At 43.9% G+C, this 144,179-nt stretch overlaps 4 protein-coding genes across 6 annotated transcripts; 1 reads left to right on the top strand and 3 right to left on the bottom strand.

Annotated features, from left to right (window-relative positions):
- The first annotated feature begins 46,388 nt into the window (after positions 1-46,388).
- Positions 46,389-84,391, top strand: CCND1 (cyclin D1). Of its 2 annotated transcripts, none has more exons than XM_066637190.1 (5): positions 46,389-46,754; positions 48,991-49,206; positions 50,205-50,364; positions 56,359-56,507; positions 84,323-84,391. In XM_066637190.1, exons 1-5 carry the CDS (start codon positions 46,557-46,559, stop codon positions 84,374-84,376), a joined length of 777 nt encoding a protein of 258 aa, XP_066493287.1. In that variant the 5' UTR covers positions 46,389-46,556; the 3' UTR covers positions 84,377-84,391. The 2 variants fall into 2 exon arrangements, with proteins under 2 accessions (XP_066493287.1, XP_066493279.1); XM_066637182.1 differs by lacking the exon at positions 84,323-84,391 and adding an exon at positions 70,174-73,644.
- Positions 84,392-85,823: 1,432 nt separating this feature from the next.
- LTO1 (LTO1 maturation factor of ABCE1) lies at positions 85,824-99,764 on the bottom strand. Of its 2 annotated transcripts, none has more exons than XM_066611572.1 (5): positions 99,667-99,764; positions 96,788-96,893; positions 94,179-94,249; positions 90,387-90,504; positions 85,824-87,633 (listed from the first exon to the last, which is right to left on the bottom strand). In XM_066611572.1, the coding sequence occupies exons 1-5, from the start codon at positions 99,720-99,722 to the stop codon at positions 87,565-87,567; spliced, it is 420 nt and encodes a 139-aa protein (XP_066467669.1). In that variant the 5' UTR covers positions 99,723-99,764; the 3' UTR covers positions 85,824-87,564. The 2 variants fall into 2 exon arrangements, with proteins under 2 accessions (XP_066467669.1, XP_066467670.1); XM_066611573.1 differs by having other exon boundaries at positions 90,401-90,504.
- A 6,989-nt stretch (positions 99,765-106,753) lies between these two features.
- On the bottom strand, positions 106,754-118,759 carry LOC136643790 (fibroblast growth factor 19-like). The gene is made up of 3 exons (XM_066619131.1): positions 118,600-118,759; positions 118,215-118,318; positions 106,754-107,083 (listed from the first exon to the last, which is right to left on the bottom strand). The coding sequence occupies exons 1-3, from the start codon at positions 118,757-118,759 to the stop codon at positions 106,754-106,756; spliced, it is 594 nt and encodes a 197-aa protein (XP_066475228.1).
- A 12,346-nt stretch (positions 118,760-131,105) lies between these two features.
- LOC136643783 (fibroblast growth factor 19-like) lies at positions 131,106-136,382 on the bottom strand. Its single transcript, XM_066619118.1, has 4 exons — positions 136,274-136,382; positions 133,362-133,595; positions 133,137-133,240; positions 131,106-131,285 (listed from the first exon to the last, which is right to left on the bottom strand). The coding sequence occupies exons 1-4, from the start codon at positions 136,380-136,382 to the stop codon at positions 131,106-131,108; spliced, it is 627 nt and encodes a 208-aa protein (XP_066475215.1).
- Between the last annotated feature and the right edge of the window lie 7,797 nt (positions 136,383-144,179).

Raw genomic sequence — 144,179 nt, 5'->3', positions numbered from 1 at the left:
AATTGAAAAGGGAAACCAATGCGGGGCAGGTGGGGGTGAAGGGAGAGGAGGGCGGAGGGAAGCAGCCTGCCCTCCCAACACAGGTGCCTCCTGTTACCTCTTTTGCCACTTTCACCGGGAGGAGCCGCAGCAGACAGCTGAAAGAGCCACATGCGGCTCTAGAGCCGCAGGTTGCGGACCCCTGACCTAGATTGAAAGATGAAACTTTCTTTTCTTCACATCTATTGCAATGAAAGCTTTAAATTACCATTTCAACACAGGAAGGTATTTGCTACCTGAGATGATGACATGCATTCAGACATGATCAAGTTGCTGTTTTTTTAAGATGATATTGAGGAGCTAGTACAGAAGAATTTCTCAATAAGTTGAGAAAGAAAGGAGCACCTAAATATTTTACCTCTATCCTTATGCAGTATCCTCAATTCTGCTATGTTGGCTAAAGAAACCACAAGAAGCCTGTGGCTTTTAGAACACAGATTTATGCCTGCTTCATTTCACTTCTTAACAAAGACAATGTGACAAACATTCGCTTTCCTCTCTCTTATGAATTCTTTTATTTATATAGGCTATAGTATAGCACATTTTAACTGCCGTAGCTTCACAAGGAATAAGGTATTATTCAGTCATTGGGGGATTATTTTGGAAGAAATATCCATGATCAAAAACTGAATCAAACAGGCAGCTGGACCTGGCTCTGATTATATCTATGGAGTTATGTTATTTTTTTAATGCAAGTTCATGCATTGTGATACATAGTCCCTAGCGCTGTTGGGACATTCTGAAGATGTAACATTTGGGATCTACATTTGGGAGATTCCTAATTTCTCAAGCAATAGGAATAGAAGTGACAGGAACAATAAATGTACCATTATCACGTCCTAAGCTGCAGGTACAGAATTTTTCCACTTGAATAACACAGGCCAACACACTTTTTGCTTCCTTAAACTTTACCCAGGAATTGGTGTATATTTGGGGGTGCTGATTCCAAAAATGGCACCTGTTTTGCCCTAGCACATCTAGTTTTGGAGTGAATGGTTCAAGCAGCTTTCTCATGAGGAAGCCTACACCATGGCTTCCTCATGAGGAAGCTGCTTGAACCATTCACTAAAGAGGCTATGCCTTGTCTCCAAAACTAGATGTGCTAGGGCAAAACGGGTGCCATTTTTGGAATCGGCACCCCAAATTCATATCAAACCACCATAAAGTTTGGGAAAAACTTTTCCGACCCTCAATTTTGTAGGCCTGTGTAATTGTTGGGGTGCCGCAGAGCTGTCCTGGCCATGAGGCTGACTTTAGTGGCTGCTTCAAACAGAGTGGGAGAAGCAACCAACTGACAAAGGGTGCCCTAGACTGTGCATCTCCCACCCAGCCACTTCAACTGGCTCTCTGATCCTCTTCTCTCTCACTGAGAGTGGGTGGGAAGAAAACTGGAACAGCAGCAGCCCATCCTTTCTTCCAGTGCCACCACTGCAAACGATGGTGGCAACAGAGCTACAAGAAGCTGCAAGATCCTATTCTGATCTGAACTGAATTAGATCCCTTTATCTAACAAATATGGGACAAGGAGAGGTACAGTGGCAGTGCTCGCACCAGATTGCTGGAAGCCCTGGAACAAAGCCCTGCACTGGGTCCTGTTCTGAGCTTTGCCTAGAGATCCTATGCCCACTTGAAGGCTAATTAGTTCCCCCAGCTTGACTACAGCTAGATGTGCCAGTACCAGCAGGAAGGAGACCAGTAGGTGGCTTGTCTGTAAGTCTGCAGGGTGGCAGCTCTCCAAGCTGTCCTTCCAGGTACAGCAGCAGCGCCTCAGCTCTCCAGCACTCAGTCTGTTTGAGTAGTCCGTTAGTTAGTGAGCCAGATAATCAGTCCGAAAGTCCAGTACGTCGTGAGGCAGTCTGTCGGTTCATTCGCAGAGTTATGGGTCAGTCCATGAGTCAATAGCCAGTAAGTCAGTCAGTCCAAAATGCAGAGCTGTAAGTCAGTCCATGAGTTAGCAGTTCAGGTCAGTTAGCCACAAGGTCAGTCCATTCAGCAAGCAAGACTCCTTTTCCCTCCTCCACTCTCTCTCCTCTACAACCCACAAACCCTTCCTGCATCAGGATATATCCCTAGAGACCTTATTGCCTCTAGTGGCTGCAGCTGTGCAGCACACCCTCCGCTCAAAGCCCAGGCCTTAACCCTTAAAGGGGTCACTGCTAACACCAGATGCTATCTCCTCACCAGATCTTCCAATACTCTGATCCCCCTTAGCATACTGGACTGCTGCACTATCCTCAGCTTCCAACTGGAAGGGTGGCAGCTCCTCCCATCTTCCCCACCAGCCAATGGGAACATTCTGTAGGAGCCACCACAGAGGAGGAGCTGCTCTCCTCTGTAATAGAGGAGCCACTGTGGAATGCTCCCATTGTAGATAGGGCTATTGGGCACACTGGAGGTACAAGACACTCATCCAACTTTTGCCACTAGTGCTGGGAAGCTCAGGAGTGAGCCTAGCCTAGGTGAGTCCTCAGCTAGCAGCCCAACTGCCCAAAACCGCATGTCCTCCCTGTGGAATAAATGTCCATGATAGTGCAGCAGCAATTAGAGAGGCTCCTTATCACACAGGTCATTTCACTTGCCTCCTTCTTCTTGAGTAGCATACAGCAGGTAAAGAGGCAAAATGAATGTCAGTTCACTAAATACTCTTGCAGCACAATCCTAAGCATGTTTACTCAGAAGTAAATCTCATTGTGTTCAATGGGGCTTATTCCCTAGTAAGTATGTTTAGGATTGCAGCCTTAGTCAAAATGGCTAACCATCACCAAAGGGCCATTTTAAAAATAAAGCTTACTCTATATAAACAGGGTGCAGTATCTAGTCTTAGGAAACCCAGGTCCAAATCCTTTCTTGGCTAGGAGATCACTAAGGGGCTGTGGACCATTCATTGTCACTCAGCTTAACACCTCACAGTCCTTCCCTAACCTGCTTCAAAGAGAGGTAGAAGGCAAGTAAAATAAATATTTTTTTTAAGTGTGTTGTCTGAAAAATAATATTAAAAGTTCAGAAATCATTTTCGGAGGCTATCATGTTCTAAAGTGAGATTTTCATTTGAGGTAACAAATCTTAAAGGCCTTGATTTTTAGAAAAATGTTCAGCAATATATTCTGAACTCTATTCTAAAAAAAAGTCTATTGAAAACCTCAAAGTGCTTTACACAGACAGTGAAACAATGAAGGCATCCCAGGTCAGCAGTCACTTTTAACAGTCTTGAGATAGGATGGTTACTAAAGAGAGACCTCTGCTGCATTTTCACTTTATCCACAATAAGCTCTGATTACAATATTGCCCATGGCCATGTGAGTCATTACAGCACCACTTCATGAGAAATCGCAGAACAAGTGCTACGGAAATTAAACTCCTTGACCTGTACAATTTTCCCCCCTCTTTGATGTCAGTCTGAATAGCTGTTTTGAGTGGAATATAATTTTGGTTTTTAGGCACATAAGCCCTCATGCAGGGGCTTGACAGAAGAAACCTCGCAGCACACTCAGTTCAATGAGACTCCAAAGTAAGGATATATAGCAGCAGTTCCCAAACTTTATAGCACGAGGACCCACTTTTTAAAATGACTTGCTATTGGGACCCACATAGCTTTATGAGACTTAAAAAAAAATTCAGTTTACCAACCATTCAGGTCTCTGTTTTTATCCTTTTTGCTGGGGGGGGGGGGGAAGAGGACCACCTTCTGGAGCATTTGTTGAGCTCCATGTTCACTGGATCAAGACCATTCTGGTTGTCTTTTGCTCCCCTTGGCCTGGTCTTCAATAAGAGCTGGGACACGTTTGTCTACTTGTGAGTAAACATGCATATGTGGTTCAGTTCACTTTCCATAGGACTCAAGATATTTTCCTTGTCAGTTGGTTGGGGGGAACTTCCTTCTCAATAATTTGTTGGGGCCTGCGATGGGATCAGAACCATTTTGGTGGCTTTGAAGGACCTGAAGGGCAGGTCCTCTTGACCTGCCCTTCAAAGTGGATCAAGGCAGGTTTGCCTATGCACAAGTCAAAGTGCACATGCTGCTCCTTTCAGTTTCCATAGGGTTTAATACATTTTCCTTGTCAGCTATCAGCTTGTCAGTTTTACAGCCCACCAAAAATCGGGTTTGGGAATCACTGAAGCTTTAGAGTCAGATTTTACAGATATTTGAGTATAAAAAAGTATTTTAATGGAGCTGCAGTTCAGAAGATAGTTCTTAGGGTAATATTCAGACTGGAAGATCTCCTTCCTTGGAGGGGAGATAATTCTGTCATTAGAATGATTTAGGGTCCAATACTATCCCATTTTCCAGCATCCACAATGCAGCCCCAAGGTAAGGGAACAAATGTTCTCATACCTTAAGGGGGCCTCTGTGACTGCTGCAGCACTGGAAAATGAGACAGTATTGGACACTTACTTGCTTCACCAGTGTGATTCAATAGGGATTTCTTTCCCTCCTTCAAATAATACAATAAAGCCATGATAAGGCTTTCATCCAGTACTGACTAGGAACTACCACTGAGCAACAAAGGACACAATCCTAACCAGGTCTACTCAGAAGTAAGTCATCTTTTGTTCAATGGGGCTTACTCTCAGGAAAGTGTGGTTAGGATTGCAGCTAAAATGATCAAATGTTTTCAGTGGTGTATTCCCATTTCTGAATTTGATCTTCACACAGTTAGTGTTTTGGGGACATGTAGAGATGCTCACGGCATTCTGGACAGGAAGTGGGAACAGGGTTGCATAGCAGAGACCCCTCATGCCAACTATTGCACCTGTCACAGACCTTGTAAACCTCATCATCTTCAAGCAACAGACATTACATCTGCACTAGCTGCAGAGAATTAGGCTGCAACCTTATGCACCCTTATGAGAGAGTAAGCTTCACTTACTATAATGTGACTTACTTCTGAGTAGACATGCGTAGGATTGGGTTATTAATCTCCAAAAATGTTAGTAATGTGTTATTTTAAAGTGAAATGGTTGCCTTATACTGAGGGACATTACTTATCATCTAGTAGTTCACTCTACTACTAGATTGTCAGCCAGCACACTGATCTGAGGGTTGTCCCCGAAGCTGAGCAAAGGCCCCCCTAGCCACAGCCGCCATCTGGGAATCCAGGAGCAGCTGCGAATCCAGGTAGACCCCCAAGCTGCGGACCTGCTCCTTCAGGGGGAGTGCAACCCCATTCAGTGCAAGCCGATACTCCAGCACCTGCATCAAGGATTTCCAAACCAGGAGAGCCTCTGTCTTATCCGGATTTAATTTCAGCTTGTTAGCCCCCATTCAGATCCTCACTGCCTCCAGACAGCAGTCCAGGACCTCAACCACCACCCTGGAGTCTGGAGGAAAGGAGAGATAGAGCTGGGTGTCATCAGCATATTGAAGGCACCCCACTCCAAATCCCCGGATGACCTCTCCCAGTGGTTTCATGTAGATATTAAATAGCATGGGGGACAGAATTGAGCCCTGTGGCACCCCACACCTCAAGGGCCAGGTTGTCGAACAGACATCCCCCACACCACCATCTGGGAACGATCCTCCAAGTAGGAGCAGAACAACCGCAAAATAGTGCCTCCAACTTCCAACTCGGCCAATCGGCCCAGAAGGATACCATGGTCGATGGTATCAAAAGCCGTTGAGAGGTCCAGCAGGACCAACAGGGATGCACTCCCCCTGTCCAGTCCCCGGCGTAGGTCATCCACCAAGGTGACCAAGGTGGTTTCCAGCCCAAAGCCCGGCCTGAAACCAGATTGAAAAGGATCCAGATAATCCGCTTCATCCAAGACCATCTGGAGTTGAGACGCCACCACCCACTCAATTACCTTTCCCAGAAATGGGATATTGGAGACAGGCTGGTAATTGTCTAATACAGTGGAATCCAGGGAGGGCCTCTTCAGGAGCGGGCAAACCACTGCCCATTTCAAAACACGTGGTAATGACCCCTCCATCAAGGAAGAGTTGACCACCCTCCCTGTCCACTCAGCCAGTCCATCCCGGCAGCCCTTATCATCCAAGCTGGGCAAGGGTCAAGCAGGCAGGCAGATGATGTCACACTCCAAAGGAGTCTGTCCACATACTCAGGCTGTACAAGCTGAAAAGAATCCCACAACACCGGACAAGCAGTTGCCAAGGGGACATTGTGATGCTCCATCAGTTCTCATGCCAGCAAAAGGGACACTTCCTAGGGATGGAAACTGCTGTTCCAAAGAAATTTGTACTAGATACTTCATAATGGGTGGACAATGCCAATTCCTACTAGGTGTCCTACCTATGTGCTAAGTCCTGTTGTCAGACTTTTACACCAATACCTGGATCCTGTTTGCATGAACGCTTAATTTAGGTCAAGGAGAAAAACAAGAATAATAACTAAATTCCAGAAGAGGAGTAGAGAAGTCAAACTGCATGTTCATTCTTGTCTCCAGTTATCTTGATCAGATAGGAGGGCAGTAGATGTTTTACATGTCAGTCAACAACTCTTCTACTTCTAAACCAGCCTCTCAACCAAACAACCAGAAGAATTCTCTCTGAGAGGTGGGTGTCTTGCGGACTGCTGTTTTCGGGAAATGGCCATTTGGGATCAGATGCACTTCATCCATCTGCTGCTATTTTTCCGAAACATTTACTTAATAGTGATGATGGGACTTTCTCATGGCCTTTGTGATTCCCAATAAGCCTGAAGACATTCAGATAAAATTGGCAAGACTGGAACCTAAATCTCTGGAGGCACACAAACAAAAGCAAATGAAGCAGGCAGAAAACTCACAAAAAAAACAACAACTCAGGAGGATATGTGGAGCATCAGCAAAAGAATACAAAGCTTAAAAGGTTCAGGATCACCTTATTTGCATGATTTATTGTAAGTTGCTTTGAGTCTCTATAGGAAAAGCAGCATAAAAATCTTCCAAATAAATAAATATGCCATTGGTGGTAAGAGCTATGTATCTTGTCATGAAAGCAAGTTTTAACAATCACAAAACATATCAAACATCCACTTGAGGATTTGTTCCTCATGCTATGGAATCATCATTCAAATACTAAAATTAGTCCTCCTTCTTCTTCCTCTACTTATAAACCAACACTGTCAAATCTGTTAGTGTTTGGGTGTGCTCATATCAAGTTTTTTTATCCTTATTAGCCAATAAGAATCTTTGTTTTAATGGGTACCTGATGAAGACATTCTTTCAAACCAAGCTCTAATATTCACACCATGCTTGGCCAATTCAAAGGCTTCCTACTGCATGCCAAACACAAAGATCAACATGTCCTACTCCTAATGTTTTCTGTGTCTGGAGTTGCCAACTTCAGAAAATTCTGGTATATGTGTGGGACACTTGGGGTTAAGCAGGAGAGCTCAAGAGACTAGCTGTATTAAAGAAAAGAGGTCAGTCAGTGCTAACAATAAGAATCTATGCACCTAGAGATTCAACTAAACTAGTCTAGCAGTAACTAGACTTTTAGCACTGAGGGACCTCAGAATAAATGCAGAGGTGCCTGCCCTGCCCAAGTGGCTGTCATGGTAAATATGGGCAGTTTTCAAGAGGCACATTATAAATTGGTGGCTCTCTTACATTTATTAGGTGGAGAGCACTATCTCTCTTCACCCCAGGAGAATGTATTTCTAGTGGCTGTTTGCTGGAGTTTCTTCTGCAAGCCCTTTTGGGAACCATTTAATTTGAGAACCATCTAGTTCACATAAGCTCTATGGGGACTTGTTTTGCTGGACAGCTCAGAACCCAATCCTATGCAAGTCTATTCCTAAGTCCCATTATAGTCAGTGGGGATTCCTTCCAGGTAAGTGTGTAGGATCGCAGCCTTTGTTCTTCATAATATTCTTCATATTATTCTTCATAATATTGGCACGCATGCATTCAGCAAGGCATGCTCTGGACCTGATTTTTTGCTTCTGGAGAGGATGACAATGGAGAAGATGAACACCATTCCTTGATCAGATCATTACCTGATAGGGTTCAGACTTATCATCACTTCTAGCCTTTGCTTCTACACACTAACCTCTCCATAGTCTCACAGCAGAGGTTCCAAACCTTGGCGTTGCGACATCCCGGCCAAGGAAGCCCTGTCTCTGCCCCCTTAAGGGCTAGGGTGATGGTAAAGGCAGCAATGTGATCACTACAATCCCACCACTGCCGGGAGCAAAAGGGTTTTTTGTTATGTTTTGTTTTTTTTAAACCTGCCTGATGCAGTGCTAGCCTCCTAGAGAGTCCAGGGAACCTGCAGACCCCACTGCCAGACGTGGTCATTTCTGAAATATTTTCTGCAGCTTGGAGAGCCCTGTGGAGGGGTATGCAGGCTCCCTGGACTCCCAGAAGGCTGGCACCAACTCAGGTAAGGAAAAAAAAACTATTTTGTCCCCAGCAGTGGCGCAATGCTAGCGATTGTGTTGCTATCCTTGCTCCTCCCCTGCAGGAACTTATAGCAGTTCCCAAACTCCTAGAAGGCCTTACAGCCAGGATGGCTCTTTGATTCTCCTCATGGCTGCCATCAATGAAGCAACTACAACTGGAATGAGAGTGGGAGGAAAAATCATGCAGACTGCCTGACCAAACAGAAGTTAGACCATTTTGGGGTTCTCCAAAGCAATGCTGACATTGAAGAGGGTTCACTTCTCTGCCATCATTGCCTAGGGCTGCCATATTACTGGATCAGAATTTTTCCCCACAGAGATTAGTATTCGACCCAGTGCACATTGTGGCAGTTAGCTGGCCCAGACTGCCAACTTCCATTTTAAAAAGTATGGGCAGAATCCCAACAACATCTACTCAGAAGTAAGTCCAATTTTGTTCAATGGAACTTACTGTCGGGGTTCCCCTCCTCCCCCGAGTTCCCAGCTTACCCAGGGAGGAGGCTTCTGGACCAGAGCAGAGGCAGCAGCCTTCCCAGCCCTCTCAGGAACAAGCCTGGCAACTCCAGGTGAGAGGAGGTGGGAAGGAAACAGAGAGAGAAAGGGGAGGAGTTGTGGTACGCCCAAGGAAGGGCAGGCCCAGAGACAGGCCCTTTTTATACCCTCCCTGTGAGGGAAGGGGAGGGGCCAAAGGGGAGGGGTTTGCCCTACATAAACCTGGAGGCCAGGGATGACAAGGCAGTTGGTAGTTGGAAGAGCAGGCAGGAGGATCTGCTGCTAGCAGCCCCTGCTCCTGGCTAATGACTGCTGCCAACCCAAAGAAGGGGAACTGGGTGACGCAACCCCCCCTTCTTGTGGGGAACAAGTCTGAGGCCTCCACAAGGGGTCCTCCTCAGAAAGACCGGCCGGGCCCTCCCCTCCCCCACAGGGAGGCCTCACACTTACTCTCAGGAAAGTATGGTTAGGATTGCAGCCTCACAGCCCAATCCTATCCACACTTCCCTGCAAGTAGGTGCCATTGACTCTAATGGGACTTACTTCTGAGTAGACTTGCATAGGATTGGGTTGTCAGTCTCTAGCTAGCCCTATAGATCCAGAGATAGAAACAAGCCCACTCCACCTTGCTTGTTCTAGTGTCTAGAGCCAATAAGGGAAGTCACAGCTATCATCACTGACTTGAGAGCTCTTACAATCTGGAAGTACCCTAGAGAAAGAAAAGACTAGAGTGACAGTTCAACCATCTGCAGACAGAACTTTCTGATTTTTTAAAAACTTTTTTCTCTTCTGACCATTGCAAATTTCTCAGAATATGCCATTAATCTGTGCCAAATGAGCCAGGATAGCCATGAGTAACTATTGGTATTGAGCTAATAACTGCTCTGGAAAAATCTTGTCTTTTGCTTTCCTGTGGCTTCATGCAGGTGCAATAGAGGGCAGAATATACAATCACACCTGTTTGGTTAATTCCACACATGCACACTTCAGTTTCAGCTTGCACAGCCCAATGCTTAAAATAAGAGGCATTCTCAAAAGGTGCTGCCATTTCTGTTTGCCATAGCTCAGGGATCAGAAGAAGTCATTGTGGGAGGCAGAGAAGAAGAGGGGGAAGGAAGAGGACTCACGCTCAGTTTCTCTCTGTTGAAGAAGCATGGGTGGACTGAAGAAGCATGGGTGGAAACTGAAAGTATGCCTTGGGAGATTTTTGTATGGGAGAGAGAGAAGGGGTTTGTGCTGGCCACATGCTTGGAAATAAATCTACCAGTCACAGCTTGGACAAGCCACTGACTGAAAAAAAAAAAAAAACTCCCAGGCTTGAGCCCACAATCCCAGGGTAGTTCACTAGCTAGGACTCTACCTCAAGCCATGAGGTCCCTGGTAAGTCCTGGAAGGGCTGACCATTCTAACTAAAAAGGAGGCGTGTTCAGATTACAAGGCCACCCCAAACTCATGCCCTCCATCCTTGTTTTATTCAACACTCATTTATCTGCAGATGGACATGTAAAAACATACCTGAGTGAGACACAGACCTCTCATTCATACAACTTACATTCCTGAGAACACCCTGCTTTGGAGTTGCCTCAAAGATGCATCTTTTCAAAGATGTGCCATTTTTCCACTTCACAAGCAACTCCGCAACCTCGAAAGCAGAAGGAGACATCACAGCCCTCTAATGCAGATATTCCAAGTAAATGAAAACCTTTTTCACTGTGGTTGCCTTTGTAATAACAGCCTTCTTATATGGTCAATACTTACATAGCAGAAGATGAAAAGACATTTTATAGCCTTTTGGCGAGAGGACTGAAAATTAACAGCATACCTGTGGCTATTCAAAGCCAGGGAGGGAGTCACTTTCAGGCCATGGGAAACGCCAGAGGTTTTGCATCTTCATTCCTACTTCTAACTTCTTCTTGCAGAGAATGTCACACGCATTTCATGAAGCAGATAAAATTCTAAGCAACACAAGTTTGGATGGCAAAACAAAGACTGATGAGAGTTTGATAATCTATTTTCTCCATCAGTGGCGTAGCTAACCAAGTTGCTGTCCGGTGTAGCCCCCCTCCCGGCAATGACATCAAATTTAATTAATTACATTGGGTCTTTTTATTTGTTAAAGTGAGTGAGAAATGTTAGCCAATATTTTAATATAGCAAACATTTGTTGAAAGTACTTATTGCACTTTTACAGCGCAATCTAGTCATGTCTACTCGAAAGTAAGTCCCATTGTGTTCAATGGGGCTTACTCCCTGGTAAGTGAAGTAAGGTAGGATTGCAGCCTTACACAGTTTGAGATGTGCAGGAGGGGACTGGAGACAATCATAAGAGCCAGCAGCTGATCTTTAGGAAGTGGAATTATGTGAATAAATGATGAGGCCAAGCCACGTGCTGTTCAGTGCTCCTGCTGCAACTTGCCTCCCAGGTTGTACTGTTTTCCATTCAGTTTAGCTTTAGCAGTTATGGTGTAATCCACTGTTTACAAGGTTGCTGATATGCCTATGACTTCAGGAGATTTCAGTACCTTTGTTGTCTCTATTTTGATCATGTAAATGTATGCCAGATCTTTTGTCACAGACTCAAAGTCTAACTAAATGTGCACCAAAAACAGCCTGGGCAGGGGTTGGGGGAGGAAAACTGGTAGGGACGAGGACGTGCAAGGAGTGGAAAGTTCATTAGGCTTGAATGCCCAGTTGGTAGACACAAGTAGGGGCTACGGTTCTTCTGGCATCCAGAAGATAGCCAAAACACACAACAACCTGTCTGCCTAGCCATGTGGTCCTTTTGAGATGATTTCAAAATACATCAAAGAAGGCTCATTGGGGCTTCCCTTAAGAGAAACAGATGGGGAAAAGAAGAGAGCAAGGGGTACTCAAACATCACACAGACCAAGATGAAACTCTACAGGACACTGTAGTTTAAAGGCCATGAGGTTGAACAGGTTCCCCCAATGCTGCCTTCTGAGACTTGCCCTCCAGGAAGGAGCAGAACCACCACAAATATCTCCAGAATTCTAAGGACGCTATTTTAGAAAATTTCTATTTTAGAAAAGTCAAGGACTTTTTTTGGGCACATGTTTGTGTTTGCATTTCCTTAATCAGTAGCTGGAATGAGAAGTTAAGAAATCCACCTGTAACTGGAATGAAAAGAGTAAGCATGTATTTTAAACTCTTTAAGATGCCCCTTCAGGGGAGCAATGATGGTACTATTTTCCCATTAGCATATGTATCCCATTGAGGTACAGAGCACCTACCAAATAGTCTGAATGCCTCCATTAACACTTTCCATCTTTCCTTGCCATTCTCATGCTCCTCCTCCCAGACTAATTCTCTTTCTCTCCTTCTTTTGTAAATTATGCTGAATTTTCTATATTCACCTATGCATCCATTCACTAAATTCCTTTCTAACAAAGGCTGAACACAGATACAGTATGCATGGGAAATCTATGTCAATTACTAACAGGACAATGAAGGTTAAAAATATTATTAAATATGATAAAAGATGTACCCTAACTGAACTGTCCCTCAGGATGCGAGGTTAGACTCAGTGTACGTGTCATTGCTCTTTTCCAATAAATAACTCCTTCTCTTGTGAGCTTTGTCCAACTAATGCAACAGCTGACTCCAATAGCTTCTGAAAGCCTAGACGTGCAAATCAGGTATAGAATGGTATGCTGGGGTAAACACATGACACTTTTTGAAAGGAGGAGGAGGCCAAGATTTGGGTGGGGAGAAGAAACACAAGGACACAATGGGTCCTTACCACTAATCTTCCCCACAGTCTCCATTATTGTTTGGTTGAGTTAGAATGCCTAGGTACATTGACACAGAATTATTTTGGAGAAAGATAAGAAACTCTGTTCACATTTGGCTCCCATTTCAACACGCCTGTTGTTTTGCTGGCATTTGGAAAGTTTTGCTTAGCCTTTCGGCTGTCCTCAAAAATGCTCCTGTTGTTAGGAAGTACAGAAAGTATGCAAGGGTGTTTGATTGACCCAGATAAACTAGGTTGCAAGAACATCTAATCTTCCTTCATGCAGAAGTTCCACAGCCACAAATGTGTCTGTGTGACCTCAATCCTCCTCCCCCCCCCCCACACACCTCAACTTGTCTTCCATTTATCTAATTTGGTGGACTGAAGTTTGGAGCAATTTATTTTCCTTTCCCCTGACCTTTCTCTGCAAGAAAGAAAAAACAGGAGCATAAACAGAGAAGGAAACACATTCTAGACTTTGCTGCTGGTAATAAAGAGCATCACTAAGTTAGATACTGGCATTTGGGTATTCTAAGGGCTTTTCATCTTTGAAGCACCATCAGCCATTAATGCAGCCACTGAACAACTATTTCTACTATCTACTGTTTCTGCTGTTTGCTAACCCTTTGCACAGTAGCACAGGGATAGCAAACTCATTTCATACAGAGGGCCAAAGATAGCATTCATGGTGCCTGTATGGTGCCATAAGTGACATCATTAAAGTGATATCATTAAGCAGATGATGGCCAGAAATATGCACTTTGTTCTCATTTAGAAACATTAGCTGCAAATGGCATAAGAAAAAGTGTGTAAATCTTTTTTCATATTTTCAAGAAATGAGACAGCCCAGTTATCAAGCTGGGAGAGCCCAACTATAACGGGGGCTACAAGAATTGCTTCCAGGGGCTACATTTGGCCTGTGGGCCTTATGCTAGACCCCCCTGTAGGTGACTTGGTTCAGGTCACTGTCTAGAAGACCTAAGGGGGTCAGTGAATGGCATTCTCCAGAGCGATGCCAGTTGGAGGGTGGCATTGAGTTTTATGGTGGTTAAGAGAGTAACAGTAATCATGTATGTGTTTATGGAAGAATTTAAAGATTAATGACTTACTGGAGGTTTTCTTATTTGAAGAGGGTTGCTAGGAGGTAGGACATTCCTTTCCTTAAGCACAGTGAAAACTAAGAAAAAGGATTGCAGCCGCTACTGAACTGACAGTGCGTGAATTCCCACTTGGGACATATAGCACTGCATACTCATCAGGCTAGCACTACAAATTGTCCTCATTGCAGAGCCTATAAAATTGCAAGTTTGACCACAGTGTCTGGGATAGCACACACAACCAGCTACTCTCAGAGAGGTCAGCTTGCTTAAGTCAATGGAGTTGATCTGACTTGGCATGCCCATGTCTGAATAGAACATCTTTAAGATCGTGTGTGCTGTATTTGGCAATCAATTTTTTTTAAGGTCACTTACAAAGCTGCCAATAAGACAAATGAAATAAACCTGTAAGTGTGAAGTGGACATGTGTCAGGAAGTTGCAGCCTGTGAGATTGCAGAGGAAGACTTCCTCTTCAGACGTTATGCTGTTTCCCGCAGAGACACAGTAAAAAATGCACCTGCATAACAGAAAGCATAACAGAAAAACACATGATGGGCGCCCATGATACCTATCTGTCACATAAAGTCCCTTAGATGAAATGCCTGAAATAGTATTTTAAAGTGGATCTGAAATTTGGGGGTGTTGAATGTTCATGTAGAAACATGAATCTGAAAATTTAAGTCTTGAGACTTAATGTTTAGTTTGGGGAGTAAATTTCAGCCTTTGGGGTGACTATCAGCCCAATCCTGAACTGCTCGGAACATGAGGCTGCCACGGAGCCAAAAATGGCTGCCGCGGCATCCAACACACAACTGGGCAGCTGCCAGCAGCTCCTCGGGGGAAGGAAAGTAGCCCTACATGATTCTATAGCAACCCTTGGTCTGGCACAGAATCAAAGAGCTCTGTGTGACACGGAGCTCAGGATCCAGTGGAGCTGAGTTCCACTGGTCCCACCTTCCACCCGCCCTGTTCTCTCCCCTGCCACACCTCCTCCATGCCCTCCACCTGCCCTCCACCCGCCTCCCCCCACCCCGGAAGCCTCCTCCTTGCCTCCCTCCATGCTCCCACCTACCTCTCTGCTGCTCAGCGGTTCAGGTGACCACTGAGTGGTGGAGCACTGGCTATCCCCTGGCACTAGCCCAACACCTGCTGGCGCTGGGCTACCTCGAGTTGTAATGTTGTATAAGTTCAAGCCCAAAAACTGTGAAGTACTTGGAATGGTCGCATGGGCTCAACATGAGCAGCCGCATCTGGAATTTGCACATGCTAAAGATCAGTAAAGGACAACCCCACTGGAGCACCTACCAGAGACCTTCAGTAGGTATTATTTGGTGCTTTAAAAAAGGAAACTCACACAAACTAAGGTCATCTACTGGAATAACTTATTTCACTAAAAACATGCCTTCAGCTTCCCTTTCATTTTAAAAAGAAGATGTTTCGGGCATTTGAAGTATAAAGTCTGCAAAATCACGACCACACAGATACTTCCTGTCAAAGCTGCATGAAGCAAATCTATTCAGAACAAATTGATGCAACATCTGTTCCTTTGTGTAAGAAGTTGAAGGATATTTAATCAAAACTATTAATAGCATGTGGTAAGAAAGAAAGGAAATCATTAACACACTTTACGAGAAATGAGTTCCACGGAAATCAGTGATACTTCAAAACCATGTCCTCACCCTACAGCAGTGGTACTCAAACTTTTCTGGCCAGTGGCTCCCTTGACCCCCGTGGCTGTTGGCCATGACTCCCCATCATGTTCCTGAGGGCTGAAAGTGACATTAAACAGGAAGTGGCTAGAAATATTAACTATATTAAATATAATTATTATATTTATTATAATATAATATTAAATATATATTAACTATATTAATATTAATTATATTAATCATATCATTAATTAAATGCAGATTTTAAAAATATATTATTGATACACAGCAATATACATGCTTTATAAATGATCAGCTGCTGGCCACTGTTGGAGACAGGATGCTGGAGTAGGTAGATTTTGTCTGGTCCAGGAGGACTCATTTTTTTAAACTTTGTAAGCATACCAACAGAATGGTTTTATCAAATGAACTTTGTGAACAACCAGTTTGACCAACATTACAAACACAAACCCCTGTGGATCCCAATCCAGCTAGTCATTTCTCCCATTCTCCTTGGATAGGATTGAATCCTTTATTAATTTAATGAAATTAAATTTTTCCAGCAGCTGGTGGGGAAAACAAAAATAGACCATGAAAATATATCAGAGCTGATAAGGGTTTGGTTACGAAGCTGATTTGTCTTCTATACTAGGAGATGCACAGCTCAAGCCTATGCATGCCTACTCAGAAGTAAGTCCCATTAGAGTCAATGGGGCTTACTCCCAGGAAAGTGTGGATAGGATTGGGCTGGCAATCACTTCATCAATGGCTGAGAAGTATTCCCTTCAAATAGCAAGATTCATCACTTTAAAAATACAGCCTTTCCTTTTCAGTCAAACAACAAGATTAAAAAATCACTTTAAAAACAGTACCCTTTTTCTGCTCCTGGCCAAGTAAAGTGTGTGCTTCTCTCTCCCCCCCCCCCCTTTGCCAACTGCATGGAAACAACTTTAAGACCCCTGGTGACTGGTAAAATAGGAAGCGTTTTATTTGGGGAGGGGGAAGAAAGCGGGAAGGTTTGGAGATCGAAAGGGGGGAGTGGAAGAGGGAGGGGGTTGAAAAGAGAGATTTCACTTTGATGAGAAGCTATTCCAGGCTGGGAACTAGGAACCAACCAGACAAGGATCAGCGAGGGTTAAGGACTGCAAGCTGAGCATGCTCGGTACTTGCCAGATGGGGGTTGGAGTTGAAGAGCGAACACAGAAGGCGGCAGCCTCGGAGTGGAGAGAGAAGAGGGCGGGGCAGCAGCAGCCACTCTCGCAGCTGAGCAACTCCCATTTCTTCTGCTTTAAAAAAGCGCAGACGATGGGCAGAAGACGGGTTTGTATTCTGCCCAGGGGTGCGACTGTATCACTGCGAGAGTTCATCCCGCGCCTCCCTTTTGAGTTCCTGGCGCCTCCCTAAAGAGCCGCGCTGCACAGTTTGAATAACACTGCCCTACAGTGATGCCTAGGTATGACTTTGTGAGCAAATCCGATTGCATCTTTCAACAGCAGTGCACAAAAAAGGGAGGGTGACAGTTCAAGCATGCAGCAAGCGGGCCAGTATTTCTGGCAAAAATCTAATGTACATACTCTTTTCTTCAAACAGAAGATTCCAATAAAGAAAATGAAAGTTCTTATCTTTCTTTTAGCAGGTGGCACAGTGCTTTACTAACAAGCATACAAATTCCAAACATTGACGCACTGCAGTTCTCACAAGAAATCTCATTTCTCAAATCTGTGCCCTTTTAGATTTTCAGCTCCTTATGGCTCTGACACTGGGTGAAACATGCACATGGACAAAGCATCCCTGTGCAGGACAAGGGGTGACCCATCCTTCTACTGAACTTGCCTATTGCAATTCCATTATAAATGCTTGAAACAGGATATTTTCATTTCATTTAACCTTTATTGGCATATCCAACAGATGACAACAAAAGCAACATTTAAAAAAACTTACAATAAAACATAGGATAAAACAGCCAAAGTTGAAACCACTCATCGTTCAGGATCACTAAGTAAGGGAGCAGATACATAAAAATTTATGCCTTGATAACACTGAGAGCAAATATCTCAAAACATATAATGAGCAACACTCATCTATATATTTAATATCCAGTTGTAATAAGTAGTACCACTGCACCCAACTAGCTGGGCAATACCCAATATTTTCCCTAAATATTTTTCCTAAATTTCCCTATGACACTAGCATCCTTGCAGACACACAATTGCTCATTAGGAAGTTCTTAAGAAAGAGTCCTGATTTAGCTTTTCTCCTACAGCACCTATACTTTTAGGTTACAGGCAATAACAGAAAGTATTTGCATTGCAAGACATTTATGAAAAAACAACTTAACGGCCATCTTCTGTGCCTTCCTGCTAGATTCCTGGCTTCATTGCAACAGACAGCATAAGGCAAAACCAGCCTGCTTCAGACCATAAATAAAGCCACAGCAAAATCTTACCTCATAGTTCAGAGCAAATAACTCCCTCTGGGAAAACCAAAGACTGAGCTTAAAGCATATGCTGTTATTAGAAAGTACAACACCTTGGAGTCCCTTTGTAATAAACTCTCACACTGTAGCCTTAAACCTTAATGGTCTGTGAAAGTTATTATTGGATGCTTTTAGCATGACGCTCCATTCTGACTCAAGAGTCTGAAATGTATTAGGGCTGCTTCAGAAGTGACAAAATTCAATGTGCGGAAAGCACTTCCGTGTAAGAATTAGCATGCAGCCTGTGTGTGGATGTTTGGTGGCCATATGTGTACATATTTGCATTTCCCAGCTCTCAAATTGGAATGCAGGGATGTGCGGTGCAGGAGCAGCAGGCGAGGTAGAACCACCCCACAAGCATTCTCTCAAAAGAGCTGCAGATGGTGCATGTGTTTGGCCCACTGTAAGTGAGCTGAGTGCATGCATGATCACTAGGTTCGCCTGCGGTGTTTTGCAGAAGATACTGGTGGTCGGTCAGTCCTGCCTCACCTGCCACCCCTGCAGTGCTCCGCCCTGTTGGAATGAAAAACCTATACTGGTTACAACTGAGCAGAATAGACTGTCACTTCCTGGGGGCATTTTCTGCAAAAGAAGAGTCAGTCTTGGTTAATGAGGATGGCCATGCTCTACACTCAAACACCAGAGTTAGTGTGCCAGTGAATCAAGCTGCAATCCTATGCACACTTTCCTGGGAGTAAGCCCCATTGAAAACAATCAGACTTAAGGCTGAGATGCATAGGATTTTGCTGTGGGTGTAGTACGATGGTTGGCTTGGATCAAGAAACTCAGGTTCAAATCTGCTCTCAGTCATAATGTTTATTGGGCAGCCTTCAGCCAGTCACTATCTCTCAGCCCAGCCTATCTCACACGGTAGTTGTAAGGCTAAAAGGAGAGGAGAACTATGTTCACCACCCTGAACTCTTTGGAGGGCAGGAGTTATATAAATGTGAAAAATGTAAGTCTTTCCCTCTCAAGATCTTTGTTGATTTCACTTCTTCCACAAGAAGGGTAGTGAAACTGGCAAGGCTCTGGCTTGTCCTTACTTCTGCAGCACTGTGACTAATGTCTCAGGACAAAGTACCTTATGGAGACACTTTGAGGAGGTGAAACTTGCAAAGATGTGACAAGAAAAAGAGTCAGAGCAATTTTACTTTCACTGGCTCAGCTACTTAAAGTAACAGAGGGCTGACACAAATACTACATGGAAACTGCCATCTCTCCATCCTGGGGCTCTAGCATTTGAAGAGTACTGATGACATGTTCCCTGAATGCACAGAGAGTTAAAAGCAGTGGTTCTCAAATTGTAAGCCATGGCCACTCAGGGAGCCGTGGAAACCAGCCAGGGGAGCTGCAGAATCCTTGTGAAAAACTCATCACCCTATACAATGTATAGGATTGTAGTGCTATTGGGGAGCCGCAGCCAAAGGCCCAGTAGATCAAGGGAGCCGCCACTTGAAAAAGTTTGGGAATCACTGGTTTAAAGGATAGCATAGTGGTTCCCAAATTTTTCAGAACAGGGACCCACTTTTCAAAATGACACTCTCTCGGACCCAGTCAGCTTTACAAGAGGTTTATTGGGTCAGGACCATTTTGGTAGCCTTGCATTCCCCTGCACCTGGCCTTCAGTAGGATTCAGCCCATGGTCACCTACTCACAAGTGACTGACTTGGAAGTTCTAATTTCAGATCACCACTCAGGAAGCTCACCAGGGCTACAATTCTACACATACTTGCCATCTAATAACTAACAGGATTTAGGTCTGAGTAGATGTATAGGATTGTGCTGTGGGTCTCCTTGAGCAAGCTAGTCACAATCTCATTGGGTTATAGTGAGGATAGGATGGGAAGAAAACAATGTATGCTACACTTCCCTGAGCTCTTTGAAAGTAAAGTGGGACAAAAGAAAATATGATCAATTATAGGTTAGACTAAAGTATAACTAAAGTCACCCAGTAAGTTGAAGAGGGATTATAACCAGGGTCTCACATATTCACATACAGCTCTCTGCTTTTAATGTCACACTTATCTGTTAGCCACATGCACTTCAATCCACCCTACACACCCATGTTTAGATATGGTTAGACTCCATAGGACCAAAACCACATCACACTTTCAGATCAACAGTGTGACCCAACTTAAACCTTACTATAAGAGAATGTCCAAACAACATCCATGCCTACTCTTCCCATATGCTGACTGAATTCAGTTTATTGACTGAATTCTACCCTGAAGCCTACCCTGGTTAGAAACTGGGAATAGCAATGACCTAGCTCACAAGATTGTCATGAGACAGAACAATATAGTAAAACTTACCTGGCAAACGGAAATGCTGTATAACATATAAAAAGTATAGTACTATTAACTTTTATGGTCTCATTCACGTACATCAAAACTGTTCAGGTTCTAGCCATGGAAAACAATTATCAGAGTAAAAGGATCAACAGTTTGTTTGTTTTTTAACTGTCAATACTGGACTCTTGCATTTGAAAACGGACTCGATTTGAGGCCTGAAATGTTTGTTGGTCTGCCTTTAAGTCAGAAACAGGAGCAAATTCTTTCAGACTTTCCCAGACTATTGCAGCGCCCTTGACAATCAGATAACCCATAGTCCACAGAATCTGAAATATGTCATCAAGACTTTATTTTCCTGCCTGATGTTCCTTGGCCCTGTTGCTTGTCTTAGACTCCTCTCACCCACACAAAGCTTGCTAGACTACACAACAAAAACCAACGGCAATGAGAATTTGGGGGGGGGGGGGGATAAGAGTTAGCATACCAAAAGCGGATTTGATGAAAGGGGGGGTACAGGAAGAATGCATGCCACAGCACTAAACTGTACCGAACAGTGAAATAAAGGAAGCATATTATTCAGCATTTGTGTTTACCTCCCACTTCTCTAACCAGTGAAAGTTTCAGGGCTGCAAAATGAAATGGCTACCTCTGTATGCTCTGTCAAAAACAAAAATGTTATTCACAAACATCCAGGTTGAGAAAGAGTTATAGAAGCATGACAGCAAGAACAGGCAACTCTGGTCTTAGATAGGCACTCGAAAAACCAGCAGCCTCTGAGCACACAAGGGTAGGCTAGCTCTCTTAAAGCTTCTCTTTCCATAGCCAGAACAAATCATGCCCCAGTTCTGCACCTGGAGGTTGGTGTAATGTCCCTAAAAACTCCATGCATTTCAGAAGGCTGGACAGTGGAAGTTCTGAAGCTTGTCCCGTCCTGCTAATGGCCCACTCAATCAACTTGCATTATAGCCACTAAGAAATGGATTTGCCCTACTCCAGGCAAATGGCAATGATGCAACACTCTGCATGACAGATTCAGATGGGGTCATTTCAATATTATTCATTGTGCCTTATGCTTTACAGTTCATGGACAGAACTGTTAGCCAAATGCATCATTACAGTAACAAATTAACATGGCTTGCAGGAGCTGGAAGACTTAAGTATTGTTGACAGCAGCTGGGCCTCACCTCCTTGGAGCTCACAACAAATACAGTATTATATGCAATCATGTGACATTAAATAAAAAACTTAGGACCGATTCCTATCCAATTTTCTAGGGCTGGTGCAGCCACAATGCAGTCCTGAGATAAGAGAACAAACATTCCCTTGAGGAGGCTTCTGTGACTGTCCCCTACCGCAGAATGCAACACACACCCCATTGATAGGACTGCATCAATGCTGGAAAGTTGGATAGGATTGGGCCCTCAAGAACTTAATTTTGTCTGTACCCCAGCAATGAACCATTATTATATGTGCCTCATGCATAACAAAATAGTTTACCTTTTCATTGACAAAACTGAAATGCATCCTTTCTCCCATCTCCAGCTGCTGTTTCCATTGACTAATTATTATGGTGAGCATATACACATCAAGGAGTTCCTGTCTTTTCATTCAAAAACTCATGGAAGAAAGACTCTCAAAGCTTTAACATCTCAAAAAATCCTTTACAGACCCTATTTGAATAGTGTACATTATGACGTCACAATAGGCATTCGTCACCAGATCAGGGACAGGCAATAGATAGCAAGGCGCTCCTCTACTGAACACAACTTTGTACCAAGTACAGGTTTGACGGACACCTGAGAAACAGCAACTTTTGTCATTTTTCTAGCCTCTTCGGCTGCCAAGAAATGAGGTATATTCATGCTGCTTCCTATATCCTATATACCAACTGCCTCTATCCTATACCACTATATAATTTCTGTCACCAAATCCCTCATAATACAGGAAGCCTAAACAGTAAGTTTTCTTTTGAGGAAAGAGAACTGATGACTTAATGGTATTATTATTATTATTTTATATATATATATATATATATATATATATATATATATAATAATAATAATACCATTATTATGTAAATATATTTTACATATTTTTTACAAATACAAATTTCAAAACATATTTACATATGTAAATATATATATTTACAAAGTGACTGTTATGAAGATGCAAAAACCAGCACAACGATAGGCAATACAGACCACAAAGTTGTTATAATAATAATAATAATAATAATACAGGTATTTATATACCGCCTTTCATGGTCTTCAGATTTCTCCTCAGACTTTATTTCAAGGCGGTTTACACAGGCAGGCTATACTAAATCCCTATAGGGATTTTTACAATTGATGAAGGTTCTATCTTTCAAGAACTACAACATTTCAGATGGATCCTTTTATGATCTGGTATCACATTCTGGTATAATAATCTAAAGCTGCAAAAGCAAATGTTGAAAACTGCTTTCCTCTTCCGACTCCTTTCCTTTCACCTTCTGAGAGACTAGACATACTAAATTTCACCCCACTAGATGGATGCAGCTCAAGGTATTATTTTTATGACCAGATACACCTCTTTCCAACAACAACATTCTCAGAGTAGTCACCATCACCATACAATCTAGCAGCCAAATGGGATCCAGGAGCAATCAGACTGCAAACCTGCTTCCGTATCTGATGCAGCAGGCTCTAGTATTCAAAACGTGATGCTAAAATAAATGTGTTCATCTTTAACCCATTTTTGCCCTGCCCACAGGTGTACACATTTGGTCTCTGTTGTGTATATGAGATGAGCAGAAATGGATTTTAAGGTGTCACAAGACTGTTGGTTCAGTGCTTTTAGAATCTGTATAATTCCATTCCAAGACAGACAGTCCTAATACTTATTTCCCTATCCAGGACCACCACTTATCCAAATCAACCACTCAGAGCTGCCTTAATATTTCTTGTTCTCTTAAATCACTCTACGAATTCTTCCTTGCTATTCCATACATCAACCGCCCTCCTGCAACACTTAGATGTTGCCAGGTTGGTTCACTTTCTCCCTTGAATTCCATCCTTATATGTTTTCTCTGAAGCCCTCAATTAATCCTCCAGTCTGTCTCCCCATCCACAACAGTCTTACAGCCCAGTCCTATCCAACTTTCCAGTGCTGATAAAACTCCAATGAGGAGGCCTCTGTGACTGTCCCACCACCACAGAATGCAATCCCATTGGCATGACAGCATTTGTGCTGGAAAGTTGGTAAGGATTGGGCTGTAAGTATGCCCAACTGCTCAAATATATCCTTTGGTAGCCTTGCCACTCTTATTCTATTCTCTCTCAGCCCTTACCTCACCTTTTCCTGTCCTCTCTCAGCAATCTCCCCACTGTAAAGTGCCATGTACATTCATACTACTGCATAGTAAACACTGTGTAATACAAAAATTGTTTCTGTTGAATTGCTAATGTTTCTTATACAATTCAGAAATGCAGATTGCAGTGGTAATTTTTTATCATCAAAACATTTTTACAGCCCAGTGCTGTCCAACTTTCCAGCACTGATGCAACTGTGCCTACAGGATATGTACTGCATCCTGTTGTGGGGGGGGGGGGGGGGAGATCAGAGTCACAGAGGCCTCCTCAAGGTAAGGGAATGTTTGTTCCCTTACTGTGGGGCTGCATTGTGGATGCATTGGCACTGGAAAATTAGGATAGGATTGGGCCCATGCAGCGCAATTCTAAGCTGCACTTGGGCCGGCGCAAGTCTCTTGCACTAGCCTAGGAGGGTCACAAATGTGCTGTAAAGCACGTTTGCGCCTCCTCAAAAGCAAGCTGCACCGGCACACAGAGGTGCACTGTCACATGGAGGCTGAATGCAGCCTCTGTGGTGGCTTGCGCAGCGAGCCTTGCATCAGCTCGGCTGGGCCAACACACGTCTCTGGGGTAGGCAGGGAGGAGGCGGGAGGGAGGTGTTTCTAGGCAGGGGGGGCGGGTGGTGGGCAGCCCTGGGGGGACGGGCTGGCAGGGAGCGGAACCTCCATTCCCATGGAGTTTGGAGATGCTTGAAGCCGCTCCGCTCTCCTTGGACTTGCACCACCTCAGTAGGTGGCGCAGGTCCAAGGAGACCCATAGGGGGCCAGGGCGCCTTGCCAGGGGTAAGGAGAAAAGTTTCCCCTTGCCTCTGGCTGAGCTGATTCTGGCCCCTATCCTGCGCTGGATACAGTGCAAGCCTCTTGGATTGCCTGTTTCAGCGCAGGGTAGGATTTCACCCTTAGTTACATTAAATTTTGTGTTTGTATCTAGTCTATTGCCTATGCATTGTAATACATTGTAATATCTAATGTACTGCCTATGCATATCATCTAATTAAATTGCAGAGCATAAATCAGGGGTGGCCAAACTTGCTTAACATAAGAGCCATATATGATAAACTTCAGGTGTTTGAGAGCCGCAGTATGTCAGAAGCATTTATTTTCTTAAGTATATTTGCTCACAATTAACATTTAACTTACATTTCAATCCAGGGGACTCTCAGTTTATTCCTGGTAAATAATTATAAAGCTTGAAAAATTCTGATTTACCTTTTATATTAATTGTGATACAAAAAGGAACTCAAATCAACATATATCCAAGAACTGCACGTTATATGTCAAAGAGCCCATGTGGCTCACAAGTCACAGTTTGGCCACCCCTGGTACAAATTGTGGCTAAACTATTGGTGCTATGCCAAATGTAGTGGCATTTTTGAAATCCTCACACCAAAATTAATAAAGACTCATCAAAATATTCAGATAAACACAAAAGTGCTCAAGTTTTATTTCACAGTGTAATATTATGCTAAATTCAGGATTGGAGTATGAAAGTACTTTACAAAAGAAAGAAAGCTAGGATCTGGGGGGGGAGAAACAAATACGTCACTATCTAGAGATTTAAATGTGTATAACTCTCCCACTGAAATTAATAGAACTTAAAAGTGCTTAGCAATCAGTATGGATTGTGCCTCATTGGTTGAGTGTAGTTAATTCGTACATTTAAACTCATGTACTTTGCACTAATTAGTGCTGTTCCAAATCAGTTCCATGTTCTAGTTAGTTCCAATCGTCTCTCCAGAGTACATTTATGTACTCAAGATTGGGAAATTCAGGTCACTCTACTCTTGGAATCCCCTCTGACTCTGTTATCTGTATTCCCTGCCCTCATCAAAGAAAACAGTTACATTACAAACATATTTAAACAAGTTGTCTGAACTCTAGATGACTGACATTCCAGTATGAGGTAAGGGCAGGTCCAGCACCTACTTGAAACTATTTAAAATCCCTCATATGTTAGTTCAAGAAGAATCTGGCCTACATTAAATCTGAGAGAAAGTAAGGAGGAATTATTCCAGTTACTCACTTGGTCCTGAAAATATCTGGAGAAAGAAAAACACTAATGACATTTCCTATTGGAAATACTGTAGAATATCTTTTTGATAATGACAAATAGTAAGTGTGTCCCTTTAAAGAAAAACAATCTGTTTCGGAGTGAAATTCTATCAGTATAGACCAGGGTTGTCCAAACATTTTGGCAGGAGAGCCACATCATCTCTCTGACACTGTGTTGGGGGCCAGGGAGAAAAAAAAGAATTTACATTTTAAATTTGAATAAATTTACATAAATGAATATATTAGAGATGGAACTTATATGAATGAATGAAGGTCTGCAGTAGCTCAAGGCCTATAAAAGGCCTTGGAAGGCCAGGCTTTCCTTTGCTGCCACTGCTGCATCACAGATGTAGAACAACAAATAGTGAAGGGAGCCCTCAGGTGAGAGGTCCAACAGTTGTCCTCACACTGAGAGCAGTTGCGTCTGGCCAGCACAGGCTCCAGCAAGTCTCCGGAAGGCCAGAGACTTCCCATGGGCCAGACTGGGAGCCCCAGAAAGCCACAAGTGGCCCCCAGCCCAGGGTTTGGGCACCCCTGGTATAGACCAGACCACTACCAGATCAACTTGATCCACATTCTCAGCACATTGGTTTAGTTGCTTGAATTTGCCTTCAAATAGTTATCCACCAAATAGTTATAAGATCTGGCATTTAAAAAAAAATATTTTATTTTATTTTCTCTGAACATCTATTCCTAAATAGGGCTTTTAACTTGAAATTCTAGTTCATTTTGAATCACTGGTTGGTTCAATAAATAGAAGATAATATTTGAATTTACATTATGCATATTGTAGATGTTTCTCTGAGTTTACCATATGAATCCAAAGAAACAAGCTATCCTTTAATATGGATGTTAATCAAAACTGACACACTCATTTTCTTCTGACTTTCAGAAATATCCTCTCTTTTCCCCCTGCTTTGTCCTCCTAATCTTGTGTTCATTAACCTCACTGAAAAGTGCCATGCAAGCAAAGACAGTTTCCCCATTTCTTCCCAGCTAGAAACACTCACAGTTTAAGACTGTAAATGTGACCAATTTAATAAAAGGTATAATCCCAAATGAAAATTACTCAACAAAAGAAATTCAGCTGGGTTATGTAGGAGGCCATTGTCATACCTTGCATTCTCAGCTGTCACAAGTGTAGTTCCATAGGCAAATGAACAGGTAAAACTTCCTGGATGGGGAAATAAGGTACATCTTCCACGTCTCTATTGGAACAGGTTGCACAACAGAAATAGATGAAATAGCAGAATGCGCTCCAAGAGGTTGATCCATAGTGGGCCAAACTAATTCCAGGAGAAATTACCCAGGAAAGGGGAGTCAACACACAGAATGGTTTAGATATAAATATTTGTACAAAGATTGCATTTTTTTATTTTACCTGTTTGGTTTTTTGAACAAGATCTTCAAAGTTATTCCCTGATATCCCACTTTACTGCCTTGGAACTCTAGGATTCCTAGACAATCTGCCATCTGGATACTGACCAGACCCAGGACCATCTCATTTCAGCAAGACTGCTGCATGATGTGCTTGGAATAATGTACATGAGATTTTCTTTGTGCCTGGGATAGTGGGAGAGAGGGAAGCTGGTTAGTCTGTTTTACAACAGTGAAACTTTCACCTACAAATTTCATGGCCACTGATTCATTGCAGGTACCTCCCTTAGATCCAAATGGAAGCTCAATAATTAAAATTGTGTCATGAATTTTATCACTTAAAAAAAAAAATTCTATATACCCAATACCACAAAACCCATCAGAGAACTCTTAAGACAGACAGTATTTTAATATCCTCTGAAAGTCAGTTGGGACACTGGGAGATCAACCTCTCTAGCAGAATTCCCCCCGCCCTTCCCCAAGATGCCCAATTGGTCCTCATCCTTAGATGGGTTATAAAGGTGTTCCTGTTTCATATGGTATTTTCATAAGTTTTGTATTGGTGATTTTTTTTGTTTGCCGTCTTTACGCTAGCTGCTTGTTTATTCTTGTTGATTGCTTAATTGCTCTTTAAGTTTTTGTTTGTTTATTTGTTGAAGTTGATTTAAATTTTTGATTTCATCTTCTAAGCTGCTTTGATGGCCCATGAAAGGGACCAGAGGGCAGCCCAGAAATATTGTAAAATAAACAAACAAACTTGGAAAGAGAGTTTCAGACATGCAGACTGAAATGGAAAAGTTCAAGAAAACTCTTCAACCAAATATCTTAACATTCTGGAAGGAGAAGGTGGCATACAGGAATGGGCAATATGGCTGGCCCAGGCTATTTGTGGCTTTGAGAGAGGATAATCAGCACCTTGAATTTTACTCAGAAACAAACTGACAAAACAATGTAATTGAGCAAGAACAACATTCCCTACACTCCACCCTTAATCACAACCAAACAACATTCTGAACCAGCTCCTGAACAGTCTTCAAGGGCAGAAGTACCGTAGAAAGTACACTGCAGTAATCAAACCAAGTCTGCCAATGATGGTGGCAAGGTATCTCTGCTTCAGGAAACAGCATTCTGAGTGAATCAAATGGAACTGATACCACCCAGCATCCAAAAGCAAGTCAATGTCCAGATTCAGTGGTATCAGTAGGGAGGTGCTGGGGCTTCAGACTACACCGGGTCATACCCTTGTGGGGGGGCACCATTAGTGGCAAAAATTTTGGAACCTTTTGGAAAATGTGTATTCATTAATAATACCATCATGTTATGTATTGTACTATGGGTAGTCTAATGCAGAATGCAGTGAAACAAACCACTTTGAAATATCTGTATTCTATCAAAGGTTATAGCCAAACAACCAGAAAATTAAAACACAACTGCCTTATGTAACAAAAAGTGGATTTACTTAACTCAAAACTGATAAATCAATGAAACTGATTGTTCCAAGAGCCAATGAGATATTATTATGACATAGCAGGGAACCTATAAAGTGTTAATATGAGTCAGCTTGCATTTCCATGTATCAGAGCTAATACTAGAACTTTTATTCAGTTCTGTGAGTGTATTCAAGTTCGCCACTGGTTCTTTGTTGGTTACTGATTTGTTGGGTGACCAGTACTTTTACAGATATAAATAAATAAATAAATAAAGTTAATGGGGATTACACCAACCCTAGTGATGTCACTGCATTTAGATTGTGCATATGATATTGTAATTTATTCTGTATGGTATTGGGGGAGATCCACCATGGGGATGACGCCAGTGGCATTGCTAGGGGTGCGCGTGCTGCACTGGGGGACATCCATGGGGTGACACCACTACTGGCCAAACTTTTTTTTAATCTTGGTATTTTTGAATAATACCATCATATTATAAATCATACGATGCGTAAGTTCATGCAGAATGCAATGAAACAAACTGCGTTGAAATATCTCCATTCAATCAAACGTTATAGCCAAAAAATCAGCTGGGGTGGGGCAATGGTGCTTTACCATGCCCACCACCTGGGGAATTGCCCTGCCAGAGAGTGTGAGGAAGTTCATCATGTGGGTGACACACTGGCGTCCCACACCAGATGATGAAAAGCTAGTGATACCACTGGATGACACAATGAGGTCTCATACCGGGTGACACAACCCCTAGTGACACCTCTATCCACAAGCACGCCCAAGTTGCATATGTGATTGTCTTCAAAGAGGATACTACCTGTGGAATGTTCCCATCTTTGACAGGTTATCGTATCACCCCTCCCCCCAACCAGAAAACATTGTCTTGGCTAGATTCAAATCCTGTTTCTTGGCCGTCCTCCAATACTGATTCAGAACTGTCAGCAACTTTGTTGGATCAGACAGCTCTAGAGGGTTCAGTATACTAACAACACTGCAAACCCTGGCAGTCTTTCCCAGCAGCCAACTGCATGCTCAGCCACTGTGTCTAAGGGCTAGAAACCATATGCATGCCACTTTGATTCCTGTCAAAGAAAGTGGGATATAAATGTAATAAATATAGCCAAACTGCAGCTTACCTAAGAGCTGTGTTCCAGGGTCAACTTGTAAAGCTAAAACTGCATATGCTCAAAATCACTTTGAAAATCCTTTACATCTGGAAAATGCTTACTGTCTCTTTAAAAATTACAAGAGGTACTTAGGAACTGAGACCAACTGAGGGAACAGCAGCTTCATTCTCTGATCTCAGGCTCACTCAGGGGAATGTATTTAGTAAGCGGGCAGAATACCCATAATATTTATATTGTTGTTTTTCTCTCTTTTTTGGGTTTGCTGAACACATGTGGTGGAATTTGTACAAATAAAGTACATGCAAGATGTGGGCCAGCTGAATATTATTATTATTATTATTATTATTATTAACTAACAATATTTATATACCGCTTTTCAACAGGAGTAGTTCACAAAGCGGTTTATGAGGAAAGGCTACAGCGTTTAGGCCTCTTCAGTCTAGAAAAGAGACGCCTGAGGGGGGACATGATTGAGACATACAAAATTATGCATGGGAAGGATAAAGTGGATAGAGAGATGCTCTTTACACTCTCACATAACACCAGAACCAGGGGACATCCACTCAAATTGAGTGTTGGGAGAGTTAGGACAGACAAAAGAAAATATTTCTTTACTCAGTGTATGGTCAGTCTGTGGAACTCCTTACCACAGGATGTGGTGATGGCATCTGGCCTGAACGCCTTTAAAAGGGGATTGGACAAGTTTCTGGAGGAAAAATCCATTATGGGTTACAAGCCATGATGTGTATGTGCAACCTCCTGATTTTAGAAATGGGCTATGTCAGATGCAAAGGAGAGCACCAGGATGAAGGTCTCTTGTTATCTGGTGTGCTCCCTGGGGCATTTGGTGGGCCGTTGTGAGATACAGGAAGCTGGACTAGATGGGCCTATGGCCTGATCCAGTGGGGCTGTTTGTATGTTCTTATACTAAAATTAATCAATAAGCCTGGAAGGCACACCCAGATGCTAGATATGATGACCATGCCATGAAGGAGTCCATCTGGAAGTGAAGGTTTCTACGAGTTGCTTGTGGAACAATTATTGTAAAAACTCATTTAAAATAAAGATGAGTTTAATATAGCCTGCCTTTGTGAACCGCCTGAATCTATAAGACTCTCACAATGCGTTGTGAGAGTCAGTGAGAAAGGCTCTATACAAAGGCAGTAATCAATCAGTTCCAAGACCCCAGAGGACTCACAATTTCTGTCTAGAGGTGTTTGAAAGTGGTGTTATGCATTTTACTCAGAAGAAAGCCCATTGATTTCAGTAAGACTTAGGACTACAGCCTATCTTACTCAGTAGAAACAACCACCTCTATTATCAAATAGGGGAGCAACTCAGATCAAGAACATCTTCAGAATCACCTGTCTTTTCCAAAGATGAAGGAAAAACAACCTCAGAAGAGAACATAATATTGATCCACATGAGAGGATGCAGTCAGGATCTTGGAGAATGTGTGATGATTTACCTGGTTTCAGCGTTTTAAGGATTACTGTTTTGTTTTTAATAAAGGATATAAAAAACCTTCACATCAACCACAGTAGCACCAGGATGAGAAAGCATCCAGAAAACTAGAAGTCACCATGTATTTCCAACACACTTTCCCCAACAATATGAACTTCACAGTAAATTCTTTCTGCCCCAACACTTTTATTTTTTACAGCTATTGGATCTTTATCATCAGAATAGAAAAAGCCTTTGACCTCCTACTGGTACTGCACAAAAATGAGTGTGGAGAGACACGACAAGATTTCTCTGCTGCCAACACAGAGGCCTTCAGAGGTTTGGTTGGATCTGCCACAGAGGTTTGGTTGGATCTGATCTGAATTTCTGTCACCTGGTTGTCTCAGCTTCATTGCCTAGAATTTCCCAGTCAAAAAAAAGAAAATGTCTACTGCTGAAAGAGAGGAAAGGGGCACCGTATGAGCAAAGCTGTAAATGGCTGTTGAATGTAGCCAAATCATTGGACAGAGATCAATGTCAGAGGGCACATGTCTCAGGAAGTTCTGAAAACCAGTTACATCCACAAGCCTCTGCAGACATTCTAACCTGTGGCAATTTCTAACCAGTACATGTCTTTATGTTGAGGAGTGTTCAGAAGCACATAAAAATATGCAGCAGGTGTATTATTTCAATTAGACAGCCACAAGCTAGGAACTGCCACTTGAATTAAAAATGGATGTTTTCTGCATTATGTAATTTAGTGTCAATCACATTCCAAATATGCAATTTGGGATTAAAAAATTCATTCTTCATCTCATTTATTTAGACTATGGGATGCTTTGATAAGACGTTGTCCACACAGATGAAGCCAAAACTTTCCTGTCTTCATTCAAATAAAACTGATTTTGAAGGGTTCTTCAGAAGATAACAAAACCCAAGGTACTCTCCACTGCAGTGTCCTTGAATACAAGTGTTGAGTCACTTTTAACTATTAACATCCTGGTCTGCATTTGTTGTTATTTACATCATGGAACCACAATGCAATTAATGACTCTGCCATGGTGTCCAAGTGCCCTCCTCCTATAACTGCATGTCTGCCTTTTGAAGCATTCATATGCTAAAGCCCTTAACAGAAAGTGACTATTGTTCCTCTTTGGCCTTCCTTCATCTCCACTCAGGCTAGTCTATTTAAATGGCAACATTCAAAAGGTTAACCAAGCCACCCAAGTGCCTTTCAAAAAAAAAAAAAAAAGGAAATCCAAGTCTAGGAAAAGTAATGGGGGTGGGGGAGGAAATCACTGCTGGATAAATGCCAAAATGAAAATTAGGAGGGAAAATTTGAAAACCAATTTGCAGCAAAGACTACAGCCTGATGGAGGCAGGAGAAAAAGAGAAGAATAAGGAGACATTTAGTGGTAATTTAGAAAGGAGGAAAAAAGAGACATCTATGAAGGAACTGATATGGGTAAAAGCCCATAAAGAAGAACACAAGCAGTCCATAGAGAGAACCAAAGAACACAAAATCCTGATGTCTCCCCATTTGAATGGAACTTGAAAGCATTTGCAACCTCTTTATGAACATTATGTATCACTTTGAGAACAGTAGAAGAAAAACTGTGCTTTGATATACATACAAACTTACTAGGGAATAAACTCATACACCAAATGCAAAAACAAACTGATCGGTTACAGTCTAGGTATTACAGAGAGAACTTGGAACAAAATTGAAATCCCATTGAAACCCATGGAATTTATATCCACAATTAAGTGGAGGCAGCTTTCCTTGAACTGTGCAGTCACCCACATCAATCATCTCTAAAGGCCTATGTTTTCAGGCATCAGTGCTTTGCAAGCCTCATTGATAATTTTGCCAGCTTCTTTTTTGTTCAAAAAAGCCTCAATATCATACTGGGTCTGCATACAGAGAGGGTTCAGTTTCACTGCAATCACATCAATGGCAAAGTATCTGTTATCTCAAATGAAAAAATAGTCCAAATGAAAATGAAATATCTCCATAATTTATATGCAATTAAATGTGCTATGCACAACTCAATAATCCCTCTTAAATGTGCACTGCCCTAAATACTTCATTCAAAAATAGGGCAAGCATTACATATATTTTAAAATACATACATATCTTCCTTCAACATTGCACATACACTGAACCCTTGATTTAATGAACCTCAGTTTAACAGACTTTGGAAACAACTGACATTGCCTGCTTCTTCAAAATGAGCAACATAAACAGGTTGAAAAGAGGTGTATAACTATTCCTAATCATAAATGTTTGTGCATGTGTGTGCATTGTCATAAATACACTCAGATTGAATGGACTTTCCGCATAAATGGACACCTGTTCCTCCCCTATTAGTCTATTAAATAAGGTTCACTTCAATTTTGTGATACTGCATGCTTCTGTTACACAAGCAATAATTGCTTTATGGTGACCCTAAATTACTGTTCCCAACCTGTGGTCTGTGGACCACAGGTGGTCCATGAGACCCTGATAAGTGGTCCACGAGGTCTCAAGGAAAAAAAATTACCTTTGATCACTTCCAATGTTGCACTGTGCAAGCAATCTCCCACGAACCACTAAAGAGAGCAGAGAATGGACTGCCTACAGCCAAAACCATTGAAGTGTCAACTGTGGCTGTGGACAGGCCATTCTCCATCCTCTCTGATATTCCATGAGTGAGCACTCAAGAGATTGACCACCAGGGAGGGCAGAGACCAGACTTTCAACAGCCACATGTGGTCCATGATGATTCTAATGTTTGCTTCAGTGCTCCACATGCTGCACAAGGTTGGGAACCACTGCTTTAAATTCACCCCAGATAGTTCTTTGCACAATGCCTATCCATCTATTTAATTCAAAGTGAATCCATTGCTTTGTTGCTCATTCCAACTATATCTCATCTAGGAAATATTCACAAATTCACTTAACACAGGATTATTATTAATTGCTATGTACAGTAAGTACTCATTAATGTTCTCATTTATGGTAATATTTTGCCAGCATAACCGCCGGGTCCCAGCCCCGCCTACAGCTCCCCACCTGCCTGCCCCTGGGGCCGCCCACTACCTGTATCCACCTGTATTTTCTCTATGTTCAAACCATTTCGTTTATTAACAGCAAAAAATCTTACCTTATTTTTTTACAGATGTACAGCACCACAATAACTGCATACGTGGACTATAGTTAACACTACTGTTCCTTTTTTTATAGGTACATGTTCAAAAACAACAGAAACGGGACGGGTAAACTAAAAAAAGTTTCAACATTTCAAAAATGCTGATGCTATCAGCTCCTGGAACAGGTGAGTCACAGCCTGATGCTTGACTGATTGATTCTTCTTAGTTATCTGAAATATTTACAATGCGTCATCAAGCTGGTTTTGCTCTTTCCACTCAATGCCAATTATCTTGGTGGGTCCCTGTTGTTTCTTTCTCCACTGGAGTCTCTTGTCGCTTGTTTCATGGCCTTTTGGTCTTTGCCACCTGTGGAATATAGATCATTCCGGAACTCCTTCTTCCAACACCATCTGGAGATTGCCACATCAATATTACAAAGTAACCTCTCTCTTAAAATTATAAAGGAACTTTCTGATCCTTTTAACTTAAATTCAGAAGGGGGTCAGAAGAGATGGATAGAACTTTCCGGTCCTGTTAGGGCACATCACCAAGAATGCATCTTAATGAATTGATAGCCAATGTGATTTTTTTTGTTCCCACACCAGCATTTTTCCCAGAAAAGCCAGTAAGAAAATTATATTTTAACTGAATGTTCAAATTACTGGTTGAGAAATGCAAAAGAAAAAAAACAATTTTACATATAGTAAAATGATCTTAAGGACTGTCTGTTTATAAACTAGCTCTTGAATGAAAAATCAATAGGACACAGCACTTGAGTAAAGAGGATACCATGTAGGGACGTATTATGGTTCCCCATGCAGCCCTTCTCAGCAAAGGTTAAGCAATCCAGGGCCAAGAAGGGGGAGGGTTCTGCCCTTATGTCCCCAAACACTGATCTTCACTTTTTTCCTACAGAAGCAAATGGAAGCTATTCATTACCTAGGTAAAAAGTGACTCAATTGCCAAATCCTCAGTAATAAAGACTCCTTCATATTACTGAAGCACTTAGAGCTGTTCCTGATAACACCATCTTCTGCTGGGGAAAGAAGATGAGTTTTCTCCTTCCCCCAACCATCATGTCACAGATCTTATAGAAGCCGTTGAGAGGTAAGCCTCCCACCAGTTACTTAGAAAGTACAACAAGACACCCTAGTTTCATATTATATGGAAATTGCTTAGTATTCTTTACCAGTGTTGTCACCCAGTGTGTCAACCCCATGATGAACCTCCTCCCATGAAATGGGCAGAGCAATGCCCTGGGCAGTGGATGTGGTGATCAGTGGCGTCACTAGGGCTCGAATCACCCAGTGTGGGATGCCAGTGCGTCACCCCCCATGCAGTGGGCAGGGCAATACCCCAGGTGGTGGGCATGGTGATGTACTATCACTCCACCCCTACTGGTTTTTTGGCTGTCCTTTTGATAGAACAAAGATAGAACACATTCTGCATGAAATTACGCATTGATTGATAGAACCTGATAGTATTATTCCTCCAAACTGTGATTTTAGTCACTAGTGGTGTCACACACACACCCAGGTGTCAACTTACTAATACCTTATTGCAGCAGTTCTCAAACTTTTAGCACTGGGACCCACTTTTTAGAATGACAATCTGTCCAAGACCCACCAAAAGTGATGTCATGGTGGAAAGGACCTCATCAGACAAATTAAAATAAATAAGTATAAATAATTAAAGTAAAACAAATAATTAAATAAGCAGAAGCGAGCCCTGGTCTACCAAGTGAATTTCCTCTGCAGCCTGCCTGTAGTAACTCCCCCTCCAAAATCAGTAAGGTTTTCAGCACTACCCAGTGCCCAGTTCAATTTAAGAACTCCTGTTTAAACCAGATCACTGTCAGGATCCACCCGCCTTTGCAAGTCTCAAAAAGGTTCACCTTATCAGCTGAAGCCTCTGTTTTGATCTTTTTTAGTAGGGGGGGCTGCCGTCTGGAGCACTTGTTTAGCTCCAAGTGCATAGGATCAGGACCATTCTGGTAGCCTTGCACTCTCCTTCACCTGATCTTCCACATCAGCCAAGGCATGTTTGCTTACTCGCGAGTAAATGCAACCGTGAGGCTTAGTTTCGCTTTCCATAGGGCTTAATACATTCATCTGCTTGGAGGAAGGAACTTACTTCTCAGGTGTTTTGGGGGGCTGCATTCATTGGATCAGGACCATTCTGGTGTCCTTGGATTCTTCTCAGCCTGCCCTTTCTGACAGACTAAGGCATGTTTGCCTACTCATGAGTAAATGCGTGATACAGCTCACTTTCACTTTCCATAGGGATCCATGCATTTTTTATTCTCCAGTTTTTTGGCCATAACTTTTGATAGAAAGGAGATATTTCACTCTGCTTTTTTGCATTCCATTCTGCTGGAAATTCCACATCCAACAGTATATAACACAATGGGGTTACTCCTAACCACCACGATTTTAGCACATCATACCCCCCACGCACGTCACCCGGTGCAGGCTGCACCCCCTGCACCTCCCCTAGCGACACCACAGGTGGTGGTGCTCCATCACCCTGTCCCCTGCTGGGTTTCTTTGGCTATAACTTTTGATAGAATAGAGATATTTCAGCACTATTTGTTCCATTGCATTCTTCATGAAAATACACATTGAATGATGTATAACATGTGGATATTATTCAACAATACTAAGATTTTTGGCCAGTAGTGGTGTCAGTCCCCCACATACACACGTCACCTGGTGCAACATGAAACCCCTTGCATTGCCACTGCTCTTTACCCAGTTATTAGTCACATGCTTGCACCCTGCATCAACATGCTTGCACCCTGCAATCACCATCAGAGGCCTTGTTTTGCATCTCTCACTTGGACTAAGGTGCAGCTGGCAGGGGTATGAGACAGGGACTTTTCAGTGCCCACTCCAGATTACAGAACTCTTTCCACCAGACTGGCCCCTACTGCACTTCTTGATTTGGCTGCCCTTTCCTTCAGCATTACTGATCTTCCCTTTGGATATCTGTGCCCTGCCTGCCATTTTTCTTCTGGTTATCAGTGTTGTTTCCATGGCTGTTTTTAATGGGGCTTAATATTGTTTAACAGACTATGGCAGTATTTCTCAACGTTTGTCCTCCTCCATACCACTTCACAAAGTCCACCTATTCAAAGTACCACCAGAAGTAACTGGTGATATAATATAATCACCAGTCACTTCTGGTGTTGGGAGGTCAGATGTGACACGACAAACTCCAGTAAGAGGCTCAGGATGGATGGGAGAGCTTTTTCAAGTGTGGAAAAGCATGCTTGGAGCTCTGCCTGCTGAGCCAAGCCTCCTACACTGTTGCATCGTGCTGCATAGTTAAGACGAATGTATTGCATCGTGCATGCACTGTTGCATTGGTCTTGCTGCTGGGCAGCAAGGGTCCCATGAGTACCACCAGACACCACCTCAAGTACCACTGGTGGTACTTACCACTGACTCAGAAACACTGGACTATAGCATGTTGCCTTGATGGCCTTTCAGTGGGACTAAAAGGCAAACTAGATCCATAAAATTGTAAGCATAAGGCAGCCACTGCCGGTACCAAATCAGTTAGGGAGGTGGGCTAATTTACTAATGAGGGTGTAACAGTAGGACTGAAAGAAGGCAGAGACTCCTTTATATTACTACAGAACTAATATACAGTATTATGTAATTTATAGGTATGTATGCCTGTGTGTGTGCATGTATACAGACACTTAAAATTATATAAGTATTATATTTCTATCCGCTTCTCTCTTTGCCTATGCTATGAAATTTACTTTTTTTCAGTACAACTAAAACCAGTATTTTTAAGACTAAATACAAGATCCTTGCTTCTCATGAGCAAAGCACTGGCTCTCTTACAAAAATTACAATAAGAAAGCAGGGGACTGGCCCTTTGTTCCTTTTTTTGCTCACCAAGTCTGGAGACAGCACTTTTTTCTCCCCCAGGCTGAGCTTTCACAGTTCGGCTGGGCCCGCCTCTTAGAGACATTACGGTGCGCGGTGGCGATAAGAGAAACCATGTGGGCTTGTTAACTTAGGCAGCGGCAGGAATGATAGGAATTCGCCGCGCTTCCATTTAATGATCAGAAGACAGAAGCCTTAATTAAAGCGATATCGCCCTATATTTCTCCCAGCCTTCGCTTCGCCCACGAAGTCCTGGAGACCTGGCTTACCTGCGAGTCCCGGCGTTTCCTCTGGACATGCTTAGGATTTTTGCGGGGTGGGGAGGGGGGGCAGGAGAAGACCACAGCGGGACATGAGCAGTGTGTGCCTTTTCCTATTAAAATACACTACAGATGTCATTCTCCCCCCCCATAAAGCACACAGAAGGAGCAAACTAGGAGCGCAATCCTATACATGTCTACTCAAAAGCAAGTCCCATTATAGTCAATGGGGCTTACTCCTGGGTAACAGTGGATATGATTGCAGCCGAATGCTTATGAGCACCGTCCCAAAAGCGTCTGACAGCCCAATCCTAGGCATGTCTACTCAGAAGTAAGTCCCATAAGAGTCAATGGGGCTTAGTCCCAGGAAAGCGTGGATAGGATTGGGCTGTGAGGCTGCAATCCTATCCACATTTACCTGGGACTTTAATGGGATTTACTTCTGAGTAGACAGGCATAGGACTGGGCTTGGAGGCTGCAATCCTATCCATACTTTCCTAGGAGTCTCACTGAACACAATAGGACTTACTTCTAAGTAGACATGCATAGACTTGGGCTGTGAGGCTGCAATCCTATCCATGCTTACCTGGGAGTAAGCCCCATTGACTCTAATAGGACTTTCTTCTGAGTAGATATGCATAAGACTGGGCTCTTAAAATTCAATGCGAAAGGGCAACACTCCCCCCTCCCACCGCCACCCTTGAGAAAGAGTCCGACTCTCTCCCAATCATTCATCATTAAATACATGGCGAGCCCATGGTATTTTTGATCTCCCCGCCCCTTCCAGGCAACTACATTGTAGCCAGTGGTCCTTACGTAAGGGGGGCAGTGAGGTTTACTTTTTTAAACAAAATAACAACGCATCATAATCCCATGATTATGAGTACTTAGTCCTCCAGGCATACTACTGAGAGCAGGCTGCGAGCAAGAGGAAATCTGGCCACACTTCTCCGACCCAGCAGTAGATCACGTCGAGTTTCTGACGTCCCCGTTTGGGGAAAAAAAATTGCAGATACTTTTTTTTTAATGGGGGAAAAGAAGAGGAAGAAGAATGCTGATGACATCATGAGAAACTGCCTGCAAGACTCCCCCCTCCTCCCCGCACACATTCTGACTTCCCGATGTTGCTGGTCTATCCAATCCGTGCAGGATCGGAAGCAAGATGGGATAGAATTTCTCAAAAGGGGGGCGGAGGGACTGCCATGCACCATAATTCATCGAACGAGGAGAAGCTTCACGCATGCAGTAGCGTAGCTAGAGGGAGCGCAAAGCACTAAGTTTTGCAGGGAGCCTCACGGCAGCGTGCAAGGGACCCTCCTTCCTCTGGAGCAAAATGCCTCCCCTCCAATGGCTCCAGAGGGGAGGACCCCCTTGCACGCTGCGGTGAGGCTCCCTGCAAAACTCAGCGTTTTGCAACCCCTCTAGCTACGCCATTGCTGTGTCCTTCTCGTCCGTGGGTCCCAGACAGCCACTCTGCCAGACGGGGTGCAAAGCACTAAGTCTTGCAGGGAGCCTCACCTCAAGTTATGCTCCCACCGCCTGGAATGGCTTTGAAGGGGAGGGGAAGGGACCCCTTGCACGCTGCGGTGAGGCTCCCTGCAAAAGTTGGTGGTTTGCACCCCCTCTGGCTACGCCACTGAACGCGTGTCCTCGGAGCCGGTACTGCTTAGAAAAAGGGAGAGAAAAGGCAATGGCTGAGAGAGGAACGCGACTGGTTGACTTGCAACTACAAGGCAGGCAAGCCCTAGCAAGCCCCTAGAAAAGATGCGCGCCGCGGTGTGGTAGGTGTACCTCAGACAGGCACCCCAGGCGCGCAGTCCGTTCGGGGCATGACCACCAACCGGGTGCATTGGTGTTGCCGCCGGCAGACACGAACAGCTCCCCACTGCCGGCCTTTACCAAACGTCTGTCTGGTTTCTGATGGTGGGACAAATAATACCTACTTGAGCCAGTCTAAGTAGTGACACTCAGTTCAATCCTATTCACACTTCCCTGGGAGTAAGCACCATTGACTCGAATGGGACTTACTTCTGAGTAGACATGCATAGGGTTGAGCAGCAAGTCCGCATCTCTGGGGTGCATCGCAGTAGTGGCGTAGGCAGAAGGGGGTGCAAAGCACTAGGTTTTGCAGGGAACCTCACCGCAGCGTGCAGAGGACCCCTCCCCCTCGGAGCCATTCCAGGCGAGGGTGGGGGGAGGCGTTCTGCTCCCCTGCTTGGAATGGCTCCAGAGAGGAAGGGTGCGGTGAGGCTCCCCGCAAAACTTTGTGCAGCTACACCACTGCATCACAGTGAGTGGCAAGATGCTCCAGCTGCGCGTCCCGTTGAACACAGTAGAAACGACTGCGCGTAATTACGCATAGGATCTCGCCGTCTGTGCCTAAACACGCGGCTTCCTGAGAGCGGTGGCGGAAAGGCTCTGGCAGGCAGGCAGAGTCCGGGAAGTGAAGCACCCGATCCGCCTGCTGGGTAGGGAGAGAGCAGCACGTTGCAAGGGGGTGTGCGTGAGAGGTGGTTCAGGGCTCCCGCGCAGACCATGAGTGGGGCAATCTCTGACTCAGGCTGCAGTCCCATCCACACTTGCCTTGGAGTAAGCCCCATTGACTATATGCGGGCTTCCTTCTGAGTAGGCATACATGAGCTTGCGTTTTCAACTCCCACTCAAACCCCCTTTCCTACGCCTTGGACTAACCATTCCCCCCGCTGTAAGTCTGCATCTGAAAGCGACCCACTGGTTGCAACTCATTTTTTTTTTTGGGGGGGGACCATAGGCAGAGCTAAAGGACTCACTACCCCCGACCCGGGTTGGAACCATGAGGTGTGTGTGCCTTGTCTGCAAACCTGGCAGAACAACCATTAAGGAAAAAACAATCCACGCGTGGCTTGCTTTGCAGCATTAAAAAACAAAACGCCATGAGAAACGAAGTGGGTGCGCGTGCTTTGGAAGCCCCATGTGAAAAAGGAACGTGAACCGCGAAGAAGGAGCTGCATGTTTTTAATGAGAGCCTTGGAAAGATTTAACAATGGAAAACATTGACTGAGCGTAGGGGGGAGGGGGAAAGCACTCCTTTAAAGTTGCCGATCAGGTATCTCGCTCAAGGTGAGATTCCACCTACACATGTGGGAAGTGGTTTGTTTAATTTATGGCATTCTTACAAACAAAAGAAGGCTGGTTCCCGGCCTTGGGGACCGTGGGGAAAGTGCGCGCCTCGGATAGGCAGCAAGGGGGAGGCAGGCACGCACGCACACTGGCAGGGACTCCTCCAGCGGGCATCTGAGCTGGTAAGGCCTGATGCTCGTTTTTCCTGCTGAAGAAAGCAAACTTTGGGATCCTCATCTTAATCTTGAGAACTTTGGGATCTCATTCTGAAAGTGCCAGCGGCCACAACCAAAGTTACTTCATTTTATATGCCCTCCCCCAAACATAGCAAATTGCAGTTTAAACAGACGGAAGACCCAATCCTAGCCAACTTTCCAGGGCTGGTGCAATGGCAATGCAGCCCTGAGGAAAGAGGACAAACATTCCCTTACCTGGAGGAGGCGCCACCCCCCCCCCCCACTGCAGGCTGCAGAGCATGCCTCATTGGCAGGGCTGCACCAGCGCTGGAAAACTGGATAGGATATAGCCCTTATTCTCAGTTTCTTTCTTTTCTGATCTTCAAGAGGACACGTCTACCACAAAAGCGTCTTCCAACAGGTATTCCTTAGAACAGGGATGTCAAACTCGTTTCATAGGACGGGCCCAATGGCATTCAAGATGTCTGCTGAGGGCCGGAAGTGATGTCGTTAGGTAGAAACAGGTCATAACCAAAAATAAGCACTTTTCTCATGTAGGAACTCATTAGCTGCAAATGACAGAAAACACATAAATCTTTTATCATATTTCAAGATATGGGAGAGCCCAATTATTGTGCAGGCTTTCAGCAGTAACACCTCAGCACTGCTTAGCAGCTGAGAGCCTGAGGGCTGGATGAAAAGCTTCTGCAGGCCGCATATGCACCCCCCGTCTTATGTTTGACACCCCTGCCTTAGAAGTTCTAGTGTTCAGTGTGACACTTACTCCCAGGAAAAGCGTGCACAGGATTGCCCTCTGAGGCTGCAATCCTATTCACAATTTCCCCAAGTTCCATTGACTACAGTGGGACTTACTTCTGAGTAGGCAGTCATAGGATTGGGCTCTGAGGGCTCAATACTATCCATAAGAAACATAAGAACAGCCCCACTGGATCAGGCCATAGGCCCATCTAGTCCAGCTTCCTGTATCTCACAGCAGCCCACCAAATGCCCAGGGAGCACACCAGATAACTAGAGACCTGCATCCTGGTGCTGTCCCTTGCATCTGGCATTCTGACATAGCCCATTTGTAAAATGGATGCACATACACATCATGGCTTGTAACCCATAATGGATTTTTCCTCCAGAAACTTGTCTAATCCCCTTTTAAAGGCATCCAGGCCAGATGCCATCACCACATCCTGCTGCAAGGAGTTCCACAGACCAACCACACGCTGAGTAAAGAAATATTTTCTTTTGTCTGTCCTAACTCTCCCAACACTCAATTTGAGTGGATGTCCCCTGGTTCTGGTGTAAAGAGCATCTCTCTATCCACTTTATCCTTTCCATGCATAATTTTGTATCTCTCAATCATATTCCCCCTCAGGCGTCTCTTTTCTAGGCTGAAGAAGCCCAAATGCCTTAGCCTTTCCTCATAAGGAAGGTGCCCCAGCCCACTAATAATCTTAGTCGCTCTCTTTTGCACCTTTTCCATTTCTACTATGTCCTTTTTGAGATGTGTCGACCAGAACTGGACACAATACTCCAGGTGTGGCCTTACCATCAATTTGTACAACAGCATTATAATATTAGCTGTTTTGTTCTCAATGCCTTTTCAATGAGCCCCAGCATAGAATTGGCCTTCTTTACTGCCGCCGCACATTGGGTGACACTTTCATCGACCTGTCCACCACTACCCCAATTTTCACCACCAATTTTCCACCACCATCCAATTTTCCAGTACAGGTGCAGCCGCAATGCAGCCCCAAGGTAAGGGAACAAATGTACCCATTCCTTAAGGAGGCCTCTATGACCAATGCCCCACCACAAGATGCAGTGCATGCCCCACAGCTGCACTGGCACTGGAAAACAGGATAGGATTGGGCCCTGAGACTCCACCACCATGGAATGGCTGACGGCCCAATCCTGTCCAATTTTCCAGCTCCAATGTAGCCACAATGCAGCCCTGTGGTGAGGGAACACATGTTCCCATATCTTAAGAAGGCCCCAGTGTCTGCCCCTCCACCACAGGATGCAGTGCACACCCCACTGGCACAACTGCACCAGCACTAGAAAATTGAATAGGATTGGGCCCTGACATGCTCAAAGTATTTTTTCCAAGGCTTGCAATCCTGTCTACTTACCTGAGAGTAAGCTCCATTGATTATAATGGGACTAACTTCTGAGTAGATTTGCAGAGGATTGGGCTCAAAATGAAATTAAAAAGCACCTTAATTCTACTACCACGTTTTTGGTTTTGTGGCAAAGTGAGTGCAACCAGCACAGTAATGAAGGCGAAAGTGCACCTTTTCCCTCCTGCCTCGTGCAGGAACAGCTTACAGCTCCACGTTTTTCCCCGGCTCGCGTACTTTTGAGCCAGCCCCTTTGCCTTGTCACAGAGAAATCAAACAAGTTCCTAGTTCAGGATCTGCCTGATCCGCCTGGTAACAGATCTATTCCCCTATTGGTTTATGCTAATTCCAGTTTCCTCTCGTATTGGAGCCCGGAGGGGGGGGAGTTCCCTCCAGGAATTAGAGCCAATTTTGTTTTAAGTGGGCGATCTTGCTCCTGCAATATTGCCACACGCAGCAGAAGCCGGTCTTTCTGTGCAGCCCCGTCTCAGCTGGAGGGTGGTGGGAGGAGGAGGAGGAGGAGGAGAAGGGGGGGGGGCTCCGGAAAAGCTGTAGCTGATACCACCCGTCTCATAAATCAAGGGCTCCTGCCACACCGACGACGTGGATTTTTATGAATGAAAAAACAGTGCTCTCATGGTTGTGTGTGCGTGTGCTTTTAAAGCAAACTCCCTGGAAAGGGGAACTGATAAAGCAAATATTGTTTGGGAGAAGGAAAGTGCAGGCAGCCGGCCACTGACCGAGCTTTATTTACTAAAAACAAGTTAAGAAATTGAGTCACAAGCAACGTGACAGGGTAGCTGCAATGGGAAGGGGGGACTGAGAGGCTTCTTTCCTCTCTGATGCTTGAGTTAGAACATGAAACGAGAAGGGGGGCTGATTCTAAGGCTTGCAAGGTCAGGAATTAGCATGCAAAAAAAAGGGTATCTTTTTAAGTTTGCATATTCGGCGTGCCTGGAATTTGCTGGCGTTTACTGAACGTTCCACAATGCCCGGCTCCGCTTCCATTAGAAGGCACCCTACCGATGCTCCAACTGCAACCGTGTGTGTGTGTATAAAATCACACACACACGTATACATGCATAAGCTTACTTAGCAGTAAGCCCCATGAAATGCAATGGGACTTACTTTCAAGTAAACTCTAGGCTGGTAGAATCCTCCCTAAGGGTTCTCCAAAGCTGGTCCTAGAGCCATCTATCCAAAGAACCTTTTGTCGAATGGCTGGGGTTCCATTGCAAAAGTGAGCCATCCCACTGAAACCGGTAGGGTTTTCTTCCAAGTAAACATGCTCATGATCGGGGCTGCACGTGGGGAGGTGTTTGAATCTCAGGGAAGGAAATAGCAGCACTTCCCCCCCTTAACATAAATTTGGAGGTTGACTGTTCATGAATGTAAATGAAAACTGACCAGCCAAGTTGTTTAGGTGGTTTTGTAAAAATTAAACTGAACACATTGTTTAATTTTCAATAACTATACTTCTCCAGTTTGTGACCTCTGCTAAAAAGTGGCAAGACCCTAAATTTCCCTCCCCAGTAGAGAAGCTGAGATAGTTTCTGCCCATTAGCAAAAAAATGTCCAGAGTATTGGCTCCCTACAAGAGTATTGTAAAGAGAATAAAAGTTTGTGTGTTGCTGTTTGAAAGTATCCCTTTCTGGCGTGGTGGGCTCTTGTAAGAAAATTACAGATCCAGGTTGCACTATGTGTACTTACCGCAGGGTTTTCTGACGCCTGCGAGATTTATCTGCGTATCTAATTGATGGCAGAGTTATAACGTGAGAAAGATTGTCCTGCTGAAATTTGTGAATGAGACACCCCTTCCCTCGATTTTAGCTATGGAATCCGAACTCATTCTGAATGGCTTAGAGGGAACACATGCACTGGCTTCCACTTCCCCTGCCTTAGCACGCAGGAGGAAATGGAAGCCACCATCTTGCTAAGTAGTTCTTGGCCTTTCTACCGGGTGGTTGGCATGTGATCTAGTGCTGCTTCCAGGGCGAGTGGTTAGATAGAGAACCAAAGCACATTCCCTTGGAAACCTCCTGGCTTCCAAGGGGGCTGCCTTCTAAGCGAAGGCATCCAAATATATATATTTGGATATATATTTGGAAACCATTGAGGCTGTTCAATTAAGCAAAAAATGCAAAAGCAATCAATAATGCAAATCTGATTTGCATTATTTGCAATAATGCAACTGATTTGTTTGCATGATCCCCAATTTTAATAGTGGTGGAGACGTGACACCAACTTCAGCAGCCAATAAAGTGATTTTTTTCCCCCGTTTCTAGCCTGAACATGGCGAAGGTGCCTTTGTATTCCTCATCCTCAGAGTCACCACGATGCTGCTGGTTTCCTGGGTGCGTGGTGGGGCTCCTTGCACAACTGGGCAGCGCCTAAAGGAGCCCTGGTTTGCCCAGGACGTGTGTCTGTGTGTGGCCTGGCCTCATTCATCAGCCGGCTCCATGAGCCCTCTGCATTTCTTAAAATTCTGCCCGATCCATGCAAAGAAGACAATTTGGGCTTCCCCCACCACCTCGCTCCTTGCAAAAGAGAGAGAGAGAGAAAGCCAGCCCTTGTCCTCATTTGCATTTGCATGCAAAGCCCCTGCTTCTGTCGGAGCTCAGCAAAGGGGAAGGACTTGGAGCCGATGGGATGGCTTGAGGGCTCTGCCCCCTGCTTTTGGCTTCTCTCCCTCTCCCTCGCTTTCGCATTCTCTCTCCGCGCTTTGATCTCTGCTTAACAACAGTCACGTCACGGGGACCCGTCCAGGAGAGTTTTGTTGGGAGTTCGAAAGTTTTGCAGCCTCCAGAGGGCTGTAGCAGCAGCAGCAGCGAGCAGCATCGCAGTGACTCCTGGAAGGGGGAAGAGCCTGACTCAGTCCCGGGGAGTTCAGGCTGCCAGCAGCAGGAGGAGGAGGAGGAGGCGGCGGCTGCAGACATGGAACATCAGCTGCTCTGCTGCGAAGTGGAGACCATCCGGAGAGCCTACCAGGACGCCAACCTCCTCAATGACAGGGTCCTGCAGACGATGCTCAAGGCGGAGGAGACCTGCTCGCCCTCCGTCTCCTACTTCAAGTGCGTGCAGAAGGAGATCTTACCATATATGAGGAAAATTGTGGCCACTTGGATGTTGGAGGTTGGTATAGCGTGCTCTGCAAAAAGAAAACGCGTGCCCCCCTTTGGCTTGCCATCCGACGCGCACCCTCAGGCTTGCAACCCTAGCCACACTTTCCTGGGAGTAAGCTCCATTGACTATAATGAGACTTACTTCCGAGTAGACAGCTAGAGGCTGTTGGAAGCCTGCTTGGGTAAAAATGGCCCTTTGGGTGAATATGGCTGCAATCCTATCCATACTTTCCTGGGAGTAAGTTCCATTGACTATATTGGGACTTATTTCCGAGTAGACAGACAGAGGATTGGATGTTGGAAGCCTGCTTTCCAAAACATGCTTGTCCCTTTGGGTGAATATGGCTGCAATCCTGTCTACACTTTCCTGACTCTAGTGGGGCTTACTTCTGAGTAGGCATAGGCATGGAATTGGGCTCTAAAACCAATGCTCCTGTTTCCCAGTGAGTGTGTGGGAGAGTCCAATCTTATGCATGTCTACTCAGAAGTAAGTCCCATTATAGTCAATGGGACTTACTCCCAGGGAAGCTGGATAGGATTGCAGCCTGAAAGCCCAATCCTTTGCATGCCTACTCAGAAGCAAGTCCCATTTTAGTCAATGGGACAATCCCAGGGGAGAGTGGATAGGATTGCAGCCTGAAAGCCCAATCCTCTGCATGTCTACTCAGAAGCAAGTCCCATTATAGTCAATGAAGCTTACTCCCAGGTAAGTGTGCATAGGCTGCAATCCTATGCACACTTTCCAGGGAGCAAGCCCCTTTGGGCATAATGGGACTTGCTTTTGAGTAGACCCACTTAGGCTTGGGCTGTGAGTCTTTCCTCCCCCAGCCCCATTTCCTGCACCCTGCAAGAGAGAGACCCACACAGAGAACCCCCCTGCACCCCACACCCACCCACTAGGAGCTCTGTGCCTGGAGCCTCCCCAGAGCACGCGCCTTCCACTCCAGACACCCATCATGGGACTCCAGAAGGAGCCCTGGAGGTGTCCCCTGGCGCCCCCCTCCTGCGCCCTTGTGGCACTGACGGCCCCTGGGGGCTCTCCCCATGGCTTGGCTGTGCCTGGGGTGGGGGGTTTTAATCTTAAATTAATGCCCGTGGACACGTATGCAGGCGCTCCCCGTGCCAGTACTGTGCGCCATCTTTGTTCTTATAGCACTGAGGCCGAGGGCTTATTAATAATGAGGGAGGGGGAGCCCCCTCTGAGGAGGAGGAAGAGGAGGTGGGGAGCTGGTGGGGGGCCACTGGGCAGCACCTCCCCACTGTGGGGAGCTGCCCCCAGCCCCCTTCCTTTGTTTCAGGCAGCCTGTGGGCTTCACCCCCTCAGAAGCCACCAGCCTGTGGCAAGGTCGCCCTGCAGAACCCGCGTGGACATGGCCCTCCCACGGGGGACACCCCTCAGGGGGTGCCTCAGCAGGACGAGGGGCTCTGGGGGGTCATTTTCAGCCTCTTCCCGAAGCCCTGTGTGCCCCACATCTATTTTTAATTAATTTTCCAAAGCCCACCATGTTCCCCACGGCTGGGCGTGAGGAAATGTCGCATGTTGCTGTTTGTGAGCGAAAGGGGCAAGGGGGGCACTTGGATTTCACTTCAGGGTGACCCCTCAGAGCATGCCCCACACCCCCCAACAAAGGGGCTAGGTAAAGGACCCCCCAGGGCTTGTTTTCAGGCCCTTTGGGGGCCTCTGCTGATTTTTTAACTATTTTTAAATATTTTTTGAAAAGATGACGTCTGGGGAAAAAGAAGACGCTTCCTTTATGGGCGCCACCTTTGTGTGAGCAAAGGGGAGCACCCAAGCAACGGGGCACCCAGGCGAGGCACTGACCCACCCACTTACCCTACCACACACACATTCTGAAACATGACCCCCTTTGGGGTGCCTTCTCCCTGGATCTGGGGAGCGAGAAAAACCCCTATTTTCCTCCCATTTCTCTGCTGCAAACCCTGACCACGTTTTCCCGAATGCCACATTGCGACTTTCTCTTTCAGTTTTTGCACACCTCTTGTTTTTCACCAATGAATTTTTTTCACAAATGAGTTTTTTCACAAGGGAATTTTGTGAAAATTGCATTTTATTTTGGTTTTTGTGGGGTTTTATTGAGGGTTGTTTTTTTTTTTTTTTTGGTACAGTCTCATGTCTGCGGAAGACTTTGGGTTGCTACGCTTAGCAGGGGAAGACAACCCCTGGATTAAAACAATAATTACTCTTTTCAACAGTCTCCTTTTCCTCTCTCTCTCTCTTCCTGCAGGTTTGCGAGGAACAGAAATGCGAAGAGGAGGTTTTCCCTTTGGCTATGAATTATTTGGACCGATATCTGTCTTTTGAACCCCTCAAGAAAAGCCACTTGCAGCTGCTGGGAGCTACCTGTATGTTTGTGGCTTCAAAAATGAAGGAAACAATTCCCCTAACTGCAGAAAAACTGTGTATTTACACTGATAACTCCATTAGACCCAACGAATTACTGGTAATTTCATATTTATCTCTTCAGGGAAACAAGACAATGAACCATGCAAAGAAAACTCTAGATCACATTGATGATCTTATAGGTGATCTTATAGGTCCCTTCTAAGTCCATGATTATGTATTCTTCAGATCATCCCAATAGAACCCCTCCATGCGCACACACTTAGACACACAAATTTGAGAACTGCATACGTTTTGCTACCACTTGAATTATTCCCGCTTTATCTGTATGGCTTCTAATCTAAACCATCTCAGTGAAAAGAAACATAATTGTATATGGCCAAAGACCATCCTGCAATATTTCTGAATGAGAAATTTGGGATATTCCACTAAATCTGCAATCCTCTGCTTGTTACTGGGGAGTAAATCCCATTAATTTATGTTAAAGTAAAAAGGAGATCCTGTATCAGGATCTGATTGTATAGCTACAATCCTAGGCCGTTTATTTGGAAAAAAGTAAGCGCTTAGTTTTAGCATGGGGTTATTAGCTAACTTTGTAGCAGCTGCAGCCCATATTGTGCAGTTGATTAATTGAATGAAAATTCCCTAATATGTTAAATCCTTATTAACTCACAAGGAGAAAATGCAGTTACATGATGGGAGGAAAAGTGGGTGGTTGGCGCCCTCTTGTGTCAGGAGCTCAAGCAGCATGCCTGGTTAATGGAGTACTTTGGTTCAGAGCAGCTGGGTGCTGATGGCGCTGGGAAAGGGGGAGGGTAGAAAATTATGTAATTTTCATGTGGAAAGACGCTTTTCCCGCCTGCTTCTGTTCTTCTCTGGTGGCATTATGGCTGCGGCTGTGTTTGGCAAGAGTGAAGTTTTTGTTGGTGAGACTCGCCATCATGCACAAAACAAGGCCTCAAAACTGAAGGGTCTATAGTGTTCAGTGCTATTCCAGAAGCAAATACTACATTTCCAACTGTTCATAAAGGGAACCTTGTAACCAAGTTTTTTCCCCCCTCTCCTCCTCCCCCTTCCCTCCCATTTTTTTCTCTGTAGCAAATGGAACTGCTTCTGGTGAATAAGCTGAAATGGAATCTGGCTGCAATGACTCCTCACGATTTTATTGAACATTTTCTGACTAAAATGCCTGTGGCTGAGGACAGCAAGCAGATCATCCGTAAACACGCCCAGACTTTTGTGGCTCTATGTGCTACAGGTATGAGCCTTGCACCCTCATAAAGGCGTGTTGTGTGTCTGTGTAACCCATCAAGCACACCCCCTTCCTCACTGCCCAGAATCCCATGTGAACCCTATAGCTCAGGTGCTGAATTGCAGCATAGCTCACGCCTGCACTGAAAGTTGTGTCTCTCCCTTTGCAGAACATGAATTGCTTTGCCAAAGGTGAGTTTTGCCAGACAGAGGCATTTCCTATTAGCTTCAAGGTGAAATAAACTCTTTGTGGAAAGTGGCAGAATGACGTGTGTAGCTCAGCTGAAAGAGTGGCTGGATGGTTTTCCAAAGCAGAGCCAGGTCTTGGAAAAACTGCCAAAGATTTCCTAGGTTGAAAGACAGAATGCCTTCCCAGTTTTTTATTTTTTTAAGCTTTGGGGTGAAGGATTTATATCTGCTTTCTCTGGAACAATTTAAAATTGTACCCCTCCTGCCTCTTTGCCAGAGTTGCTGGCAGCAGGAGAACCATGAAATATGTGCAACTCAGGTTTTCTGGCAAAATGCTGAGCCTCTGGCTATCTCCACCCAGCTGACCAAGTGCTGTGTTCAACCCATGCATACATTAAATCTCGGGAGGACCCAGAGACACTGATTATAAAGCCCTCTTCAGAGAGGCCTGGTTTTTGGTTCCAAGAGCAATCTGCGTGGGTGTGCATGCCTGTGCAGTCCCACTCTTGAGCTCCACATGCTTGCCTCACTGCCGTTCCGTTTCCTTGATTCCAGAGCCCTCCCTCAATCCTCAAACAACAATCAGGAGTGTGGGATCAAGAATGTTAACACTGCATTCCTAGTACCCAGGTAGCACACTTGAGGCATTTTCCAGGGGGCAGGCAGCCAAAAAAAAAAAGTGTGAAAGGTAGAGGAACAATTGATTTCCTCTAGTGTGGCAAGAAAGATCTAGAATGGCAAAAGAACAAGGAAGCAACTGCTGCCAAAGCACATGGTTTTTTGAACGGAAGCCTGCAGAGTTGACTCTCAAGGATCCAGCTGATGCCTGCAAAAGCAATATATATACCGGTGTTGTGTATGTTGATTCTATGAAATATGATTCATCAGAAAGAACAATTCCAAATGGGCCTGGAATAAGGAAGCTTAAGTAGACTTCTCTAAACATGGAAAGCTGAACTGCATTTAAAATCCAAGTCTGATATTGATACCTGGGGTAACTCTCAGCAGAGTTAGTGATGTCACTCCTGAAATGAATTTGGTCAAAGAACCCAAGGAAAAAATAGCAAGCATATTTTCTTCCCCTGTATTGGTTTTGAACAGGCCCTCCTACTTGCAAGGTCTGGGTTAGAGAGGTAGCCGCAGAATCTCCAAAACAAAATATGTAAATAGTGGCAGTTTTTAGGCTTGCCTTTCACTCCCAGCCTCACTGCAGAATGGTTAAAGAATCATTGTAACCTTAATCATTTTAAGAAGTGTTTAACAAATGAACAAAATCAACAATTATCGAAAGTTAACAGACAGGAGGACAGTCTAGTGCAGGGGTGCTCAATAGGTGAATCGCAATCTACCGGTAGATCGCGAAGCAAAATGAGTAGATCGCGGAGTGCCGACCCCCCCCTTCAGGTGCCTCTGGGAGGAAACGCCGGGAGTAAGGGCCATTGTACTCAATGGGGCTTACTCCCAGGTAAGTGTGGCTAGGATTGCAGCCTCACAGCCTAATCCTAGGCATGTCTACTCAGGAGTAAGTCCTGTTATACTCAGTGGGGCTCAAGGTACACCAACATACATTGTACACATAAATGTTATATGTTATGATGGCGTGAACATTGTAAAAAAAACTCTGGTAGATCTCCGGGCCTTGCTGGGTTTCAAAGTAGCTCTCTAGCCAAAAAAGTGTGAGCACCCCTGGTCTAGTGAACCCTGATGGTGAGACAGCCTAGTTTATAGCCACATCATTCGTTTAATAGCCCTTGTCTCTTTCTTAGACCCAACCAGCCCTCTCTTTTGGATATGGGGATGTTTAACCTGGGTTGTTGCGCTGGCAGAAACAGTTCCACAGTGATGAAAACAAGAATAGTTCAAAGGTTGGAGGCTTGCAAAGAGCCAAGTACTTTGATCTGCTGTCAGTGTTGTTATGTTTCTTTTTAGAAGGCACGTCTAGAGGCCTATCTTAAACATTGTTCAAAATGCCATACGTAGGACCGGAAAATGAATTGGTGAATGCAGACCTTGTCCAGAAATTTTTTACACAGGCTTAAAGGAAGTGTGGAGGTCAACAAGGGAGCCCCCAACCCCAGTGAAGTCAGTGGGAATTTTGCCTAAGTAAACAGGATTTGATGGGGTTTTATGTTGATGAATTTATCCTTAAAAGTCACAGTTTTTCTGTTTTTTTTAAATTAGTTGACTAGGGTTGCCTAGAAAGAGAGCTTGGAGAAAAGAAAGGATGCATGGCTTTGCATTGAAGAGAATTGGTTTTGCCATTTATGTGTTGTGCTTTTTGGATTTGCCAAACTTTGCCTTGATGAATGACAAGCTCATCTTATTAACCCCCAAGCACCCAATAAGACTTGATCCAAAGTCAGCTGAAGTAAAGGTCCATTTGATCTAGTGGACATTGTCAGGAGGACAACCTGGTTTCTCTTGTAAATCAGGGGAAACCTGCTTGGAGACTGGCTACAGAGCTGCATGCTTTAAATAAAAGAAGAAAATAGTTTAAACAAGTTGAAGGCTCAGGGAAAAAGTGGCCTGAGAATGTATCTTCAGTGTGGTTTTTTTCCCTAGGTCTGAAGATTACATGTGAAGGTAATGCTAGGAGGAATTTATGTCGTGCTCCAACTTCAATTGTCCACCTAACCCAAATGGACTGAGTTTGTAATTTGTTTTGAATATGTTTTTTTCCAAAGCTTTTTTTGGTGTTGGGGGAGGCTAAGGAAAGAATTGGGGGGGGGGGGATTACCCAGCATTGTTTGTCTGAATGAATAGGGCCCTGGCATATCCAAGCAAGGGAGAAATAACGCAAATGCAGTGGGCTTCATTGATCCAAGCTGAGAATACGGCTAAGCAGAGAAGCCCTCGCTTTATGCAAGCAAAGCAATTAATAAGAACAAATATTGGGAGAGGTGGTATTTCCTTCTGTACTTCTGGTTGTCTAAACATCCCTGGTCTCTTTGGGAGGATTATTATCATTCTTTAATGCAATTTAAAAAAAAAAAAACTGAAGAAAAGCCCTTCCTTTGAAATAAGTTTTGCCACAATTCTTCTATTCTCTGCGCCTTTGTAAAATGGGAAGTCTCAAGGTATGTGACCAGTTGGAACCTGTTGCATCTTGCAGCCAGTGATTTATGTTGAGAGTTTTGATTTGCCTCAATGAAAAGATTTTCATTCATAGCCCCCAGCTCTCCAGACGATGGAATTGCTGCTCCATTTAAAAAGGGAAAAGGGGTGACTTGCCTTGTTAGGAATTTTTTTAAAGCGCTACAGCGCCTAGATGCCTGCTTTGTCCTCCCTTCAGGGTGGCTGGCATTCTTCTCCCCCCTCTTCCCCCCTCCCTCCTCTCCTTTTAACAACACTGAAGTTGTTTATTCTTTTTGGATGAAGTCTCAGATAGGCTACTGGGGATGTGTGCTTCAATTGAGGGGCCCCCTTCCCCATTGTAGCTGTGTCAGGTCTAATTCATCTCACCGAAGCCCCCTTGTTCCTGAGCGCTCAATAGCGCAAGATGAGGCGATGGAGGCTGACAATGATGCCACACTCTTCACTTGGGGGCATCCAATTACAGCCAAGAGGGGCCCCCTGATTAATATGCTGAAATTAGTGGTCTCTGCCACAAATAATTCCTTGTTGTGTCGCAACAAAAAGTCTGTCCATGCCGCTTGTCTGGAGTGGTTATGGGGACAGACACAAACTGGTCATTTAAACTTCATTATCACTTTTCCACAGGGGAAAGAAAGAGGGCGTGACTAGGAATTCATGTTCTTGTTTATCACCACTTTAAAAGGAAGCACTTTGTGGATTCCCAAACTTGCTGCTGTCTAATTGATCTCATGAATCTGGCCCATTCGGGGCCTTTCTTTTACTCACAGGGCACTTGTTTCAAGTTGAAAAGCACAAGGGTCAATTTGCCACAATTGGGCACCTGTCGAAAATCATATCTGGCCAAACGAAAGAGTCACATGTTAGACATGTCTCATGTTTTCCTGAGTTCTTCAGTCTGATGAGCTGCACACCAGTAATTGGTTTGATCTGGTTTATTTCCACACTGTGGCATTGATATTGTCAATGTACAGGACCAATCCTTTCTGATATATTTGGGTCAATATTATGAGGCCTTTATAAGATGGAAATGGTTAGGTAGAAAGATAAACTCAGACATGGCATAGTGGTTAAACAATGACATAGATGGTGTCTTAGGGGATCATTTAAAGCCAGATTCATAAACCACTTTAATAATTGCAGCTCTCCATTGTGGTCTGCAAGTGCTACTGAAGTGCTTCCTCCTGCTCTCCAATAAGAAGCAAATTGCCCAATTTAAAGCAGGCATATTGACCTGCTGTCAAAGTGTTCAATTGAACCAAGGTACCTACCCTGTATTTAACAATGAAATAAAGGATTTTTCTGCAGTCCTAATAGCTTGTTGATATAATATTTTCAGAATGTGGGTTTTGTGCCTATAATGGATCTGTTCAATAGTGACCTACTGGAATGACAATAAAATTTCTTTGCATTATTCTGTTAAATAGTGGGTTTCTTCCCCCCCACCCCCCAAAAAAAAATTTTGTGAGAAGGTTTATTGATTATAGGCTGCTGGGAGTATTTTCTAAGTTGATGTATACAGACTGGCATTTTCCACTTTTTTCCTGACAATTGGATATTGAGCCATATTCTCCCCTTTGAAGTTCTGGTCTTGGTCAAATGCCATCAAGAACCACTTGTTAGAAGGAGTCTTAGCCCAACTTAGCTTTTAGTTGTAAATTATTACTAAAAGAAACAAAACAAAAGAAAGGAATAACATTCACAATGGCAGTTATAGGCCCAGCAATCATGGGAGTGGCTTTCTAGCAAGACCTACAGCAATGCAGCCTGGAAGTGGGCCCAGGCTCTTGTCAGCATGGTGTCACATCAGAATGTATCTGATTGTCTGCCAATTCTTGGGACCTCCTTCACTTAGATATGCCACATATACATCCAATGCTTGTGCCAGGATGGAAGGCAGTCTCTGATATAGGGAAAAGGTTGAGGCAAAACATTTACAAGAGGAAGCATTCATTTAAGCTGACTTATTTGCAAGTTGGAGAATCTCAGCAATTGTAATTGGGGATTCAATTTTCCAACTTTATTTTCTAATGCATATCAGATTTTCAGGCTCGGTGAGAAGCAAGCCCCACCCAGTTCAGTGGTTGTATTTCCTGAAGAGCATGCTTAGGGTTGCAGGCTTGAGCTGCAAACTTCATGCTTGCTTAGTTCACAGTACATTCCATTAAACTCTGTGGTGCTTACTTCCAAGTAAAGAGACATACAATTGATACTCTTGTGCATGGAGTTCATTGAGGAAAAGAAGTTGTATCTAAATAGACAGGAATTTTAAATGGCTCACTAAAATGCAGGATAGAAACTCAGATTCTATCTCGATATCATCACAAGCTCATCATCAGGTGCATAAATGCATCTTACTTAGTTACCAGACACTCATGAAATCAGTAGAGTACAAGATTATAGTGAGATTTCAAAGGAGCACATTGGGGTGCAGAAAGCCCTGTGCTGTGAAGGCTCTGATCAATCTCTCTGATGAAGAAAACAATCTATCCATCTGGCTTACTCAGCGTACATGGAAGACTAAGAACAGTAGGTCCAATTGCATATGTTTTCCTGAACATGCTCTACAATATTTAAGCTGCCTTGAGCAGTGCCTTTCCATTATTGTGCAGCCACCCACTTCTGTTTTGTTTCATATGAGAAAATGTCTTTGACTTGCAAGAGAGAAATGTTACGTATTAAAATGCTCACTTCTGCTTCTTGTTTTCTTTCCCAACAGATGTTAAGTTTATTTCAAATCCACCTTCCATGATTGCAGCCGGTAGTGTGGTAGCAGCTGTGCAAGGCCTTCACCTTGGAAACACTAACACTTTCCTCTCGTATCAGTGCCTCACACATTTCTTATCAAAAGTTATCAAATGTGACCCGGTAAGTGACTCTGCCCATCTAAAACTTTGTTGTGATGGAATGTGCTAGCGTTATAGCAATGTTTCTCAATACTGCATCTCTTTTGTTTGTGAACTCTCCTCAATGGAAGGCTCTGGCAGTTGTTTTGCATATAGTCTCAGCCAGTGGTTGTCACACATATGAGAAACCAGAGATCAAGTTGTTGTAATGTGTGACCTGAAAGCTGTCCCAGTTCTAAGAGTGCAGAAATGTGAAGAGAAAAAAGAGGGACCTCTTAAATCAGTATAGCCAAACAATTGCAGAGGTTGAATTTATTTGGTCATAGATGGTGAAACTGTATAGGATAGAACCCTATAAGTCAGTGAAATTGCATAAATGAACCTCTTGTTTTTCATCTCATTTTATTATGACATTTTATTATGCTTAATACCAAGAGAACCATTCTTAAGGTTCTAATGTAGTTTACTATGTCATAGATCTACATGTAGATAATGCTGCATTCCTTTGATTCCCTCTCTTGTTTGAACTACATTTGCCCCACAATTTTGTGAAGAGGTAGATGGTCCTCATAGGACTCTTCTTCCTTTTGCCCTGCAGCTTCCTGGAGATGCTCATCAGTAACTAGTGAGCAATAAACATTTCATGAATGAATGGGCAGGAAGGCAGCCTACAAGGAAGACCTAAAGTCAATGATCCATGCCCTAATGGTGTGTGAAGTTGGGGTAGAGTTTAGCTTTGTGTTGGAACAATGTGAAAGTCCAATAAATAGATATTTGAAAAAGGTTCTTGTGAGGTCTCTCAAGTGCCAACAACCAGTCAAATAAAGTCAGCCCCTGTAGTTTGTAACTGAATCTTTGAGACACAGTGAAAACCTTCATTTCATATGTCCAAATATATATATATGAGTACCGAAACAAGATTTTTAGGCATGTAATATTTAGATCATCACGCATGCTAAGAATTGATAATTAATGAAATGGTTTAATATTATGATTACTAATGCTTGCTTTACCATCACATTACACAGTAATTCATCATATTATTTGGCCTTTTTTTTTTTGTTTAATGAACTGGGGACAGTGGATGGGATCACATGCGCACAATCAGTGTAAGCAACTTGTATCACAAACTCAGGCCATGCTACTTGTCACTTCTCTCCGTAGCAAAAGAGAAACTGTAGCAGGGCTGCCTTAGGACAGTGGGGTGCACAAACTAAGATGGCATAAGGTTCAGCCACATCATGTCGTAGCTGCTTTGGTGGGGACTTTTTGTGAACCTTCAGTATGGTTCTAAAGAGGACCAAACTGGAAGCAGCAAGCATCATGGAGACGCATGATTGGTCCCAAACTTGTTCCATTGAAAGCAGCACAGTCAAGTTTGGTGTCACATGTTTAGTGTCAGAGTGTTCAGATGCAGTTCACCAATCACTACTAGGTCTCTTCCTTCATTACTGTTTGATAAGCTTAGTTATCAAGAATGGAGGTAAGCACTGTTAGTTCTTGGTGGTTTGGCTTCTTCCTCTGCAATCCTACAAGCAGTTAATTCAGTTATTTCTTGAGTAGTCCTATTGATTTCATAACTTCATAGTGAGCAATTTAAGTTCTATGTTGCACTAGTGGCAGCAGCCTGTCTTCACAGTTGTAGTGGTTAGTTCACATGCTGTAAATGCTGAAATAAGATGCTTTCTATATTCTAGCTCTAAATCTGCAAATATTCTGCTATCTATGAACAGTGCAGGTTATTTGCTAGATACTTGGCCCTTCTCCAAAGCAAGACATTTGAATTGGGTACTTAGTAGCAAACAAGTGACCTGCTATCTTGTGTGGATACTGAATATCTGATGCAAAAGAAAATATTTAATTTTTTCTGATACATAGCATTCAGTTAGATTCTGTCACATTACAAGCCTCTGAACCAGATAGAACAATATGTTCTCATATGACCCAACCAATGTCAGGGCTTTTTTTAAAAGAGAGTAGCTGGTGTGGATGATAGCTTTGTACCATTCCATCATATGAAGTGAGGGTGCACTGTTTTGTTGGTGCACCATCTCTGTCAGCCCCATACACCTGTGCAGGGACAGCACATCCAAAATTGGCCCTAAGTGCAGAAGCTCCACTCTGCAAAGACTTCAACTGCACAGTCAGTTCCCTGACTTTCATAGATACTCACCAGTGATAAATTTCTGCCAGTAAATCAAGCATAGATTGTCTCCTCGCCTTATCTGCAGGTCACTCTGGTATCAGGGCTTGTTCAGGCAGGTCATGGCAGCCATGAGTAGCCCAGAGGAGAACAAAAGGAAATGGGAAATGAAGAGGGAAATGACGCACAGCACTGCATAAGCACCTTGTTTATGCAAAAACTGTTAAGAGGCTCAGATTCATTCCCCCCTATCAATCAGGCTACAGGGCAATCAATCTCCCTGGCAACCAGACTCCAGAGCAAGCTGCAGCTATAGTTAGCATTTTCACTCTTTCTGAGAAAAAAGTAAGCAAGGGCTCAAGCCTTCCATTTAAACCTTGTTCCCTTTGGCAGATCACACCCAACCCTTCTGCACCCTCGTCCTATTTTGTAAATGTTTGGCAGCGGTCTGGTTTTTAAAACACCAGGATGTAATCCTCACTTCCATCTGAAACAAAGTCCGAGGCTACAGTTCAGTGCACCATCACTTAAGAATAACACCCATTGAAAACAATGGGTCTACTTCTGAGTAAATAGGGTTGCAACTATGTGTAGCTGTGCTTATTTATCCTCATTCCTTGTTGCTTGTCTCTCTGCTGTGAATTTAATTGCACACTTGCAGTTATGTGTTATATGTTGTACTGTGTTTCCCTGAAAATAAGACCTACCCCAAAAATAAGACCTAGTGTGTTTTTTGAGAATTGCTAAAATATAAGACCTACCCTGAAAATAAGACCTAGTTGTGATCAGGGCCGGGGGGGGGGGGCCGGAGGGGTCCTCTGGTGGGGCGGGTGGTCAACATGACCAGGAACGCTGCACTCCCGCATGCCACCTAGAAAGTTCCTGCTGTGCTGCCTTGGGCAGAGGATGCTGAGGAGGAGCTGAGGCGGGAAGCAACAAGCAAGGCAACACTGCCTACCAGGCTCTGAGGCTCTCCACATGTTCCAGGGAGTAAGTCCCATTAACTATAAAGGGACTGACTTCTGAGTAGGCAGGCAGGCAGGCATCTTCCTGGGTGCTGAAGGGATATTTTTGTACGGTATATTTTTGTACGTGAATGACTGTGGATTGTTGTACATTAAAAAAAATAAGACCTATCCAAAAAATACCCAGTGTGTTTCTTTGAGCCAAAAAAAAATGACAGTGTCTTATTTTTGGGGAAACACGGTATGTAGAGCCTCTGGCTTAACACACAAGGCGCCTTAAAGGAGGATTTGATTAATGGTTCTGCTGGTATGTTTATAGTGCAGTTACTCTGATAGTGTTTACAGAAAGATTATGAAGATCAGAATTTTAAAAGTTAATGAATAAAAATATCTCATTATCTTTTACTATATTTCTAATAAATTAGAGACTGTACTGTTCTTAGGTAACAATTACTGGTAGTATTATTTACTGCCAATAATTTTCAGGATTTGGCCTCTGGTAAAATCAGACAAAATTATAGTCAGGCACCCCCCTATGTTTAAAAAAAACAAAACCAAAAAAAACACAACACCCCGACTTATCTGAGAGTCATAGAAAATTCCATGATTTTTGGCTCAAAATCCGCCCTCAACTTATCTGTGAGATTGACTTATACCTGAGCATCTACGGTATTTCCTGTGGCATCAGCTGCACAACGTAGGCCTTCATGCATTAACTTCGCATGTGTAGACTGACTTCTGATATGCCATCTCCCTGTGGAGGCAGGAAGGACTGGCACACCCTCCACTCCTCTCCACACAATGAGCTAGCATAGAACAAACCAGTTCTCCAAAACAGTCCAAGCAGTTTTATGATTTAAAGCAGTGGTTCTTTAGCACCGGGACCCACTTTTTAGAATGAGAATCTCTCAGGACTCACTGGAAGTGATGTCATGACCGGAAGTGAGATCATTAAGCAGGAACATTTTTAACAATCCTAAGCTGCAATCCTACCCACACTTACCCAGGAGCAAGTCCCATTAACAATCATTGTTAAAAGCATCTTCATAGTAGCCTATTAAAAGTACAGATCTGTGACATTTCCCCAAATGCAGTCACATGCTTTGGTAGCATTAAGTCTAATATAATAAAAATAAATATTGAAAGAATGGCGACCCACCTGAAATTGGCTGGCGACCCACCTAGTGGGTCCCAACCTACAGTTTGAGAATCACTGGTTTAAAGCAAAGGGTTGGATCCAAAGGTCCCTTTCAGTAGAAAGTATCTTCCGTACAGGCTGTAACAGATGCGTTGGTTCTATTTTTATGAAAAGTAGAATATAAAATACATTAAATAGAGAAAACACCCCTAGTGGCAGTGGGAGTGTTGAGTGAGAAAAATGAGACCCAAAGATATTATGTTGCTTGCTCATCCTTTTCAAGGAGAAGCATGAGAACGTCCATGTCAGCCAAACTTATTATAGGCTGCACAAACTCTTCCACTAGCACTTTTTCATATTTTAAGAACAGCACTATCTGACTCACAATACTTTGGATCCAGCTCATGATAACTTGTGGGGGTGAAATAAAATTGTTTATAAAAACACTCCAATCTTTTTCGTAACATGGTTTGTGTATTTCGTACTCTTTGCAAGAAGGCGCTAAAAAAGATTTTAGAATGTATGGTTCAAATAATACTATATCGTAATATTTAGGACATTGGAATTCTGTACAAACACATCAAATGCACAATTAAAAACAATGGTGCAAGCACCAGTGGGTCCTCTACATACAAACAGACAAACACAGAGAACCCAATATTTGTAAAAGTGGTATTCTTGTTTATGTAGGAGATTTCTGTGGGCATTCTTACGTCTCAAAAACTGTTTGGAAATGTGAGTTCTGGAATTTTGTACAATGTGCTAAATGTTTATGATTGATCCTCATGTTTTGAATGGCTTTTTAGCTTCACCTGATATAGAACAGATTCAAAATGCAGTAGGTCAGAAACTAGATGCCTGTGTGAATGAATGAATAAATAAATACATATCTTTGCATCTTTGGAAGTTTGCCTCCTCTCTTTGGTCTGGAGAGGCTGGCATTGCCCTAAATCTTTCTCCAATAGTAGCATCTGCTATTGGAGCTGAAGACGAGAATTGCAGACCATCTTTTTGAAGCTTCCCACACATTTTGGGGCAATCATGTTAAACAGCACATGGAGCTGATTTTGGCTGATGTCCTGGGCATGCTGCCCTGATGTGACCATTTAGTTTGCAAAGCTTCAAAGATCAATATTTGAGTTCCTTTTGAAAAATAGGATTAATAAGTACGGATTGCATTAAGATGAATATTACTGTCTTTGGCTATAAACGTACCTGTTGCTTTTCTTTTGATTTTATTTAGACTAGACCTTTAGTTTTCATGAATGCTAGATCACTTAGCAGAACTTGGGGTCCATTTTCTGCATTATACATTGAACTGAATCACAAAGTAACACAAGTGCAATGGCCATTGTGCCATCAATCTTCCCTACTCCGCCCTCTGTACTTCAGGTCCCTGAGCCTCCTGGAACAGCACGGAGTGCAATAAGTAGCACTTGCAGGAGGGGACTGCATCTGATTTCCAAGGATCCCCTTCACTGCAGCCATACCATTCCCATATCTCATACCATCCCCAGAAGTTCTCAGATCCTCAGGAACAGTTTTTGAAAGAGTACAGGGAGTTGCAGTGTGGAGGACAGTGGTGATGATGGCTTGCACAAGCGCTATTGCTTGAACAGTAGTTAAGATGTAGCCCATTGATTTTAGTGATATTAGTCATACAGTTGTGATCTTGAAAGCCTACATAGCTACTTTTGTAGCTAAGATCATAGTTGTGGTTTTTAAAATCTGCAGGCAACATCCTTTCAAAATATACTTACCTTTCCTGGCTGGAATAGATCACCTAGAGGATTTGAATAATTGTGATTAAACTTTTACCTTTAACCACGTGAAAGTGGAAGCTAAAATTAAGATCACCTGACTGAAATTCTTTTGTGGTTCATGTTTATGTTGGTAGGAGTCCAATTTCCCATTTTGCTTTTGATCAGTGGTAATTAGAAGTCAGATAACCACAGTTAGAACTCTTGGGCTGTCTTCCATCAGTCTGTTCTTGACCCCATCATCCAGACATATTGAATTTTGCCTGACATTTATTTTGAGGCCAGACAATTTCTACGTCTGTTGAGTTCCCATCTTATCTGGGAATACGTTGGAATTCATTTATTAGGCCCCCTCACCCTAAGAGCACATGGTCTGTAATTCACAGGGAACCAGGCAATAAATATCAAAGGATTACTCTCTTTCAGTGGCATCGCTAGGCCAGTGTGGTAGTGGTGGGGTGGGCTGCCCCAGGTTCAAGGCTCAAGTGGGCACAGCACCTCACTGCCCAGGCCTCCCTTTGGTGCTCTTTGGGTCTAGCCACCACACGTTCTTGCTGTTGATTGTGTTTTTGCCGCTTGCCCGTGAGAGTGTGCAGCAACTGGGCCAAAGATTGCCAAAGGGGGGGGTGGGCTTTTCGCACTTAAATCCAGAAGATCAGGAACAATTTTATTATATCATCACGTCACCCCCAAACTTCTAGAATGCCAAGCTCCAGGAAAGCACCACCATCCTGGGTATGATCCGCACTAGGGACCCCTCTACTCTTTTATTTTCTTTTGGTATCCTAAACATATGCCACTATCTTATCCTGAGTCAGACCATTAGTCCATCTTGTTTAATTTAATCTACAGTGACTGGCCCTGGCTTTTCAAGGTTTCAGGTAAGGATCTTTCCTAGTCCTACCTGGAGATGCCAGAGATTGAACTTGGGACTTTCAGCATGTGAAACGTGCACTACTGCTGAGCTGCGTCTCTTCCCCTAATCCATTCTATCAATCTGATCAAATTTTACTGTAAATAAAAGTTGTTTATGCTTGTCCATAGGCTTGCAGGTCCCATGAACATAAAGGTTCCAGTGCATAATCATAAACCATTCATTAAGAACATAACATAAGAACATAAGAACAGCCCCACTGGATCAGGCCATAGGCCCATCTAGTCCAGCTTCCTGTATCTCACAGCAGCCCACCAAATGCCCCAGGGAGCACACCAGATAACAAGAGACCTGCATCCTGGTGCCCTCCCCTACATCTGGCATTCTGACTTAACCCATTTCTAAAATCAGGAGGTTGCGCATACACATCATGGCTTGTACCCCATAATGGATTTTTCCTCCAGAAACTCATCCAGTCCCCTTTTAAAGGCGTCTAGGCTACACGCCAGCACCACATCCTGTGGCAAGGAGTTCCACAGACCGACCACACGCTGAGTAAAGAAATATTTTCTTTTGTCTGTCCTAACCCGCCCAACACTCAATTTTAGTGGATGTCCCCTGGTTCTGGTATTATGTGAGAGTGTAAAGAGCATCTCCCTATCCACTCTGTCCATTCCCTGCATAATTTTGTATGTCTCAATCATGTCCCCCCTCAAGCGTCTCTTTTCTAGGCTGAAGAGGCCCAAACGCCGTAGCCTTTCCTCATAAGGAAGGTGCCCCAGCCCCGTAATCATCTTAGTCGCTGTCTTTTGCACCTTTTCCATTTCCACTATGTCTTTTTTGAGATGCGGCGACCAGAACTGGACACAATACTCCAGGTGTGGCCTTACCATAGATTTGTACAACGGCATTATAATACTAGCCGTTTTGTTCTCAATACCCTTCCTAATGATCCCAAGCATAGAATTGGCCTTCTTTACTGCCGCCGCACATTGGGTCGACACTTTCATCGACCTGTCCACCACCACCCCAAGATCTCTCTCCTGATCTGTCACAGACAGCTCAGAACCCATCAGCCTATATCTAAAGTTTTGATTTTTTGCCCCAATGTGCATGACTTTACACTTACTGACACTGAAGTGCATCTGCCATTTTGCTGCCCATTCTGCCAGTCTGGAGAGATCCTTCTGGAGCTCCTCACAATCACTTTTGGTCTTTACCACACGGAAAAGTTTGGTGTCGTCTGCAAACTTAGCCACTTCACTGCTCAACCCTGTCTCCAGGTCATTTATGAAGAGGTTGAAAAGCACCGGTCCCAGGACAGATCCTTGGGGCACACCGCTTTTCACCTCTCTCCATTGTGAAAATTGCCCATTGACACCCACTCTCTGCTTCCTGGCCTCCAACCAGTTCTCAATCCACGAGAGGACCTGTCCTCTAATTCCCTGATTGTGGAGTTTTTTCAGTAGCCTTTGGTGAGGGACCGTGTCAAACGCCTTCTGAAAGTCCAGATATATAATATCCACAGGTTCTCCCGCATCCACATGCCTGTTGACCTTTTCAAAGAATTCTATAAGGTTTGTGAGGCAAGACTTACCCTTACAGAAGCCATGCTGACTCTCCCTCAGCAAGGCCTGTTCGTCTATGTGTTTTGAGATCCTATCTTTGATGAGGCATTCCACCATCTTACCCGGTATGGATGTTAGGCTGACCGGCCTATAGTTTCCCGGGTCCCCCCTCTTTCCCTTTTTAAAAATAGGCGTGACATTTGCTATCCTCCAATCTTCTGGCACCGTGGCCGTTTTGAGGGACAAGTTGCATACCTTAGTCAAGAGATCTGCAACTTCATTCTTCAATTCCTTAATAACCCTTGGGTGGATGCCATCAGGGCCCGGTGACTTATTGATCTTTAATTTATCAATGAGGTCTGAAACATCTTCTCTTTTAACCTCTATCTGACTTAACTCCTAGGTTAGGAGGGGCCGTTCGGGCATCGGTATCTGCCCGAGGTCTTCTGCCGTGAAGACAGATGCAAAGAACTCATTTAATTTCTCTGCCATCTCTAAGTCTCCTTTTATCTCCCCTTTCCCTCCCTCACCATCCAGAGGGCCAACCGCTTCTCTGGCGGGTTTCCTGCTTCTAACATATTTGAAGAAGCTTTTATTATTCCCCTTAATGTTGCTGGCCATGCGTTCCTCATAGTCTCTCTTGGCCTCCCATATCACCTTCTTACATTTCTTTTGCCACAGTTTATGTTCCTTTTTATTCTCCTCATTAGGGCAAGACTTCCATTTACGGAAGGAAGCTTCCTTGCCCTTCACAGCCTCTCTAACTTGGCTGGTTAGCCATGCGGGCACCCTCCTGGATTTAGTGGAACCCTTCTTTCTTTGCGGTATACACCTCTGCTGGGCCTCTATTACTGTTGTTTTAAGCAGCCTCCATGCACTCTGGAGAGATTGGACTCTTTTTACCCTCCCTTTCAACCTCCTTCTAACCAGCCGCCTCATTTGAGGGAAGCCTGCCCGTCGGAAGTCAAGGGTTTTTGTTAGAGATTTGCCTGGTATTCTTCCCCCAACGTGCACGTCAAAACGGATCACAGCATGATCACTGTTCCCCATTGGCTCAGTAACGTTTACATCTCTAACCAGGTCCTGTGTACCGCACAGTATTAAATCCAGAGTCACCTGTCCTCTGGTGGGCTCCGTGACTAGCTGCTCTAAGCCACAGTCATTTAGCACGTCAAGAAATCCTGTTTCCTTATCGTGACCAGAACACAAATTGACCCAGTCAATATGAGGATAATTGAAGTCCCCCATGATTACAACCCTGTCCCTCCTTGTCACCTCCCTGATCTGTTTCCTCATTTCAAGGTCCCCATCAGATTTCTGGTCTGGAGGACGATAGCACGCCCCCAGTATTACATTGCTGCACAAGCCTGGTAATTTAACCCACAGAGATTCTACGGTGGAGTCGGACCCACCTTCAATCTCTACTTTGCTGGATTCTATCCCTTCCTTAACATAAAGGGCCACCCCACCTCCAACACGCCCCTGCCTGTCCCTCCTGTAGAGTTTATAGCCCGGGATTGCGGTATCCCACATAAATCCCACATTCATTGCTCACCCACATAAAGTTCAGGTAACTACTGCATGGTTTGGGACCTACCTGTGCTATACCTTTTGCTTACATAAAGATTGCAGCCAACATGTGAAGAGGTGACCCAGTGGCAGGGTGCAATCCCATTCATCCACCACATGTAGTCTCAATATATTTAAATCTGATTTGAATTGTCACCTTGTGTTTTGACCGCAGGTTGTCTGTGTCCTTTTACAGCAATGCAAAAGTAATAGCTGACTTAATTTATGTTGAAATAGAAATTCACTTTAATAAATGTACAGGTCTCATTATTGCTAGACTGCATTGATTTAAAAATATTTCATCATGTTTACAGTAGTGGTGTTTCAAGAGTTTTTCATAAATGTAATAGCCCTGCATCAAGAAATGCCTGCAGCTAGCTTATAAGAATAAGTCAATTCATATACTGGACTTTTTTTTTTTTTTTACAGATAATTCTAATTAAAGGCCTGTACTTTTAAAACCTTCATTCATATACAGCAGGGGTGCCCAAACCCCGGCCCGGGGGCCACTTGCAGCTCTTGGAGGCTCCCAGTCAGGCTCTCGGGGAGTCCCCAGTCTCCAATGAGCCTCTGGCCTTCCAGAGACTTGCTGGAGCCCATCCTGGCCCGATACAGCTACTGTCAGCATGAGGACAACTGTTCAACCTCTCATCTGAGCTGTGGGACAAGGGCTCCCTCCATTACTTGCTGTTTCATGTCTGTGATGCAGCAGTGGTAGTGAAGGAAAGGCAGGCCTTGCTTTGTGCAAGGCCTTTTATAGGCTTTGAGCTATTCCAAGAACTTCATTCATTCATTCATATAAGTTCCATCTGTAATATATTCATTTATTTAAATGTATTCAAATTTTAAATAGTAAATTAATTCTTTCTTTCTCAGCCCCTAACACACTGTCAGAGAGATGATGTGGCCCTCCTGCCAAAATGTTTGGACACCCCTGATATACACTAATTGATTGATGAGACCAGTCATTCACCCAATACTTTTATTCCTAGCTCAGAAGAGAAGCGATAGGGAATTGTCTGAGATCTGTGCTGTGTTGCGTGAAGTATGGTCCACAGATGTCATGTGGTGCTTCTGAGGTGCCCAGAGCAACATGGAAGCACACTACAACTGCAGGGATAATTCCTCTGCCCAGGGTCCAGCTCAGGAGAAGAGCTGGGGCTATTCTGCATTGCATTTGCTCTGGAGGCAATGTTAAGAGCTGGGGAGGGGGACAAAGGGTTGTTTCTGGTGTCTCACTGAGTTTTAAAGGTGCAGTGCAAGTTCAAAAAAAAATCACCTCTAGGGGAGAAGAAAGGGTCTGGCAACTCAAAATTTTGTCTGGCTACTGAGGCCAGCCAGAATGTTTGACCCCTGGAAGTCCTATTATTCTAGTGGAACTTAGGATCACAACTTCTTAGATTTGAGAGCACCTCAGTTGTTTAGTGTGTGTCTGTGTGTGTGTTTTTATATTTAATACTTTGGGTGAAACTAGTTTGCATTTCATGCATACAGAGCCAGAAATGGAACAAACATGCAGAAAATACAAAGTGGCTCCTTTCAGCGTGGAGGTCTTGAAGACACTGTATAGTTATGGCTCAAGTCAACCTCAAGATGTTACTGAACTTCCTGAAGTGAAAAGAGTTTCTAAAAACAACTTGGTGTAAACCCTAGTTTTTAGTGTAGATTGTGAGCTGAATCCTTTATGGGAATTTAAATAAGAATGTATGAGGTCAGAGATTTCATACCATGGAGACACCACATGGATGTCTTTACTGGGAAAGGCCAATGGTATGTAGGGTGCCTGTGGCATAATGACTTTAGGATATAGGGTGTTTCTTTTTGCTATTTAAAATACTGTGTCTCTGTCAAGAGGAAATATTACACTAGAGTTTAAACCAGCAAAGGTCAAAGGTTATTTGTTTTCAGTGAGCTGTAACTGATGGTCTGATCTGCTTAGAGGTAGGATTAACCTCCCACTCTCTCAGAAGAGACTTGCAGAGAATTGTGTGCTTGGGTTTTTAATCTTATTTTACCCCCCAGTACCATGTGGTAGAGAAGGTTCTTGTGATAGTGGAATCAGTGAAAAACTGGTAGATCACACAAGAAGCCTCTGAATGAAGGCAGAATTGAAACAGGAAAATAAAGAAAACAGCAGGCAGGTCACCATCTCGGGAAAACAACATTCATTCTCAGTCATGCACATCCTAACACTTTTGACGGCAATTTATCATGGAAGACTGGGTTCACCGCCAGGGCTAGCATATGTCATAGGTTAAATCAGAAAAGGCAATCCCAAAAGAAAACTTCAAAGTTCTTAATACACCCAGTTAAACTTGTTGAGAAAAGCTTTGCAATGTTTGTTAGAAAAAGACAGGAGTAAACAGTGAACAGCAGCAAAGTATTGTGGAATTGTTTGTTTTACCTATTTAAAGGGGCTGTTGCCTATTGCTGCCGTGGGTGCTTGCCTGGCACTGAAGAAGCTGTCGCACTGAAATGCAGGCATACACGTTGGTGATCTACCCAATCTTTTTCTGTTCCTAATTATGTGACTCAAATTTATGTGATCAGGCATGCCTGATCCTATTAGGATAAATTTCAGAAGAGGAGCTGTGTTTGTCTCTCGTATACTCAACAAGAAAGAGACCTGTGGCATCTGAAAGACTAATAGATGCATTTCGAGAACTGGCCCACAATAGACTTGCTCATCTTTGAGATGCTATAGGATTCTCTCTCTCTCTCTCTCATGGTCCAAATACTGTTTTAAAAATATCCTAATTTATCCTATACAGTTTATCCTAAATGCGTTTTTTCCCCCCCTGGGGACAGTCTTGATGAATACTAGGTGGTCTCATTCTAAACCAGGGGTCTCCAAACCCCGGCCCCGGGGAGGGGCCAGGCGCGACCTGTGGTAAGCCTCTATCCGGCCCGTGACCAGCCTGTTGTCCCCTGAAAGCCCCTGGCCCACTTTGCCGAACATGACTGGAACTATGCTCTGGTTGCATCTGGAGGGTGTTCTAAGGGCCAGAGAGGTTGAATGAATGAGCCCATTCATTCATTTATTCACACATCTAAGTTCCATCTCTAATTTATTTATATAAATTTTATATTTAAATTTTTTTTCCAACCCTCAAAGCCGTGCCAGACATTTGATGCGGCCCTCTGGCGAAAAAGTTTGGAGACCCCTGGTCTAAACTAAAGGTTGATGCACCAGGTCTGAGGTTCCTAAAGAGGTACTGCGTGGCCTCTTCTCAGCTTGCCAAGCCAACATAATGTGAGTTTGTGAGAAAAGCACTGATAGTGTGCGATTTCACATGATGTTGGCTCTGTGAGCCTGAAGAAAAAGCCCCGTCCCTTCACACATGCCTCCCACATGCGTCATCCTAACATTAGCACCACATCCCATTCCTTCCCCTCCCTGCCCAGTCTTGCCCTCCCCACCCCTCCCACACTGGCTTACCTACTCTGGTGGACTCTGATTGGATAAAGAGGTAAAGATCAATAGGGCATGCTGTCTCTTCCCCATCTCTTCATAACTATGTCTTCATGATTATCCATTCATGACTGTCAACAGAGTTATTACACTGAGGAACTCATTGGTAACTGCTGCTCAGTGGCTTGGGATGCTTTAGAAGAAAAAGAAATTTGATTTTACTGTTCTTCCTAAAGAGTGTTCTCTTCAATTTCCTTAGGATTGTTTACGAGCCTGCCAAGAACAGATTGAATCCCTCCTTGAATCTAGTCTACGCCAGGCACAACAACATAACATTTCCTCAGAAACAAAGACTGTTGAAGATGAAGCAGACCTTTCCTGCACGCCCACTGATGTGAGAGATGTGAATATTTAAGGAGAACTTCCTCAATGGAGTTTGCTTGGCAGCACCAGCAAGCAAAGAAAGGGCATCTGAGAAGGAATTGGGATCAGGATCTTCTCCCCCAAGAAACCCATTTCTCCAAGACTTTTGATACCAGAAGGGAAAATGTTCTGCATTCTTCTATTCACTATTCCTTCTTTCCCTTTGTGACTTTAACAGACAACCCCCACACAAACATCCTAACTGTCTTAAAAAGAAAAAAAATAGTATTTGCATGATCTCCGGGATTTGCGCTACAAAAAATAGAGGGTTTTATACAATAATAATCAACTAGTTTTTTTAAAATATTAAAGTGTTTTTGTCTGTATGTTGTAAAAATAGGCATTAACACAGACACACACACACACATGCAGATGTCTCCAGGGGAGGTATTAGATGTGATTCTTGCATATTAAAAAAGCCAACCATTTTTAAAGTAGAAGAGGGTTTTTTGTTTTAGATAGATTACATATGTTTGTTTTAATGCAGTTCTAGGCTTTTCTGTATCTTGCTTGCTTATGCATTTAGTCACTTTATAATTCATCTGTAAATGTTTATTTTATTCCCTTAGGTTTTTATCCTCTTCACCTTATAAATGGTTCATATAACCTTTATGTTCATATATGTTAGCATACAGCATTATTATATGTTAATCTTCTGTGCCTGTGGATTACCTGTGCATAAGGGTTCTAGGATTCCAGCTTGGCATGGCCAGGGAAAAGTTTCAACATACTCCTCTGATGACAAAAATGAAATTGTAATAGTGACATAATATATTTTTGTAACCTTCCTATTTTTGTAGTTACCTGTGTATACTAGAGAGAGAGAGAGAAATAATAATGCTGGTTTTTACCCAAAAGATACACAGCCTAATTATGTCCAGGTTGAATCCACAGCTTATCTTTTTTAAGAAATTGTTTTAAAACCATTCCATTTCAAAGCACTTTCAGTTCATTAGGTATAGGAAATACTTTCTTTTTATTGTGTGGGAATTTTTTTTCTTTCTCAAATGGAATGGTTTGGAAATTTGATATATATAAATATATATATAAATATATATATATAAAGTGCTTGTGTGCAAACTTGGAATTGCGAAGCAAGTGCATTTAACTATGGTGTTGAGGAAAGGTGGGTTTTTGTTTTTATCTGAAGGTTGTGTTCCAGTGAGAGAAATCGCATTCACAAAATTACCAGAATATCTTCCTAACTTTTTCAATAGAGAAAAAAAAGATATTTAGAAATCTTTTGGTGCCAATTCCTTTTTTTGTTTAAATATAAATTTAGGGGCCTGAAAGGTTTACCTATAGGACACATTTTGAGAATTGTCTCTAGATGACGTACAACTGAAGGCTTTTAAACACTAAAATATATAATTTATAGTTAAGGCTAAAAAGAATATTTATTACAGAGGATGTTCGAAAGGCCAGTATAATTTGTAAAATAAATCACCCCCTGATTCTGGGAAGCAAAATAAAAGATCTTTCTGCCCTTGATGTTGCAGTCTTAACTCTTCTTACTAAGAAATGTGGACATTTCAAGACAGTACTTCATTTGGCCCAGATGTTTCCAAAATATTAACCATGAGAAAGCACCATAGTTAAAAGTGTAGAATTGGTGTACTTGAAAAAAAAAAAAAAGTTCTGATTCCATTGTATTTCCCTTGGGTTTTTTGGTTTTGTTTTGTTTTTAATCTAGCTACAAATAGAAAATTTGCACATCTTGGCTATGTATCTTTTTTTTATTATTATTGTAGAAAGTAGCTGAAGGGACGTGGACATAGCTGTTGAAGTTGATGCTTGAGGAGAATGTGATGGCAAAATGTATGTGAGAAACTGCCGCTAAGGTGTTGATTGTAAAAAAAAAATGTTTGTAAAAAGGAAAAAAAAAGGAGCAGATGCTCCCATTTTTTATTGAGCTGCTATGGATAAATTCCCAGCAAGAATTGAAAAAAAAAAATTAACATTGCTTTTCTGTATCTTTGTCATTGTGTTTTGCTGCTATTTTGTGGTCATTTTTTGGTTCTTTTTTGTTCTTTTTTTTTGGTTATACAATGTCATATACTGCCATGTTATAGGTTTTAAATTTTCTCATAGAAAATTATATTATTGACATTTTTTGGTAGATTTTTTTTGTGTGTGTGTGTGATCAATTTTACTTAATGTGACTACCGCTCTATTCCAAAAAAGGTTCCTGTTTCACAATACCTCATACTTCAGTTAACCATGTTTAGATCAGGTTTTAAAGTTCGTTCACAATGCCTCATAATTCCTACTGCAAGCTGAAATGCATTGGACATTATTCTGAATGGGTCTCGCGATTTGCAACTAGTTTGTGCTAACTTTGAAACGGCAGACATTTCAGATGATTGAGTAATGTCAGGTTCTTTTGTTATGTGTTTTTATAAAATGGATTCTTTTTCTGATCTGGGGTTTATTATCATAGTAGTTTTTAAGCTGTGTTATTAGCCACATTTGATATATGAAAGGTGCATTATAATATAACTCTTGTGTGCCCTTCGATGTTTTCCATCAGTGGGGAATCATCTTACGGTATGATAGGTTATCTTCTGGAATTTAAGTATTTTGTGTGTTTAATCTGTTATGATATATTAGGGGTTTTTGTTGATGTTAATGATAGCGTAATGCTAATTTAAAAAACGAAAAAAAAGAAAACTTGTAAATCTCGTAAGTAAGCCAGCTAACAGAGTTGTATGGTGAAGAATAATCTAGTTGCCTGTATGCTGCTAAACCAAAACAGAATTAGAACTTCATTTTGAGGGCAAACGCAGTTAAGATCCTACCTAAGCTTATTCAAATGGAACAAGAAAACAGCCTTGTAATGCTACCAGCAGTCGCAGGACCCAGGAGGACTGGATACATTTTGTCCAAATTTCAGGAACATTTCTTACTGCTTACCTCATAGACATTTCTGTTTGTGGCATCTCTGTGTCTCTGAACCAAACAAGATTATTGAGTTAGTGGTTATTGGTTGTATTTTGTGTTTCACTGAAAAGTGGCAGCGTGTGTACTGCAAATTTCTTCTTAAAAGTGTTGTATGTACTAAAAGGCCAAATGCTGATACGCGGGTTCACGTGCCAACAGAGATGCTTTATTGTCACATTGTTATAATAACAATCTCTAGAAAGCCAAGCAATTCAGATTTGTACCTTTTGTTTTAATATATTGTACTTATTGGCATCACTGGTCTGAAATGCACATTTTCACCAACAGACCTGTAACATAAGTTTCCAGTGAAAAAAGAAAAAAGAAACCCTCCCCTAAAGTCTAGAAATAAATTTGTAAAACCCAGTGTCTGCAGTCTTTGTTTTTCTTTTCTGTGCTAAGAGTACAGTGAACAACTCTCCGCCCCCCTTTTTTGCATTCTGCAGTGATTAATTGGCTGTGACAGTGATTAATTAATACTCATGTCTAGGAGGATACAGATGTAAATATGACTCGGTTTTGTAGCTCTGTTCCATAATAACAAAACTAGTTTTGAGTTCGATGTTATAAAATGGTACTTTACCCAGAATAATAGTAAACTCTAGATTACCTCCTTAAAACTTCAGAATAGGTGAATTTTGGGAGTACGGTTCTTCCTAAATCCCACTGACACAAAGGAGAATGGTGCAAAGCCCCTGTGCAACCATTTTCCTTTTGTCACACAGCAGATGTTCCTAGTTCATTTAATCTGCCATTTTGTATGACTTTCAGGTGGCATGAACAATATATGCTGCTAACCTTAATGGTAGCAAGGAACATACTAACATGGAATTATAAAGGAACTGGTGTCAAGATGTGGACAGCAAATTAGAGTGTGCTATTCCTACACCACACGTGCTTTAAGAGTCCTTTGATTATCAGGTCCAGATAGGAGATAGTGGAATGATGTGTAAGGGCCAAGTTGAGAAGCAGCAGCATCGGGCACTCTTGTGTATTTTTCAGGTTGTGATACTAATTGGTTCTTTTCCCTGCCTCTAGAAAGTTGTACCTGCACCTTAAAATATGTTTAATATTTAATAACTCTTGGCAGTCTCTCATTGTCACACCTTGGATAGGGAGGCAAGAAATAGAAGACCAGAGATAGGAAGAGCAGCTGAGGGAAGGTCAAGATCAGGCTGTAGCCAAGTAAAGGAGAGGCAAAAGGATAGTCAGGGCTTGGTCATGTGATCCAAGAGAGTCACACCTTGCCATTTCTGCCCAGTGTTGCATATACGCAACAGGGACCAAATGTGGGTGGCACAGGAGGTAAGGCACTGGAAACTGCCTAGTAGGTCACACACAGCACCATAAAGTTTAATTTAAAAAGTATATTCTGGAAAATGCCACCTGAAATTTAGAAGATAAGCAATAGTTTACTGGCTTGGAAAAAGGGTATCCTGAAAGTCAGGGAAGCAGCCAGAGGTCTTCTTGGGTAAGGGAACACATACATGTGCAACATGTAAGTTGTTACACATGTACATACATGTACAAATATACAAGATAAAGAGCTCTTCAAAAAGCAACCCTATTCAGATGTTTTATGAATGTGTGGAAGGGTGAATGGGCCACGCATGTCCAATCACCATGTGTTTATTGTGAGATCTGAAAAGCCCCCATGAGTACAATAGTACACGCAGAAGACTCTCTCTCTCTCTCTCTCTCTCTCTCTCTCTCTCTCTCTCTCTCTGTGTCTTAATGCAGTGAGGAATCCTGCAGTTAGGCAGCCTCCCCTAACCCATTCATATAATGTCTGAATCGGACTACTAATTCCTGTGGAGAAAGGCCACATGTATGCATGCTATACACAATGCAGCCAACTCACAGAGGTCAGGTGTGGTGATGGGAGAGCACACATTCACCCTACATAGTTGGAAGACCATGAGAAAAGAGCTACAGTTACTGGACTAGCATGACAAACCTGTTTCAAGCAAAGCTGATCTTCAAGTACACAAAAGTGTGGATCAGAAGCACTGACCCAATCAGTACAATAAGCACTCATCTGGGAGGCTTCTGCCACCCCAGAGACACATACATTCAACTTTCAAGCTCAGATTTAAAGTCAAAATCTGAATTTCAAATTTTGAAAGTAATGGAATGTGACATTTCCAGTGTCCTGTTTCAACTCTATTATGCTCATTAATTCTTGCTGATGACATAAGCAAAAATATCATTGCCAAAAAATCTCTTTAGCAGCATATACATAAATATGTATTACTTATTACCTAATCATAAACCGCCCCCTCACTTGGTTTTTCACAGTCATATCCATTTGCTGTAGCTAATGATAAACAGGTGGAGCCTATTTATCCACATTAGTTCTGTTCCGTTCCATTACTCGGTGCGATTAACAAAAAACCCTTTGTGCTAAATTCCATAGAGTTACGCAAATACACTGCAGCCTGACACTTCTGGATGGAAGGAAACTAAGGCAGCTGTTCTCAATCCCCTCCCCTCCATACTCAGCCCTCCTGTTGCCAGCTGTCCTGCTTCTTTCACAGTTGGAATGGTGAGCTTGCTTGGGAAGCCTTGTCCTCTGTGTCCCAGGCGGCCTCCCAACAATGCTGCAGGTTCTCCTCCTCCTCTCGCTGCTGCTGCTGCTGCTGCAGCCCTCCCTGGCCACCATCATGGAAGCTCCTTTGCCTCAGAGCATTCTGGAACTTGTAGTCTGGCTCTCTGCTCACCCTCACCTGTCTCTCCAAGGCTTCCCAAGGCTTGCTTGGGAAGGCTTGCTGGAGCAGGAGAGCTTGCATCATGGGGGGGGGGGGGGGGAATTCAGCAAACACTCCCCATGGTTTTTAAAGCAATCCCCTCCTGCCTCCTCCTCCTGAGCCCTCCCCGTTGCCAGCTGTCCCGCTTCTTTCACAGGTGGGATGCTGAACTTTTAAGAGTCCAGCCCTATGCATTTCTACTCAGAAGTAAGCCCCATTGCAGTCAATGGGGCTTACTCCCAGGAAAGTGTGGAGAGGATTGTAGGCTAAATTTCATGCTTTGCTTGGTGGGAAGGCTTGCTTGTGTAGGTGATTGCCTGCAACATGTGGGGGGGGGGGGGAAATTCGCCAAACACTCCCTGGGTTTTTTAAAGTAATCTCCTCTGTTGCTACCACACCCTCCCTGTGTGTGCATGCACGTGAGAGTGAATGAGTTCCATCTTGCTGCACGTGTTCTGGTTACACAGGGTTTTCTGCCCCCCTCTTCAGCCTCTTTGCTGGCTCAGGGACTCCAGAAATGTTACTGTTCCTTGCAAGGGGAACCTCTTCCATGGCTCCAGGGCTATTCCCTGCCTGGGCGAGGCAGAGTCTTTTTGCAGAGTTTTGGGCTGCCTGGAAACAGAGTTAGATGCCAGCACAGGGCAAAGGAGTCAAAGGTGTATGTGACTTTCAGTACCCCCCACCCCACTGGCATTGCGACAAATCCACAGATTAAAAAAACTGTGGATAAATAGGCTGCACCTGCACACATCTACTGCCTTTACTGCTTCATTGCAGGAAATATTTCCTAATTAGCCCAACTTTGTGGTACTTTCTTTGATATCCTTGTTACTAGTCGACTGATCCTGCAGTTAGTCTCCAACTGTACTATTAGCATACACTTACAATTATTTGTTAATAATAATAATAATAATAATAAACTTTATTTCTATCCCGCCCTTCTCCCCAAAGGGACCCAGGGTGGCTTACAACATATAAAAACAGATTAAAAACATAATTTCACAATCAGATAAAAACATATTAAAAACACATTAACGGAAACCATGAAAACAGTAGTCAGATAAAAGTCAGAATAAAAAAGAGCATAAAACAGCAGTTCTTAGAGGAATCAGGCCTGTAAAAAAGCAACTAAAAGATGTATAAAAGATGTTAAAAAGGCCATGAAGTCAGAAGGCTTGTTTGAACAGCAAGGTCTTCAGGCCTCGCCGAAAAGTCTCAAGAGAGGGAGCCATTCTCAAGTCAAGGGGAAGGGAGTTCCATAACATTGGTGCCACTACTGAGAAGGCCCTGTTTCTTGCCGCCGCCCCATGTACCTCCTTAGGCAGCGGCACTTGTAAAAAGGCTTTCTCTGATGACCTGAGAGGACGAGCCGGATTGTACGGGAGTAGGCAATCTCTAAGATACCCTGGCCCAGAGCAGTATAGGGCTTTAAAGGTCAAAACCAGCACCTTCAATTGGGCCCAGAAACGAATGGGCAGCCAATTGTAGCCCCCAGAGAAGCGGGCTGACAAAGTCAAACCGCCTAGCTCCAGTGACCACACGGGCCGCTGCATTCTGCACTAATTGCAGTTTCCGAACCGTCTTCAGGGGCAGCCCCACATAAAGCGCGTTACAATAATCTAACCTCGATATCACTGTAGCATGGATCACCGTGGCCAGGTCTGCACGATCCAAGTACGGCTGCAGCTGGCGCACCAGCCGAAGCTGAGCGAAGGCCCCCCTAGCCACAGCCGCCACCTGGGAATCCAGGAGCAGCTGCGAGTCCAGGTGGACCCCCAATGTTTTTAATCTGTTGTTTATGTTTGGCAGGAAAGGAAATTAATTCTACTGAGTTTAAAAACAGCCAATTACAACTAATATTAGTTCTTTCGTATCAGTGCACTGCTGCTAGACTGGGACCACCACGGCACCCCCCGCACTTGCCTCTTGATTGTGTATTGGGTGCTACCACCCTCAACACTATTGGGGGTTCAGAGGTCAGCCAGGATCATTGACTTCTTTGATAGGCAGGAGTCCCTTGGCCAGAAGGTTTACTAACCACCAACCTTTGCCAGGTATATATGATGTTATTTTACTATGCATTTCATCCTTCCTTCAAGGCAACTGTTGTTCATGAATGAGTTCATATAATCAAGTTTTATGGGAAAATATCTCCACAAGATGACATCTCCCCTTCCTTTTTTGCAATTCTTTATACACGGGCATCAATTCTGGTTCTGGATCAAATGCATCCCAAATCCTGAGATTTTGAAGGCAAGGCCCGTTAATGTCAAAAGAATGCCAATCCTTAAAAAAATGCTGGGAAAAAAGATACTAGGGCCTGCTACAAGGGTAAGGAAGCAGGGCTCAGTGGTGTGTCCAAAATGGCCTGAGATTAACCTTTGCCACCCATCTGTCTGAGAAAAAAGAAAAATGCTGGAAAAACAGGTTTACTTTGGGCAAACTGATGACCTTAGCACCAATGTGTTGAAACCAAAATACAGCCACTGGAAATGTCACAAAACTTTTCAGGAATTGAATTTGAAATGATTGTATCGTGATTTTAGTGTGTAGATGTGCATTTATTAAAAACAAGTAACCACAGAATAATAAAGGGAAGAAATCACACTCTATTGAAATGTCTGTGATAAAAGTGATAACTCATTCATTCTTGGATAAATTTGATCTATGTCTAAAATCTTATATACTGCATGATGATGATAAGTTCTTACAGATAAAATATACATTGGGTGGGAATGCAATTTCAATATACCAAGTATGGCACTGTTGCTATTTTGTATTATTGCCAGTTTGTGCCTGCACTGGCCATAGAAAAATGCCGTTTTCCATGATTTTTAACTTTGGGGAGCAAGGAGGAAGGAAACCCCACTAGTAGCTATGAAATGTAACAAAACTGTAGAGGTAGATGTATTTGCTTATAAATATGATAAACTGGGGTTTTATTTCAAAAGTGTGTCTGTACCTAAATTGTACCAAAAAGAAAAAAAGGCTGTTAGAGAACAATGTCGGCATGTGTTTTTAAACTACTGTTCGTGCAGTCTGGTCAGGACTGTGTGACACAGTATACAGTGTTTTGTCATCCAAGGAATGTCTTTGATCAAGAGTTTATGCAAGAAGGGGGGAAAAAAGCCATGAAACCCTAATCCGTTCCCACAGTCCAGTAAACGTGAGCTGGACAAACACGGGACAATAGCTGTAAAGCTTGCTGTTGGAACAATGGCAGCAACTAAAACAATTATAAGGGCTGCTGACTCACTGTTCCTACATTCAAGAGAGATTCCATGCAATATTGATTAGGCTCTGGATCCTAAGGGGGCCCTGAACATTATAAACTTCAATTATAACTTTGGAGTGCTTCAAGACAGTATTTGCGTAAGGCTGTTGCCATAACAAAGGGCAACAGCAAATATTATGGATCCCCCTTTTCACAAATGCTTGTCAAAGAGGCTGTCTTGGCAGCGGTCGATCTCTTCCTGAGCAATGCTCTGAAAAAGGGGCAGCCCCACTTGAAGCCTATAATGGTTGTCCCTGCTGCTATATCACTGTGTCCCACCACTGAACTCATCTCAATTCTATGCAACCAAAATGGAATTTTCTGCCTTTCAAGATAAAAGTAGCCCCTCTTCTCAAAAAGCACTCAATGAATTTAAGGCACATTTTGTTATCATTTATTATTATTATTATTGTATACCTGCCTTGCTAAATGCCATAAAGTTTGTGTGCTCACAGAATAGTCATTTGACAGTCATCACACAAAGTTTGCACAAGGAAAAAAAAGCACACACTCAAGAAATCTAGACTCCTTCCATTCATACAAGGAATAACTTGCAAGCATTTAAAATTGTTTTTGGTTTGTACACACTGTAATGCAGGCTCCAAGGGGCCAACCCTTGTAGTTGTTGGGCCCTTCCCTTTCACCATGCCTCTGATGCAGTGGTTCCCTACCTTTATATGACTAATAAATAAATAGATAAAGACATGAATGAATGAATGAATGAATGAATAAGAGTTTCACTTTACCAGCTGTTCAAGCCTCTGTTTTTCTCCTTGACATGCATGTAATGGTCTGTTTCAGTTTCCATAGACTCAATACATTTTCCATGTCAGCTGTCAGCTACCAGCTTTTGCGACCCACCAAAGATTAGGTTATGACTCACTGGTGGGTTACAACCCACAGTTTGGGAACCACTATTCTAAAGAGAATGAGTGCTGATAAGTGATGGAATGTCATGGTCTCGTTTCCGCTTTTCACATAGGACATTTTTACATGGACATTCTGGTCATGAAAAAAGTAACTGACAGCCCAATCCTGAGCTGCCCAGGGCGCAGGTCTACAGCAGCGCCAAAAATGGCTGCCACCACATCCTATGTGCTCTGGGCAGCCGCCACCAGCTCCTCGGGAGAAGACAACTTTTGTTCCCTTCCCCCAGGTAAATGAAGTAGCCCCGTAAAGGTCGGCAGTGAATCAAGAGCGTATGAGCCCGACACAGAGGTTCTGGATCCAGTGGAGCAAAGCTGCACCTGTCCCACATCCCTCCCTCCCTGCTCCCTCCCACTCAGGCACACCTCCTCTCCCCACCTCCCACCTCTCTGTAAAACCTCCTCCCCACCTCTCACCACCCTCCACCTGCCTACCCCTTCCCTGGAATGCCTCCTCCCCACATTCCCCATGCCTCCACTTACCTCTTCATTGCTCAGTGGTCCCCGCGACCGCTGAGAGGGCTACCGCCGGTGCTTGCCCAAAAGCAGGGCCCGCAAATGTGCCTTATGGCACGTTTGCAACAGTGCACGCCAGCGGTAAGCCAGTGCACACTGTTCAGGATTGGGCAGTGAGTCATTTCTTTTTTACAATTTCAATTAAGTTTAAGTGGCGTCACCTCTCTCCCTGCGCCCGTGCGCGCACGCACACACACACACACACTTCAAGTACACTAAGCAGCGAGTAGATACATGCAGCATCTGCCCAGTTTGTGAACACCTATGAAGAAGTTCTTGGGATCATTTCCAAAAGATAGCAAGGTAATGGTCCAATAAGATTGCATTCACTGACAGGTAATGTTGCCTGCCCAAGAAAGCTACATGTGTATTATAGTGAATTCATACAACTGAGCTATCACAATTAATAACCACACTCACGAAATCACATTTCAAGTGACAAAAAAGCTTCATAACCATTATATCAGTAATCCTTACAACAACCCTATAAGGCAGTGGTTCTCATACTTTTAGTACCGGGACCCACTTTTTAGAATGAGAATCTGTCAGGACCCACCAGAAGTGATGTCATGACCAGAAGTGACATCATCAAGCAGGAAAATTGTTAACAATCCTAGGCTGCAATCTTGCCCACACTTACCCAGGAGTAAGTCCCATTGACTATAATTGTTAAAAGCATATACATACTAGCCAGTTAAAAGTACAGATCTGTAACATTTCCCCAAATGCAGTCACTTCCCATGATAGCATCAAGTCTAATATATTAAAAATAAAATATTGAAATGAATGGGGACCCATCTGAAATTGACTCATGACCCACCTAGTGGGTCCCGACCCACAGTCTGAGAAACACTGCTATAAGGTATTTATTTATTAAAAATTTATATATTGCCTTTCCCTTGCCAAGGCAAATGCCCAAGGCAGCTTACTAGTTCCCATAAAAAATAACAAAAAAGCATACAATAAATAAAACAATTAATAAAAAAGTTGGGGGTAGGCAGTTCAGACCAACAACTATAAAACTATAAATATGTAAATAAATAACAAAGCAGCACCTATACGGGAATGTTTGTTCTCTTACCTCGGGACTGCATTGTGGCTCCATTGGCATAGGAAAGTTGGATAGGATTAGTCCCTTTCATTACACACACACACACACACAGAGAGAGAGAGAGAGAGAGAGAGAGAGAGAGAGAGAGAGAGAGTGAAGATTCTTTTTACTGCAGTTCAGCCATCCTAACTAACCCTATGTAGATATCAAAGATATTGCAGTCAAACGAGCTTTCTGTTCTTTTCCACTAGCAGTGCCATTCGGGTGACTTGGCAGCTGTAGCCAGAGATTGAAAGGGGCACACAAAACAGCACAAACCTAGTTTAGGTGGTTACATGTGTTTGAAATAAAGTTAACTGAAATGTTATAACAAATGTTTTCATCAACTAAATTCCAGTGTTTCTCAATCATCTACACTTAGGGGATGGAAAAACAGGGGCTGGGAAAGGGATTATGTCTGAGCAGTTGAGTCAATTGCCACCAGTATACTTTTGCTTATACCTCTGTACATCGACAAAAGGACCGACAATTCAACCCCAGTGTTCTTTACTATCATTTTTTTCCAACCTCAAGATTTAGCGTTTTTTGTAATTATCAAAAGAGCTACTTGTCAGTAAGGCAAGTAAAAGAGAAAACATAAAAGCAACATATGCCTTTGGATCAAAGCATGTGGGTCATTTTTGTCTATGTCAAACATCAGCATAAGATATTGTAGAAAGGAGACTTTTTCCTCATATATTTTAATGGCCCAGGTTGTGTTACTCCTAAGAGTAGAGTCTTTGATATAATTAAATCTTCCCCTTAAAAGCTGCTGCCTAGCAAAAGACATTCCACACTTGGCCTGGCATACAGTTAGTTTGGTAGCACCAAGAACAATAGGCATCAACATAAAAGAGTTTATGGATGTCAGGTTTCAAAAACCTTGCAAATTGAGATTAATCTAATCTCTTAGGTGTAAATCAAATCCCCTGTAAAGGAATCAATGCTTTTCCTAAACTATGGTGTAATATTAGGGTGCAGGCAGATTTATTGCCAATTCACCTCCATTCCTCCAAAAGCAGACACAATATAATGTAGCTGGGCTGTAAGAGGTACACCAAAGATCTTGAAGCACATAGGCTTCTTAACAGAAGTTTATCTAATGTAAAAGTCTCAGTGGGCAACTTTTTAAGCAATGAAGGGATGTGGACTGCAACTAGTGCTGTGTTGTCCCAATGATTCCTAACAGGCGCACCTGTATACCATACTTGTTTGCAAACAGACATTTCTCACCTTCACACTTTGGATAAAGTGGTCATTATACTATGATAGTTGCCAAGTACATCAAGAGATCTCAGTTCCCCATTAGTCAAGACCAGGCAACTATACTATGAGAGGCTGCAACATTTCAGCGTTCAGATTACTTTGTAACACCAACCAGCTATCTGCTCAGATTTTATCATTCTTAATTTTGAGAAGAGATCTAAACGACTTAGGGCCCAATCCTATCCAGCATTCCAGCGCTGATGCTGTTGTGCCATGCTTTGCATCCTGTGGTGGGGTGGGGGCAGTCACAGAGGCTTCTTCAACGTACGGAAACATTTGCTTCCTTACCTTGGGATTGCATTGTGGCTCCATGGGCGTAGGAAAGTTGGATAGGATTAGTCCCTTTCATTACACACACACACACACACACACAGAGTGAGGATTCCTTTTACTGCAGCTCAGAGATCCTAACTAATCCTATGCAGATATCTAAAGCCCTGCTCTCTGCTGCGTATCCTGGAACACAGCAGTCTCAATCACAGGGAGAATCTCTTGAGTACAGCGCTGGTCGCTATAGATCAGTGGTTCCTGACCGTTAGGATCCTGCAGACCACTGAGGCAAAAATTTGAATTGGCATGGACCACATGCAACCTCCCCACCCCTTTCACACACACACAATTAAATGTGTAATAATTAGAGATTTATTTATAGAGATCTGTGGGTTTCTGCTTTTGTTGCTGGCCGTGGGCAGTCTGTTCTCTGCCCTCTCTGGTGGTCCATGGGGGAGCCCACTGGAAGTGATCAAAGGCAACCTTTTTTTCTCTGAGAACTTGCAGACCACTGCTCAGGGTTTTGTGGACCTGGACCACATGGGAACTAGTGCTAAGTGAATAACATGTATACAACATGTATACAGTGATCCTGTTGCTTGCCCTGAGGACATTTATCTCACTTCCCTGGCCTCAGAAATGTGTAATTTATGGATGTAGTTTCTTCTCAAGGAACACTGGTTCCAGAGTTTCCCAGCTTGTTAGAGGTTTTTGAACTCTGGAGATAAGACACTCACGTTTCTGGAGAAACACTTGTACTTTTTCTGATGACTGATGGACAGAATGCCTGCTTTCTGTATCTCTTTGTCCTGTAAACCTATAAGAAGGGCTTGGATCTTTCAGTGAGGGCCAGACGCCTTGCTTCTGAAGGTGGTCAATGCCCAACATGCTTCAAAAAGCCAGAAAACAATTTTATAACTCCAGTATTGCCTTGCATATTTTATTCTTTTTTACAGGAGGCTGAAGGACCAGAGAGGATGTATAGAAGGGCCTTTGTCATCCATGAATGAGACGAGACAGGCACAGCAAGCAGGAAGTTCGGGTTCTCTTGAGCAGCAAATCTCTGACATCTCTGGAAGGAAGGGGTGGGTCATGATCACCCACAAGCATCATCCAGGCACATCTGCCCGGATCCAGCTTCTGCCTGCCATCCAGCTTCTGCCTGCCAGCATTATTCCTGGCTTCTGCTTGCCAGCTTCCACTCCCTTCCACCCACGAATATCCAGTTATTCCTTTTGTCCATCACATCCACACACAATGCCTGGAAGCCGACCTCTGTTGGCTTCCAAGGGCAAAGCACCATTCGCCTCAACCACATCCACTGCCACACACACACACACACACGGTTACACAAAGTCGGCAATGCTGGAGCATCAAACCAACCACCATTCACTTTCCTTTGCACCCTCCATTGATGCACGCACACACTCCCTGGTTTCAATCCGCAGCTATCCAGTGGCTTCCGTCAGCAGGCTTCTGTGGGAAGATTTCCACCAGTTTTAATCTGCTAACATCCACCCGCTTCATTGCGACTCAGGTAACATAATCGCACTTGGCTTACGAAAGCTGATGGCCACCAGCTTCTGTCCACTCACATTCGCCTGCTTCCACCAGGCCAGCTGGCTGACATCTGCCAGCTTCAGCTCATGGATAGCAGCCTGATTCAGGCCACTTCCTCACCCCTCACTCTGCAAGTTCACCTAAAGCAGCCAGTGGGTGGAGGGTTGCTCTGATAAACCAGTTTGGCTTTTCCCTAAAAGCCTTTGGTTCATCTTCAAGTGTGTGATACTACAGAGATAGCAGGGAATGCCACACCTGATTGAACAGGCCCCAAAGCAGAGTACAAGGAAGTGTAGTGGCAAGAGTTTTGGACAGCATTCATTTCCTTTCAGCCACAGCTGACCAAGGCCATGCCATAATGCCAACTCTTTGCTGGTCTGTGAGAAAGTGACTGAAGTCTGTGACTAGCCAAAAAAGGAGCAGGTGGCTTGATGTGATGTCAGTGATGTCACTTAATATTGTGATGTCAGGGAAATTGTTGATTTTTGCTCTCATGTTGTGATAATTTGGGGTTTTCTGGCCTGTCTTACAGAAATAAGCTGCAAGTGCCATCTTAGGAACCTAAGAAACCCTGTACTCATGTGCACACTATGAAGGGGAGGGATTAGGGAGTGCATTGGTGTAGGGATAGGACTTGCTAGCATCCTCTCACTGACCCCCCCCACCCTGTATTTCAAACATCTGCAGAGGGTTCTACATTCTGAGATTTCACTTAAATGGGGAGGGTTACAGCTGCACTATTTTCCCCTCTTGCTGCAGAAGATAATTTTTTTCCCCAAGGTGTTCCATGCTTTTTTTAAACTAATTTTTCTCCTGTCTTAATAAAGGCTGAACAAGTAGGTTTAAATTAAACAATTTTCATGTGTTTGTAGATTGGATTGCCAAAGAGGTCAGCCTGAAGAAAATGCATTTTAATACAAATATAAGAACAGGATATCCACAAACAATACTTACACTAGATGATAAAACATGATAACAGGCTTTAGGCATGACCATCTTATGCAGCATATTCAAATGTCTCGACATGGCGTAACAGACGTTACAAATAGATATATTTAGAAAGCTTCAGTAATGCTAAATAATACATATCACCACTTTCAGAAATATGACAAATACTGAAAGTTACTGGAACATAAAATAGGGCACCATTCAGAAAAGTTGGGTTCACATGTTTCCCAAACTGGCTCAAGCAAGCACACTAATTCACTTTAAAGAAGATTGGGTTCAGAACAATACATGCCTTCACAAAGTCACTTTTCAGAAGATTTTTCTAAAGCCTTTTGTCATTCCCAGTTAAACACAAAAGTAGTTTCACATCATATTACTTTATAACTGACATAATTACTTTTCCCACTAGGTGGCCTTACACCAGCTGTTCTATCACTCTGATCTATTCAGCAGTTTAAACACAAAGGATACAATTCTTCCAACATGGATTCGTGCTTGCATGCAGAGGGATCCCCATAGGACTTTACAGAGCCTCCTTTCCTCCTTGCTTCCCCATCCCCTTGACAGGCACATGGCCAGTGCATCAGAGCATTCAAGGGAATGAGAGGTCTGTGTGCGTCATTGAGCAAAGATCCTGCTCAAACTGTGTGAACTAGTTATCACACAATGCTGTTAATCCAGACAAGCACAAGTACAGAGGTATCTGGAATATCACTCCCCTCTATGAGTAACATGGGAATGCCACAGAAAGACATGTGAGGTGCAAAAAACAGGTGGATGAAAAGTGCAGGTGTGAGACTGAAACTTAAGGTGGAAACCTCTTCCCAAAGTTTACATGGAAAGATTGGATTTTGAAAATAAAACCCCAAGTTCCTCTCCCTAGGGCTGTATACATATGCTGCTCTCATTCGAAGCTTTGCTACAAAACAGTGATTGGGCAACGAGCCCTCGTTGACTGGAAGTTAGGCTGAAGAGGCTAGCAGCTTGTCACTTGCTTCCTTACACTGGGGCCTGATAGGTATGTGTGGGACAGGGGGAAACAGTGTACATGTCATGCAAATCTAGTCTCCAATTCTCCCCATGCAAAGGGTCCTTTAAGCTGTGAGAGGGACATGCCCTTTTCTGTTAGCACAATGGCCAGTATCCAGGTCACAGAATACACTTCTACTGAGGCCTCCGTACTGTTACATTGTTGTGCTTGCTGTTTGAGTGACTGCAGTTCAGGCGTCAGCATTATAATAAAACAATTCACAGGTGAACACACTGCTGTAGCACTGTGTCTTCCATGTCTACACTACATTTGCGAAAAGGCACAAATAAATGCATAGAGAATATGCACTACACAATTTACTGGCATTTTCTTATACTAACATAGTAAAATACATCTTTGCACGTATTCCCAAAGTCATGTCCATTTTAGGAATGACGTTCTTTAAAAGAGTTTACAAAATAAACTTAAAGCATTTTCCAGCTAACCACTTTAGATAAGTGGCACTGAGAATGAAGAAGCCACTGGTTTTTTAGGCCGTCAGGGTTGTTTCAGATGTAACTACTTCTTGCAAGAATCACTGCTTTCTTAAGCAGGAGTGTGCATTGGTACTGCAGTTCAAGTAAGAGATGTATGGGGTCCTTTCTTTTCAAATGCACTCATTTCTTCATTCCTGCTGAAGCTTCTCTGCTCATGTTACTTTTAGAATGCAAGCGCAGGTTGTTCAGTACCAAGTCTAAGATCAGATGGAATATGCAGCAATGAGCAAACCTAAAAAGAAAAGCAGAAACTGCAAGTGTGGGTTTTTATTTTCATACACTTCTACTATGTTTTGTCTTTGCTTGCATCACTTTGTTATGTTACATCATTTTTCCATTTGGACAGTGCAAAATGAACTTGGTAAATGATGATGTCTGGACTAGCAGCAATGAACCAGGAAAGAGATCTTGGGGTAATGGTGGACAGTTCAATGAGGGTGTCAACATGGTGTGCAGCAGCTGTGAGAGCAGCAGATTCCATACCAGGAATAATTAGGATGGCATCAGAAAAAAAAAGCCACCATCTTAACAGTCTTATATAGATCTATGGTGTGGCCACATTTGGAAAACTATGTACAGTTCGGGTCACTCTGTCTCAAAGAGAATACTGCAGAACAAGAAGAGGGTCAAAAAGGGCAAGCAGAATGATGAGAGGTTTAACAAATTCTCCCTGCAAGGAAGAACTAGAGCACTGGAGCTTATTGTTAAGAGAAAGATGATGAAACTGTGATCCCTCAGTTTAAAGGATCCAGGCCACTGCACAGGCTCCTTCCAGGGTTGTGTAACAGTGTCTCTAGAAGTTTAACGATGATGTCACATGCAGTCACTGGACTCTCAGGAAGCTTGGTTTCGAGCTGCACAGCTTGGAGCAGTGTTTCTCAACGTTTGCCCCCTGGCCTACTATTTCACATGGTCCACCTACTGGAAGTAACTGGCAATGATGTCACCACCAGTTACTTCTGGATTGGGAGGCCAAATGGGATGCAGCAAACACCAATAAGGGTGGAAGGAGGGCTTTTTAGAGTGTGGAACTCTGCCTGCCAAGCCAAGCCTCCTGCTGTTGTTTGTTACATTGCACTGCTGTCTCATTGCCAAACAGTGGGTGTCTGGTCATCCTTCACGTACCACCAGATACCACATCAAGTACTACTGGTGGTACAAGTACCACTAGTTGACAAATGCTGGCTCAGAGGTAACACTGCTGGAGTCGGAATATATTACAGAAATTTCTGGAATTATGCATGGTGTAGAGCAGTGTTTTTCAAACTGTGGGTCAGAACCCGCTAGGTGGGTCATTAGTCAGTTTCAGGTGGTTCCCCATTCATTTCAATGTCCATTTTATTTTTAATATATCAGACTTGATACTACCATGGTTTTTAACTGCATTTGGGGGGAGGGGAACCAAGCTCAAAGATGAAACAGAGAAGACCAGAAAATGCTGTTCAGGAAGGGATTAATTTCATTCACTCTCTTGACTAGTACAGATTCTTTACAGCTGAGGTATTCAATCTGTGCATCCCACCTCCCTAGTGAGGTGTTGCTAGCCTCCAGGGGCGTCACCAGGCATCTTGGGAGAGAGGTGGCCAGCAGCTGCTCTGCTTCACTCAGCTGCACGTGCTGCCTGCTGCTTTTCTGCAGCTGTGAATGAGGTAGGTGGGTGGGGCAGCGTGAGGCTGGGAGGGTGTGTGAAACATGGTGGGGGAAGGTAGGAGAGAAGGCTGGCTGGGCAAGCAGAGGTGCATTTCATCATGGAACTCTCTCCATGTGCAACCTTGTCCCAAGGACTACATTTCCCAGTGTGCCCCTCGCCCCGGGCATCCTGGGATTGGTCAAGGCTGCTTAGGAAAGAAGGAGCCAGCCTGCTCCTAGTGGGGGTGGTGGTGTCCAAATGCCCCAGCCTGCATCCCTCCATCTTGCCTGGGGGCAACAGGGGTGGCATCTGCATGTTGGGTGTATGTGTGTGAGCAGCCCCCATCTACTTTGGGGTGAGTTGTAATCTTGATGTACGTGGCTGCAATCCTTCCCACACTTTCCTGGAAGTAAGCCCCATTGACTCAAATGGGACTTACTTCTGAGTAGACCTATATAGGCTTGGGGTCTGTGCCAGCCTAACCCAAGATCCTCCCCCTTTCCTCCCCCTTCAGAAAAGATAAAAAGCTACTCTTGATGGCTTTGTCTCCAAAAATTGATTAAAAATAAAAATCCCCATTCCTTTTTAGCCATTCCCCTTTTACCTCCTGCCTCCTGGGGGGGGGGGTATGCTGTTGGCTGCCATTGTAAGACAAAAGGCACAATCCTAGCTAGGTCTACTCAGAAGTAAGTCCTATTGTGTTCAATAGGACTTATTCCCAGGAAAGCGGGGTTAGGATTCCAGCCAAACAGTCTCTAGATCTCAGTTTGCATCAATTTGCAATTAGCAGATACACACAAAACAAAGTCTTCCCCTCCTGCAAATTCATCACTTCCCCCCTCCCTTTCCAAAATCCTTCAGGTGTGCTGCTAACAAACTCATGCAACAATCCTAACCAGGTCCACTCAGAAGTAAGTCCTATTTTGTTCAATGGGGCTTTCTCTCAGGTAAGTGTGGTTAGGATTGCAGCCTCAGAGTGCTGGCAGCCTTGTTTCTAGTGTATAATTATAACACCTTCATCCCCATTTTGGGGGTAACTGAGGTGAGGTGTTGTAATGGGGAGCCATGGCCAATGGCTGCAAGGATCAGAGGAGGCGCGAGCCAGAAAAGTTCGAGAGCCACTGCTTTACAGCATGGGATACACTCCTCATGTGTTCATCCCAGTGTCAATCAAAGGGAGTTCCAGCAGAGGCACATCCAGGGAAGGAGCTTCCTACAGTCTGCTTCTTCTCTTTGGTGATGCTCTCACCAAGTGCTGGGCTTCTAGGAGGCAGCTGGTTGACTATTGAGAGAGGCAGGAGGCTAGATGGTCTGATCCAGAAGACCTTAACACCTCTTTTCAACAAGTTACCAACCTGCTTAAATCTACCTCTGATTTTCTCCAGGTCTTCTTGAAGTTTGTCATAGACTGGGTCCTCATGAGGAAATTCCTGAATCATCTTTATTAATGATTCCAGTATTTTCATCTTTTTACTGCCAAGAAAACGAAACACACATGCTGATTTGAATCAGTATTTAATCATAAACAGAAAGACCCACTGAACATCCAGTGGATATCCAGGATTATTTGAACATCAGGCTTCCAATATCATACTGATATTTTGGACAGATCACCAAACCAGAACTGTTTTCACCAAAAAGTACCCTCATGGACACTTTGGCTGAACTCATATGTCACAACTGCAGTTTAGGAGCTACTTTCACTTAATAAATCTCAACGGAAACTCATATGAGTCAAAAGAACCCAGGTCCATCACTGTTAATGTGGCTTAGATGTCTTTAAAAGGGAATTGGACAGATTTATGGAAGAAAACTCCATCACAGGTTACAAGCCATGATGGGGATGTACAGTCTGAGATTAGCTGGTCAGTCATCATGAAGGCCAGGTAGGAATTTTTTGCTGTCAACCGAACTGGCCGTGGATGGCAGTTTTTTTGCCTACCCCAGACCAGTGAAGGGGTGTGTGTGTGGCATGTTCATGTTTTAAAAATTGGTCACTTGTGTTTAATAAGTGGCAAAAGTTAAACCCAAGCCACAGTCTGGTATCCTCATTGGGGTGTGTGTGTGTGTAAGGATAAACAGAATGCCAGATGCAGGGAAGTGGTAGCAAGATACAAGTATCTTGGTGTCTTGTGCACTCCCTGCAGCATCCGGTGGGCCACAGTGAGATACAGGACTAGATAGCCTTTGGCCTGATCCAGTAGAGCTCTTCTTATGATGGAGGAATTAACCACTGTTAATTTGAGACAGATATGCCATTAGTCCACTCCACAGAGTTCCTCTTAGCAAAGCAACATGAGGTGCAGCCATGCAGCTCCAGTGACATAGAGCAATCAATCTGAAAGACTGTCCTTGTGAAATAGTCAAATGTCTATGAATTTTCCTAATATCACTCAAATATATACACAGATATAGGACTCTGTTTTCAATATTCTGAAAAGTTCATTACGGGCTACAAGTCATGGTAGGTATGTGCAAGGTAGAAGTAGGCTGCCTCTGATTGCCAAATGCAGGGGAGAGCACCAGGACACAGGTTGTGTCTGTTGTCTTGTGTGCTCCCTCGGGCATTTGGTGGGCCACTGTGAGATACAGGAAGCTGGACTAGATGAGCCCTTGGCCTGATCCAATGGGGCTCTTCTTATGAACTTATATCTTAAAAGTGGGATACAAGAATGAATGAATGAATGAATGAATGAATGAATGAATGGTGGTAACATGTCTAGGATTGTCACAATAGTTGACTAATTAGGATCAATTAAAAGTACTGGGTTTGATTAAAATGTTGGGCCCAAATAATTAGCATTACCTGAAAGACATTCTCTAGTCTAAGACAACTTTAAAATAAGCCCTCCTTACATCTCTTCTCTTTGCAGCTTTTCCTCAGCTGAGTTGGGTGCTTCCCATTACCTAACAGGAGGTGTGCTGGGGGAGAAAGCTGCAGGATCAAACCCCTTTTTGTTCTCCATTAGCCCCCTTATTGCCAATGGAGAACAACAGAATCATATTCTGAATACTCTTCCAGGCACACTTGCTGTCAGGAAACGCAAGTTTGCCCTAGAAGTCTCTGCAATGGCATAGGGTCCCTCCAGAGCAATTGCCAAAGTAATGATGGAAAGTATGCCTGGGCTTAAGCCATGTTTCTCATACCTCTACCACTTCTTTTGTAGCACACTGAGCTGGCTGGAGTACCCAAGTATTTTTGGCATGCTATACAACTAACACATTAATGCAGTTTCCATTTTTCCTTCTAATAAGAGATACAACTGGGTTAACAATGGGGTAGGCAGCCATGACGGGCACAGCAGAAAGAGGACTTGCTCTTTAAGTATTTTCAGCTGAGAATGAAATCATCCAGTCAGAGCAATAGATTTGGGACTTGTAGCCTTGTGTATATAAGAACATGCAACTATCTTTGAAGACTGGTGCATTTTCCTTGCTATTAATAGTACCTTTTACTTCTCTGTGATCAAGCAGACACTTGTGAGGTGATGGGGAGAAGAACAAAGTTTGTGGATTTCATAAGTAAGTGATATTATATGATTAAATATTTTATGTTATTTTAAAAACTGCATAAATCTTTGCATACACAAATGTATGTATATGAATAATCAACAGCTCAGGGATGGTCCCAAAAATTTCCCATTGTATACAAGCAAACAGAAAATCGCATGCTGTAATTGGCAAAAATCTTGAGTAGCTCCATGAAGTGGAATTTAAATACGAATGTTCCACTGCTAGATCAAACTACACCAGGCCCGGATAAAACAATTTCATATGCCAATATTTACACAAATTCAGATTTTCCAAATAAGATCTATCTTAAATGCTTAGTTGCTAAACTGATATTTTTCTTTCAAACTTTATCCTATTTTATTTCACAACTATATTTCATCCAAGAAAATAATTTACTATCAGATTTAGTACACACTACATACCCCATACAAGCTTATTATGGGTAGTTTGGCTGCTTGCTTATATCTGACAAAAGAACCCTGAGAAAAGGCTACAGCTGTAGCTTAAATCATGCATGCCTTACAACGGATACAACACACGTGAATTACTGTATCTGAAGTAAGAGGATTGCATCTTATTTTTATTGTGTGTGTTTTTTCCCCAGTGCTGACTAGTGAGACAATGCTTCTGCAACATACAAGCAATGCCCCTATTTAGCAACTTGGCACTTGCTAGAAGTGGGAGGCATCCATGTGCCAGGCAACAAGCCCTGAAAGAAAAAAACAAAACCACTGATATACTTCTACAGATGACCTCATCTCTCAGTGTCTAGCAGTGGATGCCTGCCAACTAAAAATCACCTCTGTATCTGAAGGAGCAATGGAAACTGCATCCACATGGCTTTTCCTGGCAGTCAGTTCCAAAACACTCTACACATGCCAAAATAATTCAGCATAAAGGCATGTGTTACAAACGGGGGGGGGGGGGGAGAGAGAGAGAGAGAGAGAGAGAGAAAGATAAAGAGCTGATTTAACTCAGACCCTCTGGTTAAGGAGACCAAACCATCTGTGTCAAAATGAACCCCAATTCTGATGTCAGCAAACATCAAATATGACCACCGCCGGCAACCCAGTAGAACATTTATGCTTAATTTTTATTAGTGGCTATTATGCATGAGGACTAAGAGTAATCTCTTTAGCTTCTTAAACATTCAGGAAGCTATGTTTTTGGCCTTGTTTGCTTGAATGCTTGGAAAGCTGTACCACTCAATCCCAGCAACACTACGTTATTTTATTTTGACATTACGATGCCATGCTAGTTGCTTTTGGATAGTACAACAAACCTTGGCAAGCAATGCTGCTACCCACCTCATGAGTACTCTTTACTATATATCATGCTGTGCAATTATATGATTGCTTATTCAGAAAGAAATCCTATTGTATGAAGGCTTACTTACTTAAGGCTTACTTCCTAGTAAGTGTGTTTAGAAATGCAGGCTCAAGTGTTACTGCCTTCCTCTTCATCTTTTCTTCTAATACCTCTGTTTCAATGTAAAAGTTTGATTCTTTTTTAATCAAAACAGGCTGATGTCTTTTTTAATCAAAAGAAAGGCAGCACTACGCTAGAAAAACTGAACCAGACCCATGACAAATTAGGCAACCGGTAAGCAAAAGCTTTTTCTTCCTTAATCCTACCTGTGTTTTTCATCTGTGCATTTACAGAGCAACTTCTGCCATGTCATTGCAAAACCAAGGTATGACCCAATCTATATGTTGAAAAAGAAATGGTTAATTTTGTTTTCTTCTTATCCTGATAATTTCATCTTAGACAACATCAGATATGTGTATTAGCAGCCCATTTCTCACTAAATTCTCACTCTGCCAATGCAGCTGCACCAATGGAGTGTATGTGACATCCAGTGGAGTGGGGGAAAGGGGTCAGTCCACAGGTCTCAAGACAAGAGAACAAAAGTTGAGGTAAGCCTCTGCAACCCCAATGCGTCACCTAAGATCTCTGCCATCTATTTCAGTGCCTCAGAAGCAAAGAGAGTAAAAAACAGCAAATGGGAAAAGAAGCGGGATTACAATGTTGGTGCATGCGAGTGCAGCCAGTAACCACCCCTTCCTTTACTGTTCTGCCAGTCTTCTTCCCTCACAAACACTTTCCTGTTCATCCCATTCCTTAACCTGTTCCTCCCACCACATGCCCTTGCAACCAACTTACTGATGCTGGCAGTGGGAGACCTCTCTGCTGGCTTGCGCACTGTCATGCGCATTGGCAGCCTTGTTGTGTACACTGCTACAGTGGTACTTCCACTGGCGTTATGCTCACTCTGCCAATGACAGCTCAGGATTAGGGCTGTTAATTCCTAAGAAAACTCTCAGAGATACACAGGCTTACTTGAAGAAGCTCAGCCTCAAAAACCGCAGACATCTGCCTATAAGTCGACCCCACAGATAAGCCAAGGGCAGGTTTTGAACCAACAACCATGGAATTTTCTATCACCCTTGGATAAGTTGGGGGTTAAACTTAGGGGGGTGTCTGACTGTAGTTTTGTCTGATTTTACCCAAGGCCAGATTCTGAAAATAACCCTACCACTAATTGTTACCTAAGAACTGTCATCTCTAATTTATTAAAAACATAGTAAAAGATCTTAAGATACATTTTTATTCTTTTTAAATTCTGGTCTTCACGTAAACACAATCAGAGTAAGTGCACTGTAAACAACATACCAGTAGAACAGTGGTTCCCAACCTGGTATTCACGTACTCCCAGGGACACTCAACAGGACCTTTAGGGGTACTTGAAAAAGAATGGAATTATGGCAGAAAAAGGCAGGTTGTGCTCCAGAATGCTTTGCAAGGACCAGCGAGGCAGGAAGGGAGGTAGTTAGTTGGCTGTGAAAGCCCCACCAATAGCTAGTTTTTGGTCATCAATTCATCTATGGACCAGTGATTGAAAACCATCACAGTAAAAAAGCTGAAACATAGTATGGAAAGTGCACCCAGAATTTCTCAGCACACTTCTGGTGCAAAAGCAGAGTCTTCTGTTGTTCAAACAGATGAAAAGAGAAAATATGTGATGAATACATGAAGTCTGGGCTTTCATATGGAGGAGATGAGGGCTTGAATTACTAATTACAAACATTTTGCTAATATGAAAGGTACAATTTATGAAAATGGGCTGCCAAGGGATATGCAAGTGAAAAAGGTTGGGAATCACCATGAATCAAATCCACCTTTAAGGTGTCTGCTGTGTTAAGCCAGAAGCGCTACATACAACATACAACCCATAACACATAACTGAGAGTGTGCAATTCAATTTACAGTAGAGAGATGAGATATTTGCAACCCCTTTTACTCAGAAGTAGACCCACTGCTTTCCATGGGTGTTATTCTTAAGTAATGGTGCACTGAACTGTAGCCTGGGAAGGAGGATCCCATCCTGGTGTTTCAAAAAACAGACCTGCTTTGTAAGCATTTGCAAGCACTTGCAAAGCAGAATCAGGCTGCAGCAGAAGGAAGGAGAATAAAAGATTAACTTTGGCTGGAATGTCCCAGGAAAGTAACTATAGCAACTAAGGAGGTGCCTGCCTGAGCTGAGCAACAGCTCAGCTGAGAAAGGAAACTGTTCAGAGTTGAAAAGCTCTGCCCTCTGATTGACCCAGAGATAAGATAAGTGATAATTGGAGCTTGATTACTTTGCAAAAATTTCAAGTACTATAAGTGAGTATCTATGGTACTTCACTTAGGGCACAATCCTTATAAAGACTACTCAGAAGTAACTCCTATTTTGTTCAATGGGGCTTACTCACAGGAAAGTGTGGTTAGGATTGTAGCCTTAGTCTAAATGAAGTTGCTTAATCACGGAGCTGTTACTGCAATAAATATTTTGCACAAAAGCTATGGCCAAATCCTAACCAGTGCCAATGCAACTACAATGCAGCCCCAAGGTAAGGGAACAAATATTCCCTTACCCTGAAGAAGCCTCCATGACTGCTCCCCCCCCCAACGCAGTGTGCAACCCATTGGTATGGCTGCATCAGCACTGGAAATTTGGCTAGGATTTGGCTGTTAGTAATATTCAGCTACAGAACTGCAGAAATAGTGAAGTTCAATGTATGGATTAATGTGTGTTTAGAACCCAATAAATACCCAATATTGTGTTAACAGTAATGTTAACAGTAATTGTGTTGTTAACAGTAACAGTAATTACTGTTGTACAACTGTGTTGTACAACAGTAATGTTGTTAACAGTAATTGTGTTGTTAACAGAAATACTGATTTTAATTTTGTCACATACTTCTAAGCCAATGTTGACACCCTGTTGTATTCCATATTGCCTTCCTTCGATTACACCAGATTGTGCTCCTTCAGTATAACCTTCTTGATAGCCTTCACCATGAAATCTATAATAAAAGCAAATTGGGAACAAAAAGTTAGTCTGTAGCAGCAAAATGACAGAGTGCTCTTGTACTTAGAAACTGACCACCCAGTCCTATGCAAGTTATCGTGAAATAAAATGAGATTCAAGCAGCTTAACTGGATGTAGGATCATAGTCTCAAAGTGGAATCCTAACCTCTCATGTCAGTGCTTTCCAGCCCTGGCATAGCAGTGCCAATGGAACATGTGCTGCATCCTGCATCTTTGTGCTATACAGACCTATGCAAAAAGATCAGTTCTAAATATATACCTAGCTATTTTAAGCACTTCAGGGGATGGGACATCCTTATTGAAAAGTTCTTAAAATTGGACTGAGTTTCAAGAGGATTCAGCATCTAGTTACACTTCTAGGGTTTCCTCTTGATTTCTGAAAGTGAAAATAGTCCCTGAACTGAGCAGTAAAACTGGAAGATTGGAAGTATAACTGAATTTCCTTAACTTATAGCTAATACTATATATTTTTTCATTTCACTTCCAGACTACAGTGGTGAAATTTTAAGACATTTCTGTCCAACATTGCACATATGCAACAGCAGCCAAATGTGTACACCTGTGGGCTGGGCAAAAATGGGTTAAATATGTCTTTTCTATTCTAAAAAGGAACTTAACATAGAGGTGGATCATGGTCTATACATGTTTTACACATGTTTGTATGAAAGCTTGAGAAAGAAGCCACTAGACCCACTTTTGTCAGGATGCCAAGTCTGTCACCATATCAGTATAAGTTTACTAAGTGGGGCCAGAAGGCCAAATGCAGCAGGAGGCATGTCATATTACTACTGACACTGGGGAAGTAAACAAAATACTAAACAGTATTTAAGCAGTAGCTTAAATACAAACACATTTATGATAAGCTTTGAATTACATCCCACAACTACATCATTTACAAGACAACTACCTAAACAAGAGACCAAACAAGGTCTCAAAAACACAGCGTTTTGCTACCTTCTGAGGCGAAAAGCCTGCTCCCACTTTACAGAATAGGGAAAGAAGGCATACTGCCCAGGCAACTTATTAATTTAGTTTTACTTTACTCTGGAACTTTCCCCTGGGGGCTGGGGATAAGAATAGGCCCTCAGTTTGGCTGTACTTGTCGTAAGAGGAGACTAAACAGCCACCGGGTAGATGGGACTCGTCAGCCTGGGAAGGCAGCTCATCTGAGAGAAGGAAAACTCTGATCCCAAACCTCCACTGCCTTGTGGCTACATCCAGTTATGGAAAAGGCTTCAGGAGTCAACCTCGAGGCAAAATCCGGAGCCGGAGTCCCTGAGGCAGTTCACGGCTGAACACAGTCACGTTCTGGCAACTCCTGCGATGCCGCTGGAACCAACCGTATTGGCCTCTGCCTTTCCATTGGACCATTTCAGCAACGTGGAGAGGGGGGATTTGCTGCATGGGTAACAGCCTATCCTCCATACCTACTTTACCCAGGCTTCGCGCACTGGAGAGGACACTCTGTTCCAGAGCCACCACTCAGAGCGCGATACCATAGTCTTCCAAGACTGAAGGATGCCAACACTCTGGAACTCGAATAGCCACTTTCAAGCAATTTTTTTCTCTCTCCTGTAAAACAGGCAGAAACTTCTACCCATGAAACTTCCACCTATCACTGCATCACAATGCAAGGGGTAGGAATGCAGATGCTGAATTTCTAACATACAACAGTTAAAGTTGCAAGGGGGGGGGGAAGTGTCCATTATAATTTGAACTCAGAGCTCCCAAAGGAGGAGAGTACAGCAGTGTTTCTCAACCAGAGGTACTTGTACCATTGGCGGTACTTGAGGTGGCATCTGATGATACCCATGGGACCCCCAGACCCCCACCACTTGGCAGCAAGACCAGCGAGACCATTGCATTACATGCAATGTAACAAACAGCTGTAGGTGGCTTGGCAGGCAGAGCCAAGGGGTTTCTAGAGGTACTGTAAGGATACACCAGAGTGAATGAAAGCATTCTTCAATCTGGCGGCAATCCTATCCACACTATCCACAGTGGAGTAAGCCCCACTGAACTATGATGGGACTTACTTCTGAGGAGACAAGCCTAGGCCTGGGCTCTCAGTCATATCAATTCCTCTCATTTCAGGTGAGGCGCCAAAGGGGAATCTGTTTTAAATGAAATCTGTTTTAAATGAAAAACGGCCACCGCAAAAGCTGCCAAATTAAGCATCACCCTTCGCAGACACATAGACCGCCATCAACACAGGGCAGATCCAGGAGGTGCCCCGGGTGCGTGACCCCCCTCAACTGTTTTGCCAGTGGGGAAGGGCACCGGCTGGGACGGGGAGCAGCCCAAGCACAGACAGGAGCCCAGGTCTACCCATCTAGAAGAGGTGGAATGGGAGCCCAGGTCTACCCAGCAGGTAGATCTGGGTTCCAAGTCCAGGTAGGAGCCCAGGTCTACCTGCCCAGCAAACCTCAGCCCCAGAGGCCAGTTCAACCAGAAGTCCAGAGCTACCTGCCTGGAAGTGGGAAGAGGTGGAACGGAGCCCAGGTCTACCCAGCAGGTAGCTCTGCATTCCATGTCCAGGCAGGAGCCCAGGTCTACCTGCCCAGCAAACCTCAGCCCCAGAGGCCGGTGCAGCTGGGAGCCCAGGTCCACCCACCTGGAGGAGGCGGCTCCAGAGGCGGAACGGGAGCCCAGGTCTCCCCAGCAGGTCGGCCTGGGCTCTGGAATGAGGGTAGTGCTCATGCCCCCCCCCAATACTGACTCCGCCCCCGCGGGGAGACCTTCCGCACCTCTCCTCCGCCATCACAATAGCATCGAAGGCATCCAGCTCGGCAGCAGCTTCCATGACACGGCACGGCACGGCGCAACCCACCGCCGGCCCGTCTGCCCCTCCCACACGGACATTCTCGTCAGCCGACGCTAGGCCGGAGGAACCAATCAAGAGCGTCCTTAGGCGCATGCGCCGACGGGGGAGTCCGTTACCTCAGCAAGATTCGATGGCCCGCTGGGGGGCGCGCTGCGCTCGCGCTGGAAAAACCGACGGCAGCGTTTCTTTTCCCTCAGCCGTTAGAGGGCGCAGGAACGCTTCCCAAAGGCGGGCGCGCTCGCGCTGTGGGAGCCTCCTCCCGCTCTTGGTGTCACGTGTGAATGCAGAGGAGGAGGAGAAGGGGTGTGTTACGTGCGCTCTCGCACCACCCACGTGGGAGCTGGTGGGGAATTTGCCCTCATGCTGCTTTCCGTGGGACTCTTTTTTCCTAGGCATTTGGAGCCACCCTTTGCCTCCTCAGAGCAGGGAGTGCAGTGGGTGGGGAGGCAGGGGAAGCAGAGCCTCCTCACTGGAGTCCTTCAAAAAGCGCTACTGCCCTGTGACAAGCTTGGGTGCCTCACACGGCGGTAGCGCTTTTCAAAGGACTCCAGTGGGGAGGCTCTGCCTCACCTGCAGTGGGTAGTGAGCGCTTGGGTAGCTCACACGATGGTGGTGCTTTTCAAAGGACTTCAGTGGGGAGGCTGTGCCTCACCTGCCGTGGGTTGTGTGTGTTTGGATACCTCACGCAGCAGCGGTGCTTTCGAAGAACACCGTTGTGGAGTCTACATGCGGGTTGGGTGTGCTTGGGCGCCTCACACTGCGGCTACACTTTTCAAAGGACTTCCGTGGGGAAGCTCTACCTCACCTACTGTGGGTTGTGAATGCTTGGGTACCTCACACAGTGGTGGCAGCAGCGATTTTTGAGGGACTCTGTTGGGGCAGCTCTATCTCATCTGCCTCCCCACCCGCTGCATGTTCCTGCCTCAGAGGACCTCAAGGCTGCTCACAAGCCTTTTCTGCCCAATGTTGTATATATGCAACAAGGACCAAATGTGTACACCTGTGGGCCTGATAAAAATGGGTTAAAAACGCAGTTCCTCCCACTTTAGGGTGACCAGATCCAAAGAGGAACAGGGTGCCTATGCCTTTAACTATTGTATAGCAGAGGGAATTTGGGCAGGTGCAGCTTAATGTGGAAGGGTTTAAAAAGCTTTTAAAAGGGTTAAAGGTAGAGGTACTCTGTATCCCTTTGTATCTGGTGACCCTATCCCTTGCCTTCACAGAGTAGTTGGTGACAGTTGCATAGCTAGAGAAGGTGCAAAGCACGAAGTTCTGTAGGGAGCTTCACCACAGTGTGCAAGCAGCCCCTTCCCCTCCCCTTTTGAGCCATTCCAGGGTGGAGGAGGCAAAACTTAGATCAATGCAGGGAGCCCAATACCTCTGTTTTGCTCCCCTGCCTGGAATGGCTCCAAAGGGGAGGGTCTGCTTACACACTGTGGTAAAACTCCCCACAGAATCACTGGTGTTCCTAGCTGGGGTGGGGGGAAAACACTAAGTTTCTTCAGGTGCCTGGCCACTGGTGTAAAGCCACCCTTTGTGCTGTTGCAGGTGCGACAGGCTCTGAGGGCAAGGAATTAGGGCCACTTTACATACTCAAGCAGCCAGGTGCCAAAGATAGTGGTCCCCCCCTTCCAGGAACACCAGTGGGGCACAGTTCATTTTGAAGCTGTTTCACCACCTGGGGGGGGAACTCAAGTGAATGGATCGTAAAGGCTAGTCTCAGGCCATTTTGGAACCACCACTTTTTTTAACCCTGACCTCTTCCACCACCACCACCATCCTGCCTTTGCCCATACAAAACCATTTTCTCCCCTCTGATGGCAGCCATGCCTTGGGCCCTGCGCTTTCATGACCAATATATGGCCATAATGGAGGGACACACTGGTTTGTTGCTCTGGGCCCACACCCTATCCACACCCTTCTCAGGATGTCTCTGTTGGTCCAGCATTTGACCTGGCAAACTTAGGAGAGACTGAGGGGCTCAGATAAGCATGTGGTTTCTGTAGAATGACTCCCAGAAACAGCACAACTGAAGGAGAATAGTTTGCCTTCCTATCATCAGCTTCTAATAATTCACTGGAAACAGTCAAAGTAACCTTTGAGGTCTAGAAAGTGGACATTTCCCTTTCCCCTGTCCCTTCCTTTGAGCCTTTTTTTGTCACTAGTGCTCATCAAAAAGATGTTATGTTTGTTATGTATTGTTTGTGTTCTGTTGTCACACTCCTTGGATGCTTGTTGTCAGGCAAAAAAATGGAATAAAAAATAATAATAATTCCTTTTATATTAAGAGAGCATAAGCCCAGGGGCCCACCTCTCCTCCAGACACCTTGTTTGCCTTTCTCCAAGAAGGGAGGTCCTTTTGTTCTTCCTCCCTCTTCTCCTTTCTTCTCCCATCTGTTCCTATAAGCCCCTAATCCTTTTGCATCAGAATTTTCTTTTGCCTGTCTGAGAACAAATGTTCCCTTTTCCCACTTCTTTTTCTTTGACAGTTTATTAAGATATGATTAACATTTGAAGCAAAACTAAAGGAATTAAGTTCCTTTTGAATCATTGGAGGGGAAGGGATCTGTAGTATGGTAGGTTTTTAAAAAAAGAACTATAAGCAAAGTCACAGTTATGTAGTTCTGAATAGATGAGGCTGTAAAAATAACCACATTAAAGAAAACTTATATGCAGAACAAAATTAAAAGGCAGGTTCCAGCTTCAAGGAGCTCACAAAATCTCAGGTGTGTGGTTGAATGAAATAAGGAGAGGTCAGATTTAAAAAAAAATGGGGAATGTGAGGAAGTGCATTCAGTCTATATTGGACCTATTTCAGTTGGAATTGGGGACAAACAAGTTAAAGCCAAATGCTGAATTTGCAGAAATGTAATCCTGATCTGTGCAATTGCCATTTCCAAATGTTACAGCTGTTGAGTGGGTAGAACTCCCACAAAGCAGAAACGTAGTGTGGGTTTTTTTTTTCAGCTGTCTCATCACACTTGTAAAGTCTGATTTCCTGTTTATGCATCAACTTGGCTGAGGTTTCAGATCCTCAGCTCATCTCTCTCTTTTCCAACTGTCATTCTTCCCAAACAGCTTTTCACCTCTCCTGCTCCCATTTTGATACTCTTGGAAGAGAACACGGATGACATATAGGAGAGTCGGTGAGATCCCCTATGTGAAGGTATGTCTTATATGTAAGATACAGCATCTGTGCTTTCAACCTTTCTGCAGTATTCTGGTTAAAATAATCTAGCATGCTTGCATTTATTTGCATTTCCAAAAATGAAGGCAGAAAATGAGAAGGCACGTTGAGGCATTTTGAAGAACAGGATTAAGATTTACTATTTTCCACAACTGCATGGGCTAGTTGAAGAAGTCCAGTTTATCAAACAGATATGGTTATGACAGTAGAGTCAGGAAATGCTTGAAGGTGATGAGTTAAACATCTTGTAAGATCAAATGTGAGTTCTTGTTTCTGCCAACTTAAAAATGTACAAAGATTTTGTGTTGATATTGTGTTTTTTAAATAGTGAGAAACACATGGGTGCTAAATTTTGAATTAATGTTCAGACATCTAATTTTTCCTTTTGAGACAGGTGATCACTCAAATTTTCCTTTTGTAAACAGCCACTTGAGTTACTTACCGACTGTGTTTATGGGAAAAGTGAAAGCGTTTAATTTTTATGCAATGGCACTGAGCCAAGAATAAGATGTGAATTGGCCTAAGATTCTCCTTTTCCCTTCTCCCAGTCAACCTCCTAGAAGATTCACCTGCCCATTTGCCCTGTCACAGCCAAGTAAACTGAGCAGAAGATGGAACTGCTGGGGGTGGGCGGGCAAAACTTGACTATGAAGAGAAACATAGACAGTCTTGATCATGGCAGGGCATGCAATCATGTGGTACCTGAAGGCCTAGGGAAACTTGGTGCATCTGCTGGCTATAGCTCAGTGATTTGCTTTGCCTGCAAAAAGTTCAAAATTCAGTCCCTGGCATCTCCAGGTGGGGTTGGGAAAGGTCCCTGTTTAAAATTTTGGAGAGCTGCTGCCTCTCAGTATAGACAACATGGAACTAGATGGACCAATGGCATGATGCAGCTGTTCATAACCTTCTGTTTAAGAAAATAAACTAACAGCCCAGTCATATCAACCTGCCCCCACTGATGCAGATGTGCCACTGGAGCATGTGCTGCATCCTGTCAAGGGTGGGGGGCAGTCCTAGAGGTCCCATCCAGGTATGGGAATATTTGTTCCCTTGCCTGGGGATAAACCATTGCTACCCCAGCCATACAGCTGGCACAAGTCTGGGTGGACCCAGGAAGGCACATCAGTGCTAGGAAGAGGGATAGGATATCAGTGGCACTGCTGCTACTGATTCTTCCCCCTTCCCACCTCCCCCAGTCTCCTTCCCATTCCTTCCCCGCCCTGTTCTGCCCACCTACCTTCCACCCCCTGCACTGACTTACCTGCACCAGGGGTTGTTGATGGGCTGCTGTCACACTGACATTCACCACTTGCAGCAGCCTGGTCAAACTGAATTGTGTGTCACATTTTGCAGCGCTAGTTCCGGCAGTGTAAGGCCCTCATAGGATTGAGCTGACAGTAAAAGAAATAACCAATTTGGCTTATATATTTTGTGTATAGGGGCCTCCACACAGAAACAAAAAAGTCCACTTTTTCTTGTGGCCTTTACTGACATGTCAAAGGAATTTAAGCACATCAACATTGCCCAAAGACAGGAAGAAATGTCTCTAATAGAATGTTTAAGATCAGAAAGAAATGTTCCCCCTGCTATTGTATTGCACTGTGGATGTTACCATCATCTGAAATGTAGCAGTCATGTTTTGGGCGACTAGATCTGCCTTATCTAATATCTTAATCTTTAGCTGCATTCCACACACACCTGCTTAGACATGAGTCTCAATGAACTTGATCTCCTTTTTGAGATGGATAGCTTACTATAGAAACATATATTTAGATTTTGACTTCCTCAGTTGAGGGGTCTTGCCAGGACTGCATCTTAATATTCTGAGGACTGTACCTCTCATTTTTTTAAAAGCAAATATAAAGCTGTTAAGAGAAGGTAGTCAAAACTGAAGATAATGTGAAAGTTTGATAATATCCAGTAAAATCTCAGAAGCAGAAAGATTGCTGAATTCGATTCCTGTAGTCAGCAACATTGCCTCTAATTTTTCAGGGGAATATTCGGAGCCCTGCAGTGACCGTGGCTAACTCAATTCAGAGAGCTTAACAACGATGTCATTGCAGAGCACCAGAGTGCTCTGAGGGAGCACTCACAGAGAGAGGGAAACTGTGTGAGGCTTTGATTAGAGCTGTGCAGCCATGCAGCTTACAAAGGAGACTGGTAGTCTTCAAGGGGTATATTTTCAGTGTGCTGTACAGTTCATGGCTTCCTCTCTATGACTGTAAGTATATAAATAAATATATGCAAAAAATGAATTTACATAATGTATACATTATGTAAGCGGCCCGCTTGGAGGCAGGCTGTGCAGCATGGCCTTTCCCAGTTTGAAGAGACACTTTGCCAACAGTCTGAGGCTAAGAGGCAAAGAAGGAAGGCCCATAGTCAGGGAGACAGACCAGGGACAGACTGCACTTGCTCCCGGTGTGGAAGGGATTGTCACTCCCGGATTGGCCTTTTCAGCCACACTAGACGCTGTGCCAGAACCACCATTCAGAGCGCGATACCATAGTCTTTCGAGACTGAAGGTTGCCAATACAATGTATACAAGTTACAGTCCAGGTTTTTCTGCTGCCAAATGTCAGCAAATATAAACTGAATAATAATAACACAAACATAGTCAAGCAGAGACAGATTCACAGAGACAAATAAGCATTTCATTATATTTCATTTTTATTACACACTAAAACTACAAACTATTTAACAAAAACAGGTTTCCTTTTTACAAAACATCACCACATTTAACCAGACTATTTAAAAAATTGTATTGGAGTACATAAATAGAAATTTGGGTATAAATACAATAACAAAATAAACAGATGTATGTGTTCAATAAATTAATTATAAATATAGCATTGACAATGAAGTGCTAGGTCAAGAAAATAATAACCTTTTCCTTTCATTTTCTATGCAGAACAATATTACTATATACAAGAACCTTTGGGAAAGGATGATACACCAAGAACTATTTTCTCAACTTTTCATAAACTAGTTAAAACCCGATCATTCGAAAACCTTTATATACAAAATTCCAATGAAATATTGCTTCCAATAACGTATAGTCTAACTCCATTTAAATCAGCAGGAATTTAAAACAACTATTCCCAAAGCACCACCCACAGTTAAATGGCAAGATTTATTCAGTATATTGCTTAATCTAGTTGTACTTATAAGAGTAGCCTTCCTTGAGTCTAAGGCCTGATCTATAAACAATAATCTTTAAAGAAAAGAAAATCACAGACAAGTAGTACAAAACAAACAAGGTAATAGGTTTTCTTTGGCCAACTTATTTCCTTTCCAGAAACTAGCTGCAGAGGTTTGTGAAGAAATAGATAAATCTATCATGTATTAAGGTTTATTAAGTGAGTTCTTGCTTTGTAGGTTGTTAGTTTTCTCTCAAACACTGATGTGCACATTGAAGAAGATACCATCCTTCCTTTGAATGAACAGCATTTGGTGCATCTGTCATCAGGACTCAGAGGTGAGTGAAAGTAATAAAGTAGTAAAGTAAAATATTCATGATCTTATCCATCCAAACATCCTCCAAGGCAGAAAAAATTCTGCATGCTTTGCATTTTTGTCATTCCTGAATTAAACAGTGTTTCTTAGAAGGAGATTTTCTAAAATACTGTTGTGTGTATGTTTTAATCTGAGTAGATGGGAAGTATCTGTGGGTATACTTTTCTTGGTATTAGCAATCTACAGGTTGTGCCATTTGCCAAATAAAGATGATCCCATATCTGATGTGTTTTCATGCCTCACTGCAAGAAATACTATCAGAACTTGCTGACAATGCTTTTGTGGAGTAGAAATAAAGGAGCATTACTTACTTTTCAAAGCTAGGACTTTGCACTGCTATGTCTGATGTAAATCCAAGGGGGTCTGGGCTGTCATTATCAAGACGTGAATTGAAAATACGAGATTCAAATGATGGTCCGCTGTCCCTATATTCTCCAAAATCCGTAGACTCCACTGGCATAGTGGTGATAATAGGCAAGAAATGAGAGAGTGGATGAGAGTCTTTCCCTTTGACTTGTTGTCTTTGTCTGGCACTGCTTAAGGATACCAAGACTCCATATTTCTTTGATTTGTAGGCATTGTAGCCACCTAGACGTATCTCCTCTTCAAAGGAACAATCCTCTGCAGAATAAATGAGCTGAACAGGAAAAAGTAAAGATGATTACATGTGTGCTTTGCTCATTTTTACTCTTAGATAGCTTATTTGTTTAAGTAAGGGTGCAATCCTAACTTGCGCTGGAAGCAGGCAGGCCAGCGGGCCTGCACTGCATCCAGCGCAAATTTGGGGCCAAAAGCAGCACAGCCCAAGGCAAGGGGAAGCCTTTTCCCTTACCCCATGTCGTGCTGCAGCGACCCCAATGGGCCCCTGATGAGGTGGTGCAGATCTAATCAGCCCAGTTGCACCATGCTGCCTGGGAAGGGGGTCAGGATCCGGCATCACTACCGGATCCTGGCCCCACCTCCCACTCCTTGTCCGCTCGCCCACCACCCACCCTGAAACGCCTCCTCCCTGCCCTCCCCACACACTCCCGACCCCTGCATCGGCCAAGCTCAGTTAAAGCAACTCACCCTTCCTCTGGGGCCCATGTTGGCAAGGGGTAGCCAGCGCACATGCGTGCACCAGCCTGTCTCTACAGAAAGTGACACTTTTGGGCCAGTGCAAGGGACTTGCATCTACCCAACTCGGGGTCAAGATTGTGCCCTAAGCTTCTTTGTACTTGAACCTTGTATTCACAAAGCAGGACAAATGGAAACTCTTCCAGAGAGTTAAATTGACATGCAAATGCTCTGAGGCTCACCAAATCAACAGAGATTATGTATAAGTCAATAAGAACAAAATAAGTATTAAGCAGTAATATATTAAAGGGTATGATTCTGCTTTTACATACTGATGCCAGTAAATTTCTGCCTGATGTATATAGACCAATGGTTCTACCAACTGGTTGGAAAACAATATCTGTTTTCGAACTCAGGTGGCCAAAAATGAAAAATTACAATTCCTGACTGAGAATGCTTTATTATTATTATTATTATTAGATTTTCACACAGTCAGGTAGATGTTATTGATTGGTTTGTTTTACCCTGAGATCAAGTCCTTCCCAAGGTTTTTATCCTATTTTGCTGTTATAAATCTCATCGCAAGATGTAAGCTGTTCCCAGTAAAGCTGCTTTTTGGTGGATGGCAATTTCTGTTACCCCAATGCTGTTTATGCGCTCTTCGTTTTGGAATATTATTATTATTATTATTATTATTATTATTATTATGTACACATAGGAATAAATGGAGACATTACAATTCTGTGTGTAGTGTATATTGAAGTTAATGAGGATACCTCAGAATGCTCATTACAAATTTGCTAAGATGCTACTGACAAATTTAGGCCCAAATCCTCACCAACTTTCCAGTGCTGACATAGCTGTTGCAATGGGACATGTGCCGCATCCTGCAGTTGGGTGGCAGTTATGGAGGCCTCCTCAAAGTAAGGGAATGTTTCATCCCTTACCTCCGAGTTGCATAGCCCTTATGTGGAAAGTGGTGCTGGAAAGTGGGTTAGGATTGCGCCCTTAGAAAGGTGCATAGGACAGACACTGCCTTGGTTAACGTGCTGACAGTCTTTACCAAGAAATGAATTGGGGATGGGGATGCAGAGTTAATGCTGTTGGACCTCTCAGCAGCCTTGGAAAGCATTGACCATGAAATCTTTTCGGGTCATTGGTCTAGGATGGAAACTGAGAGTCGTGCTTTTTGGGAATCCAGTAATACGTCACAGGCAGCTTTCCAGGTGGTGCTGGATATATTTGGCTCCACCCTGTGTTTTTATGCTATTATGAAAAGCTGCACGATTCCATCGTATCTCTAATGCCATTTAAGATCTACATGAAACCACTGGGAGAATATATTGCTGCCATCCAACCGTATTCCTCCTTTTGACCCAAATGTGTGGCAGTAGATGTCCTGGACAAAATCAATAATTAATTGGACTAGGGCTAACATATTGACATTTTACATAATGTATTTTATAACCCAGTCTTATGCACAATTGGGCTGTACTACAGTTATAATAATAATAATAATACAGGCATTTATATACCGCCTTTCTTGGTCATCAGATTTCTCCTCACACTTTAATTCAAGGCGGTTTACATGGGCAGGCTGTTCTAAATCCCCGTAGGGATTTTTACAATTGAAGAAAGGTTCTGTCTTTCAAGAACCACATCATTTCAGATGGATCTTTTATGGTCTGTTATCACTTTCTGGCCTCCAGATTCCTCCCACACAGGCTGACAAGCAGCTCCTTCGTCTCTCCAAGAGCAGGTGGAATAACACGGCTGGGCTTGTCAGCTGCTTCAAGGTCTCACCATTCACGGTGCCGGTGGCTTCGAACTGGCAACCTTCGGATGTTATCTTCAGGCAAACGGAGGCTCAAGAAGCTGTTGCAAAATGATGGCTAATGGAGCACAGAGCACTCCGTCAGCAGCCATTTGGGGAGCACTGCTGCAAGAAGTGGCACTCCCCATCCATCGTCAATCCTGTCCATGGATGGCAGAGCAGTTGAGGCTGTGGAGGGGCAAAGCTGGGCAGTGAAGGAAGAGGAATAGGGAGCAGGGAGGCTGCGGGAGAGGGTGGCTCATGGTGCATGCCAGATCCTATCCCCTCTTTTTGCAGCCTCCCGGCCCTCTTTCTATCCTTAGACTTAAAAACATAGAGCCCTGCTGGATCAGGCCAAAGGCCCATCTAGTCCAGTTTCCTATATCTCATAGTAGCTCACCAAATGCCTCAGAGAGAACACAAGACAACAAGATACCTGTATTTTGTACTCCCTTGCATTTGGCGTCAGAGAAAGCCTACTTCTAGAACCAGGAGGTTGCATATACCCAGCATGGCTTGTAACCAGTGATGGACATTTCCTCCATAAATCTATCTATTCGCCTTTTAAAGGCAACTAGACCAGATGCCATTACCACATCCTGTGGCAAGGAGTTCCACAGATTAATTGCAGACTGGGTAAAGAAATCTTACTTATGTCTCTTCTAAGTCTTCTAACACTCAATTATGGTGGATGTCCCCTGATTCTGGTGTTGTGTGATAGGGAAAAGAACATCCCTCTATCCATTTCTTGTATAATTTTATGTCTCAATAATTTCTCCCTTCAGGTGCCTTTTATCTAGAATAAAGAACCCAAAAAACTCTAGCTCAGTGTTTCTTGAACTATGGGTCAGTACCTGCTAGGTGGGTTGCAAGCGAATTTCAAGTGGGTCCTCATTCATTTCAATATTTTATTTTTAATATATTAGACTTGATGCTACCATGGTATGTGACCACATTTGTGGAAATGTTACAGATCTGTACTTTTAACAGACTGCTGTGCAGGGCTTTTTTTCTAATGGAACGTGGGGGGATGGAGTTCCGGCACCTTTTTGCAGGGGCTCCTCCCCTTCGGAGGCATTCCAGGAGGGGGGGAGCAAAACAGAGGAATTTGCTGGGTGGGTGCTGGGGGGTGCAGGGTGGGCAGGCGCCTGGCCCCTGCCTGACCACACAATGACCCCCTCCTGCCCCCATCCCCAAGCTCTCGCCTGAGCCCAGCCCTCCTTCCCTCCCCAGTGCTCTGCTTCCCCGCGCAGCTTCCAAGACGGTGGAGGGTGTGGGGGACACGTGCCGACACTGAGGAGGAGGACAGACAGCCAGCCAGGGAGACAGGCTGCGGCACCCATGGAATGCCCAGGTACTGGCTTGGCAGAAGAGGAGGGGAAGAAAGCTGGCTGGTGCAGCCCCCGTGCCAATCTGCAGCATGAGCCTAGGCGTGTCTACTCAGAAGTAAGTCTCATTGTGCTCAATGGGGCTTGCTCCTGGGAAAGTGTCATAGCCTTGCAGCCTGAGTAGACAGGCAGAGGAAGGGCTCTGAGGCTGCAGTCCTCTCCACACTTTCCTGGGAAGAAGCCCCATTGCCTCTAGTGGGACTGACTTCTGAGTAGACAGCCATAGGCTTTGGCTATGAGGCTGCAGTCCTCTCCACACCTTCCTGGGAGGAAGCCCTATTGACTCTAATGGGACTGACTTCTGAGTAGACAGGCACAGGATTGGACCCTGAGGCTGCCATCCTATCCACAGTAAGCCCCATTCACTAAAGTGGACTTCTGAGTAGACATGCATAGGATTGGGCTCTTAGGCTGCAATCCTAGGCACTTTCCTGGGAGTAAGCTCCATTGACTAGAACGAGACTTACTTCAGAGTAGACATACCTAGGATTGGGCTCTTAATCCTGGCAGAGATATATATCTGCACCCATTTTCACATGCTAAGGGCAGGTGAAAAGGGATTCTACGTGTGTACAACGTGCTGTCCAGCCTTGCCAGAGATCCTCCTCGTCCTTCCCCCACAAGCATGCCCTCCGCCAGCCAGCGTTTGCAGCTCCTCTCCAGCAATGCACAGCAGCTGCTCAGGGCAGCAGAGAACATACAATTGCATGCCAAGCGCCTTCCCAAAGACAGAGTATTCTGATACCTGAATTAAACCATATTTAATCGCTTGTTTGCAAACATAGCTGTTTCTATGTGCACCTAAGGACCCCTCTTGTGTAAGAATTCCTTTTTTGTTCTTACTCTCACAGTTGCTTAGAGTAATTTTACTACATGGAACTCATGCAAGCCATTTTCCGGAATCCATTCACTGCTTCCTCTCCTCGAAGTAGTTGGCAACCTTCAGTCTCAAAAGACTATGGTATCGCGCTCTGAAAGGTGGTTCTGGAACAGCGTCTAGTGTGGCTGAAAAGGCCAATTCGGGAGTGACAATCCCTTCCACACCGGGAGCAAGTGCAGTCTGTCCCTGGTCTGTCTCCCTGGCTATGGGCCTTCCTTCTTTGCCTCTTAGCCTCAGACTGTTGGCCAAGTGTTTCTTCAAACTGGGAAAGGCCATGCTGCACAGCCTGCCTCCAAGTGGGCCGCTCAGAGGCCAGGGTTTCCCACTTGTTGAGGTCCACTCCTAAGGCCTTCAGATCCCTCTTGCAGATGTCCTTGTATCGCAGCTGTGGTCTACCTGTAGGGCGCTTTCCTTGCACGAGTTCTCCATAGAGGAGACAAGTGCACCTGTACGGTATTTTTCCCCATGTGTAGAAAAAGTAGCTAGGGGGAAGGGGATGTGGAGATTGACAGCCCAATCCTATGCATGTCTACTCAGAAGTAAGTTCATCTTTAGGGGGAAGCACATAAAAAATATTTTATTTCTCCAATAAAAAATGGTTTAAAAATAAATAAATAAATAAATAAAAGATTAACAAGTTGTGAGTTCCTGCACCTTTTCTTTTACAAAAAAAGCACTGCTGCTGTGTATATGCTTTTAACAATGATAGTAAATGGGACTTACTCCTGGGTAAGCGTGGGTAGGACTGTAGCCTAGGATTGTTAAAAATGTTCCTGCTTGATGATGTCACTTCTGGTGGGTCCTGACAGATTCTCATTCTAAAAAGCTGGTTCCCGTGCTACAAGTTTGAGAACCACTGCTCTAGCCTTTTCTCATAAGGAAGATGCCCCAGCCCAGTAAGAATTTTAGTCACTGTCTTCTGCACCTTGTCCAGTTCCAATATGAGCTAAAGAGCTGGCACAGATTTGAGGAGACCCATTGTGGAGCAGGAGGCTTATGGAAGGGTAAGGAGATTTAAATCCCCTTTCCCCTCTAAAGCCTCCCAATTCCCCCCCCCCCCAAATATAGCATGCTCTCTTTGATTAAATGAGGCATGACCTGCCTGCCAACGGCATCTAGTGGGTCTCAAAAACAAGATGACGCTGTTGGAGAGGGGCAGCACTGTTATGAACTGACTGCTTGATCTTTCCCCTGCCACCTTTGGTGTAACTACCCATTTGTCTTCTGCTCCTCACCTGCTTATCCCCTTATTTCCTTTTTTGCTGGTTCTCACCTTACCGTGCTTTTTAAACCACAGACTGAGGGCAGCTGACTAGTCTAGGTGAAGAGGTGGAGGTGGTGACAGCAAAGAAAGTGGTACGATATAGGCAGACAAGTGGGCAACTCTTGTTGCCATCACAGCAGCCAAATGGAGCACTGCAGCTACCAGTGTGGAGTGTGGGTGACAGCAGAAGCTATTCTGGATCAGGGCTTAAAAGAAGTATTTTGTCCATAATATTTCACAGTATTTGACCAATGACGTTACACAGTGTAATATATTTTATATTTGTGATACGTTTGCTAATTCAGGAATACTTGCACATTAGCATTTGATTATTAATTCAGGCTGTTCATTCTTGTTTTTCTTAAAAGTCCTGTGTTATTATAGTTTGGTTATTAGAGGTGACTAAACCCTTGGTTAATAATGTATTGCTGATTGCGTCTAGGTTTCGATGATAAGAGAAGTGGTATAAACTCTTTATCCGCCAAGCACCAGAGGAAGTCTTTTCCCCTACACATGGCAAACACTGGAGTTTGTTAAACGTCATTAACAGGTAGAATAGACAAGAGAGAACTCAGTGAGAACAGTTTAAAAGCGTAATACTTCAAATGTGGGCTGAGCTGTCTGACATCTGAAAAATGATGTCTGATTAGCAAGACTGATTAGCAAAGAATCTTAAAATGATAGGGTACTACTGTGGAAGTTGTTTAACTAACTTGCTTTTATTGATTGATTCCAGCAGCGAACCTAGTGCTGGGCAAACGGGACAAATGCCTGGACACTGCATCCGTGTGATGCTAGGACCACACGCAGGGTGTATCTGGCAGGGTGACCAGATACATTGGAGGGCTAAGTGCCTGTACCTTTAACCATTGTGTAGAAGAGAGAATTTTGGCAGATGCAGCTCAACATGAAAGGGTTTAAAAAGCTACACCTGCCAAGATTCCCTCTTCTATACAATGGTTAAAGGTACAGGCACTCTGTCCTCCATTGTATTTGGTCTCACTGACCACATGGGAGGCTCTGAGGCTCCCAACACAATCAGCAACTGTACTTCTGGTTTTCCAGAAGTTCAGTTTAAGATTGCAGGGAAGCCTCAGAAGATTTATCCAGTTGGTCTTAAAGTCACATGAGGCTCCATCACACTTGGTGAGGGGGGGGCAGCATCATGTGGGGGGCACCATCATGGACCTTTACCCTGGGCGCGGGGCAGGCTAAGTCAATTACTGATTGATTCGTTGTTTTAAAAAAATATTACAGATCCACAGTTTAAGCCCTAGGAGATACTTGAATATAGTTAATAGAGAGCATAGTTTCTCTTGACTAAGGGCCCAATCCTATGGTCATCCAATCTTTTAGGTCTCCCTAAAGGTAGCTGTCCTTGTATATTTCCTGAAGTACAGGACACTTTCTGGTGGCATTAATCCAGGATACTGCTGCAACCAGGCAATGGTGTGTGCATCAGCAGTTCCAGGGGCCTCTGTTGGCACCAGTAAGTTTGTCGTGGTGATGGTCGTAGGCAGGGAGGGAGAGGGGGGTTTCAGGGAGTAACAGGGGAGGGACTTGAGCCAGAATTCTATCCTCTCTTTGAACCCTTCCTACCCCTTTTGTCTCCTTGGACATATACCAGCAAAATCACTGGCATGGGTCTGAGGATACCCATACATGATTGGGCAGCCTACCAGCAGCTAAGTAAATAATATTTTCATTTTTTTTAATTCTAAAATAAATATTTTATTTTTTAAATATATTTTTACCACCTGCAGTATGTCCAATTTCCCCCCCCCCAACATAGCATGCAGCACAGCCTCCATTAGCATGGCTGCATGCTATAACATGGTGAGTAGGTTTGAGGCACCATAGATTAAATCTGATCCTAAAACTCACTTTTAAAATCTGTGATTAGTATTCAGAAAGAGCCTTGGGGCATACAAGGCATGCCCACCTAGGGAAATAGAGGTTTAAATATAGGCAGGCATAGGCTGCAATCCTATATGAATTTTCCTGGGAGTAATCTCCATTAAACTCAGTGGGCCTTACTTCTCAGTAGACATGCATAGATTTGTGTGGATAATATTGTAAAGAATTATCTAAAGAGATAACTTAAAGCCCAATCCTGAGTTCTGTGCTCCAGTTTACTGCCAGTACCTACTGTTGCAAACCTGGCGTAAGGCATGTTTGCGAGCATTAATGCCAGGCGAACACCTGTGCTAGCCCAGCGCTGGCTGGTGCTGGGCTAGCACTGGGCGGGCACCTGGCCTCCGCCAGTCTGCGATCCCACGGACCGCCAAGCAGCAGAGACGAAAGCAGGGGCGTGGGGGGAAGCGGGGAGGAGGTGTTCTGGGGAGGGGGGAGGCTTTTTCCTCACTACCTACCTTTTGGTCAGCGGTGAATCGAGTAGCCCCATTGCGGGGCTACTCCCTTTACCCGGGGAAAGGGGATGAAAGTCCGCTTCTCCCGAGGTGCTGCCTGCGGCTGCCTTGGGTGCGCAGGGTGTGGCAGCAGCCTTTTTCGGTGCCACAGCAGTCGCATGCCCCAGGAGCTCAGGATTGAACTCTCATAGTGCTATCTTATGCATTTTTTTCCCCCAGAATTAAGCCCAATTGAGTTCAGTGAGACGTACTCCTAGGTAAGTGTGTATAGAATTGCAGTGTTAAACTAGTTTATTGACTTCTGTTAATAGAGCAAATGTTTTCACGAATTATTGTCTGTAGTATTGATTTGCCAGGTTGAAAAATGCACCTTAAAGTTAACACACATTCTCACATATTAGTCCTAATTCAAACATGATGTACAGTACCACATATAGTAGGGGTAATGATGAGAAGCTACATAAGGATTAATAGTGAGGCTACCTGGAGCTATTTAAAAGCAAGGTGACCAGATGCAATGGAGGACAAAGTGCTCTTACCTTTAATCATTGTACAGAAGAGGGAATCTTGGCAGGTGTAGCTTTTTAAACCTTTCCGTGTTCAGCTGCATCTGCCAAAAGTCCCTCTTCAATACAATTGTTAAATGAAAAGGCACTTTGTCCTCCATTGTATCTGGTCACTCTGTTTAAAAGTGACACAACATCAGTAAAAACATTGTAATCACTCCCTAATATATCCTATTTTCTATACAGTATAATGTCATCCTCCATTATTTTGGCTCCTTACAGTGTAAACAGAATAAGCATAACAGAATTTTGGCTTTCAGAAATATTTACACAGCTGGCTTGCACTTTAGATGCACAAGAGTGAGAAAGAATTTGGTAGCTTCCATTCATCTATCTAGGTTGTAAAATTGTTGATGGTACCTGTCAGAGATTCAGACATATTAAATTCATTGTTCAGCATGGATACTTTTTGTGTGCAATCCACACACACACACACACCCACTTAGGTCAATGGCAAATCATTTGGGGGGGGGGTATTCTGTTGTTGACCCCAGTGTGAGAATGAATTGTGCAGGAGAACTTGAAGGATAGCTTGCTGCATTACAGGTTCACCAATGCCCATAAATATTGTTTCCCTCAAACGTCAAGTACATTGCAGGTGCTCTCTGTCTCAACAAGAATCCATCATTTTTGTTGAAATACTGCCCTTCCTTGGCACTAGCTACATATTTGTACAATTCCTCTCTAAAGGTTGCCATCCTGGTGAATTTCATCTATAAAAAAGCCAAAGAAACAAACAAAAACCTTCTGCAGAATGACCTGACCTGAAGATTAGTTAGAAATTTGTCATTATCAGTTATAGTTTAAGGGCCCAATCCTATCCAACTTTCCAGCACCAGTGTAGTCACAATGCAAGCCTGAGGTAAGAGAACATATGTTCCCATACTTTGAGGAGGCCTCTGTGACTGCCTCCTCAGCACAGGAAGCAGTGCATATTCCATAGGCACAGCAGCACTGGCACTGGCAAATTGGATAGGATTGGGTCCTAATTCTGCTATTCACTTGGAATAAAAAGTTCTAAATTTTCAATGAACCATGTTAAGTAATTTCACACAGATTCTCCTCTAACAGTGCATCAAATTTATTTCTTGTGATGTATGTAGAATATTATGCCCTAGTGGAAGGCAAGGGATGTGGTGGTTAATGACTCATCAATTTATGATACTTGTTAAAAACAATAAAAATGACAGGAAATTGGAATGAGGATGAAGGAGCATTACATAATGTATAGACTCCTTCCACAGTCCAACTATGTGATACATGGGTTAAATTGTTGTATTTGGACCTGGGGAACCCAGCCTCAAATCTCCCTTGAGCCAGCAAACGTACAGGGTGGCCTTGGGTCTGTTATTATCTCTAGCCTAACCTACCTGAAGAGCAGGTAGAAGGTGAGCACCTGAAGAGCACATTCTCTCTGCTGAGAGCAAAGAATGTGATAAGGCTCACTTTTAAAGCCTGGAGTTCCTTGAAATGGGTCAGAAAAGAAATCTAAACAAATAAGAAATCTTGGTAGTTAAAATACTGAAATGTATTCCTTTTAGTCTGGTTCTAACTCTGTTCACTCCACTAAAAACAAACAGAAAAAATGAAACAACATAGAGCAATGGTTCCCAACACTTTTTTTTTTACTTGGATACTCCTTAGCAGCCAATTTCCATAAATTATGCCCTGCATTTTAGCAAAATGTTTGTAATTAATTGCTCTTATTTCAGGTTTATACGTTTTCAACCACTGATCCATATCTGATAATACACAAATTGATGACCAGAAACTAGCAGTTGCTGGGGCTTCAGCAGCCAGCTAGCTGCCTTCCTTCCTGCCTAGCTTGTCCTGCAAGGTATTCTAATACAGATCTGTCTTTTACTGCCATTATTCAATTCTTTTTCAAGTAACCCCAAAGGTCCTGGGAAGTACCCCTGGGGGGTACACGTACCCCAGGTTGGGAACTGCTGACATAGAAAATCATGGCTGAAATCAGACTTCCACCCCCCTGAGCCTGATTTATCCCCAATCTTGAAGTTGTGTAAATAGTTACTATCTTATTGTGAATAATTTGTAATTTAAAGTAGAAACGCTACTGGTGGACTGAGCAGTGATTTTTCTAAATTTCTTCATTCATGGATGTTCTTGTCTGTGTTGCTGAGCAAAGGCAGCCTTGTCCCTTCGCACCACTGCTGCCCTAAAACTCTCAGACACCCGATTTTTTCACAAGGGCTTCCTTCCAAATGAGAAGGATCCTGCAGCTGGAGCACCGTGTTTAGACTGCTCTGTGGGGTGCGAATCCAGGGCATCGGACTGGCCTCTGTTGTTTTGTCTGGCCTGAGCGCACAGATAATATCACCGGGACCTGGTAGGGGGCTGCATGCTAAACATTTCCCAGGGGCTTCCCAGAGGAGGTTGCCAGCGCGCCCCCACCCCAAACTGAGACTTACGCGCCCTTGTAGCCTCCCTTCGTCCTCCATGCAGAGGTACCGAGAGCTGAGCACGCCCTTGAACGCCACCGTGCCAACAGCGACCGACGTGATCTGCAGCAGACCTGCGCGGGGAAACAAACAGCGTGAACACGGCTCCCTGGGCGCAGCGGAAGAAGAAGGGGAAGAGACCGCTCTTTGGGGGAAACTGCCAAAGAAACGCCAAACACGAACTTGCCTTAGGGGAAGGTCAGCGTTCTGTGCCCGTTTAAGATCTCATGCAAAAGTATCCACAGCAAGAACTGTGCGTCCCCCGTTACAGACAAGCCAAGCACTAGGAAGTCAGGCTTTCTGCAGTAGCTGGAAGGAGCACGGCAAGTCTTCGCTTTGCAAAGCCAGTACTTACTGTTCAGATCTTGGGTTGCGGAGCCGCCCACTCTGCCGTCGCTGAAGATACTCAGGTACAGCCTACCCTTGCTGTAGAGGTGCCTTAATCTGATCGGCTCCCCCCAGCCGTGGCTGACATGTGGGCCAGCATCAATGAGCGGCAGGGACCTGGCGACCATCGCGAAGCACATCGCCACCAGGGCCAGTGGCGAGAGGGCTTCCTTGTATCGCCGCTGCCACATCTTTGGCCAAAAAGTGGATCACCAGAGACTTCCCTGCGGACACACAAATGCAGAGAGGGGAGCGCAGATTTCCACGGGTGGGGGGGGAGCTGCAGGCTCGGCGCTTTGAGAGCGAATTGCTTCGGAAGCGATTGTAGGAAGCCCTCCCTGCCTTTTATAGGCTCTGTTATCAGTCCAGTCGATAAGGCTAATTCCAATTCCAACACAGACACCGCTCCATAGCAGTGGGGGGGGGGGCAGTACCCGCTCCGCTCTATTGATCAGGATTACATCATTTCCCACGGGACACTCCCCGGGTTGGAGTCTCCTGCGAGGGGAGGCTCAAAATCGGAATGTGCAGGCATCGCCTAGGGGGCGAGAAAAAAATTCGTATCAAAAAATTCGTATTAAAAAATCGTGCCTTACGAGGAAAGACGTGACCGAGAACCGCCACCCACCGCAGCAGCCTGAATCGGATGGCGAGATCGGTGTTTCTAAAGCGGAGCAGAAAGTTAAGGAAAGCGGAGTTCGCTTTCTGAGCCTCACATGGTCGCTCACACCACCCCAATTTACATGCTGAGATGTAAAACACTGGAACAGGCTTAGGCGCTCTCACTCACTCACTCTCTCTAATTCAATCACAAAGCGCTATGAGAAAACAGGCAGGTCAGTGTACTGGAAACTTCAAAGACCCCCCCCCACACATACACACATACAACCCCTTTTCCACCTTCCTGTTCTTTGATCACTGCAGTTCGCTTACGCACACACTCACCCACAAAAAAATCAACTTCTTTCAACTTCTTTCAACGCTGGCCTAGACAAACGGCGGTATTCATGACAACCCGCAAGTGACCACAGAGCAGGGGGGGGGGAAACCCGACTGTCGGTCGAAAAAAAGACATCGCCTTTGTTCCAGGAGGTGGCCACTCATAGCTGCTGATGCAACATCCCCAATCAATGGGGAGAGGAGGACTGCAAGAGAAAGAGAGCATCCACAGCCCGCCAGTGGAAGACACATTTTTCTGTTGGTCCCATCAGAATCCAGCATTTGCAGGCAGATACTGTACTGGTGAACTTGGAGACCTTTAGTTTTGTACTATTTTCTAGCTTATATCTCTGTATTGTTAACTGGAACTACATTGCACAAGTTTCAGTTCCCACATGTAAGCGAATATTATTGAAAGGTGTGTGTATTATACGCACACAGAAATGTGCAAATAGCTGTGAAATGTGCAAGCACTAAAAGAGAACCAGGATGGTGTATTATTATTATTATTATTATTATTAATAATAATAATAATAATAATAATAATAATAATAATAAACAGTATTTATATACTGCTTTTCAACAAAAGTTCACAAAGCAGTTTACAGAGAAAAATCAAGTAATGGCTCCCTGTCCCAAAAGGGCTCACAATCTAAAAGATGCAAAACACCAGCAGACAGCCACTAGAAAAGACACTGCTGGGGTAAGGAGGGCCAGTTACTCTCCCCTTGCTAAATAAAAGAGGAGCACCCACTTGAAAAAGTGCATCTTGGGGTTCAGGAATTGAACTGAGACCTGGAAGCCATGAATTTTCCTGGGCGACTTTGGGCCAGTCACTCTTGGCCTCACCTATCTCACAGGGTTGTTGTGAGCAGCCATGTACCTGGGGGGCAACAGGGACAAATGCCCTGGGCGCCACGTCTGTGGGGATGGTGCCACCAGCCTTGTCCCGCCTGCTGCAGCTGCCCTGAGCTGCAGCCACTCTAACTGTGATTCAGCAGTGTTCTGGACTACCCACCTCCTACCTGCTAGGAGGAGAAGAAAGGGATGGCCTAGAGCAGCAGTACAGGAGGAGTTGCAACTCCCGGTACACTGCCACTCTAGGCTGCCCTGCCTCCTTCTTTATAGGAGATGAAAGATGCAGTCCAGAGCATTGCAGAATTACACTGGGAGAAGCTTGAACTCTCAATGCTATTCTGGAAGTGATTGTGGTGGTATGATGACATCACCGCAATTACTTCAGGTTCAGGGAGGGCAGCAAACAGAATGGTGGCCCCAGGCAGGAAAAAGCCCAGGACTGCCATAGGTTGTGAGAATTAAACGAGAGGAGGAACTATGTACAATACTTTGAGGTCCTTGGAAGGGTGGTATAAATGTGAAAAATAAATTGGCTCCCTAAATGTTATATATTAAGCCACTGCATCATTCACCAAAGCATCTTGTACCATTTTATTGGCAGGCAGCTGAATCCTAAACTTTCCAGCATCCAGAGGAATGGTGGCTCCAAAATGGCAACTGCTATATCCTGCAGCTGCTAGGAAACCACTGGAGGTCTCCTGGGGGGGGGGGAGGGAAGGAGGCATTTGCTCCCTTCTCCCAAGTAGCAGCTCAGGCCCCCGCAATGGGGCTTCGCAAGTCTGCACCGGTTATTTTGCCAGCACAGGCTTAAGAACCTGTGTTGGGATTTTCAGCCTGACACAGAAGATAGGATCCTGCTGGTCGTTTCCCCCCCCCCCCCCCCGCCAGTTCCTTCCCCTACCCTGGAACGCCTCTTCCCTCCATGAAAGCCCACATCACTTCTTGGCAGTCTCACTCCCAGGCAGCATCCTTCTGGGGCTGGCCTGGTGCTGGCGTTCCTTCCTTCCACAGTGCTGTAAACCTGCTTTATGACATATTTACAACACTTAACTTGACAGTTCAGCGCTGCGCTTTGGGTCTTTATGATTGAACCCTAAGTTACAGCAATCCTATAACACTTTCCATTGAGCCCCATTGACTACAATGGGAGTAATTGTGCATTGGATTACATTACAGTTGGACCTTGGTATCTGTGCGGGATTCATTTCTGGACCCCCCCCCCCACGCCTACTAATACCTGCAGATAAAATCCACTGGTTGGCCCTCACAGAATGTCCTGGATGCAAGTGAAAGAGTCTTCCGGTCACATCCAGGAGGCCTTCTGTGGTGCAGGGAGGCCTCTGAAAGGCACTGCTGATTTCTGGCCAAAACTGGAAGTGCCTTTCTGAGCCCTCCCAGAGGACTTCTGAGGCATGGGGAGACTGCATAAGACCTTTCCTTCTCAGAAGGTCTCTGGAAGGCCTCCAAAACACACTTCCATTTTCAACCAGCAACCCTCAGAAGGCCTTCCTCTCAGATATGACTAGAAGACTCTTCCAGTTGCATCTGGGAGGTACACTGAGATCTTCCTGACCCACATTGGGTCAAATCTGCAGGTCTCAAACCTGCAGATAAGGAGGGCCAACCTGTACAATATTTATGTTGTAGCATAAGCTTCTATGGGTGAGTCCACTTCTAAGTCATTTTCTGGGAAATGAGCTTTTCACTTGTTACTAGGGTTCCTACCCTGATCTATGTCAGAATAGAGATGATAGCACTGACTAGTCTTCTTCCCTAATGATAGGCCCTGTTCACACACAGATTTTTTTGGCATTCTCATTTTCATAATATGCATATTGAAGCTGGTAAGAAAGGAGATTTCATAAACTCTCTTTCACCTCATGTTAATTCTGTGCACTAACCAGTCTTATAGATTTCTGTGGGATAGATGTCCAGGTTAAAAGTCTAATAATGGATTTAGTCAAAGGTAGACTTGGAACTTAGGGAGCTGCCTTACACTGTGTCAGACCCTTGGCCTACCTACTGCAACATTGTCTGCACTAACTGGCCAAAGCTGTATGAATCCTGGCTCTATGGCTCAGGTTCTTGGTTCAGTCCCTGGCATCTACAGTGAGGCCAGAGAAAAAAATTCCTGCTTGAAGCTTTGGAGTGTCCCTAATACACTGTGTCAACAATACCAACCTGGATTAACTAGTGGTTTGATGTGGTATGAAGCGCCTTCCTCTGATCTAGGTTTCAGGGTGGGGTCTCTCCTTCCCCAACCTAGGGGTGCCAGGGATTAGATATGCAACCTTCTGCATGCTGAGCATCTATGGAGGTTTCCTCTGTGGGTTTCCCTGCTTAACTGTTCTTGTAGTTTTCCAGTCTGAAGCACTATTTCAGTCATTTAAATCCTTGTCTTCTCTTCAATCTCTTGAACAAAAAGAGTTCAATTGAGTTCGAGAAACTTTATTGGCATAAAAGGAGTCCAATCCTATGCCTATCTACTCAGATGAAAGTCCCATTATAGCCAACGGAGTTTACTCCCAGGAAAGCATAGATAGGATTGTATCTACAGTCTTCCTTTTCTTTCTGGGATTTTTGAAATAAATGTTTGGAATTTATTTCACTGTCAGAAAGTGCATCCTTAAGGCTGCCATCCTATCCACACTTCTTGAGAGTAAATCTCCAGGAAAAATGGAGACACCTGGCACTACCACATACTAAGTGTGTCAGCATAGTGTAAGTTAGAAAGTCCATTTACCACTCAGTGTTCAAGAAAAATGTAATTTATCAGGAGTTTCTAAGACACTAAAAAAGCTTCTGGAATTGTTAGAACAATACATAAATTCTTTGGATTTATTATTAATAATATTAAGAATGTTTATTTACCGCTTTTCAACAGGATTAATTCACAAGGCTGTTGGCATAGTAAATTAAATCAATAAATGTTTCCCTGTTCCAAACAGCTCACAATCTTAAAAAAAAAAAAAAAAAAAAAACCAGAAGAGATATCAGCAACAGCCACTGGAAAAGATGCCATGCTGGGTTGAAGTGGGATGGTTGTTCTCCCCCTGCAAAATATTAAGAATAGTTATATACCATTTTTCAACATGTAGGATAAGGGCCTGAAATTATACCCTTATGTTGAGTAGGAAAGAAATACTGTGGCTGCAATCCTAACCACACTTTCCTGAAAGTAAGCCCCATTGAACAAAATAGGACTCACTTCTGAGTAGACCTGGTTAGGATTGTGCCCTGTATCAACAGAAAGAATCCCAGTTAGGAAGTCTTTTAGCAGAGTTTAGCAAAAATGCTCATCTTAATCCTAGTAATTCTTTGTTTGGCCACTAGATAGAGCTTTAAACCTTCTGGGATTCACTTTAATTCACTTCTAGGATTGTTGTTGCTTTCTTTCTTCAGAAATGCAGGATAAATCTTTGTATTTATAATCTTTTCCAGACCTTTTTCTTCAATTCTGCTAGAAGGGATTGCCACATCAATAAATTTCACTTTTTTTTCCCAACTGAAGTTATATCCATCATATTATGCTCTATATTCTTCAACTTTGAATATACAGTTTGAATTTTAAAGTTCCACAGCTTCTTCACCTGCTCATTTTAGACATTTTTTTTCTGTTTTAATATTCTCAACATTTTTCAATGGATGGTCCTGTATACTTTTGGTATAAATTCCAGTGAAACGTTGCAGCGACTTTGTCATGTAGTTTCTTGTAATCCAATTGTGCGATCTTACTGCATCCAAAAATAACAGTTGACAATGGTCAACTATCTCATCATTTCCTTTCACATACAGCCCATCCTATAGGGCTACCCAGCTGGTGGAATGAGCATTCTGCCCATGCTGACTGTCTTTCAGCAGTGGTAAACATCACTCCAGAAACAGTACTTTACACCCAGGCCTACTGGGCTGCTTTCTTCCTCAGTATAAGCCTCCATATTATCCACTTTGGGCAAGATTCTCCTGCAGCTGGGAGGTCACTTACTGCTAATGTTCACTCACCCTTCTAGCCTGCCTGCCTGCTTGTCTGTTAAGCAAGAGACATACAGTAATTGCAAGAGGCTGTGTGCCTGCTTGTTTAGTTAAATTAAAGCAAGAGACAATTTTCAATCATCAATCCCAATTATCAATCCCAAAACTGAGACACTGCTGAATTTGATCTTTCACTCTACAAGTATTGTTACCACAGATACTCACCTATAAGATAATCCCTGCTAACTGAGTAAGAGGCGCTTTTTAAGTGGGTGCTCTTCTTCTATTTAGCGGGGGGGGGGGGGGAGTAACTGGCCATCCTCACACCAGTACTGTCTTTTCTAGTGGCTGTCTATTGGTGTTCTTTTGCATCCTTTTAGATTGTGAGCCCTTTTAGGACAGGGAGCCATTTGTTGTTTGTTTGATTTTCTCCATAAACCGCTTTGTGAACTTTCCTTTGAAAAGCAGTATATAAATACTGTTAATAATAATCATAATCATAATCATAATATGATCTCATAGATAAGTTGAGGTCAGGTTTTCAGCCAAAAATCATGGAATGTTCTATGACCTTTGGATAAGTCGGGGGGGGGGGACTTGGGGGGGTCTGACTATAATTTTGTCAGATATATCTGAGGCCAGATCCTGAAAAATAACCTACCAGTAATTGTTAACTAAGAACTGTACAGTCTCTAATTTATTAAAAATATAATAAAAGATCATAAGATACATTTTCATTCTTTAACTTTTTAAATTCTGGTCTTCACAACCTTTTTTGTAAACACTATCAGAGTAAGAGCACTGTAAACATACCAGTGGAACAGTGGTTCCCAACCTGGGGTATAAGCACCTGCAGGAGTACTCCACAGGATCTTTAAGGGTACTTGAAAAAGAATTGAATAAAGGCAGAAAAAGGCAGGTAGTGCTCCAGAATGCCTTGCATGGCCAGCAAGGCACTAAGGGAGGTAGGTAGTTGACTGTGAAAGCCCCACCAATAGCTAGTTTTTGGTCATCAATTCCTATATGAATCAGTGATTGAAAACCAGCATAGTAAAAAAACTGAAACATAATATGGAAATTGATCAATCACCAAGAATTTCTCAGGACACTTCTGGTGCAAAACCATGAAAAGGCATAGTATTCAATTATTCAAACAGATAAAAAGAGAAAATACTGTAATATATACATGAAGTATTGGTTTTCTTATAGAGTTGATGAGGGCTTTTAATATTAATTACAAACATTTAGCTAATATGAGGGTTGCAATTTATGGAAATGGGCTGCCGAGGGTATGCAAGTGAAAAAAGACTGGGAACCACTGCAGGAGACCCATTAATCAAATACTTCTTTAAGGTGCCTGGTGTGTTAAGCCAGAGGCTCTACATATAACATACAACTTATAACACATAACTGGCAGTGTGCAATTCAATTCACTGCAGAGAGACAAATGACAAGGAATGATTGTGAGCAAGTGCAGTTGCACATAGTTGCAACCCTATTTACTCAGAAGTAGACACACTGCTTTCCATGGTTTTTATCCTCAAGTAATGGTGCACTGAATTGTGGCCTGGGACTTTGTTTCAAATTGAAACGAGGAATGCATCCTGGTGTTTAAAAAAACAGACCACTGCCAAGCATTTGCAAAATGGAACAAGGCTACAGCAGGGTCTGCTGAAGAGAAGGAGGCTTGCTTGATTTCAGTGAAAGCCTTGAGCCCTTTTCTCAAGACAAGAATAAAAGGCCAACTTCCTGCCAGTGGCAGCTGGAATTGACCTTTATTTGACAAAACAGAAGTAACCTGGAATTTGAAAGAATGGTAGTCTACTAACCTTCTCAGTAATGTATCTGAAATGTGCAGGTTGTGCCTGCTTACCTGTGGATTCATTTCCTTATGGTTTTGACTAACAGTGGGTTCCAAACCTGTGGTGCAGAACTGAACTGACTTCCTTAATGTGACAGGAAGTGCACATTTCTGAAAGCTTCTCCGCATCATGGAGGGCCTGTTTTTCTGAAAACTAGAAGTGTGTCTCAGACACCTCAAACAGGTCTTCTGAGATGCAGGGAAGCTGTGGGGAGGCTGCGGGAGCCTACCTTCAGTCATATCCGAAGGCCTATGTCACTCCGTGGATTTCTTTATCCGCAGATGTCGACATTCGCAGGGGATCCAGGAATGCAATCTCCATGGATGCCAAGGCATGACTATATCTGAACTTTGTATTTATCCCAATCAGGCATAATTTCATGCTTTAAATCAGGTGTGTCAAACATATGCCTAGAGGTCTGATATGGCCTCTAGAAGCTCTGACCTGTGTCATAATTGAACTCTCCCATCACCACCATCAGCTGCTCTCAGCTGCTGAGCTGCAAAGTGATGCACAAGTGGCACTGCTGAAAGGGTGGTGCTGGGAGAGCCCAACTATCATGCAGGCTAAGTGCAAGCTTCTGCTGAGGTGTCACAGCTGAAAGGGAGGCATGATAATTGGGCTTTCTCAGCACCAACCTTTCAGCAGCACTGCTTCTGCTGAGGTGCTGGAAAGGTCAGAGGCCTCAGAAGGCAAGGAATGGTATGAGGAAGAGGGAGAACAAGAGAGTTGAGAAAAGGAGAAGGAATAATCTGCTGAGAGGCTGGGAGAGCCCAATTATCATGTGAGCTGCCCTTTTAGCAGTGCCACTTCTGCTAAGGTGTCAGTGCAGAGCAGCTCTCAGCTGCTTTAAATTGTAATTTGAATCTGTTGAATTTGTACACTCCTGCTAAATTAATATACCTTCATTTGGTATCATCTGTGTGTGTTTTCTGGTTGTGTTTGTGCTTTACATTGCGATAAAACAAACAATGCAACTTAGAGCCCAATCCTGGGCTCTGTGCCACAGCTCCGTGCCGCTGTGGACTGCCTTATGGCATGTTTGTGAGCCTCACCACCGGGTTCCTGCCTGTGCTAGCCCAGTGCTGGCTGGTGCTGGGCTAGTGCAGGGTGGTCACCCAGTCTCTATGGCTCGACAGTCTCACGGACCGCCGAGCCTCAGCATGGTAAGCAGGGGCGGGGAGGGGGGCGGGGAGGGGGTGTTCTGGGGAGGGGGGAGGCAGGCGGAGGGCAGAGAGAGGGTGGGGGAGGCGTGACGCAGAGGCATGACGCGGGGAGGGGGTGGGTGGGGGGCATGCTGGGGGAGGGAGGGAGGGAGGCGGGTCTGTGGAGCTCCGCTCTGCAGGATCCAAGGCTTTCATGGAGAGCTCAGTGCCCTACACGAGTGCCTTTACTTTACTGCCGACCTTTTGGTCAGTGGTAAAGTGAGTAGTCCCATTGTGGGGCTGCTTACCTTACCTGGGAGAAAGGGACAAAAGTCCCCTTTTCCTGAGGTGCCTCCCGCGGTAGGCCGGGGCACACAGGATCCAGCGGCAGCCATTCTAGGTGCTGCTGAGTCTGGGTGTCCCAGGCAGCTCAGGATTGGGCTGTTACTTGGCCTAATTTTTTATTTACCTTTTATTACATTGTGGCTTTACTGTACAGTGACATCACAGGAATGACTCCAGGCACTGGGACTCAGGGCCCAATCCTATGGGTATGTTGTGCTGCCAGAGCTTGTGTTCTGGAAGCACAGCCTGCTTTATGGTGGTTGTAAATGGAAATGCACCGACCAGCACAGCCAGGAAGCCACCACAAGCAGTGAGCAGCCATGTGCTAGCAGCCTCTGGAAGAGCCCCAGCACCAGTAAGCAGTGGCTTAACTAATGATCATGTAGCTTGGTACCAAGCTTAAAATGTTGCCCTGGAAGTGATGTCACAACTGGAAGTGACATCACACCCAGGCTTTTTAAAAAGTGAAAATTGGGAGGAACCCACCTCCTCCCCCAGCAGTTCACCACCCACTTGCTCTGCTGCCTCTCCCCAGTCAGTGGCATAGCTAAGGCATCTATCTGCTACGTGGGGTCAAAGAAGATTTTGTAGCCCCCCCCCCTGCATGACAAAATCAAATTTAATTAAGTAAATAAATTAAAAGTTATTGGTTCCATGCTATATCATAATAACATCTCATTGGCACTCAGAACAGTCTCATAGGTCAGTTTGGACTTAGATAAATCCACTTTTTGTTCCACAAGGCAGTTGTGTTTTCATTTTCTGGTTAATTGGCCATAACTTTTGATATAAAACAGACATTCCAGTGCAGTTTGTTTCATTGCATTTTGCATTAAATTACCTTTCCATTGATATATAACATGATGGTATTATTCATACATACCAAGATTTTCACAACTGTGGTCACTAGTGTCAAGCTCAGCTTGTTACTCCCCTAAAACTTGATGCCCGGTGCAACTGCTATCCCCTGCACCCCCTTAGCTACACCTCTGCCAGTAAGGCAGTATGGAAAAGGGCAGGGGGGGCAGAATGGGAAGGGAAGACATGGGCAGAGACCAGGGCAGAAAGGGTGGTGCATCAAGATATGGAAGGGGGCAGTATTGGGGGCAGCAACACTGTTGATACCCTATCCCCCTTCCCTGCCTCAATCTGCCTTCCTGGATCCACTCAGACTGGTCACAGCAAAATTGCTGATGCAGGTCAGAGCAGACTTATTCGGACTGTGGAGGCTTACCCCCAGGCAAGGGAACAAATGTTCTCTTATCTGGAGGAGGCCTCCAGGGCTGTTGTTCCCTGCAGGATGCAGCGGGCACTACTGTGGCACAGCTGCATCAGCAGGAGTGTTTAGATAGGACTGGGCTGTCAATATATTTAAGTAGCTCTATGGGAATATAGAACACTTCTCTGTCAGTGAAGTAGCCAGAGAAAGCAAGCTAACAAAGGGACATAGTACCTAGATGCAACCCTTCCTACTCTCCACTTAATCTTTTTACTGAGACGGAAGCTGAAAGGAGAGGATAACTGGTAGTTCTACCTACTGCCCCTATCCCAGACAAAAGAGACCAGGCAGAGAGTGACCTTCTGGAAAAAAAATCACAGCACCTAGGTGAACACAATACCCCAGAGGTTTGCATTTAAAAATAATATCATAGTACCACCTGCAAGCAATTAGACATGGCGGCACTCTGCATAACTAGTGAACAGCACACTGCATAACTTGTGCAAATGAATTAGACAGGCAAGAGTCAAAAGAATTTAACTCCTTTCCTTTTGGATTTTTTTTTTAAAAGTGGGGTGGGGTGGGAGGGTGGAATGAAAAGGCAACAAGCGGGCAGATGAAAAATACCTGAACTCAGTGGGTGGATACAAATAAAACAACTTGACCAACTTGACCAACAACTTGACCAAATAGTTAGTAATGGCCAGCAGGAGAAGCTGGGTTGCTTCTCAAGGGCAAAGCTCACAAACCCCAAACTGTCACTAATCCACCCTGGAATTTGCATGCTGGCTTAGAGCAAAAAGAGAACATAAAACACACTGAGCAAACACACTGAGCATCTCTAAGTAAACTAGGTTTGATGATGGTGTAGGGTTATCTGATTGAATGAGTGGAACCCACCTGGTCTCTCCATTCTTCACCTTTACCTAGGCAGCCAGGTTTGGCTGCCCAGTCAGTAGGCACATGGCAATCTCAGAAGGAGGCTTAGGGCGTAATCCTAACTTGCGCTGGATACAGGCAGGCCAGTGGTCCTGCACTGCATCCAACACATGTTTGGGGCTGGCTGAGGCTCGAGTCAAGGGGAAACTTTTCCCCTTACCCCATGTCATGCTGCAGCAGCCTCAATGGGTCTACTCAGATCTGCGCCATCTGATGAGGTGGCGCAAATCTGAGCAGCCCAGGACTGCCCACAAACAGGCCTAGGATTCGGCATAACTGCCTGCCCACCTCCCCCCAGGAACACCCACTGCCCACCCTCCCCTGCCCCGGAACATGTCCCTGCCCACCCTCCCCATGCCCACCCCAGATCTCTGCAGTGGCTGAGCTCAGTTGATGGAACTCACCGTTTCTCCAGGGCCCACATCAGTGCGAAGAGGCCAGTGCACATCCAAGTACTGGCCAATTGTCCCTCAGAGTGGAGCAAAAGTGCTTTACGGCACTTTTGCCACACTCCCGACTGGCCCAAGTGACTTGAGTCAACCCAAGTGCCAGTTGGGATTGGGCCCTTACTCTAAACTTGAAGACTCAAATTCACATCAGCACACGGCTGTCCAGAAGTAGTGTTTCAAACAAAGGACAAAGACTACTGCAGGAACATGTCCCCTCATGGTGGAGTGTTAGAAATGTCCAAAAATAAGGAGGAAAGGGGGAAACAAGACATTCATCACATTTGCACACTTCAGCAAATCATATCTCCATATGCTTAAGGCAACAAAAAAATCCTACAGAATACAAAAATAAAGATATAGGGAGGGATAAGTGCTCTGAAAATGCTTCAGAAGTATTTGTTCCTCTTAATGTTTGTAATGATTGCTCCTGTGTGCAAGGGGCTGTTCCAGAATAAACCAGGACAATATTTGATGTTTCACCTCTTCATACAATCCATGCTGGGCTAATACTTTAAAGATGTTGAATTATATAGATTTGTTTCACGTATTTAAAGATAGCACATCTTTGGCTTATTTGGTGACCTTTCCTCAATCATGGTATATCATTGCCAACAATACTGGGCTGGTAAGCCATTTTGCATTTATTCAAATGAAATGATACAGAAGCAAACTTCATGACTTCACTCCTTTTTTTTGTCAGCAAATGGGCCCTAAGAGAATGTACAAATATGTAGAAAATATATAGACTAAAACATAATAGGCAAGAAGTCAATGAATAGATCTTCCAAGTCTTCCTTTTCAGACATTTGACCTTGTTCGGAACCATTTAAGAACACCAAGGCTCCATATTTTGTTGATCTGTAGTTATTGTAGCCACTTTCAATAATGCGCTCCACAAATGAACAATTTTCTGCAGAATAAATAAGCTGAACAGAAAGAAATGAAGATTGTTAAACACATTTGCACATTTCTATTTTTAAACAGCTTATTATGCAATAATGTTTGTCTGAATAGCCTGTGGAACCTACCAATGTCCTTGAATTCATATAGCTGGATAAATAAATTGACATGGAACTGCTCAGAGGTTCACCAGATCAATATAGGAGTCATATATAAATCAATAAGATTAAAAGAAGTATTGAATAGTAATGTATTAAAGGAAGTGATTCTGTTTTTATATATTGAGGCCAGTAAAATTCATTCTGATTTTTAAGTACAGATCAATGATTCTACAATTCTACAATTGGTTCAAGAAGACTTCCTGGTAAGTGTGTAAATTGCAGTCTTAAACATGTTTGACTTTGGTTGATAGAGCAAACATTTTCACAAATTATTGCCTGTAGTGTTGATTTGCCAGGTTGTAAAGTGGACCTTAAAGTTAACATGGAATGCACATACTCACTAGTCCCACTGATTCAAATAATGTACCACATGTAGGGGTATTGATGTGCAGCTACATAAGGATTAATAGTGAGGCTACCTGGTTCTATTTAAATGTAACACAACATCAGTAAAAGCACTGTAATCTCCCCCAATAGATCCTTTTCCTATATAGACAGTACGACATCATTCTCCATTAATTGGGCTCCTTACAGAGTAAATAGAATAAGCATAACACAATTTTGGCCTTCAGGTGTATTTAAGTATCTGGCTTTTACTTCAGATGCTCAAGAGTAAAAAAGAATTTGGTAACTTCCATATATCCTACCTAATCTGTAAAAATATACAGTGGATGGTAGCTCTGTCAGTCAATGAATCATAGAGTCGGACACTACCCACAGGGTCATCTAGCCCAACCTCCTGCCTATAGCCATAAATCTTCCTAGCGCAGATGTCAGCAGAGCCTCTGCTTGAAGATCACCAGAGAGGGAGAATCCAACACTTCCCTTTGTAATTTGTTCCACTGCCAGACTTCCCTTACGTTAAGAATGTCTTCCTGATATCAAAACATTGAACATCCTTAATGTCCTTTCAGCATGGATGCTTTTTATGTGCAGTCCACCCCCCACTGAAGTCAATGGCAAATCTCTATATATTTTTGTTGTTTGAGGGAAACTCTCACAAAGCACAGAATTTTGGATGTTCTTGTCTGTGTTGCTGAGTAAAGGCAGCATTGTTCCTTCACATCACTACTGCCCTCTTGGTAATGGCATAGCTAAGGGGCTGCAGGGGGTAGCAACTGCATTGGACAACAAGCTTTAGTGGGGCAACAAGCTGAGCTTGACACTAGTGGCCAAAATTGTAAAAACCTTAGTTAAGAATAATACCATCATGTTATATTATTGGAAAGATAATTTAATGCATCATCTTTGACCCCAGATAGCAGAAAGATGCCTTAGCTATGCCACTGGTTGAGGGGAGATGGCAGAGCAAGTGGGTGGTGAGCTGCTGGGGGGAAGAGGCGGATTCCCCCCATTCTCACTCTTTAAATAGCCCAGGAGTGACATCACTTCTGGTTTTAACATCACTTCTGAGACATCATTTTGAGTGCAGCACTGGGCTATGCAACATTAGCTCCGTCACTGACACTTGGTCACCCGAGATCGTTTTTCACAAGGGCTTCCTTCCAAATGAGGAGAATCCTGCAGCTGGAGCACCGTGTTTAGACTGCTCTGTGGGGTGCGAATCCAGGGCATCGGACTGGCCTCTGTTGTTTTGTCTGGCCTGAGCGCACAAATAACATCACCGGGACCTGGTAGGGGGCTGCATGCTAAACATTTCCCAGGGGCTTCCCAGAGGAGGTTGCCAGCGCGCCCCCACCCCAAACTGGGACTTACGCGCCCTTGTAGCCTCCCTTCGTTCTCCATGCAGAGGTACCGAGAGCTGAGCACGCCCTTGAACGCCACGGTGCCAACAGCGACCGACGTGATCTGCAGCAGACCTGCGCGGGGAAACAAACAGCGTGAACGCGGCTCCGCGGGGAAGGTCGGCTCAGGACTAGCCAGGCTTTCTGCAGGGGCCTGGGACACAGCAGGTCTTCGCTCTGCAAAGCCTGTACTTACTGTTCAGCCCTCGGGTTCTGGTGCCGTTCACTCTGCCGTCGCTGTTGATGCTCAGGATTAGCCGCGCTGTGCTGTAGAGGTGCCTTAATCTTGTATTCCCTATCAAGCCATGGTTGACATGTGGTCCAGCATCAGTGAGAGCCAGGGACCTGGAGACCATCGCGAAGCACATCGCCACCAGCGCCAGTAGCTTGCAGCACCGCTGCCACATCTTTGGATCACCGGAGGACTTCCCTGCAGACACAAATGCAGAGAGGGGAGCGCAGGTTCCCATGGGTGGGGGGGGGGGGGGAGGTGCTGCAGGCTCGGCGCTTTGAGAGCGAATTGCTTCGGGAGAGATTGTAGGAAGCCCTCCCTGCCTTTTGTAGGCTCTGTAGGCTCTCCAATCGATAAGGCTAATTCCAATTCCAATATAGACACCGCTCCATAGCAGTGGGGGGGGGGCAGTATCCGCCCCGCTCTATTGATCAGGATTACATCATTTCCCACGGGACACTCCCCGGGCTAGAGTCTCCTGGGGTGGCCTAAAATCCAGAAAAGCGGATTTCGCTTTCCAAGCCTTACATGGTCTTTCCTCCCACCCCAATTTACGTGCCGAAGTGTCAAACATTGGAACAGTCGTAGGCTCTGTGTGTGTGTGTGTGTGTGTGTGTGTGTGTGAGTGAATCAATCAATCAATCACGAAGCGCTATGAGAAAACAGGCAGGTCAGTGTACTGGAAACTTCAAAGTCCTCTTGTTAGTCCGTCGCCCCGCTCCAACTATAACTCCCTCCCCACTTCCCTTTATGCCTTTCCAAGAAGTATATTCCGACATGACTCCCTTTTTCTTCCCTGACCACAGTCGTTCCATGAATTCTGGGGCACGATTCTTTTGACACACCCGCAGCAAACATCACCCTTTAAACCGTGGTATTCTTGACAAGTGACCAGGGTGACCAGATGTCATAACCACAAGAGAGGACATGGCACCCCAAAATGCAGGACATCCAGGAAAAATGTAGAACACAACAAAATAAAAGTTAAAAATAATCATATATTGATTTTATATGGCTAATTTAAACACTGTATTATTAAATGTAAAACCATATTACATGTATTAATTACAAGAAGGCTATATGCAGCCTTTCCCTGCCAGAGAAAAGGAAGACATTTAAGTTCTTTTCCAGGACACAAGGATGATAAAGAGGACATGTCCTGGAAAAAGACAGTGTCTTGCAGGGTGACCAGTGACCACAGAGTTGGGGTGGGGGGAGGAAGTGATGGTCAGTGGGAATGGGAGGACTGCAAGGGAAGGAGAGCATCCATAGCATGCCAGCCGAAGACACATTTTTTCTGTTGGTCCTATCAGGATCCAGCATATGCAGGCAAGGGCAGATACTGGTGAACTTGGCATTTGGGTTTGTATTTTCTAGCTTGTATCCAAATCAACACGTTTATTGCAGCATAAGCATCAAAGACGCCTGCGTTGGCTTGGTCATGTTGTGAGAATGGGCAATGGCTGGATCCCAAAGGATCTCCTCTATGGAGAACTCATGCAGGGAAAGTGCCCTACAGGTAGACCACAGCTGCGATACAAGGACATCTGCAAGAGGGATCTGAAGGCCTTAGGAATGGACCTCAACAGATGGGAAACCTTGGCCTCTGAGCTTCCCACCTGGAGGCAGGCTGTGCAGCATGGCCTCTCCCAGTTAGAAGAGACACTTGCCCAACAGACTGAGTCAAAGAGGCAAAGAAGGAAGGCATGTAGCCAGGGAGACACACCAGGGACAGACTACCATTTGCTCCCAGTGTGGAAGGGATTGTCACTCCCAAATTGGCCTTTTCAGCCACACTAGACATTGTTCCAGAACCACTTTTCAGAGCACGATACCATAGTCTTCCGAGACTGAAGGATGCCAATTGAAGCATTTGTGGATGAGAGTCCACTTCTGGGTCATCTGCTGGGAAATTATCTTTTCACTCATTACTAAGGTTCTTAGTCTGGTCTCTCCCAGGATAGAGATGGAGGCACTTCAAGAGCCTCTACTAGTTGTATCAACAATACCAACCTGGATTGACTAATGGTTTGACATAGTATGAAGCACCTTCCTCTGATCCAGATTTCAGGGGTGGGGTCTCACCCAACCTGGAGATGCCAGAGATTAAGGGCCCAATCCTATCCAACTTTCCAGTCCTGGTGTAGCCATGTCAATAGGATGTGCACTGCATCCTGTGGTGGGAGGGTAGTTACGGAGGCCTCCACAAGGTATGGGAATGTTTGTTTCCTTGCCTTGGGGCAGCATTGCAGCTGCACCGCACTCAAAAGTTGGATAGGATTGGGCCCTAAGTATGCAACCTTCTGCATACTGAGCACTTATGGAGCCTCTGTGGCTTTCTCTGCAGAACTGTTCTTGTAGTTTTCCTGTCTGAAGCACTATTTCAGTCATTTAAATCCTTGTCTTCTCCTCAGAGAATCTCTTGTACAATAAGTTTTATTTTTCTTTCTGGGATTTTTAAAATAAATGTTTGGACTTGTTCAGCAAGTTCATCTTTAAGGCTGCCATCCTATCCACACTCTTTGGGAGTAAATCTCCATGAAAAAATGAATACACCTGGCACCATCACATACTGAGCCCTATCTTAGTAGGATTAACCCCCCCCCCCCACACACACACACAGAAGTGGCTTCATGTGTTGTATCTAACCAGGGGAGCAGATTGGCAGACTGCAGAAGGGGAAGTAGAATTGTCCCCTTACCCCTCTAAACCTTCTGTTTCCCAGTGGGTCTTTTTGGACCTGCACCAGCTTTTTAAGGAGATTGTTAAAAGAGGGGATAGGCTCTGGCATGCAATATTGTAAACTCCCCTCCACCCCCTCCTGCTGCCTGCCTGCTCCTTCCCTATTCCATTTTGCCCTCCCCCCCCCACCTTACCTGGTTTGGCAGGCTCACCAGGGTTTGTCAGCATAGTTGTGGTGCTGTTGTCTCTAGCAGCTATGCTTGCAAAATGGCCACCAACACTCTGTGCAATGTCAGTAGCCATTTTACAACAATGGAACTTTTAAAGCCTTCCATACAACAGCCCGATCCTAAATATTGGGCTGTTACTGTGCCAGCATAGTTTAGTGGTTAGAAAGTTCAATTATCGCTCAGTGTTCCAGAAAAATGTAATTTATTAGGTGTTTCTAGGAGCATTCTAGAAATGCTCCTATAATTGTTCAAACAATATGCAAGTCCTGTACATCTATTATTATTAATAACAGTATTTATTCAATTTATATTCTTCCTTTCTTCCCAAAGGTCATCCATATTAATTTTTTTAGTCTCGTTTTCAACATGTAGGAATAAAGGCCTGGAATTAAATGCTTTTGTGGAAAGTTGTAGTGAATGTGGAATCAACAGAAATAATTCCAAATGGGACCCTGTTTAGCAAAGTTCAACACACTGCTCATCTTAATCCTAGCTAATTCTTTGTTTGGCCATTAGATAGAGCTTTAAACCTTAAATCTGACATTTCTCACTAATTTTCTCCCCCTCTACAGAAAGAAATGGCAGTTTACAAGTGCCATCTTAGCTTACAGAAGTTGCCTTTTCAAATGCTTTGCTTTAGCTTTTCAGTAGCACAGTCCATCTTAGGCAGAGCCTAGGGTAAAGATGGATAAAGGTGAAAGATAAAGATGGATAGAGTCTATTTTTATCATAAGAACTTAAGAACAGCCCCACTAGATCAGGCCATAAGCCCGTCTAGTCCAGCTTCCTGTATCTCACAGTGGCCCACCAAATGCCCCAGGGAGCACACCAGACAACAAGAGACCTCATCCTGGTGCCCTACCTTGCATCTGACATAGCCCATTTCTAAAATCAGGAGGTTGCACACACACATCATGGCTTGTAACCCATAATGGATTTTTCCTCCAGAAACTTGTCCAATCCCCTTTTAAAGGCATCCAGGCCAGATGCCGTCACCACATCCTGTGGCAAGGAGTTCCACAGACCGACCACACGCTGAGTAAAGAAATATTTTCTTTTGTCTGTTCTAACTCTTCCAACACTCAATTTTAGTGGATGTCCCCTGGTTCTAGTGTTATGTGAGAGTGTAAAGAGCATCTCTCTATCCACTCTGTCCATCCCCTGCATATCTTTTGAGCTCAGTCTTCCTGGCACCTGAGGCTGGATGCCAAATGCTGCCCCCCTTATCTGTGTGCCACCTTCTGCTCCTCTGATAGTCACCCATTACTGTCTTCTCCTATATGCTTCTTCTCTATCACTCTCTCTCCCACCATACTTCTACTTTTTCCTCATCTCTTTTTTCCAATCCAAGAAGTGAGAGAAGGAAGAGGAACAGTGGAGGCAAGTAGGCTTCCCTCACCTATCTGCTGCCTATGGCAAACCAGATGGCCTCAAGGATGATCAAAGGTTGTGGGCTCTGTTTCTGCCTCTGCAACAACACTATAATGTAGCAACATTATAATGCCAATAATGAGTGCCCAGTTAGATAAAAGCAGGCCCATAGTCAGCATTCTAGAGGTGGGTGGGCAATTATTTTTTCAGGATGGGCAATTATTTTGGGCATATTGGTGTGCAAAACTAAAGGATAAGTATGGAGAAACATCAAAGGCCCATAAATGCAAGGGTGGGCAAACTGCTGATGCAGGGTGGGTAATGCTCACCCTGGCCCCCCCTCTAGCTACAGCCCTGGATAGAAGATGAAGTAGAAAAGAGAAATCATTATAATGAGCCCACAGAAACAAGAACTAACAGGTCTTGTGCCACCTTAGACTAAGGGCACAGTCCAGCCAAGCACTCTTTGAAACCTGTTTTCAAACTCTTTGAATTGTGCTTGGTTGAGATGGTTTCAAAGAGAGATGCTCAAATCTCTTCATTTGGAACTAATCAACCTTAAAGGAGTTTTACATTGGTTAGACCGTGCTGTTTCCTTATTGCATAATATATTATTTTGCAGATATCCAGATACTTTTTGACCAAGTGAGAAGATAATTGATTTCCATGTTCGTGAGTTCCAATAGTAATTTCCAACCCTTTTGAGTTCCAGAGCTCAGGGAGCTCCACTAGTTGTGAATAACTTGAGTGTACAACTCAGAAAGTTTCCTGTCCTGCTCATGTGATTTTGCTAAGCTAATTCATAATCTGCTCTTCTTGTGTGACTAACCTTTACCAATATGGTTTATTATAACATGGTTCCTAGATGATAGGCCCGGACAGCAAACCAAGGGAAGTAGAATGTCAAATATCCATCTTCCCTCAGAATCTGGTAGAAAGGATCCAGGCATGAATTTGTTAATCCATTTTTGCCCAGCCCACAGATGTACACATTTGGTCCCTGTTGCATATATGCAACGTTGGGCAATCCTATGTACACTTTCTTGAACGGAAGCTCCATTGAAGACAATAGAACTTACTTCTGAGTAGTCAAACATAGGATTGTGCTCTAAGAGCCCAATCCTGTGCTCGGCGGCACGAGCACTGTCGCAAACGTACCGTAAGGCATGTTTGCTAGCCTCACTACCGGGCTCCCGCCCGTGCTAGCACAGTGCCAGCCAGTGCTGGGCTAGTGCGGGGTGGTCACCCAGCTTCTACGGCTTGGCGGTCTCCCGGACTGCAAAGCCAGGGCACGGTAAGTGGGGGTGGGGATGGGGCGGGGAGGAGGTGTGACATGGAGGCGTGACACAGGGAGGGGTGGGCGGGAGACGTGCCAGGGGGAGGGAGGGAGGTGGGTCCACAGAGCTCCGCTCTGCTCCACAGGATCCAAGGCACTCGTGGGATCCAACACGAGGGCTGCTCCGCGCCCTACACAAGTGCCTTTACTTTACCTTTTGGTCGGTGGTAAAGTGAGTAACCCCATTGCGGGGCTGCTTACCTTATCTGGGAGAAGGGGATGAAAGTTCCCTTCTCCCGAGGTGCCACCCGTGGTTGCCCGGGGTGCGCAGGATCCAACGGCAGCTGTTCTCATTTGCTTTTGAGTAAATCACTAAACATGCAGCAAATTTTTCATTTATATCCCTTTAGCATGACTTATCTGTCATAACTGTAATGCATAATTATAAAATGAAGGAAGTAACTTTAAACACTTCAGTGTTCCTGTTGTAAACCAGTTCTTGAACTGCTATAGCATTCCAACTATAGGGAATTCCGTAGCATGAGGTAGCCAACGTTCTACTGTTGCATTGCATTATTTCAGAGAACTGAAATTTGGTGACAAATTTTCCAACAACATAAACTCACTGGCAAAGATTCAAAGATCCATGAACCCTGAAATTTATTTAATGAGCCCAGAGAGGCTTCACAATCCTGTGCACACTTACTTGGAAGTAAACTCTGCTTTATATAGTGGGACTCACTTCTATGTAAGTATCAGTGGATTGTGCATACTTGACTTTTCTCCCTCAAACACCAGGTTCTCTCTTGTCTACACCTGGAATCTATTTCTTTATTAGAAGAGAAAGATTCTACAAAGTTAAAATGCAGACTATCTGTTGCCTGACAGCACAATCCTACACATGTCTACTCAGAAGTAAGTCCTATTGTGTTCAATGAGACTTACTCCCACGAAAGTGTGCATAGAATTGCAGCTTCAGTGCTGACCATACTTATTCACAGGTAAGTCTCAGTGTCCTGTGAGTGAGCAGAACTGATGGTTTAGTATGAATCCTGACCTTTAGTTGTTTAGGAAATTGCTCTTCTGTCGGTTTCTAGGTTGTGTGCTTTGGGTTTTTGACTGCTGAATTTCTGTTTGTAAGTTTACTTGGCTATGAGCTTTGACTTACATGTGCTCTTTCAGGGTTGATCAATGACCTCAGATAGTTTTTACCCAACTTTTTCCTTGGAAAAGTAAATATTTACTGACATGTCACCAAAAGGTGAACTGTGGTTGTTTTCTATACTATCATATATGTTTAATTTACTAAGTTCTAAACATTTGATTGATTTTAAAAGGAATAAACTGAGTATTGAATATAATGTGGTGTCATTGAACCATAGCAGACTTCAGTGGAAACATTTTCCAGTCATGGTACTTACTTGGTAACTTTTCTGGACTGTGATTCTTTTTTATGACTTCTGCAGCACATCACATTCCAGGCAGCCTAGTTTTGGATCAAATAATGTATACAGTTTCTCTCTCTTATAGTTAAGGTGAATCTTACTTTCAGAGAAGGTGTTAGCAGAGCTGGCCTAGTCTAAATGCTTGGACTGTGTTTTTTGCTCTTTCCTGTTACCCTAGAGAAGAACAATGTGTTTAGCCAGTTTGGGGTTGCTCCAGAAATAAATCTGACATTTTTAGGTTTGGATACTGCAAATATAACAAATTTGTGGTATTCTGATTGCTTGCTCATAGCAAAATGGAAGTATGGGTTATGCTGAAGAACTAAAACCCCAATTTGACTTGGTATTGAAAAAATGATCTATCTTTTACAGCCAGTTATTTGAAATGTTGTATTTTTGCAGAAGCCTAACCCAGGCCACAGTGAAACTAGATGCATGCCAGCATAGAGTTGAGCTATTTATTGTATGTACTACATAGAAAGTACCATGGATCTGCTTGTTTAGAACTTTGTAAATGACCTAAAGTCTGAGGTTCTGAAACTGGGGTGTCATGATGCCCGAGCCTGAGGAGTGGGGGAAGGCAGTGACGCTGCTGGGGCTGATCAGGGTTTTTTAAAACTTACCAATCACTATGCCAGCCTCCACAATCAAAAGCCAGAAGTGGTTTCTAATAGCTTTTTTACTGATACAGTTGCTTGGGGAGCCCTGCAAAAGGCTCTGTGTGGCTCCCTGCATCTCCGAGATTCTGGTGTGGTGATTGGTAGGTTAAAAAAATCTTGATCAGCCCTGGCAGTGGTGTAATACTGGGGATTGCGGTGCTTCCTTTGCCCCTCCCTTGAAACAACTTACCTCCATTCCCAAACTCTTGAGGAGTTTGGGAGCCACTGCCTAAAATTTTTCTAAAGAAAGCTGGAGGGAGGTCGAAGCACTAAGAAGTGACTAGTGTTCCTGGCCCATCTCCTTCCCATCTGTAAATAAAGACTTGTCAGTGAGAGGCTAACTGAAGGAAAACTTGTGTTTTGCTATCTATTTGTATTGAAATGGTGTCCATCTCATTTAGCTGGGTTATGGCCACACATCAAAAAAATCCTTTCATTTTGCGGTGGTGTTGTTTGAATGACTAGTCTCAAACTGAACCACACTTTGTGGTTCAGCCAGTGCAGTGGTTGTCACTTCATGCAAGTTGCTAACTACGTGAAGTAATTACATGATCAGTGTTCCTGGCAGCAACGAAACTGGTTAGAGTAGCCTAGCCAGCCAGGAACTACATACCCATGAAAGATATTTGCTGTCCAACCAGTTAAAGCTATAGTGGTCACTGAATAAATCTACATGGGCAAAACTAAACATTAAAGGATGGTTCTAAACCTATTATTGCACAGAAGTGAACTTGAGAGAAAGCAGTGAAGTATGGCCACTCATGCTGTTATTTCACATTTGGTTGTGCATCCATATTGCCTCTTACTGTTAAATTAAGTCATTTCATTCTCTGACAATTGGACATAGGGCAACATGTCAGATGGCTATTAATGATTAGTGAATTGTATCAAAAGTGACAGGCTAATGTACAAGGAAGTGAGAAGGAAAACTTTGTTGTGTTGTACTTTTTGATGTAGAGATTCATAGCCCAGTCTTAGACACGATTACTCAGAACTGTGTCCACTGATTCTTATTCCACTTACTGAAAAGAAACAGGGCATCATCGTATTGCATCTTCAATATTCATTGACTTAGCTGAAGCAGGCCTTTGGAACTGCAACAGAAGGCATCTATCTCCGGACCAGATCAGACGGAAAGCTCTTCAACCTCTCCAGACTGAGAGCAAAATCCAAAGTCCAGCTGAAATGTCTGCGTGACTTCCTGTTTGCCGACGATGCAGCTGTCACTACCCACTCTGCCAAAGATCTCCAGCAGCTCATGGATCGTTTTAGCAAGGCCTGCCAAGATTTTGGACTGACAATCAGCCTGAAGAAAACACAGGTCATGGTTCAGGATGTGGACTCACCTCCCTGCATTACAATCTCTGCGCATGAACTGGAGGTTGTCCATGACTTTGTGTACCTTGGCTCAACGATCTCCGACACCCTTTCTCTCGATACCGAGCTAAACAAGCGCATCGGTAAAGCAGCTACCACGTTTTCCAGACTCACTAAGAGAGTCTGGTCCAACAAGAAGCTGACGGAACATACCAAGATCCAGGTCTACAGAGCTTGCGTCCTGAGTACACTTCTGTACTGCAGCGAGTCATGGACTCTTCGCTCACAACAGGAGAGGAAACTGAGCGCTTTCCACATGCGCTGCCTCCGACGCATCCTCGGCATCACCTGGCAGGACAAAGTTCCAAACAACACAGTCCTGGAACGTGCTGGAATCCCTAGCATGTATTCACTGCTGAAACAGAGACGCCTGCGTTGGCTCGGTCATGTTGTGAGAATGGATGATGGCCGGATCCCAAAGGATCTCCTCTATGGAGAACTCGTGCAAGGAAAGTGCCCTACAGGTAGACCACAGCTGCGATACAAGGACATCTGCAAGAGGGATCTGAAGGCCTTAGGGATGGACCTCAACAAGTGGGAAACTCTGGCCTCTAAGTGGCCCGCTTGGAGGCAGGCTGTGCAGCATGGCCTTTCCCAGTTTGAAGAGACACTTTGCCAACAGTCTGAGGCTAAGAGGCAAAGAAGGAAGGCCCATAGCCAGGGAGACAGACCAGGGACAGACTGCACTTGCTCCCGGTGTGGAAGAGATTGTCACTCCCGGATTGGCCTTTTCAGCCACACTAGACGCTGTTCCAGAACCACCTTTCAGAGCGCGATACCATAGTCTTTCGAGACTGAAGGTTGCCAATACAAAGTTCAGTAGTTCATGTAATATAAATTGAGGCAAATCCATGAAAACTCCAAGAATCCATGCTAGCTAAGAATCTGATCTTTGAACAAAAAATAAATATTATAGGAGTACTGAAATTCTATTGCAAATACTAAATCTTTCAAGGCTGGGTAAAGAAAATGTTTATGAATGCTATTCTCTTCCAGATAGAAAAAAACAATAGGATCCTACATGTAATAATTGGCCTCAGCATTCATGGCTCTTAGCATTTGACCTGAAGAATATTCACTGAAGGTCCTTTAAATAGCTGTTTGTTATAGAAAACATTATGAAATCATTTTAATCCAAAAAGGGACGACCCTAAATACATTGCTGAGTAATTAAACATCTCCAGAGTAGGTTTGTAAGGGATTAGCTCTGATGCCCCTCCATTACAGTTTCTTAATTAACCATGTTGGGGGTGTTTGTCATGATGAGTCATGGCCCTGGGACAGTTGAGGTCAAGAATTGAGGGCCAAAGGTCACTTGAAGCATCCTGCCAATGGCAGCTAGAATTGACCTTTATTTGACAAAGCAGAAGTAACTTGGGATCTGAAAGAATGGTAGTCAAATAGCAAATAGTCAAATAGTCTGAACATTGCATCTGAACATTGCATTTGAATTGATCCTAATCAGGCATAATTCCATGGCTTTAATGGTCAATTAAAAGAACATTTGAAAGCAAGATGAGCAGAACAGAGAACAAAAAGACATGGAAACCAACATATAAAATGTTTTATGTCATAATTTGAATTTGCTGAGGTTGCACACCTCAGGCTTGATTCATTTACAGATACGTAGTTCATTACATTGTGAATGGATCATTCCATTCACTGTGAATGGCTCATTCACAGATGTATAGGCCTAGCCAGCCATCCTATTAATGCTTTCCAGGGAATAAGCCTCATTGAAA

The sequence above is a fragment of the Tiliqua scincoides genome, chromosome 1 (genome assembly GCF_035046505.1).
Source record: "Tiliqua scincoides isolate rTilSci1 chromosome 1, rTilSci1.hap2, whole genome shotgun sequence".
Classification (NCBI taxonomy): Eukaryota; Metazoa; Chordata; class Lepidosauria; order Squamata; family Scincidae; genus Tiliqua; species Tiliqua scincoides.
The sequence above is the reverse complement of the archived record's forward strand: the minus strand, read 5'-3'. Positions and strand labels throughout refer to the sequence as shown.

Coding starts and splice junctions, on each gene's coding strand:
- CCND1 (XM_066637182.1), top strand. CDS start 46,557: ATGGAACATCAGCTGCTCTGCTGCGAAGTGGAGACCATCCGGAGAGCC. Junction 49,207..50,204: donor TTAGACCCAACGAATTACTG/GTAATTTCATAT, acceptor TTTTCTCTGTAG/CAAATGGAACTGCTTCTGGT. Junction 56,508..70,173: donor AAGTTATCAAATGTGACCCG/GTAAGTGACTCT, acceptor CAATTTCCTTAG/GATTGTTTACGAGCCTGCCA.
- LTO1 (XM_066611572.1), bottom strand. CDS start 99,722: ATGGAAGCTGCTGCCGAGCTGGATGCCTTCGATGCTATTGTGATGGCG. Junction 94,250..96,787: donor GTGTCAACATTGGCTTAGAA/GTATGTGACAAA, acceptor TTCAACATATAG/ATTGGGTCATACCTTGGTTT. Junction 87,634..90,386: donor TCAGAGGTAGATTTAAGCAG/GTTGGTAACTTG, acceptor TTTTCTTTTTAG/GTTTGCTCATTGCTGCATAT.
- LOC136643790 (XM_066619131.1), bottom strand. CDS start 118,759: ATGGTCGCCAGGTCCCTGCCGCTCATTGATGCTGGCCCACATGTCAGC. Junction 118,319..118,599: donor CGCAACCCAAGATCTGAACA/GTAAGTACTGGC, acceptor TTCCCCGCGCAG/GTCTGCTGCAGATCACGTCG. Junction 107,084..118,214: donor AAGGGAGGCTACAAGGGCGC/GTAAGTCTCAGT, acceptor TTTCCTGTTCAG/CTCATTTATTCTGCAGAGGA.
- LOC136643783 (XM_066619118.1), bottom strand. CDS start 136,382: ATGGCTACTGACATTGCACAGAGTGTTGGTGGCCATTTTGCAAGCATA. Junction 133,596..136,273: donor TGGTGAGCCTGCCAAACCAG/GTAAGGTGGGGG, acceptor TTGTGTCTGCAG/GGAAGTCCTCCGGTGATCCA. Junction 131,286..133,136: donor AAGGGAGGCTACAAGGGCGC/GTAAGTCCCAGT, acceptor CTTTCTGTTCAG/CTTATTTATTCTGCAGAAAA.